This window comes from Peromyscus californicus, unplaced genomic scaffold, assembly GCF_007827085.1.
Source record: "Peromyscus californicus insignis strain IS unplaced genomic scaffold, ASM782708v3 Scaffold_20__1_contigs__length_68692818, whole genome shotgun sequence".
Taxonomy (NCBI): domain Eukaryota; kingdom Metazoa; phylum Chordata; class Mammalia; order Rodentia; family Cricetidae; genus Peromyscus; species Peromyscus californicus.
The window spans coordinates 40,857,057-40,995,456 of NW_026294503.1; the positions used below are offsets into that span (position 1 = coordinate 40,857,057).

General features: G+C 51.6%; 7 protein-coding genes, 1 long non-coding RNA gene and 1 other non-coding gene across 21 annotated transcripts; 3 read left to right on the forward strand and 6 right to left on the reverse strand.

Moving 5' to 3' along the window:
- Positions 1-5,340: 5,340 nt before the first annotated feature.
- Positions 5,341-11,616, reverse strand: Ccdc166 (coiled-coil domain containing 166). Its single transcript, XM_052748065.1, has 2 exons — positions 8,797-11,616; positions 5,341-8,708 (listed from the first exon to the last, which is right to left on the reverse strand). Exons 1-2 carry the CDS (start codon positions 9,226-9,228, stop codon positions 7,746-7,748), a joined length of 1,395 nt encoding a protein of 464 aa, XP_052604025.1. The 5' UTR covers positions 9,229-11,616; the 3' UTR covers positions 5,341-7,745.
- Positions 11,617-30,218: 18,602 nt separating this feature from the next.
- Mapk15 (mitogen-activated protein kinase 15) lies at positions 30,219-38,773 on the forward strand. The gene is given in 16 exon segments (XM_052748066.1): positions 30,219-33,230; positions 34,494-34,592; positions 34,707-34,736; positions 34,865-34,955; positions 35,449-35,579; positions 35,666-35,785; positions 35,787-35,830; positions 35,996-36,135; positions 36,787-36,844; positions 37,232-37,369; positions 37,470-37,479; positions 37,481-37,576; positions 37,683-37,887; positions 37,993-38,096; positions 38,174-38,302; positions 38,403-38,773. Coding segments are annotated over 16 exon segments (1,650 nt in total). The 5' UTR covers positions 30,219-33,161; the 3' UTR covers positions 38,589-38,773.
- Positions 38,774-40,880: 2,107 nt separating this feature from the next.
- On the reverse strand, positions 40,881-49,012 carry Fam83h (family with sequence similarity 83 member H). The gene is given in 7 exon segments (XM_052748067.1): positions 40,881-42,874; positions 42,876-44,382; positions 44,586-44,686; positions 44,688-44,711; positions 44,782-44,946; positions 45,756-46,217; positions 48,905-49,012. Coding segments are annotated over 6 exon segments (3,531 nt in total). The 5' UTR covers positions 46,203-46,217; positions 48,905-49,012; the 3' UTR covers positions 40,881-41,587.
- A 1,855-nt stretch (positions 49,013-50,867) lies between these two features.
- Positions 50,868-81,155, forward strand: Iqank1 (IQ motif and ankyrin repeat containing 1). Its single transcript, XM_052748081.1, has 13 exons — positions 50,868-50,956; positions 54,475-54,561; positions 74,498-74,631; positions 74,850-75,014; positions 75,087-75,278; positions 75,347-75,472; positions 79,333-79,472; positions 79,571-79,625; positions 79,748-79,840; positions 80,092-80,200; positions 80,356-80,449; positions 80,524-80,658; positions 80,738-81,155. Exons 1-13 carry the CDS (start codon positions 50,869-50,871, stop codon positions 81,039-81,041), a joined length of 1,722 nt encoding a protein of 573 aa, XP_052604041.1. The 5' UTR covers position 50,868; the 3' UTR covers positions 81,042-81,155.
- On the reverse strand, positions 61,501-74,579 carry LOC128116640 (uncharacterized). 2 transcript variants are annotated; one of them, XR_008220546.1, is made up of 3 exons: positions 73,816-74,579; positions 72,928-73,044; positions 61,501-62,887 (listed from the first exon to the last, which is right to left on the reverse strand). It is a non-coding gene; the product is annotated as an uncharacterized LOC128116640 (long non-coding RNA). The 2 variants fall into 2 exon arrangements; XR_008220547.1 differs by lacking the exon at positions 72,928-73,044.
- Positions 76,900-77,062, forward strand: LOC128117262 (U1 spliceosomal RNA). Its single transcript, XR_008220752.1, has one exon. It is a non-coding gene; the product is annotated as a U1 spliceosomal RNA (small nuclear RNA).
- Positions 81,156-81,272: 117 nt separating the features above from the next.
- Scrib (scribble planar cell polarity protein) lies at positions 81,273-104,740 on the reverse strand. 8 transcript variants are annotated; one of them, XM_052748069.1, is made up of 38 exons: positions 103,885-104,740; positions 102,578-102,695; positions 102,384-102,462; positions 102,200-102,289; positions 102,053-102,109; positions 101,911-101,974; positions 101,747-101,821; positions 101,536-101,680; positions 101,028-101,146; positions 99,995-100,194; positions 99,754-99,920; positions 99,539-99,666; positions 99,318-99,443; positions 98,438-98,602; positions 97,527-97,901; positions 96,515-96,577; positions 95,883-95,972; positions 95,084-95,161; positions 93,676-93,999; positions 93,493-93,573; positions 93,155-93,412; positions 92,659-92,769; positions 92,263-92,556; positions 91,999-92,193; positions 86,078-86,188; positions 85,945-86,001; positions 85,724-85,798; positions 84,327-84,389; positions 83,607-83,690; positions 83,363-83,461; positions 83,076-83,235; positions 82,849-82,996; positions 82,582-82,767; positions 82,357-82,499; positions 82,241-82,278; positions 82,043-82,117; positions 81,738-81,789; positions 81,273-81,647 (listed from the first exon to the last, which is right to left on the reverse strand). In XM_052748069.1, exons 1-38 carry the CDS (start codon positions 104,041-104,043, stop codon positions 81,502-81,504), a joined length of 4,998 nt encoding a protein of 1,665 aa, XP_052604029.1. In that variant the 5' UTR covers positions 104,044-104,740; the 3' UTR covers positions 81,273-81,501. The 8 variants fall into 8 exon arrangements, with proteins under 8 accessions (XP_052604029.1, XP_052604028.1, XP_052604031.1 ...); XM_052748068.1 differs by having other exon boundaries at positions 99,539-99,669; XM_052748071.1 differs by lacking the exon at positions 85,724-85,798 and having other exon boundaries at positions 99,539-99,669.
- Positions 104,741-104,869: 129 nt separating this feature from the next.
- Positions 104,870-116,085, reverse strand: Puf60 (poly(U) binding splicing factor 60). Of its 5 annotated transcripts, none has more exons than XM_052748076.1 (12): positions 115,960-116,085; positions 112,352-112,453; positions 110,190-110,285; positions 109,995-110,084; positions 109,074-109,124; positions 106,864-107,025; positions 106,696-106,788; positions 106,354-106,567; positions 106,081-106,271; positions 105,830-105,965; positions 105,401-105,636; positions 104,870-105,314 (listed from the first exon to the last, which is right to left on the reverse strand). In XM_052748076.1, exons 1-12 carry the CDS (start codon positions 115,981-115,983, stop codon positions 105,015-105,017), a joined length of 1,695 nt encoding a protein of 564 aa, XP_052604036.1. In that variant the 5' UTR covers positions 115,984-116,085; the 3' UTR covers positions 104,870-105,014. The 5 variants fall into 5 exon arrangements, with proteins under 5 accessions (XP_052604036.1, XP_052604037.1, XP_052604038.1 ...); XM_052748077.1 differs by having other exon boundaries at positions 112,352-112,450; positions 115,960-116,069; XM_052748078.1 differs by lacking the exon at positions 115,960-116,085 and adding an exon at positions 114,313-114,410.
- Positions 116,086-122,890: 6,805 nt separating this feature from the next.
- Nrbp2 (nuclear receptor binding protein 2) lies at positions 122,891-128,991 on the reverse strand. The gene is made up of 18 exons (XM_052748082.1): positions 128,651-128,991; positions 128,127-128,249; positions 127,958-128,059; positions 127,773-127,862; positions 127,564-127,604; positions 127,370-127,464; positions 127,223-127,246; positions 127,070-127,153; positions 126,933-126,988; positions 126,756-126,851; positions 126,202-126,334; positions 125,986-126,088; positions 125,842-125,892; positions 125,633-125,768; positions 124,863-124,916; positions 124,711-124,774; positions 124,569-124,624; positions 122,891-124,481 (listed from the first exon to the last, which is right to left on the reverse strand). The coding sequence occupies exons 1-18, from the start codon at positions 128,777-128,779 to the stop codon at positions 124,413-124,415; spliced, it is 1,506 nt and encodes a 501-aa protein (XP_052604042.1). The 5' UTR covers positions 128,780-128,991; the 3' UTR covers positions 122,891-124,412.
- Between the last annotated feature and the right edge of the window lie 9,409 nt (positions 128,992-138,400).

Sequence of the window (138,400 nt, forward strand, 5' to 3'; positions counted from 1 at the left end):
TGTGCATCACAGTTTAGAATCTTCAGTTCTAAAGCAGCATGTCGACTTTCAGCCAGAAATGTCTTGTTAATCCCAATGATGAGATTAGGACCACTACCACAATTTGAGCCAAATTTGAAGCAAGCTCGATTTTTTTGTTGTTGTTGTTGGAGTGCATCCAAGAGTTGGCCAGCATAAAGGCCCGGCGGTAGTGACGCACACCTTTAATCCTGGCACTTGGGAGGCAGAGCCAGGTGGATGTCTGTGAGTTCGAGGCCAGCCTGATCTACAGAGCGAGATCCGGGACAGGCTCCAAAGCTACACAGAGAAACCCTGTCTCGAAAAACAAAACAACAACAAAAAATCATAATGGCTCCTGCCTTCAAAATGGAGACAGACAGGTTCCTCAGTCTCCCAGGTGGAGCTCACGGCATAGCTCTGCATTCAGCAAGCTGTTCAAGAGACCAAGCACTTGTCTCCACTGTAAATCTAGCTTTATCTCTAGGTCTGATAACAGATTATACTTTGAAAGAATTCCAGGAGGCTGAAGAGATGGCTCAGCAATTAAATGCACTGACTGCACTTCCAGTGAATCCAGGTTCAAATAACAGAACCCACATGACAATTTACAAGTCTAACTCCAGTTCCAGGGGATACAACACCCTCTGTAACAGATTTTTCTTTGGGCCACCAGCTCACAAAAAACATAGACTTACTATGAAAGTTCGGCCTATAGCTTAGGCTCATCCCACTAGCTCATAGGTTAACCGATTTTATATTAATCTTCATTTTGCTTCATGGCTTTTTACCTCTTTTTCCATCCTGTTTCCTGTCCATGACCTGTGGCATCTAGTGTCTCTTTCCCTCTCTCTGCGTCCTGCCTAACCTCTTCCTGCCTAGCTACCAGCCAGTCAACTCTTATTAAATGAATCAGAAGGTGCCTTGGCAAAGACACATCTTCACAGTGTACAAAAAGATTATTCCACAACAACACTCTTCTGGCCTCTGTGGGCACCAGGCACACATTTGGTATACAGATATGCGTGCAGGCCTGTCCACCTAATTTTTAAAAGTTCCAGTTAGTTGTGGGATGGTGGTGGCACACACCTTTAATCCCAGCCCTCAGGAGGCAGAGGCAGGAGGATCTCTGAGTTCAAGGCCAGCCTGGTCTACAGATTGAGTTACAGGACAGCTAGGGCTACACACAAACCCTGTCTCCAGTTTAAAAATGCACATGGAATTGGGAAGGAGTTTAAAGGAAATGGGAAGCAAAAGGTCAAATTCTGCTGGGAAAGTGCTGAGCTCCACCCCATAGGATATGATATCAGATAACCCAGGAAATCAGGTAGAGTTGAGAGATGGCCTTGATCTTAATAAGCTACTCTAAGTTGTGGTTTTGGTTTTGGTTTTTTTGTGGGAGGGTTGAGATAATCCTGACTGTCCTGCTTTGTAGACCAGACTGGCTTCAAACTCAAGAGATCCACATGCCTCTGTCTCCCAAGTCTGGGTTTAAAGGCATGTGCCACCATGTCCAGCTTTTAAGTTTTAAGATTTTTAAAAAAAATTTTATGTGTATGAGTATGTTGCCTACATGTATGTATCAGCATGTGTGTGCCTGGTACCCACAGGTATCTAGAAGAGACTCAAATACCCTGGAACTAGATTTATAGATGATTGTGAGCACCATAAGGGTGCTGGGAACAACCCAGGTCCTCTGCAAGACCTGTAAGTGCTCTTAACCCCCGAGCCATTGTTCCAGTTTTAAAGACTTATTTAAGCCAAGCCTGCCTTTGAAACTCATAAAGCTCAAGGAAATCAGGACTTTCTGATCCTCCTGCTTCTACATCCTAGATGCTAAGATTACAGTTGTACACCACCATACACCTGGTTTTATGCAGTGCTGGGAATCTATCCCGGGACTTATGCTAGGTGGACATTATGCCATTCAGCTACATCCCCAGCCCTGTAAAAAGAAATTTTTTTCAACCATGGCAATGTGAACAGAGCTTGGGTGTTAGGTTGTATGATGGAACTGGAAGTTGTTAGCTGAGTGAGTGTTTAAGTTTCAGTATTTCCTTAAGTTAATTTGTACATACTGACTATTCGTTCGTCTGTGCTGGAGGCTGTGACAAAATACCACAGAGTGGCTTAAAGAGAAACCATTTTCCTCAGATCTGGAGGCTGGGAGACCAGAATGGCAACATCTTACTTTCTGGTGCGAGCTCTTCCTGGCTTGCGTGAAGGCAGCTGGAGCCTTGTTTTTCTTCTTACAAAGGTGCTGATTTCACTGGGGTTCCACCTGTGTGATTTCATTTAGGCTGGGTCATTTCTTCAAGACCCTGCATCCGAATGCATGCCATTGAGTTTGTAGTTCCAACAAAGGAACTGTGAAGTCTGCGGCAATTTATCTGGGCTGCTGTGAGTCAGGAGCCAGTGAATGGACATGCATCGAGGATGCAGATGACATTCCCTGTACTTAACAATACAAACTTGGATCAACAAAAATGCATGTCCGCCTTCCACTGAAGGGCTGCCAGGTGTCTGTTCATGTCTAGTACGTGGAGTTGGGAAGGCCTTTCAGAGGTGGGTGTGGTCGTAAATAGGCCTGTTGTCGGAGCACATTGCCTTGTGTCTGTGGGGAGTGGGCACTTAGACTTGAGTGGTTTGCAGTTCTGGAGACTGAACCTAGCTTCAGCTGGGCAAGGGCTGACCTGCCACCCCAGCCCTCTCTGAGACAGCCTCGCATTGTCCAGGCTGATCTTGAACTTTCCATCCTCCTGCCTCAGCCTCCCAAGTAGCTGGGTTTAGAAGCTTGTACCACCAGGCCCTACAAACTTGAGTTTTAAGTGACTTTCCAGAACCAGCTGGCCTCTACCTGGTTTGGTGTGGTGTGGTATGGTGTGGTGTGGTGTGTGTGTATCTGCAGGTGGGTGCATGCATGTGCGTGTGAAGGCCAGGGGTAGACATTAGTGGTCCTCTGTCACTCTTCCATTGATTGATTGATTGATTGAGACAGTATTCACGGAGCCTGGAACTCACCAATTGCTAGAATGGGTGGCATGTGAAGGCCAGAGGTAGACATTAGTGGTCCTCTGTCACTCTACCTTATTTATTTATTTATTTATTTATTTATTTATTTATTTATTTATTTATTTTGAGACAGAGTATTCACGGAGCCTGGAACTCACCAATTGCTAGAATGGGCGGCCAGGAAGTTGAGGCTATCCACTCCTCTATGACATTCCCTCCCCTGAACTGATACACATGTGCCACAATGCCTGGCTTTTATGTGGGTGCTGAGGGATGCCAGTGAGTTGGCACCCTACCTGAGCAGCAAGCACTTTGCCCACTGAGCCGCCCCCAGGCCCCCAGACCTGGCTTTGACCCTCCGTAACGCTTTCACTTCACCATAGTTGTGTGAGGTTAACCCGTGACAGAACTTGGGGGTGAAGTGTGAGTTATTTGTTGCCTGTTGGTCAGAGCAGGCTGTCCGGGTGCTTGGTTGCGGTTTGGTCCAGTTGGTAGCCAAGGCATGGCCAGCCTGCTTCCTGTGCCCTGCTCAGTGGGTTCTAGAACAGGCAGACATCTCTGTCCTGCCTCCTCTAGAGAGTTATAATACAATTGTGGATAAGCACTGTGCCCCTGGCTGCTCAGAGACGATTCCCCCATCCTGTCACTTAGGAAGCTTTCGGCAGTTGGCCCAGGGACAGTGAAGACAATGTCAGTCAGAGTGGTTTCATCTCACTACCTTCTCAGACTGACGGGGTCTCATTGGGTGTTTGTAAGCAGGTGTGCAGCCAGCCGAGTGGACCACATCGGCCCTGTAGGGTATGTGTGCGTGGGGCTACTTGGGACCAACAGATGGCAGGACTATGCCTGTGACCTTGATCTCAGGCAACACACTGACCAGCAAGCTATAAACCATGTACCATTCACTGGTTACCTTGACTCAGAGATGAGGTCCACAGAACTAGGAAGAACACAATGTGTCTCCAGCAGAACCAGCACACACACCCCCAATATCTGGAAGCCATGGATAAGTGGGTTCCTTAGGTAGAACACCAGTTGGGTGAGGATTTGGGGCTCATGGTAGTTGTGACATGTTGTCTGCTGTGGGTCAGTTTTGGAGATTCTTCAACTCACAGGAACTCTGTGGAGGTGGAAGACCTGCTTCTTAGCACATGTCTATCTCTAATGGTCACTGTGTTGGTATCTGGGATCTGCATTGTAGGCCCTCAAATGACCAAAAGAGTTGGCTCTTCAGTGACCTAATGTTGGAAACACATTGGATTTAAAATACTTGGAAAGGCATCTTTTTTTTTTTTTTTTTTTTGTGGTGCTAACCACGTCTTCAGAATACTGTGGGAACCTGAGATCCACTCACAGTGACAACTTGAGGATGACGGAGTCTGGGGCCACCTCTACACCTATATAGAGTTGACACCTCACGCTGCCCTGCCCTGCCCTTGCCTCAGCATACTTGTTAGGGGATCTGACAACCTGTATCAGTTTTCCCTGCTAGATGGGAGCTACAGAGATACTTCCCATTCCAAATCCAAGGGAAGGCAAGCCTGCGGTGACCCCTCAGTCTTCCAACATGCTCACTGACTACCCAGCACTAGCAAGTAAGTGGGTTCTTTGACTGGACCTAAGAATTGTTTGGTGGGGTTGTCTCAGTTTTGTTGAGCATTGGTGACTTGCACATTCTATGTCAGGGCTCGAGATATCCTCACTAGAGGGGGATGGGAGGACACCGATGGCCAGCTGCACCTCGCCCCTGTGTCTCCCCCCTGCTGTCCCCTATCTACACCTGCAGTGCCATTTTGTCTTGCTTGTTGGAGACAGTGTCTTATTATGTAGCCCAGGCTGGTCCTGAACTTGATCCTTTTGCCTCCTCAGCCTTCTAAGTGCTGGGGTCACAAACCTGCCCCACCACGGCCATCTGCAGCGTCCTGAAGCTGCATCTAGCAATTGCTGTGGACTCACTGTCCCCAGTGCCCATCATAGCTCCCATGCTCTCAGCCCACAGGCCATTCGGAAAACTGCAAAGCCCCATACAAAGGAAGAGGGGAAACCATACTTTTTTTTTTTCTTTTTGAAACAGGGTTTCTCTGTGTAGCCCTAACTGTCCTGGAACTTGCTCTGTAGACCAGGCTGGCCTTGAACTCAAGAGATCTGCCAGCCTCTGCCTCCTGAGTACTGGGATTAAAGGTGTGCACCACCACTGCCCGGTAATACTTTTTTTTTTTTAAGGCACTTAAAGTATGAAAAGGTAGCTGAGTGTTTCATGACTTTTCCTGGAAAGCTGTATGAGTTACTTTTTTTTGTTGCTGTGATAAAAAAAAAAAAAAGTGACCAAAAGCAACTTAAGGAAGAGTTTATTTTGACTTACAGTGCCAGAGGAAGAAGAGTCCACGAGTCAAGGAGGCACGGCAGTAGCAGCAGGAAGCTGAGAACGCACGTCCTCAACCACAAGCACTAAGCAAAGACAGAGTTGGAAGTAGGATGAGGCTTTTAATCGAAAAGCCTGCCTCCAATGTGCATTTCCTCTAGCAGGGCGGTAACCTCCCCAACCTCCCCAAACAGCGCCACCAACTGGACACCAAGCACTCAAGCAGCCGAGCCCGGGGGGAACATTTCTCACTCGAATCACCCCAGAGGCCGCGGTACTCACCGTACTCACCAGACACCAGCCACCCCCGAGAGATCAAAGGAAGGATGCCATTCGAGTCCAGCCTGGCCAACCAGTCTTTGACTCATTTTACAGCAGCTGCATAATGGAAAAGCTTCACGCCTGGTCCCACCTTCACTTAACACCTCTCCCCTACACTAGCACTTCTCGGGCCCGCTTGCAGCTGGGGCAGTATTAGACACAGTTGGAGGCTGGCAGCAGGGAGCAGCCAGGATCTTAGACGTGGTCTGATGACCCACCCCCTTCACAGGGAATGTTGGTAGGCTTGATTTAGTGAGAGTGCCTGGCCTCTCAAAATCAGCCCAGATGGCAGTAGTAATATTTAGCAAGTGTATCACACTGAGGTTGCAGCGTCTGAGGGGTGGGAGATGGCTCACTGGATAAAGAACTTGCTAGGCAAGCGTGAGGATCCAAGTTTGGAGCCCTAGCACTCACCTAAAAAGGCTGGATGAGCATGTGGCCCACCCATCATCTAGAGTTTGGGAGGTGGAGACAGGGCTGCTGGGGCAAGCTGGCTAGCTGGACTAGCCAAGGTTCAGCAAGAGACCCTGTCTCATTAATCACAGAGAGTGATTAAGGAAGACCCAATGATGTTGAACTCCGGCCTTCACAAGCACACCCGTATGCATGCACACTTCCTTCTAGACATACATAGCACATCCAAGGGAGATTTCAGTATCTGATGTTGGATCTGACAGAGAGGGATGGTCATGAGGCTGTTCTTGGGCAGTAGGACGTACTCCCACACGGCCTAACGCTCCTCTCATCATTCAGTAATTCTGTAGGTCCTGGAACTTGACTGTTGTCTACAAGACTACATGTAGGGAGCTGGAAAGATGGCTCAGTGATAAGTAAGCAGTTGCTGCTCTTGCCGAGGACCCAGCTTTGGTTCCCCAAACCCACACCATGGCTCACAACCATCTGTAACTCCAGTTCCTGGGGATCAGCCACCCCCTTTGACAAGGCTTGCACATGGTACATATATATACATGAAAGTAAAACACATGCACGCACACACACACACACACACAGCCTGTTGAACTCAGGACCTCCAGAAGAGCAACCAGTGCTGAGCCATCTCTCCAACCCCTAAAAAAATTGTTGTTTTTAAATACAGTTTTGTTGCTGGGTGGTGGTAGAGCACACCTTTAATCCTAGCACTTGAGAGGCAGAGGCAGGTGGATCTCTGAGTTCAAGGCCAGCTTGATCGACATAGAGAGCCCCTGTCTCAAAACAAACAACAACAACAACAAAAAGCAAAACAAATATAAAAGGACAGGACAATGGATTGCAAGATGTGACCCAGGAAAGGGGCATAGGTAGCTATGGACACCAGTGACGAAATCTGATTGCCCAGTATAATTTTGTTGATAGTATTTTCTCCAGGGTGAATTTCCTAATTGTGATTGTGTCTTGAAGAAATATTGGACAAGGCTAGGGATGTAGCTCAGGTTTGTTTATCACGCATGTGGCCCTGGTTCAACCCCAGCACCAGAAAAAAACAGGCCAAAGTTCTAGCCAGTAAACACACAGAGTTGTGTTTAAAATTAAGGGGCACAACTGTCTCCAGCAGAATCCCAGATGATTCAAAGACCCAAACATAACCTGTATCCATCCCTGTTTGTCGAGATTGTGGCAATGGGAATTTCCGCATAATTCTCGCAGTCTTCCCTAAATTGGAAAATACGTATTTTTAAATGACTGGGAAAGCCCCAGTAGGTTCTCCTGTGGTGATGGGGACAACTGTCTTCTGCAGAAATTCCCTTGAAATTGACACTACTCAACTTCCCCTGAGCACAGCCCCAGCCTGCCTTGCTGGCTCCCTACCCAGGTTGGCTGTTGGTGGAAGGACATCGAATTCCAGCAGACAAGGAGACATCAAGCTCCCTTGTATCACACATGGCAGGCCTCTGCGCCCCTCCTCTGCACACCTGAAATACAGGGGCAGCGAACCAGGCAGGCGCCATCATGGGGTTTATTTTACATTTTTATTAACACCTTTATGTACCGAGAAAGCTTTCAGGGTATGCTTCTCCCACCTCATAGTCCTACTGGCCTCCCCGCTGCCGTAGGTTTAGGCTTGCCCCAAGACACCTTCTGTGGCATCATCATCAGTGTTTGCTGTCTCCTCCGGTTGTGGGCTGAGAGGGACTCGATCCTGCGACAGAACAGGGAGAAGCTTGGAGCTAGACTTTGCAGAGATGTCAGTCTCTTGAGAGAACTCACGCAAGGAAGGCTGTGGAGAGATCCGAGAGCTCTTGCGCGACCGCGGCTGCAAGACAGAAGTAGCTGACGAGACAGCCAGGGATGGAACCCTGGAGTTCTTTCTTGACTTGGTCAGGGACGAGATACGCGAGCCCGGGTGCGAGGGAGTCAGGGATGGGGGGCGGGATCCCGGACGTGATGGACTCAGGAGAGCAACCACAGACCCAGCCTTCCGAGACTGGGGCTGAGAAGACTCAAAAGACTTTACCGAAGGAGTCAGGGAGGTTCGGTATGACTGGGCCAACGACGAGGCCCGGGAGGCCACACGTGATTGGGCTATAGCCTGGGCGCCTAAAGTTGCATAGGATGATTCCAACACGGTGGCAAGTGACCCGATGCGCAAGTTGGGATGGTGGATTTGGGGCGGCTGCCAGAGTGGTGGCCCCCCGGGACCCCGGTGCAGCCAGCCGTGCACACACTGCAGGTTCCGCACGTCTTCGTGCTCCCTGCGCAGCTGCTCCCGCTGCTCTTTCAGGTGTAGTTTCAAATCCTGCAGTACCTGGGCCCGGATGAGAAGCCTCAGGAGTTCAAGTCGGAGACGCCCATTGTCGGCCCTGATGCCCTGTGTGTGAGCAATGAGGGCACGCGCCGCCTCCCGCTCTGAGCGGCGCGTCAGGGACTGCACTTGCAGGCGCGCCTCGCGCTCAAAAGCGGACTTGTCCTCCTGGAAGCGTCGCTTCACCCGGTGGAGGAGCTGCGTGTGCTCCACGCGCATGTGCAGCAGCTCACGCTCCAGGGTCCGGATTCGCGCCAGCTGCTCCAGCTGCAATTCCTGCAGCGGGGGGCGCGGATCAGCTCACAGGTGGGAGCGCGCCCATCCCTCTCGACCCCGCCCGGTCCGCGGGGGCGCGCTCACTGGCCTTGTAGGGCTGCAGCTCCTGCACCTGCTGGGCCATGTTTTCCGCGCGCATCTTCATTTCCAGCAGCTGTGCACGCACCCCGTCCTCGCGCCCGAGGTAAAGCGACGCCAGCTCGGCTCGTTGCCACCGAATCTGCGCCAGGTCCATGCGGTTCTGGTCCTCGAGGCGCACGATGGTGTTGGCGCAGCGCTGCGCGTGCGCGCTCACGTAACTGGCGTAAAGCCGGTTTTCTTCGCGCAAGCGCTTCGCCTCTTGGTTCAAGAACGCATTGTCCTGCATCACCTGGTCCACCCGCTTCTCACAGGCCACTAGATTCTCTGAGAGCAGCGAGTACTCGCGCTGCAGGTACTGCGCGCGCTCGGAGAGCGGGGCCTCTGCATTGTCGCTCACCTGCTTGTGAGCGCTTGTCCCGCGCTTCTTCTTGGGCGCCATGGCTTGAGGCCCGGGCTAACCCGCTCCCTCAGCTCAGCTACCCCCTTTCCTTACCCCGAAAATTCTGGAGAACTACACCCTAGGTTCAGGGACGAGTCTTCGGTTTATACAGTTCAGAGCAGGCAGGATTAGAGATCAGAAAGCATAGTGGCCAACCTGTGTCTGAGGGCTGGCTCCAGACCTCGGCTGTCGCATCCTGGCGCGTGCATCTAGGAATGTTGATGTTCAACCCGCGCAACCTCTATGGAGACAGAATTAAGTCGCTGTCCCCCACCCACCCCATTCTGTTGCTCTGGCAACAGCTTGATCCAATCTTTCATTCCCTGCCGTTTCTTATATCCTTGCATGATTCTGCAGGGGTATAGTCGCAGTCAGGTAAACGGTCAGCTTCAAGACATTGAACTAACTTCCACGTCCCCATCCCCCACTCGCCAGGGTCTTAGGGCTCTTGCTGTCACTCCACCAGGGACTCTTCAGGTCCCACAGCATAAGGGGATTCTTTCCCATGCTCCCTCCATCCAGCTTCGAGCCGAACCCTTCCCTGCCTGTCCTTGTGAAGTCTATTTCAGGGAAGTACATTTTTTTTTTCCTTCTTGTCTAGCGTAATTCCCATCGCAAATTTCTCAGTTTTCTGGGACTCAAGATCTCATCCCTTTCCTTTTCACGGGCATAGTCGCTTAGTAGATTGTAATTTTTCAACCTATGATAAACTAAAAAGGGCCCCATGTAAGAAGGTGCCAGGATCTAGCGAGGGAAGACGGGGACCTAGTGCCTCCTTGTCTGTGATTAATTAGTGAGCGCTTAATGTCCCTCACATTAAAACTTATATGGAGTAATCTTTTTTTGTTGGTTTTTTTCGAGGCAGGGTTTCTCTGTGTAGCTTTGGAGCCTATTCTGAAACTCGCTCTGTAGACCTGGCTGGCCTCGAACTCACAGAGATCCACCTGGCTCTGCCTCCTGAGTGCTGGGATTAAAGGCATGCGCCACCACTGCCTGGCTGGAATAATCTTTTTGTACACTTCCAAAATGTGTCTTTACCAAGGAGCCTTCTGATGGGATTAATAAAGAGCTAATGGCCAATTTATAGCTAGACAGGTAGAGGTTAGGTAGGACTTGTGGACAAAAAGAGAGCTAAGGGGAAGAAGGAGGGTGGGGTCTCAAGGCAGACACGGAGGAAGCAGATGAACATGCCAAGCTGTAGAAAGGTACTGCCATGTGGTAGAGAGTAGATAAGAAAACTTAGGATGTAAGAGCTAGTTAGTAACAAGCCTAAGATATTGGCTGAGCATTTATAATTAATAATAAGTCTCAGTGTGGTTATCTAAGAGCCAGCTGGTGGGACAGAGCTGAATGGAGGCCCTGATGGAAAACTCTACCCACAAAAAATGGACCTTGTTTGTACATTTTTTTGGCCAGCACACTTTTCCCTGAGGCTTGTCCATCACACAGCTCAGCATCTTCTTAACTTTCTTTCCGAATAGAATAGACATCTAGAGGGCATAAGGGGTACACCAGGGATTTGATGTCTCCCTTTTTGCTATTAACTCTCCATAGACAGCATCCTTACAGGATTCACTCTTGACTAGAAAACCTGAGCTGTCTGCCAGTCTGCTAGTGGATGCTGGAGGTGTCGGTTCAGTGGGGGCATGCTGGTTTAGCAGAATGGTGACAGTAACATGTAGAGCACTGCTTGCCAAAGGTGTTCTGATTCCGTTGGCTGTGCAGGTTCTTAACCATCACCGTGTCAAGCAAAAGGTCAACAGCAAAGATCAAGAGGTGCCCTCAGCAACACGATGCCCAGTGTGTTTTCAAGGTTTGACCAATCACGAGGAGGTAAAGGAAACCTTTAATGTGATCTGCTAGAACCGGCCTGGCTTCCTGGACAAGGAAGAGTTGCATGGTGTCCCTGCTTCACTGGAGGGAAATCTAGCTGATGGCTATCTGGACACCGTGAGGAACGAGGCACCAGGCTCCGTCAATCTCACCGTGTCCCTCACTATGGTTGGTGAGAAGTTGGTGGACACAGATGCCGACGAGGTCATGAGGGATGCTTGCTTTGATGAAGAAGTGACTAGCCCAGAAAGACTTAGGGAGCTGCTGACATCCATGGGTGATTGTGTACAGTGGAGGAGGTGGGTGAACTGAACAGAGCAGCCCCTGGTGGGAAGAAGGGATTCCAGCTACATGGAGTTCACATGCATCCTTCAAAAGGGAGTAAAAGACAAAGATGATCGGGTTCTAGACAGACAAATAGACTAACATTCCTTCTGCCACTTGGGGTATTTCTGAGATTTTTTTTAAAAAGATTTATTTATTTATTATGTATACAGTGTTCTGTCTACATATGTGCCTGCATGCCAGAAGAGGGCACCAGACCTCATTATGGATGGTTGTGAGCCACCATGTGGTTGCTGGGATTGAACTCAGGACCTCTGGAAGAGCAGCCAGTGCTCTTAACCACTGAGCCATCTCTCCAGCCCTGAAATTGCATTATTATTATTATTATTATTATTATTATTATTATTATTATTATTATTTATTGGTTTTTCAAGACAGGGTTTCTCTGTGTAGCTTTGCGCCTTTCCTGGAACTCGCTTTGTAGATCAGGCTGGCCTCGAACTCACAGAGATCCGCCTCGCTCTGCCTCCCGAGTACTGGGATTAAAGGCGTGCGCCACCACCGCCCGGCGTCTGAGATTTTTTTGTCCTTAGCATTTCAGCTTTTTTTGCTTTCCTTGTTTTGTATTTATTCCTAACCATTTTAGGGCACATGAATCTAATCAGACTGGAAACAGGACTTTCTGTCATTTTGAACAGTTTAGTTTACAGGCACTCCTATCTCTCCCAGATAACTGCAGCCCACACAGAGCCATTTTTCCCCCCAGAAGTTCTTCACTCAATTTTTCCCCCCAAATGATAAACTTTTTAAATGTGAGTAGTCCTCTAGAGCCTTTTAAACACCCTGGGGCTGTGTATCTGTTTCTCCTCCTGTTAGAAACCTCAGCCTGCAAGACAGCTCTGATGGACAGTTGGTGTCTGCACCTGTTGTCTGCACACCCAGTACCAACTTCTGTCTTCATTAGGGTTTCTGTTGCTGTTTCCTTTTATAAAGGAAAACATTTAATTGAGTGCCTTACATTTTCAGAGGTTTAACCCATTATCATTATGGTGGGACATGGCAGCATGCAGACAAATATGGTGCCGGAGAAGGAGCTGAGAATTCTACATCTTTGATCCACAGGCAACAGGAAACGAACTGAACACTGAGCATGACTTGAGCATATATAAGCCCTCAAAGCCCACCCCCACAGTGACACACTTCCTCTAACAAGGCCATACCTATTCCAACAAAGCCATACCTCCTAATAGTACCACTCCCTATGAGTTTACAGGGGCCAATTACATTCAAATTACCACATTCCACTCCATGGCCCCCATAAACTTGTAACAATATCATGGTGCAAAATGCATTTAGTCTAACTTCAAAAGTCCCCATAGTTTATAACAGTGTCAACAATGTTTAAAAGTCCAAAGTTTCTTAGTAGAATTTCTGCTCAGGTCTGTCTGCACTTGCTAGGTATGGATGGATTTGAAGATCCTTGAATTTAATGAAACCACATTTAAACAAAGATTTTAGTAACCCTCCAATTGTGTAATTTTTCCTGGGAAACATGAACCAAGGACCACAGAAACCGTTCCACCCAAGTCTAGCTTCATGAACCAATGAGTTTCTTGGGGCTACTTACCAGAACATGAACCAACAAAGACAACTGCATCACCAAAAAGTCCACCCCAGCATGGGTGAAGACCCAGGAAATCTGCATCCCTGGAAGCCCCTACAGGACTTGCAGATGGCTTAATAGGAGAGTCTTATGGCTCTGAGTGAAGGCACAAAGGGGGCTGGTATAACCTGGGGAGGGGGAGTCTCGCTGTGAATGAGCAATGGGACTTGAGTAACCTTGCCAGAGGCACTGTGAATCTTGTAAGTTTCAGATTTCTGGAACCTGTAAGTTTTGTTTGCTTCCTGAGTATGGTAGTTTGAATGTAATTGGCCCTCATATGATCATTGGAAGTGGCATTATTAAGAGGTGTGGCTTTGTGGAGTAGGTGTGGCCTTGTTGGACGAAGTGTGCAGGCTTTGAGGTCTCATATATGCTCAAGCTACTCCTAGTGAGATAGTCCACTTCCCGTTGCCTTCTGATCAAGATGCAGCCACCACCATTTCTGCCTGCAGGCCATCATACTCGCTGCTGTGATGATAATGGACTAAACCCCTGAGTTGTAAGCCACCCCCTCAAGTAAATGTTTTCCTTTATACGAGTTACTGTGGTCATGGTGTCTCTTCACAGCAATAGAAACCCTAACGAAGACACTGAGCTTTAGGAGTAGCCCTCCCTCCAAGAGGGAATGTTACAGTTCTGTGGAATTTGCTGTACTACAAAGCATTTTTTTTTTTTTTTTGGTTTTTCGAGACAAGGTTTCTCTGTGTAGTTTTGGTGCCTTTCCTGGATCTCGCTCTGTAGACCAGGCTGGCCTCGAACTCACAGAGATCCACCTGCCTCTGCCTCCCAAGTGCTGGGATTAAAGGCGTGTGCCATCACCACCCACCACCACCACCACCACCACCACCACCACCACCACCATCGCTGCATTTTAAAAAAAAAAAATGTTTTGAGAACTTGCTGTTACTAGTTAGGCCTGGCTGGGTAGGTTTGGCCAGGTAACGGAGGCATTACCTCCTCATAAAAACCCATAAACAGAGCTTGGTGTCATTGATCCTGTAATCTTAGCACTTGAAAGGCGGTGGCAGAGGGGGCAAGGGGTTCAAGGCTCGCCTGTTCTCCACGAGTCCCTGTCTCAAAAAAAAAAAAATGTGTAAGTAAAAAATAAAAAAAGAAATGATACTAAGTTTGGGGGCTGGTGAGATGGCTCAGCAGGACTTGCCATGAGTCTGATGACCAGAATTTGGTTGCTGGAACCCACATGATGCAAGCTGTCTGGTAATTTTTTTTTTCATATTTGGTACACACAAATAAATACCAAATTTCAAGACAAGGAAGAATCTCTTTTAGTATTAATATTGAAAGCAACTTGACTCTTTATGAGAGTCTTGGAAAAGCAACTAGATGTTGGTCTGAAAAACTACCTTTTTAATATGAAAGCGGAACCTAATCTGTTACAGAATATTGGGAAAAGACAAAAAAAAAAAAAAAAAAAAAAACTGGGCAAGTCATCAGTCTATGCCCCGTCTATGATGGGTCTGTTATATATGACTGTCCTCCAGCTCAAACAGCCATCTTCAGGAGTTCAGCCATGCCCACCTGCAAAAGATCACTCTGGCAGGACTTCCTGACTGTCTACACCCCTTCCTAGAGGTTCAAAGACAGTCGTGGGACCCTCACCTGAATCTGCAGCTACTCCATACCACCTGCTGTGTGCAATTCTGCGTAATCTGGCCTCAGGGTGAGGCTAAAGGCTATAGGGAAGGAAGGACTAGGGGAGAGGTCTCTGTCTAAGGGCTGTGGGAAAGCTGCCCTGTTGGGTAAGACTTTCCAATGCAGCCTTGTGGTGAGGGTTGGACCCACACTCCACTAAACAATCCCTCACCCATGCTCTGTCAGGAAGCCCAATAAACCCAGTGGTTCCCCAGAGTGAACTTTGGTAGAATTGTGCTTTGGTTTGTTATTGAATCTTAGGAGGAAAGAGAGATATGTTGCTTATGTCCTGGAAGGAATTTTTGTGTGGGGGTGAGGTGCTCTATTCTCATGACCTGTTCCTATGCAGGTCAGGGCAACTGATACAAGTTTTAACCGACTTTTATGTGACGTGGGACAAAAGAAAAACAAAAATTAAGGGACTATTCTATTGCCACTAACCTCATAATCCTTTGGTTTTATTTTGATTCTTTTTTTTTTTTTTTTTTTTTTTTTGGTTTTTCAAGACAGGGTTTCTCTGTGTCGCTTTGGTGCCTGTCCTGGAACTCGCTTTGGAGACCAGGCTGGCCTCGAACTCACAGAGATCTGCCTGGCTCTGCCTCCCGAGTGCTGGGATTAAAGGCGTGCGCCGCCACCGCCGCCGCCGCCACCACCACCACCACCACCACCACCACCACCACCCGGCTTATTTTGATTCTTTAAAGCTTTCCTTAAGGTATAAATAGTATCTCAAAATTTATAAGATTAATATATATTAACATATATAACATATATATATGTTATACTTTTTGTCATGATATTAATGGTCATATAGAGCACTAACTACTTCTAGAAAAAGGCTTCATCTAGCTTCCTGTACATGATTTCAGGTTTGAGTCTCTATCAGGTAACTAGGAATTAAGTTTTTGTACTCTGGATGAACATAACAAATATTGATCCTTTAACCTCTCTGAGAGCTGCTGTATATGAGATTTAAAATGTTTAAGTTTTCTGCAGTGAACCATGACCATGTCTTTTAAAGTCTCCAAAAGGAGGATGGGGCCCCACAATGACAATTAAATCAGGACTATGATGACACCACTAAGCTGACAAACACCACCTGAAGATCGGCTTTGGACTACAAACTGCTCAGTACAGTCTCAAGGTGGCTAGCTGAGATGATCCAGCCTCACAGACTGCTCTAGCCAGGACTTGAGATAAGCCCTGCATTTTCCCATTACACAGAGACTGGATAGCAAATGATATAGCTAGCTCTCCCAGGAACTGATAATTATCCCAATTTTTTTTTCAGGATCCCCTAAAGATGCTGTTGCCCTCAGATAGCAAGAAGTAATTTTAAGAACACAATGCCCACATTACCAAGAGGTGGAGTGGACAGTTTTTGGTCGTTCAGTGGGTTATGGATAATTATCATTGTGTAGGGTGGTTGGTTACAAGTTGTTATTGGTCACGGTCAGGAAAAAAGCTGAACAAAGGAGATTGTAGTGGGTAGCCATTCCAGCTTTGATCTGGAAGTTCCAACCCCCATTGAGACTTCGGCAACTGTCACGCCTACAAGGTGGGGCCAAGGGAGGCGCCTGGGGACCCGAGAGCTGGATCGGCGGGCACTCTCTCTGTTGCGGGACCCTGGACTGGAGAGGTGGACCGAGCAGAGCTCCAGAGAACACCGCTGGACTGTGATACACCTTCCCCAGACTCCGCGACCTACCTATTCCTTAATTTGTAAGTTACGCCATTAAATAAATCTCCTTTTAACTACGTGGAGTGGCCTTAATAATTTCACCAATATCTGGCGCCCAACGTGGGGCTCGAACCCACGACCCTGAGATTAAGAGTCTCATGCTCTACCGACTGAGCTAGATAAGTTTTTCTAATAGCAATCTCAGAAGTCTCCAGAAGGAAGATGGGGCCCCAACAACAACTCTACCCAATCCAGAATGATGCCATGGTAATCATCATCATACTACACTTATTACCGGAATTTCAGACAATCTTACCCATTACTCTAAGACTTACTGCAGAACCTACAGTTAGTCTAACTGAGATTTAACTATCTGAGCTTTCTCACAGTACCCAACAGAGATAACATCACCCCCTAAACAGCAGGAAGCAATTCTAAGAAAATGACGCCCCTTCTCCCTTAGGTTTCATAATTCTCAGGGTTATGGATGATGGTTATAGGGTTGGGGGTGGAAGGAAATATTAAACTCAGTATTCCAAAAAAAAAAAAAGAAAAGAAGAAATGGAATGGATAGGTATAAGATATTATGGTAGATTATTATGTATACTAGTAAACAAATTTAGTAAAATAGTAGCCTTAAATAATTTGCACTGTAATTTGCACTGTTATGGGTTCTTATATGTTGATACAAATGTAAACTATTTTTATATTCCTGTTTAAGATAATTTGTATATTGATACAAATACGGAACTATATTTGTTATAATGTACATATATTTCTACTCTTATTTGAAATACTTGTATATTGATACAAATGTAAATTTATATCTGTCATACTTTATGTAGGTTCTACTTCTGTTTAGGATATTCGGTATATTGATATATATTTAAGATTATTGTCATATTGCATATCGCACTATATACTCCTACCTCTGTTATAACATCTTGTGTATTGTCACAATTTTGAAGTCATTGTTCTTTACCATACACTTGCTTATAGACTGTTTACCTTGTTTACGTGAAGCCTTAGTCCTTAGGTTATTTCGGTAGATAAGACTTATAGATTTATAGTCACCTATGCTTGTCATCTCTATAGTTACGTTAGTTAGGTTATCCAGATTTACGGATACATAGGTCAGATGGACAGGTAATCTTCAAACACTTCATAGACCTAGAGAATATGGCATTTAAATAACTTAGAATTCTGTTGATGTGAGACATAATTGCTCCTGGCTGCACCAATTTGATCCCGAGAGAATGTTGGGCTTCTAAGACATTTCCATTTGGAAGTTTGTCTTCTTGGCACAAAATGGCCTACTGGGCAAAGAACTGCTCTTGCCTCGACGGCTGACAGTACTAATGCAATGCTATCCTTTCTGGACAAGCGGGACACAAGGAAAGCGACCACTGTACTCTGCCAAGACAGGGTAAGATGGTCTTTCAGAATTCCTGCTTCTGAAAATGGTCTGTCAGATACTTTAGGCCTGTAGCCAATTTGAATGCACCAACAATGCTGAGAAACATTAGGTGACTGTCCAGGCTGCCAGCTGTCTCCGTCTACTCTCGCAAGATTCCCGAAAGTTGCTTGCATCCATCTACCATTTCTCAGGTACCATTATATTCCTTCTCAGGTCTTTGATGGGATTGAAGACTAGCAGTTATAGTTACAACTTAGTAGATAGAACATATTAAGTATTAGATTCAGGTTCTTTAGGATAGGACACCTTTTGGAATGATCTTTGTAACATGCCATTTACCTATGCTCTATACTTCTCTGGACTTTAGTATGTGTTTCTTGCTTGATATTGTTTGCATTGGTTGTACTTCCATCTTATCTAGGTCATTATCCCTCATTATTCCTGGACAATATTTGATAACCATTCCTTTGTATATAGTCTTGTATTAGGTTAGAACTTTCTTTTTTTTTTTTTTGGGTTTTTCGAGACAGGGTTTCTCTGTGTAGCTTTGCGCCTGTCCTGGAACTCACTTGGTAGCCCAGGCTGGCCTCGAACTCACAGAGATCCGCCTGGCTCTGCCTCCCGAGTGCTGGGATTAAATAGAACTTTCTTATTTAGACAAAAAGGGGGAGATGTAGTGGGTAGCCATTCCAGCTTTGATCTGGAAGTTCCAACCCCCATTGAGACTTCGGCAACTGTCACGCCTACAAGGTGGGGCCAAGGGAGGCGCCTGGGGACCCGAGAGCTGGATCGGCGGGCACTCTCTCTGTTGCGGGACCCTGGACTGGAGAGGTGGACCGAGCAGAGCTCCAGAGAACACCGCTGGACTGTGATACACCTTCCCCAGACTCCGCGACCTACCTATTCCTTAATTTGTAAGTTACGCCATTAGGGGTGGTGCACGCCTTTAATCCCAGCACTTGGGAGGCAGAGCCAGGCAGATCTCTGTGAGTTCAAGGCCAGCCTGGTCTACAAAAAAAGTTCCAGGAAAGGCACAAAGCTACACTGAGAAACTCTATCTCGAAAAACCAAAAAAAAAAAAAAAAAAAAAAAAAAAAAAAAAAAAAAGAAAGAAAAAAAAGAAAAAAGAAAAGAAAAAAAAAACACCTTCTGCCTTATACCTGTGAAGAGGGTGGACCTTGGAACAAAGAACTCTGCCAAGCCCAGCAGAGACGGGGATCTCACACAGGACCCCACAAAACTACCAAGACTCCCTTCTCTTTTGAACATGGGGGAATCTTTAAGACAGAGTGTCTACCCCAACTTCCTCAGACCCAGACTTGAACCAAACACCTGTGAGACATTGAGGACAACCTGGAACCATTTCCCCTGATATGCTTCAGTTAAACTGTCCCTTCGTGAAGCCAAAGTCAGGGGAGGAACCTGAAGCCAGGAACCTGGAGGCAGAAACCGAAGGAAAAGGCACGGAGGAACACTGCTTACTGGCTTGCTCCCCATGGCTTGTCAACCTGCTTTCATATGGCACCCAGAACCAGCCCAGGGGTGGTACTGCCCACAGTGAGCTGGGCCCTCCCAAATCAATCTTTAATCAAGGAAATGCACCACAGATATTCCTAGAGGCCCGCCTGCAGAGGCACTTTCTCAATTAAGATTTCCTCTTCCCAGATGGCTCTAGTTTGTGAATGACAAAAAACTAATGTGCACATTCATTCATTTCTATTCCTTATTTTTTTTTTTTTTTTTTGTAATATGAGAAAACTCAGGTGATGTGTGAGGGAACATGAATGCCTGGTAAGAGGTTGAAAGGCTGCCCCCTTTGTTTTCTCAATTTCTTGCTCTATAGTAGAGAACAACAGATCCACCACCGATACAGAGGAGACCTAGGTACGTGGAAAACCACGTCTCTGGGCAAAGCTGCGTGTTCAGTTATGGTGTCATCTGTCTTGTCTCCAATCTATTGTTGTCCCCTTTAGTGAACAAGTGTCACCCCCTTTCGGCAGTTCTCCCCTGAAACTGAGGATAAGTTGATGGTATTAAGAAGATCTTCCCATACATAGATTTTACCATGAGCATGGGGTTCTGAGAAGGTGCCAGAATTGGTACATACGGTTAATATCCTTCCTTTTATTAATTTGAGTGTCTAAGTCAAGGCTATGCTATTTTGTCTTTGGATCTGAAATTCTGGGGTCAGAGAAGTCTTTTGTGCCTGTCTTGTTATAAAGCTACAGTTCTTTTTGTTTGTTGGGTTGGTTTGGTTTGGTCTTTCGGGATGGGGTTACTCCATATAGCTCTGGCTGTCCTGGAACTTACTCTGGCCTCGAACTCAGAGATCCACCTGCCTCTGCCTCCTGAGTGCTGGGATTAAAGGCGTGCGCCACCACTGCCAGGACAGGCACCAAAACTACACAGAGAAACCCTGTCTCGAAAAAAACAAAAAAACAAACAAACAAAAAAAAACTAAAAAAAAAAAATTGTGAGCCAATACCACCTGGTTTAAGCTGCAGTTTTTACACTGGCCTGGTGTTTGACACACCTGTGGGCAGAATAGCTGGCTAGAGTAGACACGGAGGCATCATCTGACTTACAGAATATGTACCTGACAGAACATGTTTCCCAGATCTGGGTTTAAGAACAAGTCATGAAACTCACTTGTAGAACAGAGGACAAAAATAAAATGGGTAAAAAATTGTGGGGCGTTTACCCAACCACCCCCACAGTTCCCCAGAGTTTTCTTGAGTGCGAGCAGCAGGAAATATTAGATAGAAGGATTTATTGCAGAGAATATCGCGGAGATAAACAGATAGAAAATAAAGGATAGCCTCGAGAGGGCCTGGAACCTTTTCCAACGGCCCCCGACTGTCTCTGCCCCAGGGTTTTTATAGAGACGCCAAGGGGTGGAGCAAAAGACCTCCTCCCCCAGCGCAGCCAAGTGCAGACCATCCCAGACACCTGCACTCAGGCCCGTGGTCCAATCATCCTTTCTATGCGGACCTGCTGGGTAAACCCACGAGGAACCCGAGAACGGGCTCCCACAGGTCCCCCTTTCTTAATATATGAAAAAACAACTATTAATGGCTTACAGCAATCTTCATAGCTGTTACACCTCCCAGTATGGGAGTAGAGGATGATAAAGATGGCATTTCTCTTTTGAATTAGGTCCAAGGTGACTACAGCAGTCTTAGCTGCCTCAAGCCCTTTCTAAGCCAAAAACTCTTAAAGCGACCACAAACTTAAAGAATCCCTTAGCTTCATCATTACCATTAACAGGTTAACATAAATATTGCTATACATAGCCACAATTCTCTCAATCTTACAACTCAAAGAAAACTCTTAACAGAACCATTTGAATTACCACATATGGTGCTATATATAGTTAACAATTTTCTCCGTCTTACAACTTTAACTCAATCATTTGAATTTTCTTGCTAACAGAACATAGGAAAAACTTCGATGTATTCACATCAAACTTAAATATTTCTTTAACTCCACAAAACCAGGGTGCATTAATATCAATAGGGTAAATATAATTTCTGCAAACAATTCAACCTCATAACTCCTCCTTTTCTTTCTAATTTTTAAAACAAAATCTCAAACCTAGTCTCAAACCTAGTTAGAAAACCCAAACTTTTCCGTTTAAACAGTTCCATTTGTAACACAAAACCAGTTCTGTAAGTAATTTCATTTTTACATAAACAGTTCCACAAAACAATTCATGAATCACCAATTAATAAAGCATATATGCATACACAAAACTGCATCTTGATTCTAGGTAGAAATAATAAATTTCTTCATTTAAACAGTTCCATTTTTAACCCAATTCCAGAAAACAGTTCCTAGGTCATTACTATAAGTAAACTCAAAATTGTCCCATTACAATGAAATCTCTATTGTTCATTTCATTTCTTAAGTCTTAAAATTCAAATGTTAAATTCTGGTATCAGTCTTCCAAATATTAATAAATCCATAAAAAATTTTTGTAGTTCTCATTTTAAGTTCAAAAAGTTCAAAAAGGTAAATTTTGGTATCAGGTTTTCACTTTCAAATATGAAGAGACGTTTTACAACCAAAACTTTTTGCTGTTAACAATTTTAGTTCAAACAAGCGTCTCTGAACTTATTCTCAAGCCAGAGACCTTTTTAGATACAGTAGTATTCTAAACCGCACCGTTTTTGATGTTAGCTCAGGTTTTTCTGTGTTGCGTCAATTTTCCACGGATCTCAGCTGTGGATGCCTTGTTGTGCTGGTTCTGGCATCTGCCATTCTTAGCTTCTTAGCGGCTTCTGGAACTTTTGAAAACCGCTCAGACTGCCTACTTTGCAGTCTTCTAGGACACTAACTTCTAGATCTCAGGTTTTTTCATCATATACATTAAGCATAGACTCACACTTAACATTTACACTTTTTTACAAACTCACATATAACATTTTTTGCAAAGCATTTAGACTCACATTCAACATTTACATGTTTTTACAAACTCACGTATAACATTATCATCTACTTATTTATACTCCTTAAGGAAACTATAGAACTACTTTAGCAAATATATTTCTTATTACTTATATATTTCTTATATTCATTCCATCTTATTCTTATTTAAACTTACATTTACAACTAGCATCTTTACTTCTTACAAGCTTATTACTATATGTCTTAAGATTACATTAGATACTTCTTGCAAGCTTATATTCTTAAAGGAACTCTATAGATCTATTTTACAAACTTATACAGGGCTACCATTAGCATATATTTAACTTAACAAACACCTAAAGATTTCTTTAACACAGATCTAACAAGACAGAATTTTTTCTACATATTTTCTACTTCTTACTCTTAATTATTATCATCTCTATTTGAAAGATTCTCTTAACTAGACAGGAATTACATACACCATTTCTAAACTTTAGAGTTTATAGTCAGCGTTGTTATAAAGCACTGGGATTTAGTGAGTGTTGTTATAGAATTGTGATAGTTGCTAGGGGACTGTAACCTTCCCAGGATCACGCCACACTCCAAAGTTGCCAGGTCTCTCAGCCGTTCCGGACCGGCAGAGATGCACTGTCAGCGGTAAATGGTTTTTAACTAGAGGCTGTCCCTTCACCCAAATCCATAATAGTTCCCCTAAGTGCTTCAATTCAGACAAGCGTTTCTATTACAGCAGTACTTTTGATTTGTTCTACCGAAAAACTTCACTTCACGCTGAGGGTGAAATTACCGTATTTAGCTGCTATAAAGCTCTTCGCCAAGTACTGCACAGCTATTAGGTGATATAAAGTATTTTTCTAAAGGAGCTGGTAAAGCCAAAAGCAGCACAGCTCCGAACTGTTTCCTCACTGTTTGCATTAACCAGTGACAAAACCTCAAACACTAATCGAGCCACTTTCATTCTGGTTCCTTTGTAGGAATGTCATTGGAGCTGACCTTTCTTAGTTCCACGCTCCTTAGGAAATGCTCCGGTAACCACCGAGCTTCATTCTCTTGTGAAAAACACAAACATGTCCTGGACCCCATATTAGCACAGGATCGGGACCCTTCCATAATCCCCAGCAGGGATCTTTCCATTTCTCATTACCCTCAGCTAAAGGACCAGGAAGATTGGCGTGAGCTCTAATATGGCCCACAAAGCATGGCAGCTTTCTTTTGTGAATAGCATCTTGAATTTATTGAAACATTTGACTTGATTGTTGTTAGTTCCAATATTTTCACCAAAACGGTTACTATTCAAAGGAGTCAAGAACATAGATGTTCTTTCATGAAACATACTCTTCATTAGCTTACTCTGAGAAAAAGCATTTTCAGGATTTAGTATTTTCACTTCATTAGCTTTAACTCCTGATGTTATTAGCAGCTGTGATATTTAGCATTGATTTCTTATAAGGAACTTTCAGGTGAAGCAACTCTTTTGTAAGACAGCTAGATTTTCTGAAGTTTGTTTCCCACCTATAAAGCAGTCATTTCTTTTTTGAATGCCTGTTTCCTTGTCTCCTTATTAGATTTGCAAAGGAATTACTCAAGGCAGGCCGTTTGTTCAAGAGGTAAATAATTTTTTTAATTTCAACATAAGTTTCTTCATATCTAAGACAACGTTCAGTGTATAAACTGCTCTTTTGCTTTCTTAAGGATTTGAAAGTGGCTTGTTTGCTCTTAAAGGTAGCTTTTTGTCTTCCAACTACTGTAAAAACTTTGCACAGCTATTAGGGTAAATAAGGCATTTTACCAATGGAGCCCCAAACTGCGAAGCACCTAGTTCCGTAGCCTTTCAATTTTTCATTGGAATTGACACTTAAACTCTTAGACGATTTTCCTCCTTATTCTTTTAAAAGCTGTATTTTAAGTTTACCATGAACGTATTTTCGAGCTGACAAGTGTTTCAGGGCAATGTCGCCATCTTTAGCGGAAAAACTACCTTTCCCAGAATGCATTTCCCTTATATCAGTCCAGAATATCATTTCCCTTATATCAGTCATTTCCCATAGTTCTTTTTGGGTCTGAGAGTCAACTGGTTCTTTTACCAGACTTGCTTACAAATTCTTGCCTGGGAGGTTTGAACAAAGTTTTTGCTTTTGCAACGGGAGATTTGAACAAGCATTTTACATTTTCAACTATGGCACATTGGGAGATTCCCATTCTCTCCTCAGCTGGCTTCAACAGGTGTTTTTTCCCTCAGGCCTTCACCTGGCCCAGTCCCCCAGTGGGTTGTATTTGCTTGTCGGGTGCTCAAGGACAGAGCTTATGCCAGAGGCAATCACCCCTCAGGGCTATACTCCCTCATCTCACCCGAGTCAGTTGAAACAAAGCTTTTCTCAAAGAGGTGCTTTCTCTGACAGAAAAGAAAGCTTTACTCCTGGATAGTTCTGTTCTGCCCTGGCTGGGCTTTTTCCTCAGACAGTGTTCTGATTCGGCAGCACAACTGCTTCAGACACAGTTCAGCTTTACTGTTTTCCCAGAAAGGTCCTTAGTCTGATAGGAAAGCTTTTCTCAGATTTCTTTTTGCAGCTATGGACCTATCAACCTGGGACTTGCAGGAAAGTGGACAACTGTGCCGTTCCCACCGGCTTTAGCTTTGGTTGTTCATTAGCAATCTTCCCCTGGGTCCTGCACCTTCCTGCCTCAGCTCTGTGCTCCAGGAAGTTTACCACTGCAGGAACCCTAGTATCCCTGAAATGCACTCCAACTCAGAGACGCTGGCCAGTCGCCACTGGGTTTTTGGTCAGAAGTGAGGATACAATGCTAACAGTTTGCATGCTTCAGGGGATCTTTGCATTAGGACAATTAGGAGCACGTTTTCATTCTGAAACACTCAAACAAACTAAACCCTTGATGCTGATGCCTCAGCTGTAACTGAAAAGCTTGGCCTTTTTGCCTTTCCCAGTAAAGTTTCCCGCCCTTTTGGGCTCTCTGTAGCTCTTTACCTACACTCTCCCAAGCGTTTCCCTCAGGGTACTCTGACCCACTGTCTTTTACTAGCTTGAAGAGACAGAGCTTAGGAGAGGTTTTTAGGAACTTGTCCCTGCCTCCTGCATTGCAGGGAGGATTTTTAAAGCTTGAAAGAACTTAGGTTTTGCTGTCTTAAGAGGTTTGTTGTTTTCCCTTTGAGCTAATCACAGGTGGTCCCCATACTAATATCTTCAGGTGATTCTAATTTTTGTCCTTCTGAGAAAGTTAAAGGCTTTAGTTTTTAAGTTTGAGAGCTTTTAAGATTAAATTTTTAGAGAGATTTCCCCCCAATTTTTCCAAGAAAAGCTTTTAGTTTAAGAGAAAGATTTTTTCCCAAGAGAGAAAGACCAACTTTTCCCCAAACGTCCCAACTTTAAACTTTGGCTTTTTACACCCCCATTTTTGCCTCAGGGAGAAATCACTTTCTCCTGCTGCTTGGACTTAGCATTTCAGCTGTCCCCAGGTCAGAAAGCTTCCATAGGAAACTTTTTCTTCCCCATAAGCTCAGAGAAGAGCTTTTTTACTACCCGTAAAGCCCAAAGAAAGATTTTTTTCCCCCAGTTTGCGTTCATAGCCCCCAAAGTTAGAAAATTGAGTTTTTCTGTCTAGTTGACTTACTTATTTTTTCCTACACATTCTTACACTTCTAAGTTTTTCCTACACTATTTTACTACCCTATGCCTTATACTTATTTTTCACAGATAGAAATTGAGAAAGCGATACAAGATAGAAAATTTTGACAGAAGAGAATTTCGCTGCAGCATCGGACATCCTTCCAGTCCGCTTTCCTTTTCTCTCGAGGATAAAACCCCTGCCTCTCAATAATATATATAAAAAATATATATTTTTCATAACACCGGCATGCCTTTCCACTGGCAGGGCTGACTCAGCACTTTCGCCAAAAACTCTGTAATAAAACTATTATTTTCCTTTATCTTTAGTCCCTATTACTTTGTCTTTAGTCCCTGTTCATTTGTCTTTAGTCCCCCCTTTTTTTCTTTAGTCCCTTTTTTTTTCTTTTTTCTTTAGTCCCTGTTCATGGCGCCATTCTGTGGGGCGTTTACCCAACCACCCCCACAGTTCCCCAGAGTTTTCTTGAGTGCGAGCAGCAGGAAATATTAGATAGAAGGATTTATTGCAGAGAATATCGAGGAGATAAACAGATAGAAAATAAAGGATAGCCTCGAGAGGGCCTGGAACCTTTTCCAACGGCCCGACTGTCTCTGCCCCAGGGTATTTATAGAGACGCCAAGGGGTGGAGCAAAAGACCTCCTCCCCCAGCACAGCCAAGTGCAGACCATCCCAGACACCTGCACTCAGGCCCGTGGTCTAATCATCCTCTATGCGGACCTGCTGGGTAAACCCACGAGGAACCCGAGAACGGGCTCCCACAAAAAATTGAACAGAATTCTGCACAATGTGGACACAGGAATAGCCATGAAACACACGGGGATTTGTATATTAGGAAAGTGGCAAATGAAGACCAGATAAAATAAGCCTGTGTTCACTACACGGGCAAAAGAAGACAAGGCTGGCCAGGCGGTGGTGGCGCACGTCTTTAATCCCAGCACTCGGGAGGCAGAGGCAGGTGGATCTCTGTGAGTTCGAGGTCAGCTTGGACTACAGAGTGAGTTCCAGGAAAGGCGCAAAGCTACACAGAGAAACCCTGTCTCAAAAAAAAAAAAAAAAAAAAAAAAAAAAAAGACAAGGCTGATTCCACATACTCCTGGGTACCTGGGGAAATTCAGGTTTTCACACATTGTTGCTCAGATGTAAAATGACAAAGTTACTTAAGAAATTGTTGTCTAAGTCCTGAAGTGGTGGTGCACATCTTTAATCCCAGCACTCAGGAGGCAGAGGCAGGTGGATCTCTGTGAGTTCAAGGCTAGCCTGGTCTACAAAGCAAGTTCCTGGACAGCTTGCAAGGCTGTTGCACAGAGCAACCCTGTCTCAAAAAACCAAACAAAAGAAAGAAAGAAAGAAAAAAGAAAAGAAAGAAAGGAAGGAAGAAAGAAAGAAAGAAAGAAAAGAAAAGAAGTTGTTTTCTAGTGTTTTGTTGTTGTTTAAATTTTATTTTTATGTGAATGGGTATTTTGCCTGCATATATGCCTATATACCATGTGTATGAGGGGTATGAGGGGTGCCCAAGTAAGCCAGAAGAGAGTGTCAGATCCCTTGGAACCGGAGTTGCAGATGGTTGTGAGCCACCATGTGGGTGCTGGGAATTGAACCTGTGTCCTCTGGAAGAGCAGCCAGTGCTCTTAACTGCTGAGCCATCTTTCCAGCCCCCAGTTGTCTAGTTTTTAATGAAACTAAGCACTCATTCACTTGACTACATTTTAATTCTAAGTACTTATGTGAGAATAATGAAAGTGGATTATTTGTCGAAGGGGAAATACAGTATCGGTAGCATGTTAATTCATAAAAGAACCAATGATAAACTGCCTCCAGTGTCCAGAACTCATACCATTGTCAATGTTGAAAAGGGATAAATTACTGATGCATAACATGAATGAATCTCAGGAAACAGGTTGAGTGAATTAGTTGTTACATGGAAGAGCACTTCGTGGGCATGTCCTGTCCAAGTATGTATGGGTGCATATGTTTTGAGGTGTGCACGCATGTGGAGACCCGAAGACAACCTCCGGTGCTGTCTTCAGACATTGTCTCCTTTTTTTTTTCTTGTCTCGTGAGTCTAGCCTAGAAATGGCTAAGTAGGCTAGGGTTGCTCCCACCTGTCTCCACCTCCCCAGGGCTGGGACTGCATGTACACATTGCCACCCGGGGATGGGACGATGACGTAGGTCCCGAGGCTTGAACGCAGGCCCTCACGCTTGCAAGCCAGTGCTTTACTGACCGAGCCATCTCCCGACTCCAAAGAGAATTATTCTATGAAGGTTAGAAAGTAGAGTATTCCACACGGTACAATGTAGAAAATAATGTCTGCCTCGGGCTGGAGAGATGGCTCAGCGGTTAAGAGCACCGGCTGCTCTTCCAGAGGTCCTGAGTTCAAGTCCCAGCACCTACATGGTGGTTCACAACCATCTGTAATGAGATCTGGCGCCCTCTTCTGGCATAAAGGCATCCATGCAGCTAGAATACCTACGTAAAATAAATAAATAAGGGGGAGGGAACAGGAAAAAGGAAGGAGGAGAAACTGCAGGATGTAAAATAAATGAAAAAAATTAATAAAAAAATTAAAAAAAATCTTAAGAAGATACCTTTATGGCTGGGCAGTGGTGGCACATGCCTTTAATCCCAGCACTTGGGAGGCAGAGGCAGGCGGATCTCTGTGAGTTCGAGGCCAGCCTGGTCTACAGAGTGAGTTCCAGGAAAAGCGCAAAGCTACACAGAGAAACCCTGTCTCGAAAAACCAAAAGAAAAAAAAGAAAGAAAAAAGAAAATAATGTTTGTCTCTTGGGGAATGAAGGCACCAATTTAATAGGAAGAGGCATAGGCTCACTTCCTGCAGGTGATGGCATTTGATACCTCGAATGAGGTTGCATTACGTGGATGCTAGAACTCAGTGCATGAACACATCCTTTACGTGCTGTTTGGCTAATTTTGCTTCAAAGTAGCTCATAAGCATCGAAATCATGTCATCCTTCTCACACATGGAGAGTTCTGCAGATGCCTGCAGAATGTTTTGAAGTAAATCACAGTATAAGCCAACAACAGTTGTTCAGGAAAACAGACAGACATGTGAAAACACACGGAATGAACAGGCGTGATGCTAACACGGGACAAGATGGCAGCTTGTGCAACACTTTCCCTCAAAAGTCGTTTAACTCTGAGATATGTTTGAATTTTAAGAATTATTTAAATTTTATTTATGTGTATCTGTGTGTGCATGTGCACATGTATGTGTGGGTCCCACGGAGGCCAGAAGAGTGTGTCAGACCCACGGAGCTGGAGTTTCGGGTGGTTGTGAGGTACCCGATGTGGGTGCTGAGAACCTAACTCAGGTTCTAAGGGAGAGCAATTCATGTTCTTAACTACCGAGCTACCTCTCCAACCCTATATATATATGAACTTGGAAAACATCATCCACAAATTGAAGAAGGAGCCAAATCTACTCTCAATTGTTTTGTTTTTCGAGGCCAGAGAAATGGATCAGTAGTTAAAGAGCACTTGCTGCTCTGATAGAAGACCCAAGTGATGATGCATGATCATCTGTAATTTTAGTTCCAGTGACTCTAGTGCCCCACTTCACCCACCCTTCGCGGGTACCAGGAACACATGCAGTACACATATAAACATACAGGCAAAACACTCACACACATAAAATAGAATAAAATAAAATAAAATAAAAACAAATGTTAAAAAAAACAATAACAATGACAAATTCATCAGTGTCTCTCTATTTAGTCCTGGCTGTCCTGGAACTCACTGTGTAGAGCAGCCTGGATTCAAATTCACAGAGATTCTCCTGCCTCTGTCTTCCCAGTGCTGAGATTAAAGGCATTTGCCACCACACAAGAAAAAAAAATCTCTTTTTTTAAAGTTCCCATATTTTAAGTAAAGAAACTAGCATTGTTACTTTAGAAATATCGGCCCCCCTCTGCAATTTTCTCTGAATGCATTGTTTCCTGTATTCCATCTAACAAACTTGGAGACCCCAGTACAACCATGCTCTCTCTCTCCCCGCCCCCCCTCTCTCTAGTAGTAGAATTTTTGGTTGTGTGTGTGTGTGTGTGTGTGTGTTCATGTCTGTGCAGGAGCATATGTGTCCACTGCCTATACAGGTGTGTCTGCATGTATGTGAAAACCAGAGGTCGGGCTGGAGAGATGGCTCAGAGGTTAAGAGCACTGACTGCTCTTCCAGAGGTCCTGAGTTCAATTCCCAGCAGCCATATGGTGGCTCACAACCATCTACAATGAGATCTGATGCCCTCTTCTGGTGTGCAGACATACATGCAAAGAGAACATTGTATACATAATAAATGAATCTTTAAAAAAAAAAAAAAAAAAAAAAAAAAAAAAAAAAAAAGAAAAAAAAAAAAAAAAAAAAACCAGAGGTCAATGCTGATGTTGTTTCTTAAGAGACCTCCACTTGGTTTTTTCAGACAAGGTCTCTCACTGGGACCTGGAGCTTAATTAGGCGAGGCAGGCTAGCCAGCATGCTCCAGGGATCCTCCTATCTCAGGCTACAGGCAGTGGGATTGCAAACCCACACCACCACGCCCAGCTTTTTATGTGGTGTCAGGGATTGAACTCAGGTCCTTTGGTCCTCAGGCCTACACAGTTAGTAAAGCACTATGTGAGATTTTCCTCCAAACACTGGGCAATAATAATGAATCAAAACTCTTTCATCATTGTGTGCGTCCGGTTTTGGCTTAAGTCCAAAGAGAAACTGGCCTTGAACAGAAATTCTTTGCAGCTAACAGATTTTAAACTAAAACATTTCACACTTGAAGTTATCTGTAAATCTCTTTTAGATTCCAGCTCCAAGTTACACTTCGTGCTACTAAACACGTTTTACAGAAACTGCAAGCTTGGCCATTTCAGACAAATGGGAGGTTGACGTAGCAAAGACAGTTCCCAGTTATTTTGAAATAGGTCAGGGTTGTCTTTAGGTCATCATTAACCAGGATCTGCCTGCCTGCCTGCCGGGTAGAATTACACTCCTTTTAATGTGGGAATAGATCCTAATGGGCAGTCTTGGTGAACAAATCTTAACTAAAATGTACCCTCAGTAACCCTAGACTCTAAGAGTACTAGAATACAGCTCTACTTTCTTTCTAGACAGGGTTTCTCTAAGTAGCCCTGGCTGTCCTGGAACTATGTAGACCAGGATGGCCTCTAACCCAGAGATTTTCCTACCTCTGCCTCCCAAGTGCTGGGATTAAGAGTATGCCACCACCGCCCAGCCTAACCTCTATGTTTATCTTTCTGTAGTTCCTAAGAAGTCTGGTTAGTACACTACTTATCTTCTTGTCATATTGGGGGCAGTGCTCCTTAGCTAAATTCTACTTCTGTGTAATAATATTTCCTAGGCACGCTTATTGAAAAATCCTTTATAACATCAGTTTATTACTTCCAGCTTTTCCTTCATCACAACCACTTTACCTACTGAGGTATCTATCTCTCTAGCCCCGGGAGCGGCATTTATTACTCCCCAGGATGCAGGGGAGGAGCACACTGTCCCTGCCAGGGGTCAGTGGTTATGGCAGACATCCCAGCAATTGTGTGGTCAGACCTCACAGTGCCACCTGATAGTCATTATACTTTGGCCACTAGCTGCCACAGGCCCGGCTTGTCTGCTCTCATTGTTGATGGCAGGTATTCAATGAGTCAAGGCAGAAAGGACAGGAAAATCTGAAAAACTCTTTTTGTTATACTTTTTAAAAATTTTTGTGTTTTGCCTGCATGTAGGTTTGTGTTGAGGGTGCTGGGACTGGAGTTACAGACAGTTGTGAGCCACCATGTAGGTGCGGGGAATTGAACCCAGATCCTGTGGAAGAGCAGCTGAATATTCTTAACCACTGAGCCATCTCTCCAGCCCCAAGATTCTCTCTTAAAAGCTGTAGCACAGGGTAATTTAACTACCCAGTCCAGTAAATAAATGATGACAACGATGGTTTCTTTTGTAAGTTTGAGGTTTTAAATTTTTTTAGCAATTCACTTTCACTGTATTTCACACAATTATTGATCTACACCAGATTAAAATCTTGCTAAACATGTTGGTCCCTAGGCATTGTTGGCAATCTGACCGTGAATGGGAGAGCTCAGAGCTCTGCCTGATTCTCTGCTGTTCCCCAAGTGGCACTCTAGTCCTATAACTCCAGGGTCACCTGGTCCCTCCAATGTCTAAGATCTCTAAAATACACAAATTAGCTGGTATACACGTAAGCTCACACACGGTTCCTGCCCTTACTCTATGCACCACTCAGATGGGCTCTGCTTATGTGACCCTGAGCCATGCTGGAAACAGTCCTTCATTGTAAGTGCCTGGGGCGGGCCAGGCCTCCCCAGAGCGTCTGGTGGAAACAAGAGCCCTGGAAGTAGGTGACTGGGAGGTGGGTGAAGCATCCGAACCACTCTCCTCGTGGATGCTGGGGGCCCTGGTGGTCACCTGCCTTCGGGGATGAGGTTCCTGGGTGTCACCCAGTTTCCTTAAGGAAACGGAGGCATAGGAGCCTGGGAGAGGCGTAATCGGCATCTTCCAGTTTTTGTTTTGTTGGGGTACTGGGAATGGAACTCTGGGCTTCCTGCAGTAAGCAGGAAGGTAAGCACTCTGCCACTGAGCCACACACCCGGCATTCTGAGACTCTCTGGCCAGCCCAGGCCTGCCACCCTCCCCACATCCGAACAAGGACTCCAGCAGCCTGGATCCACTTCCATGCAGTATTCCCTGCGCTTGTTGTGTGGTGTCACAAGCCCAGCATAATCGCGACCTCCTGGCCTCTTGCAACCTCCTCCCTCACATCAGTCCGCCCAGTGCTTTGGTCCTCTGGGTGGCCCATACCTTTGCTCTCCATCCAACTTCCCTGGCAAGCAGGCCTGGAGCCTCAAACACGTCGGGTTCACTCCCACTTGGCGCCTTTCCCGGTCACCAGCTCTAGTGCTCTTCTACCAGGGTCCAGGGCACCCGCCACGCCCTGACCTCGCCGACTTTTCATCCACTGTTGCATCCAACAGCCTCGCTCCTGAGAGAGCCCGCCTCTGAATCCCCGACGTTCAGCTCCCCCTGAACCCTAAGACGTGCCCAACCCAGGGGTTGGCAGCGTTGCAATGCCGCTGTGCCCAGCACATTCAGGGATAGCCTCCACACCCCAACCCCCCACCCCGCGAGCAGCACTGACCAGGGGACCCAAGCAGACAGGTGGGGCTGACTGCAGACCCCGCCCATTGGCGCAGGCGCAAGGGTGGCGCATCGCGGCCGCCGGTTCCCAAGCCAACGGATCAACAGGTCCAGCTCCGAGGAGGAGTCTGTGGACACTAGGAACCTGCGCCTGCCTCTCGTCATGTGTGCTGCCGAGGTGGACCGCCACGTAGCCCAGAGATACCTGATCAAGCGGAGGCTTGGGAAGGGGGTGAGTTCAGGGACGCCCCGTCATCCGAGGAGCACTGCAATCCCTGGGGGCCCGGTCAGCCCCCCAAGATCTAGTTCTTCCGACACTGGATGCTGGCTCCTGGGCTCGCGTCTTGCTTCCTCCGAGGCTCCTATACTCCATAAGGAAAACTGGGCAGCACTCAGGGACCTCGCCCTGGAAGGCAGGTGACTGCCAGGACCCCCACGTTGCAGGAGGAGTCGCATTGGTGCTCCAGGTTGCAGGAGGAGTGGCATTGATGCTCCACCCACACACCCCTACCTTTTTGAGTTCTCATAGGTTGTTCTGGGGAAGCCCGGCCCATTTCAGCTTCTGAGGGTGAAGGGCTGCTCCCAGCATGGCTCAGGAGCACACAAACCAGGCTCAGGAAGTCTGAGTAAGGGGGTTCACAGAATGAGAGCAGGAACTGTGTGTGAGTTCAGGTGTATTCGTGATTGTAATTGGGTCTGAGCATATGGGGCTGTATGTGTGAATGTGTGTGGTTCTGTGTACATTGGAGGGGAGCAAGCAAACAGCCATCGCAAAGGCCCTGAAGCAAAAGCCCTGCTTGGCTCTTGGAGACACGCTACATTTCTGTGCATGGAACCAGGAGGAGATGGGATAGGATGGTAGTGATGGGTCCCATTGTGTGGAAGGGATCTAGGGCACCTTCAAGACTTTGGCTTTTATTTTAATTGACGAGCTGGAGCAGCTGTTTGGAACGGTCATTTTACAAAGCTCACCCTGTCGACTCTGGTGAGGCTTGGTGGTGGTGATGGGTTGGGAATGGCAGAGAGAGTAGATGGCCAACCCACAAGAGATGCCGGAAGCATGGGCCAGGGCACAGCAGAGATGGAAGTCATCAGGCCCTGGATACATTCTGAAGGTCAAGTCAATAGGATTTGCTAAGCAGATGGCATGGGGGGGGGTGTAGAGAGAGTCAGAATGTGCTGGAGGGGCCAAAGGTCATTCCAGAGACAGCCAGCTTCAGGTCCTGCTCAGTAGTACCTGCTTGTGGCTTCATGTCCTGGTAGGGACCTCTCCAGTCTCACCCTTTTCCCCCTGTCCAGAAGATGCTGCCACTTCAGGACTTGCCACACTCTGACCCCTCCCAGGATTTAGAGCTGGATAGGACAGCCTGGCTGGCTGGCTGGCTGGCTGGTGTGTGTGTGTGTGTGTGTGTGTGTGTGTGTGTGTGGGTGGGTGGGTGGGTGTAGCAGGACATCCACCCCTGTGTTCAGCAAGCTGACCCTGTGTTTCCCCCAGGCCTATGGCATTGTGTGGAAGGCAGTGGATCGGAAGACTGGTGATGTAGTGGCCATCAAGAAAATCTTTGATGCTTTTAGGGACCAGACAGATGCTCAGGTCAGTGAGCAGTGAGGGAGTATGAGGAGCTATGGGGAGCTGTGGGAGGGGCCCGTCACAGCAGGGTTCCTGGCGTTTCTGGGTCAACCTGCTGCGTATTTCTGTTTCTTACAGAGAACCTTCAGGGAAGTCATGCTTCTCCAGGTAAGGGGCCCAGGCCACCCGGCCACATCCCTTCCCTGGGTGCAGGTCCCCACAGACAAGGGAGAAGCTGGCCCCACTGACCCAGAGCACAGTCTTGGCTTCGCAGCAGCAACAGTCTGTCTTCCCAGGAGTTTGGGAACCACCCCAACATCATCCGCCTACTTGATGTGATCCCAGCACAGAATGACAGGGATATTTACCTGGTGTTTGAGTCCATGGGTGAGTGAGGCCTTGGCCAGACCCCAGCCCTACTTAAGTGACCTGGCTCCCTTCTTCTGTCCCTCTGATGCCTGGCCCATACTGTACCTGTCACTCTCATCTGTCCCCTGAACCTGAGCACAAAGCTGGTGAGGTCTGACCTTCCAAGATTGGCAGTGACCCCTCTCCCCTTACCCTGCCTGCCCTGGCCTGGTGGTGACGCCCCCATTTCGTCCCTTCTGCACGGGATTCTTGCTTTGCCCTCCCTCACTTGCGATGTTCTCCTTTTTTCCCCCACTCAGTTTGTAAAACAAGAGCATGAAATAGGATGAAAATAATTCCATAGGCCGTTCTGGCTGTATTGACAGTGAAGACAGATTTGATGGCCGGGTAGCCAGGCAGAGAGAGCCCAGGATGGGCTGAGGGCTGGTGCAGGCTCAAAGTGGTACAGACCTGCACTCTTCACCCTCCAGACTGACCTGCGTCTCCTTCCCCGGCTCCTGCCCCTTCCCAGACACCGACCTGAATGCAGTCATCCAGAAGGGCAAACTCCTGGAGGACATCCACAAGCGTTGCATCTTTTACCAGCTCCTGAGGGCCACCAAGTTTATCCACTCAGGGCGTGTCATCCACCGGGACCAGAAGGTTGGGTCCACACCGTGCCCACAGGTCCCTTGGCTCCACTGTGCACCTGGCCCACTGGGTCTCAAGCAGCCCATTCCTCTCTCCAGCCAGCCAACGTTCTGCTGGATGCTGCTTGCCGGGTGAAACTCTGTGACTTTGGCCTGGCGCGCTCCCTGAGTGACCTCCCTGAGGGGCCTGAGGGCCAGGCCCTGACAGAGTATGTGGCCCACACGCTGGTACCGAGCTCCAGAGGTTCTTCTGTCCTCCCGATGGTAACCGCTGGAGACCCAATCTCCCTCCTCCCTTCAGGTCTCATAGGGTACCCTGTATCCTGGTCCTGCCTGGGCCCACCTGAATACTGACTGCCCCTATCCCTGCACTCCTGTTCTGCCTCCGTCTCTGCTCCCTGCCCTTGCACATCCCCCTTCCTGCTCCAGGTACACCCCTGGGGTGGACATGTGGAGCCTGGGTTGCATATTAGGAGAGATGCTTCGGGGGCAGCCACTGTTTCCCGGCACATCGACTTTCCACCAGCTGGAACTGATCCTGGAGACCATTCCGTTGCCCTCCATGGAGGGTGAGCCTGTACACAGTGAGGTCCCAACCTCGGCAGCCTGTCCCCCTAGGCATAGGATAATGAAAGTCAGAGGGCACAGCTGTGGAGATGCTGTACCACATGTGGTACAGCTCCCCAGTACCGTGTACATGAGAGAGTCACTTGACCCAGGGAAACTGGAAAGGGCCCTGTGGAGGGAGGGCCGGGGTGCAGCTGCTGGGGACTGGTGCAGAGAGACAGACTTGGCCACAGGGACAGTGCAAGCCAAACACTGACAGGAAGGGGCTGATTGGGCAGAGTCAGGAGAACAAGAGTGAAGTGTCCGTACTGCTTGCTGAGATCAGCGGTTGTGGAGAGGGGCATGGCAAGAGGGAGACACCTTTGAAGGCCCCGGAGGGTGCCCCCCCCCCCAGCAAGTTCCTGCCTTTTGGGTTGGTGTGACCCATAGCATCCTCTATGTGAGCATGCTGAGAGTATGTGCTTTCCGGGTAAGGCACAGCTCTGAGCACTCACCTGGACCAGATGGCTGACTTTTAGGGGTTTGAGCCCTTCTAGACCACAGACTCTGTGAGAGGCTATTTATTATCTATGTGGCCAGAAGGGTTGGCTGCCCCCCTCCCCCACCCCTGCCCAGCCTGCCTGCTTCATACCTCTGTTTCCACCCACTCACAGAGCTCCAGGCCCTTGGCTCAGACTACAGTGCTTTGATTCTGCAGAACCTTGGGTCCAAGTGAGTGAATCCCTTAGGTGCGGGGAAGGGGTGGCAGGTCGCAGGAGGGGGCCGCCATCTTGCAGCTGGCACAGGAGCCAGTTTGTAGCGGTGCAGAGCTCAGTCCCATACTCTTAGAGCTTAGTTACGGGGGGGGGGGGGGGGGGGCGATCCAGGAGACTGGCAAGAAAAAGAGAAAAGAAAAACAAGACCCATCCCCCAGAAATGAGAACACCCAGCCTTAGAAAAGGGGAGAGCGTCCCACTGAGCGGGGATGAGGGAATGGAGAGGTGACCACCTCCGGAAGGGGACGCGAAGAGTGGGATTTACACAAGCAGAGGTCAGGCCACAGACAGAAGGTGCCACGGGTGGGGCCCTAGAGAGGAGACGACAGGCAGCTGCCCGCAGGCCACGGCAGACGCTGGACGCCCTCCTGCCGCCAGACACCCCCCCAGAAGCCCTGGACCTCCTCAAGCGACTCTTGGCGTTTGCTCCGGACAAGAGGCTTAGCGCTGAGCAGGCGCTGCAACACCCCTACGTGCAGAGGTGAGACTCGGAGTGAAGGGCAGGGGTGGGAGCCCGAGTGGCTTGCTCTCCTGCAACTTGTGTCTCCGTCACTCCTGCATCCGTCTTCCTGGCCCCGCAGATTCCATTGCCCCCGACCGCGAGTGGACACGGGGATCCGACGTGCGGCTCCCGGTGCACGAAAGAGACCAGCTCTCTGCACCAGAGTATCGCAACCGCCTGTACCAGGTGCCGGGACTCCCATCGCCCGCTTTCCGCGGGCACCCTCGAAGCCTCTTGTCGCAGCGACCTCAGTGCCGTCCGGCCCCCTCTGAGCCCCCCTCCAATCCCGCAGATGATCCTGGAGCGGAGGGGGAACAGCCGCAGCCCTGGAGAGGAAGGCCTGCGGGGTGCGGCCTCGCGGCCAGAGCTCAGGGTGTCCCCCGCCCGGGCTCAATCGCTCAAGCCCGGAGTCCTCCCCCAGGTCCCCGCGGAGACGCCTGCGCGGAAACGCGGACCCAGACCTCAGAGTAGCCCTGGTCATAACCCTGAGCACGTGGGTGAGCTTTGCCTGTCTCCTACGCACCCCTGGGCCCCTTCTCTGTAGGGCCACCAACGCGCGCAGCGGGGACCTAACTCCGGGGGTTGCTCTTATGACCCCACAGAAGTTCCCAGGCAGAGCTCAGACCCCCTCTTCCAACTTCCGCCGCCAAGCAGGGGGGAAAGGCCACCAGGGGCCACAGCGGAGCCACCCTCGGCACCCTCAGGGGTAAGTCGAGGTTTGGGTGGGCACGGAAGAGCCTCTTGCAGTACCTTTCCGTGACCCCGTTGGCGCACCCCTTCCAGGTGAAGACAAACCATAGGGTGGTGGCGCCCTCCCTGACTTCACAGGCCGCGGCTCAGGCGGCCAATCAGGCCCTGATCCGCAGTGACCCGGCCCGGGGCGGTGGGCCGAGGGCGGCCGGCGCGCGACGGGTGAGCCCGGCCCTTCCCAGCTCCCTCCAGTGCGGTTCGTACCCCCCAGAGCCCTGCTCCACTCCTCTCCCTCCTGAACAAGACCCTCGCCTGCGTGCAGGTCCCTTCCCGCCTGCCCCGGGAGGCCCCGGAACCCCGACCCGGCCGAAGGATGTTTGGCACCTCGGCCTCGCAGGGGGCCCAGGGCGCAGCCAGAGCTGCGCTTGGCGGCTACTCCCAGGCCTATGGGACCGTGTGCCGCTCGGCGCTGGGCCGCCTGCCCCTGCTCCCCGGACCGCGTGCGTGAGCCGCCCACCCGCCTCCTCGCGGCAACCTGGCGCTGTTCCCCAGCCCCCAGCGCATCTCCCTCCTTTGTCCATATGCATTCGAGTTCCGGGAGGGTTCCCTGAGCCTCTCTCCCCTAAGGGGGAGTAGATGGCGGTTTCCACTCCACCCCCAACAATTTCTTCCAATAAAGCCATATTTTTGCCAGCCCAGCTAAGCCATCTTTTCACCCACTACCATCCGAGGGCTCCCTTCCTAGGTCCCAAACCTTTCCTGAAGCCCACTCTTCCCGAGTGCTCCATATCTGAATCCTGTGCTCAGCACACAGTTGAAGGGCCACGTCTGCTCTCTCAGAGGCTTCTGCCCCACTCAGCCTAGTCCTCTGGGACAAGGACTGTGGACCCATTCCCCACCCGTGCGCAGGTTACCAATGACTGCTTAAGACCCGAGCCACAAAGAAAAGGGGAGACGTGGGCAGTACTTCTCTGGGCCCGAGGCTCTTGCTACCCTTTTGTCGGTGACTGCCACCTGCGCTCGAACCACACAGTGACACTCCTGGTTTGTCTCCAGGTCTTGATAAAAGGGCAGGAAGACACCCTGAAGATCTCGTGCGGGGGGGGGGGGCACTACTGTGCAAAAGGCTTGGTCTGAGTTCAGACCAGACTTGTGTAGGCACTCAAGTATTCCACACCACCTGGCTAGGGGAGCTGTCTAAACCTGCTGGCCGCAGCGGGGCCGATGACAGCAGGGACCAGGCACGGGTGAGGGGAAGCTGGGCAGAGCTGGAGCCTACATAGCAGCGATACTGGGTGAAATGAGACAGAGTCAGGAAGCAAATAACCGGGTATGGGCGAGGGTGGGTATGATTCCAACATGGCGGAGAGCCAGCCGGAACTCGAGCCAAAAGGTTTTGTCTCCTGAGGTGGCCGACTGCCAATGTGGTCAGTGCGCAGTTTCAAGAGTCTGAGGCATAGCTCCAAGTTGCTGAGCAACAGAACAAAGGAGTCTGTGAGAGCCAACACCAGAAACCAGTGTGCCTGCAAGGCCAAGAACTGGCTGTCGGGGCAGAAGGGTTCAGGGGGGACAGGAGCTGCAAGCTGAAGGCTGAGAAGTGTCTTCTGGGCTTCAAGACTGGGAGACCCAGATGAGTGCCCCCATGAATGGCCCAGAGCACCAGCGGTTTGCAGGGGCATGGGGTGCGCAGGGATGGGAGAGGCCTTTGTACAGGCATGGAGGAATAAGAGTTCCCCACTGGGACTCATGGCTCTCCAAAAAGGAAACTAGGAGGGTCACAGGATTAAAAATTGGACAGTTACACCTATTGGGGGACATGCTGGTTTGGTTTTGTTTTGTTTTTGCATAGGATCTCACTGTGTAGCCCTGGCTGGCCTGGAACTCGCTGTTCTAGGCTGCCCCAGAACTTCGAGACCAGCTTACCTCTGCCTCCCCAGCACTGGGGCTATTTTGGAGTTTGGGTGTTGTGTTTACTGTTAATGTAAGAGGACAAGGCACTGCTTCAGGGAACGTCCTTCTCAGAAAGGTGCTCAGGGTGCAGCCAGGGGTCTCAGGGGGCCGGCCCCAGGAAGGACTAGCAGCCTCCACTTTTCCATTGCGGAGCTCAACAGGTCTGAGCGTGAGCAGTGACGCACGCACGCACGCACGCACGCACGGGACGCCAGACCGTGCGCCCTAAGACGAGCTAAGCAGCGAGCACGTCAAGACCAGGAGACACTCCAACTCATCCAGTTCCCAGGGGACACGTGCGCCTGGCCAGGAACCTGGGGGGTTTTGACAGTGAAGTGTTGCAGTGGGATCTGGTCACTGCCCAAGCCCCAGTGTCCTCCCTTCTCCAGCTGCTGGAGTCAGAAGGAACTACTTAGTGGCTTTGTTTTCACATCTTCGCCCTCTTGGGACTTCCCACCACGAGTGCACACGCACGTGCACACGCGCGCACACACGGGTATAAACTATTTGGAAAGAATAGTAGACAGTAGAAACATATTTCTCAATGCCTAACTGTGTGTGTGGAGGAGGGGCGGCTCTCTACGCATTCGGTGTTATTCCAAATCAAAATCCTTGGAGGTAAGAAAAGGTAAAAGTAACCCGGGACCTTGGACAGATTCTTTTTGTTGGTGACAACTAGGAAAGGAGCAAGACTAGGGTGGGGTTGGGGGTGGGGCAGGGTCTGCTGTCCCTTAGTGGTGGCTGGGGCTCAGGCTGTACTACATCTTCTGCCTTTTGCTGAGGCCCAGACACTACAAAGCCTCTTCGCAGACTTTGGCTTAGGAACTTACTGAAGCTGGGGTGGCAGAAAGTCTGTCCAGACTGCTTTATTGTACTGCAAAGTCCAGTGCTCCCCACTCTGGCTCCTCTTCAAGTGCTACCCAGAGACTTGCTGGAGAAGGCAGACGCGACTTAAGGCAGCCGCATAGGTGCTTGGCAACTACCCCCCGGTGGCCTGCCCTGGCTAGCATCCCTGTCACATCCCCACAGCAAGAGGACAGATGCCAAGAAAGTGCTAGGAGGCAGTGAGGAGGCCGAGTGGAGGAGGTGAGGGGATGGAGGGAGGCTGTCTCCAGAGGAAGGCAGTGGACCCAGGAGCTTGTGAGGGAAATGCACACCCTGAGAAAAAGCCCTGAGATAAAAGGTTCTAAGAGGCAACCGAGGCATAAAGTGATGAGTCCTTGAAAAACTGGCGGATAAGGCAGAGATGCGGATCCCTGAGGTGAATTAAGCCCCAAAGTGGACCAGAGCCCAGGAGATGGTGGAGGCTGAGGTGAGGGAGGTGATGAGAAAATGCACTGGGCCGAGGGGCTGAGCTCCTAGCGAGCAGAAACCAAGAGAGAGAGAGGCAGTGCGGCTGTCAGGTGGATTCAAGTGGAGCTCAGTCCAGGTGGTTGTCAGCCAGGTCCCAAATGGCTTTGACACCAGCCTGGCAGTCACCACTCCATCAGTACCAGATGGGTCCCGTGAGTGCTGTATGGCAGTGATGCAGAGTCCTGGCCTCCAAGACCAGAAGACTCATTTTTTGCTTTTGAATGTCCCCAGAATCTTGGGGACAAATTTGCCCATTTTACTGTCCCTGGTGTCCTCATCTGCCTGGTTGTCTCCTGTTCCAGTATTGCCGGCTTCCTCCTTTTTGCAGAAGACCTCGAAGCGACTGTAGACACGCTTCTCTTTGCGCATGCTCTCCATGCGGCGCAGGAGCCGGTCACGCTCCTCTGCGCTGGCGGGCAGTGTGCGGCTGAGCCGGCCTTGGGTCCCTAGGCTGTCTGAGCGGAAGATGGCCGAACACTTGTCCTTGTCGGACATGTCTGGGGCCAAGTCTCCTGCAGCTGTCGGGCGACCTAGCTCAGGACTGCTGTGAGCTGGGCCTGGAGCAGGGACTCCGCGGTGCTTCTGGCCGTGGGCACTGATTTGCTCCAGAATGGCCTTTGTGTCATCTCGCAGGTTGCTGCTGTATAAGGCATTGGCGGTAGCTGAAGTCAGGCGTACCTTGGAGCTTCTCTCGTCTGCAGCAGCCTCTGTGCTGTCACCCCGACCCAGCGAGGGCCGCCGGGGGCTCTCGGGCTGCCCATTTTCCTGGGGAGCCGGCAAGCTGCCCTCATCCTCCCCACGCCGCTCATTCTTGGGGCTCAGCAACTGCCTGAGGCGGAGGGAGCCCTTTCGCAGGACTTCCATGGGGCCGCCAGCCACCTCATCTGTAGGCCCAGTCTTGGAAGACTCCCCAGCGAAGGTGAGACTGCCTCTACGCTCAGGGACAGGGGGCACCGGACTGCCCCTGCGCTCAGGCACTGGGGGCACCGGGCTGCCCCTGCGCTCAGGTAGGGGCACTGGGCTGCCCCTGCGGTCTGGGTAGGCCGAAGTGGGACTCCCCTTCTGCTCAGTCAATCCTGTGGTTGGGCTGCCCCTCCGATTGGGAAACCCAGACGTAGGGCTCCCCTTGCGCTCAGGGTAAGCTGGGGTGGGGCTCCCTTTTGGCTCAGAATAAGGCAACTGGTGCGTTCCTTGCCCTTCTAGTGGAGGGCTATCTCGCCCTTGTGGAGACAAGGAGCGACCCTGGGCGGAGAGGAAGCGTGAAGGCAGGCGGTCTGTGCTGCCCAGTGTGTCGAGCAGCTGCGCAGCGGTCAGCGAAGCTGCTCCTGGGTGTCGCTCTGCCTCCTGATGCAACTGCTGTGCAAAGGAGTCCCGCAGGTCAAGCAAGCAACTCTCAAGGCTGCGGCGCTCAGTTCCCGCTCCTCCGGGCCCTACCACCTCCTCCCGCCAGGACTGGGCCACTACAGCCTTGCTGTGGCTGGCGGCAGTGATGGGACCCCCCTGCGCCCCCAGGGTCCCGGGCAGGGCCCTTGTATTTCTCCAGTAGCTCCGCCACTTTTGCCGAGGCGCTGGAACGAACAGCCTCTCCGCCGGGACCCACAGTTTCACTGACTGTCTGCTCCTTGTGTAGCAGCTGTACTTTTTCTGTGGTGGCTGCTGTGGCCCCACCAGCACCCTCGGCCTGTGAGGCAAAGATGAGTGATGAGCGCAACCTGGAGCTGCGCTGGATGAGCGGGTTCAAGCGGGAGCGGAAGGAGTCCTGCTTAGCCAGGCCTGTCTCTTCCGCGCCCTCTCTCTCTGAGCTGTCGCCACCACCGCTTCCTGAGCCTGGCTTTGGTCCCTTGCCTGGGAAGGGTACAGGAGTGCGGAAGGCGGAGGGGAGCAGGTCCCGGCCTCCAGGAGCCAGCACTTCATCTTCATAGGCCTCAGCTTCCATCGGCAGACCCTCCTCCCCACCATCACCATGGCAGCCGCTCAGGTAGGAAGCAAGGCGCCAGTGACGTAGCCCGGCCCGGCCCTCGGGTCCACCCCTGCGGTCAGGCTCCATCTCTGGAGTGGTGTCCAGGCCTTGTCTCATGGATGCTTGGCACGGAAAACGCTGGCCCAGGTTGGGGCGCGAGGCCCCATTAGGCTCCACACCACGTGGGCCGGTTCCAAAGGCAGGATCCGAGCCGTGGCGTACTTCTCGAGATGCGCTGGATGGCACATATTCCAGCCGCTGGTGTACATCAGCACCGAGTTCTGGAAAGCGGGGCCCAGCACCGAGTGCAAAGTCATCGGGGTCCGCAAAGCCAGGTCGGCCTGCACGAAGCTTCTCGAAGAGGCCCTGCGGGCGCGCGGGTGCAAACTGTGGGTCCCACTGGTAATGCTGCTGCTGGTAGAGCTGGTCACGCTGGAAGTGGCTGGTCTGGAAACGGAAGTCATCACCATGGCTGAGGAATGTCTGTCGCGACACCTGCCGCGCAGCAGCAAAGTTCTCCACGGCTCCACCTCCGTCGGCCGCGGTGTAGCTGTGCCGCTTGAAGGCGTCCATCTCCAAGTGCCGTGCCTGGAAGAAGCCCCGGGGGCCTGCGAGCTCTCCAATAGGTCCGGCCTCAGCCGGACGCGCCAGCGGCCGGAGCCCCGAGTGGGGCTCCAATGCACCTCCAGGCATCCGCTGCAGCTCCTCACGGCGGAAGGCTGACAGGAAGTGGCGGTCAGGGTCTAGGAAAGAGGGGAAGCCCAGGCCTTCTTCCCGGGGCGGTGGGAATAGGAGGTGCGCCCGCTTAGGGAAAGAAAAAGGTGTTGGTGCTCCAACCCCGGGGACGCCCACTAGGGGCCCAGCCCCAGAGTACGGAGCAAGAGCATAGGCATCCATGCGGGCTAGCATCCCAGCTGAGGGCACCAGGGGCTCTGATTGTGCGAACAGGATGCGGAACTCCTCGTCGAAGCTGGAGACCAGCTCTCCCTGGAACACATGAGCCAGGCTGCGGTGGATTTTCTCGAAGGACCACATGAAGCTGTGGGCAGGAGGGAGGGAGTCAGGGAGAGGAAGTAGGGCCACAAAAGGCCAAAGGCATCCGTTGGATAATCAGGGAATTGGGGTCGGTAAGGAACTGGGTTGGTGGGCTGTGGCAAGGAGGACTTTCCGGGAAGGAAGTGGGACCACGGGGAAGGACTCTGTGGGGGAGGGCCGGGGCTGAGGGAAACCCACTGGGCATACCTATAACTTCCGCTCATCACTACAGCACAGTCCACCAGCAAGAACTTCTCCTTCAGATGGCCCTTGAAAGACTTCCCAGTGCGGCAGTAATAGGTCGGCCCCTGCCACTGTGCGCACGCGCAGGAACTGGAAGAGAGGGGAGTCAGGTCTTCACCACGGGTATTTTTCCCTCCACTCCCCTGGCCTGGTCACTCACATCCACGTGGTGCAGGTTGACACGACACTTGTCTGCCATGTCTAGGAAGTGCTGAGCGTTCATTTCATCCAGCAGAATGTAGACCGGGACTCGCCTCGCCGCAGCCTCTAACACCTCACTGAGCAGATCCACATCGGTGAACATGTCCATCACCACGGCCACCACCTGTGAGGTAGGTGCGTATCAGGTCAGCGGGACGGAAGGGTCCTGCCGTTCAGCCTATCTCCAGCTACACTTTCACCCACGCGCTGTGAGATGACCATTAGCCTAACCCCAGGAGAGAGTGGCCATGAACGGGAGGGTGGTAAATGGGACTCCAAGGAGCCTGGAGCAGGGGCAGAGTCTATACTTTTAGGGTGCTTCATTCAGAGGGGAAGTAGCTGCAACTCTGGCCCTGTGTGTTCAGACCCTGAGTTGCTCAGGGCAGGCATCAGAACCTCAGACTTGATGGGGGATGAGGGGTTGTCACAACCGGGAGCAGGGACAGAAGCTAGGTCTGCTACCTTACCTAATCTTCCTGGGTTTTGTGGGAGTGTTTTTGTTTTTTAATACAGGCTAGACTGTTACTATGTAGTCCAGGCTAGCCTCAACCTCCCTAAATGTTAGATTACTGGCACCAGCCAGTCTTCCTGGCTTAACAGCCATTTTTTTTTCTTTTCTTTTTGCTGTTTGCCAGCTGCTTTGGGAGTGGGTTGCTCTCAGCTGGGCAAGGTCTGGAGAGACCAATAGGCCAACGGCCCTAAGTTTCTGGGTACTGGCCTTGATCCTGGGCAAGCAAATGTATAGAGGCCACTAACCAATTCCCAGGTGACAATGGACAAACCCTACAGGGTGACTCTCCTGCTGAGGTCTGGCTGACCAACCTGGGCATCCCCAGTACTGTAATGCTTTTATTCTTCCCACACCCTCCCATTCATGCTACAAGATCCAGCTCAGGCTGCCCTTCACCATCCATCAAGCCCATAATAATGCACCTGCTGGGCAGAGCGGATCATCCTCCGAGCCTCATCTTTGATGCTGGGGCTGTCGGGTGGCGGTGGTTGTACCAGTGTGGTGACCTCTGTGCCTTGGAAGCCAAAGGTCAGGGGCCAGCCCAGGTCCAGCTCAGGCACAGCCTGGTCTGAGTTCACTGGCCAGTAGGTTCCTGAGGAACCATCCATGTCCACATCAGGAGGGCTGCCTTCAGGGGGTTCCCGGGCCACATATTGTGGGGGCTGCAGGTGGCGGCTCACATGTTCCAGCTCCTCAGGGCACAGGAAGTCAGGTGCCCCCTCAGATGCTAAGAAGCGGTTGTAGGCTTCTGGCCCACCCTCAGTCAGCGCATCCACCGCCAGGCGGTAGTATTCTTTGTAGTGGGGTGGCAGGTACCCGGGTGCCAATGGGTTGTCCCCCTGCGAGCTGCTCTGGGAGCGACGGGCCATGTTGGGGCCAGGGGCCTGAAGGGGCGGGAAGATGCATTAACTAGGGTAGTAGGACCCACTTACCTTACCCTCACAAGTAGACACACATAGCCGACGAAGCTGCTAGATCTTGGGGTTTGGCTTATCCCTGGGAGATCTTCCAGGGCCCAACCAAGACAGGCTCAGAAACAGCCCCTGGGGGCAGCCATGGGCCACTGGTACTCAGTCCTAAATCCCCTTCCTGGGGCTGAGACCTTGTTCTCATCAGGGTCTCAGGGACTGCCAGTGTTTGCCCCATTCCAGACAGGGAAGAGGCCCCGCCTACCCTTCCTTCAGGGTCAGTAGATTCACGGCCCATTTCCTTTGTGGATCCCTTTTCCTACAATAAGTTGTTGGTTAAGACACAAATGCAGTCCAGTAATGAGACTATCCCCCTCCCCCCGCCCCCTTTGTTCCTTAAGACATTAGTCTCCTTGGCTCCTTGGCACTGTCTCCACTGCCTGAAGATCCTGGGCAGTGCTCTGGCCTGTTACCTTTCTGTACGCAGCTGGGAGGGGCGGCAAGACACCGTACCTGGCCCAAGGTGAGCATGGCAGAGCGGAGACTGACTCATCCAGGGCTGATGGCCTCAAACCCCACCCACACCTCTTCCCTCAGTCCACACCTGTGCGTTCCCACAGCCCCTTCCCCCATCCTCAATTCTCAACCTCTCGAAATAAAAACTTCACCCTTTGCTACCGACCCATCTCGGCTACAGCCTCTCTGGGCCACAGTTCCGTGGGGCCGGCCCCTCCCTTGCAGGGTCTCTACACCCTCCCAGACCCACCCACCGTGATGGCAAGAGAGACATTCCCAAGACCCCGGATCAACACCCTCTCCTCGGTACACTAAAAATGAAGGTCGGTGCCCCATTACCACGGGTGCTCCAGAACCAATGCTCTTGCTCTCCAGTGGCTGGGGCGGAGAGGGGTGGCAGGAACTTAGGCTTGAGGAAAGCATTAGCAGTAACAACCAAACACCTAGAAACCTGCACCTCTGGCCCTGGAAGTTGCCTTAGGGCAGGCTCACCCCATTGCCCACTGCTCCTTGGGTTTGGAAGGGCTTGGGACTCTTGCTCTGCCGAGCACACAGGTTCCTGGACTGGGAAAAGTGATTCTGCCCAGGAAGAGGAGTGGGTCAGTGATGGGGACAGCACGGGGCACTAGCTGCTGTCATTAGGGGACACTTGTCTGATGATATTGGGGGTCAGGACTCTGCTGTGTGTGTGTGATCCAGGGAGCTGTAGTGTCTGCCACCCCTAGGGGCATGGTGCAACACATGAACAAGTCTGAATGTGACAGAGTTTGGAGGTGGGGACACTCCTATGTCGACCTGCCCTGAGAAGAGTGCTCTAAATTCCCTTTGGGGCACTGCCCTGACTGTAGGCCGTTGGTTTTTCCTTCCTTCCAGTCTGCAGTGTGGGGTGCGGCACATGGTTCTGGGGAGATCAAGGCAGACCACCTGCTGGCATGTCTGCTTGGGCAGGCCCCATACCTCACTCAGCCTTCCTGGGCAGCATGCTCACACTCCCTGGTGTGCACTCACTGGGGAGGGAGGGGGGAGCACTTCCTGATATAAGGAAGACTGAGACTGAGAACTGATACTGTCCAGCCTGTGGACTTCTGGTGAGGAACCATCAAAGATACTATTGGTTGAGAAGAAGCCCTAGTCCTGAGTGGCCACCGTGGGCCCTGGTCTCACACAGCCGTCACCCACGACCTCAAATGCCCTCAGGTTCTCTCACTGACACACAGTGTCCCCCCCCTTGACTATGGACTGGGCAGTGTCCACTCCTATCAGCAATGGACCCCAACCGCCTGCTCACACAGACATCTGCTCTTCAAGTGGGCCACTGCTTAAGGAGGGCGCCTATCCCACCCAAACCGATGACTCAGCAGGAAGCTCCTGTCGATGACCTCCGACCTGAAGCCACTCTCCAGGCCCTTCACCATTACCAGCACACACACACACACACACACACACACACAAAATGACGGTACCTCCCCTCCTACCTGACAGGAGGTAGTGTTCCCGCATCTAGAAGGGGGATCCCATGGGGAGTACCTTGGGCTACTACTACACGAAGAAGGTGACTGTGGCCAACCAAATGGGGGGGGGGGAGGTGGTAGGGAGACATGAAGCTGAGAGGTGGGAAATGGTGGGATGGGGCGCAAAGACCGGAAGTCGATGAGTTACGGCTTGCGGGCTAGGTACTACAAGGCCCAAGGGTGTTACTGTACCCTAAGAAGTTAGCCGCTACCCAGGCCAGGTGTCTTTATCTGCCTATCCAGTCCAGGGATGTGGGATCAGGAGTTAGGGGACTCCAGTTTTCCCTGCCCTCCACACAAGGATCCAGCCCTGGACACCCCGGTTCATGGCGGCTTGGGGAAGAGGCTCCGGTAAAGGTACAGGTCATGCCCAGCCAACATCTAGGCCGCGAGAACGAGGGTGTGGGTCGCACCCTTCCTTCTGCCTCCTCCTTGCCAGCATACCCCTCGGAAACCCCTCACCCAGTCCCCCGGAGAGCAGTCAGCCTGTCCCCGACCCAGCCCCACGCACGCGCTCACAGCACCGCCCGGCCCGGGGTCCCGAGACCAGACCCAGGTATCGTCGCGCAGGAGGCCCCGGCCTCCCCGTCCAGCGCGCTGCGCCGTGCCCGGCCCGCGCCGGGGAAGGGACCCTACCTGGCCAGGTGAGCGGGGTCTCGGCACAGGGGCAGCAGGAGCCCACCGCCGCCCAGCGGCCTCGCGGTCTGGTCCGTCCGGCAGCCACTCCCCGCCGCCGCCGCGGCCCGCCCGCCCGTTCGGCCTGATTCACGCGCCCGCCCCCGCCCCGCCCGCCCGCGCTCTGCCTCCTGCCTGCCCGGGCAGCACCTGGGCGGGGCGGCCCCACCCCGACGCGCCCGCATTCCTGCGCCCTCCGCCGCCCGGACCCCCGGCTGCGACCCCCGGGGGGGGGGCCCCCAGTCTGGCCTCGCGGGCGCCCCCCAAGCCCACAACCCCGCAACCCCGACCCCGGGAGCGCTCCGGTGACGCCCCAGAACTGCGCGCCCCGGACTCCGGCCGGCTCCACTGAGTACTGCCAAAGCTTCTTCGTTCGGGACCCCGAAACCCCCTGAACCCATTTGCGAGCCGGCAGCTCGAAGCCCCTACTGCCGACCCCTGACCCTCGCCCCGGAAGTTGGGGTGACTCGGAAGTTCCGGCTTAGTCGCTAGGAAACTGGCCAGCCCGACGTGAGGGGCGGAGCTTCTGGGCTCTGTGCGTGGCGAGAGGCAGGTGAGGCAGGTGAGGCCGCAGGCGCGGGGCCCAAGCACCCCGCTCACTCAGTGACCGCCTTCCAGCACACAGACACACCTCTGGTTTCCCCACTGAACCCCCTGCAGGCTATCCTCTCACATGAGACCGACGGCACAGGAACTCCACGGGCTTTCCCACCCATATGCCCAACCACATCGGGGATCCTGCGTGCGCACACACACCCCTGGACCCATGTGACCCCTCAGGCACAAAGGGACCTCGGATGACCCACCAGCAGAAGCCCCACCGCCACACAGAATCCCGCACACCAAGCTCCGCCCCTCATCTCATATAGAGCATCCCGTCCTGAACCAGCAGTGGTCCTGGCACCCACTGATCGCTTCTTCACGCACACCAACCGAAGGCATAGGGGTCCCATTATCACACATGTACATTAAAGCGTCTCTGCACTCTGGATGCCGCAAGTGCTGGGCCCTCTGTAGACAGGGAGCCCCATGTACATATCAACCCCCACACATCACCCATACACCTAAGCGCTTAGTTCCTCCTAGGTCCCTAGTCTGCCCAGTTCTCCTTCTAACCCACTTCCCTACTTAGGCCCTGCCCTGAACTCAGACGTGTGTCCAAGCCAGCTCCCCATCTGCCAGTTCTCCTGCCCCAACTTCTCAGTGTCTGCCACCTGCCTGAATATTCTCTGTAAGACAGCCTTCAGTCACTTTGTGGTCCTATCTTCAGGATAACATTTCATTAACTCCATTTCCAAATGTTCCTGTGGCACCAGCGGGGTGGGAACGTAGGTGTATGGAGTCGGAGACTGCACTACCCGGGCTTCCTATTCATTGGGCCCTGTGAGGGGTTCTAGGATACTGGAAGACCCTAACTCAGGCCGAAGTGGAAAGAAGACTCTTCCTAGGGGAATGAATGGGGGCCAGCCTTGGATACTAGGGGGAAGGGCATTGCTTCCAGAACCAGACAAGGAGAGGGGGTTCGAGGGTGGGGAGGGGTTGGGTTCAGCGGACCATGGGTTGAGGGCAGTTGAAGGTATGTCTGCACAGCCCAGGCTGATCAGCTGGCAGTCCCGTGATTTAGAAACTGGTGCCAGAACGTAGATCTGTGGATTCCAGCAGGGTGGGCTGAGCCAGGATTGTAGAGGACAGGCACACAAGCATAAAGAGAGACATTCTTGCCAGGCATCCTTGCTCAGGCCCACTGGACACATACTCAGATAATCAGGGGCAGGCAGGTAGACCAAGAGATTGGATGGGAAGTGTGCTGGAGGTCTGTGCTCCTGCTGCATGCTCATCCAGGGCCAGCGCAGTATGTTTGCTGCCTTGTCCTCTACCCTTCTGAACATACCCTCCCTGGACTTTTCTTCCTGCCCCCCAGGAGCATGAGCAGTAAGAAGGGGGGAGCCAAAGCTGCTGCAGCAGGGAAGGGACAGGCGCCCCTCCCTGGGCCCAAGCTTCGAGCTGCTGCTGGTGAGTGCACCCTCTGACCTCCAGGGCACCGCCCCAACACTGACCTTGAGACCTAGGTACATAGGGTTCCTCTGAGAAACCCTTCTCTCCAAGGAGTCTTCAAGGGATCATTCAGCTGGGCTTGGGCACGATAGATTTGACGGCTTAAAGCCCAGATATGCAGTGTAGCCTGGACCTCTAGAGCTCGGGTGGGGAGTGGGCATGGGACTCAGAAGAGCACAATGTTAGAGCCCCTGGAGGTAGGATAGGGGTCAAGAGGAGATTGGAGGGGCAGATAGCTTAAAAACAATGTTGAAGCTGGGCGGCGGTGGCACATGCCTTTAATCCCAGCACTTGGGAGGCAGAGGCAGGGGGATCTCTGAGTTCGAGGCCAGCCTGGTCTACAGAGTGAGTTCCGGGATAGCCAGGGCTACACAGAGAAACTCTCTTGAAAACAACAACAACAGCAACAAAAACCAATATTAAAAAAGAGCAGGGCTTGAATCTAAGTTGGGAATCTTCATGATACGTGGTTGTCCACTCCTCCTCATTCCACAATCATCCCGCCTCAGCCTTTCCCCTTCAGACCACCTCACCATAGATAGCACTGAAAGGTTACAACTAGACTGGCCTGGCTTCTGCAGAGCATCAGGAGATGGACACCCCAACCCCACCCCCACCCCACGTGAGCGCGCTCCCTGCGTCTACCCTCCTTCATTCAGCCTTTATCACCCTTTCGCTCTGAGTGCCATCCATTCTGCCACAGCTGTGAACATCTTCCAGGCTGTCTCGTGGGCTCTGCACCCAGACTTGCCTGGAGTGTGTGCCTGCTGCAAGAGTGCCCACCCAGACCTCGATGCAGCCCGGCATCTTAGACCTGGAGCTGGCAGGCGGTGGTGACTCCACACCACCACCCTGGGGTGAAATCCTAGTTGCCCAAAATAGACCCAGCTGCGTCTGAGGCCAGTCTTCCTCCTGGAATGAGGATAATGGGCCCCAGCACTGCGTGCCGCCTCTGTGATCTCAAGCCCTGGGCGCCAAGCTGCAGTAAACAGGGGGCAGGGCCGCTGGACCGGACGAGAAGCTGTCCAGGATAGTTGGGGTGGGGACTGTTCCTCATTTCTGCTGTTGTCTGTCAGCTGTGCACCCAGCCCTCACCCCACACCTTACTCTGCCTACTGCCCTGGACAGCTCCTATAGCTACTTGTCCTGGTCCCCTGACACCTTCCATCCCCAAACAAGTTCCCTCCCTCGATGGCCTCTGCCTGCCAAGCATTGTGTGGTCTGGGCAGGCTTGCTGTCCTTTGTCCGGGCAAGATTCTGTGTAGTGGGCGCCAGCCCCTCCAGGCATACAGGCCCCCAGAGGTTCCCAGCCCCCACACATCTGTAAGATGCTTGGGTGTCCACTGTCCCTTCAGACTGCCCACGCCCCTGCCCATAGCCCTCTAGGCCTTACCTGGCCTTGAGTCTGCAGGGCCTCGAGACCCTCACTCCGGAGCTGCTCCAGGGCCACAGCCAGCTGCAGCCCCTCCATGTGCACCCAGGCCTGCTCCTCCTGCAGCTGCTGCAGCCACAGCTGCTCCTCCTGCAGCTGCTGCAGCCACAGCTGCTCCTCCTGCCACAGCTGCATCTGCAGCTGGACCTGCCGCCTCCGGTCCTCCAGCAGCAGCTGCTCCTGGGCTAGGCACAGCTGGACTTCGTGGAGTCTCAGCAGTTCGGGGCCCAGGGCTGGCATGGGGCCCCCGGCTCCACAGCCCTCCATGTGCTCAGGGGCCAGCACCAGCTTGGATTCCACAGCAGTGGCCTGAACTGGCCTCCAGGCTGCCTGTGGCTGCTCTGGCCTGGTGGCCCTGGAGTGTCCCTGAGGAGCCAGCTGAGTGCTGGTCACGTGCCCTGTCAGGGCCACCCCCACCTGGTCCTGAGGGCCCCCTGTGTCGGGGGGCGGGGGCTCAGCCTCGGGGCGCTGCTGCCCAGCTGCCCGCTGGGCCCTGCCCACCCTCTTGCCTCGGGGCTTTCGAGCTCGACCTCGTTTCCCAGACATGGCCCTGGATCCAGAACTTCTTTCACCAGATGTCTGCTCCCCAGGGGCCTGGCTCATCCACTGGCCTTGTCGGGGAGCTCAGAGGACATCCCAGAGAGCCTGCTTGCTCTCAGCCAGGCTCAGCCCTCTCTGTTCCTGCTGCCCCAAATGGCTGCGCTTCCCCTTGGCCCGGTGTCCGCAGCACAGCACAGGGCCCTGGCTCTGCCCATAGGCCCCACAGGCCCCACTCTGTGGCACTGGGTCACACCAGGGAGTTTATAGGGACTTTGGCGGCTCGGTGGCTCACCCTAGCCCAGGAGGCTGACTAACGTGCTGACACAGGGTGCGGGACTTTACAGACCACAGACTTCACTGGCCAGACTGGGAAGGAGACGAAGAAACTGGGGGCGGCTCTCAGTAGCTAGACTGCCGCTTGAGGACGTGCCCGGTCCTGCCTGGGCATCACCAAGGCCCCCCACCCTTTCACCCCACCCTCAGTCGCGGGAAACTCAAACTGTCCACAGAGGCAAGAGCTGCATCTCAAATGCACCAGCCCCAAATGCCCAGACCCTCACTGGCCATAGACCATCCCAACCCAACTGACCGCTGGAGCCCCAAGCCTACCCAGATGAACCCTGCTGGGGAGCTTGCCTGGGGAACTTGCCAGAGAGGAAAGGCCACCATAGCCCCAGTATGAACCACTTGGGCCACACTGTGGGCTGGTGAAGACACTGAGCCTTCAAAAGCCTAGAAAAAGAAGAGTCTAGCTTGTCTCCTAGGATGGGGTGTGGGACCTGACTACTGCCATGACTGGGAATCCAGCTCCCCCTCTGAATTAAAACAAGGCCCAAGGGACCCTTCCAAGGCCCACCTGTTAGTCCCAGGGGTGGAGCTGGGGGTCCAGGACCAACTCTCATCTGAGCCTTTCTTCCCAGACCTCCCGTTTCGAGGCGTCGCTCCAGGTGACATCCTCCCCAGTGGTTCCCCAGCCCCAGCCCGCTGACTCACACCCACGCCCAGGGCCTCATCCCAGCCAGCTCTGCTTCACTTCACTGGCCAGACTGGTTTGCCTGGCCCAGCCCTGCCCAGCACACACCCCCATCCATCCTGCCCCTGCCTAGGCACCTCAGGATCGGAAGGAAGGAAGGAGAGCACCTGTCTGGAGCAGAGCTGGACAGAGGCTCTGCTGAAGGGCGTGGAGAATGGCAGAGGCATTGTTTGGGTGGGAGACAGCAGTCAGGACAATGAGGGGCACACTTTTTAGGGGCTTCACATGCCCAAGCCTGGGGTTTCAGCTCCAGGTACAGGGGTAGGTGTGTCTGTTGGTTCTTGATGTTACCAGGCTAAGATGTATTTGCTGTTGGAAGACGCTGCTCATTAAAGTTGTGGCATGTGCTGGCCTCATGAGGCCTCCCCTAATAGCCTAGGAACAAGCCTAGCTGGTGTCCCATAAATGCCACCTGAAGTTGATGGGGTGAGGGACAACTCGCATCCTAACACTTCTACCACCTTCCCTCAGGGAAGCCGAGGGAGAATCGCCAGGTGCAGAAGAAGACAGGCCAGCCGGCCAAAGAGTCCTATTCTGAGGACCCCAAGGCCCCTGCAGGTGAGATCCTGGGTCTCCTACCTCTGCTAAGGGGTGGGCCAGCAGTAAGGGACTGCCTTGGGCCCAGACATGCATGGTATGCGTATCTATGTATGCGCATGTGTGCATGCATGAATGTGCGAGGGCGTGTGTGCATTTGTATATCTATGTGTGTGTGCATATAATCTATGCAGTAGGCCAGAAGCACGCAAAGAAATCCCCTTCCTATGCCTTTTTAGCCCGGGGCTCTCTGGTCGGCCTCACAAAGTCAGCACGAGTCTCCTGCCCTGAGCACATCGCCCTCTGGCGGCAGTAAATTGATCCAGTCATGGGCCACGCTCGGGGAGTCCCACCGTGGAGTCTGGAGTCCTGTGCCTGCTTCCTGGACCCCAGCACCTATGGACAGGACCGGATCTGTTCGGCCTGCTCACCTCCTGGCTCTGGCCCCGGCTCTGCTCGGTGTTCCCAAGGTTCCCAACCTAACAATTAGGTTAAGGTCTCACCACCAGCACCTCGACCCCATTTCAGATACCACCCAACTCCTCTTTGGGTGTCCTGAAGCCAGCACAGCCAGCCAAGTTCCTCTGAGCTCACCCCAGAGTCCCTCCATCCACAGTGCTCCCAGTGGCTGATGCCTGGACCCATTCCAGACGGCCTCGGTGTGCGATACTTTCCCTGCCCGGTTTCCAGGTCTCACTGATGATGATGATGCCTGCTTTCAGCGGGTTGTTGCCCTGGCTTGCCCTTGGCCTCTCCCTCCCAAAGTTCTCAGAGCAGCCACAGGGTGTGTGTGCGCGCGACGCTGGGAGATATTGCAGCTGCGTTGCTGGTGAACAACCCTGTCACTTGTGAACCTCCTCCATTCCCATCCTCAGGTGCCAGGATAAGGAGACTGAGCCTTGTCCTGAGGACGGGATACGTGTGAGGTCTGTAGGCTGTTCTAGTGTTTATGCCTGATGCATTGACCTGGGTTCTGTATAGCTCAGGGCCAAAGAGACTCAAGCGAAGACAAATGTGTGGGGATGCAGTTCCCAGCACAGACTCAGACCACGGGGGAGGCCACAGAGGAGGAGGAATCAGCGTCCTCCAGAAGGACCAGTGGCGTTTCTCATAGTGCAGCACCCCCTGTGTTGCCCCTAAATTTGCACAACCTGGAAGACCTTCAGTGGTTGGGCAGGCCAGACTCAGGAGCATTTACTGCTGGGGTGCCAGGAATGCATGTGGGCTTTCTAGAAAGTACTTTCAGCTTGGCCAGGGAGTCAGCATTCATGTTCCTAAGAGGTGCTGATCTGGATTCTCTTGTGGTTTCTTTTGCCTGGCTTTAGTATTAGGGGACTCGCTCTGGCTTCATAATTTCTTCTTCAGATTTATTTATTGAATGTATTTATATGTATGCCTGCCTACATTTATGTGCACCGTGTGCATGCAGGTGGTTGCTGAGGCTCGAAGGCATTGGGTCTCCTGGAGCAGAAACTACAGTGGTTTTAAGGCACCCAATGTGGGTGCGAAGAACAGAGCTCTGGGGCCTCTGGAAGAGCAGTAATAGCTTTTCACCGTGGCCCCTTACCTTTTAAGAATGTACTTTTATTACTTAAAGTTATGCATATGTGGGGATAGTATGAGCATGTAAATGTGGTGCCCACAGAGTCCAGAGACATTGGACCCCTGAGACTGGAGTTACAGGTAGCTATGAACTCCTCCACATGGGTGCTAGGGACCAAACCCAGGTCCTCTGGAAGACTAGTAGGTGCTCTTGACTACTGAACTACCTCTCCAGACCCTGCTGGGAGAGAGAATTCAATCTCTTTACCACCCATGAGTCTATCCTGACTTACACCCATTCCCTTATAGTAATTTTTATTTTTGCAGAATCAGTACCACGATCCCCTTTTCATTTTTTCCTATTAAAAAAAGGTTTTAGTTTTTATTTTCAGTTATGTGTATGAATCATGAAGGTGCCGCCGGTACAGAGGCCGGAAGAGAGGGATGGGTTCCCTGGAGTTGAAAGTGCAGGCCGTTGTGAGAGGCCTGATGTGGGTGCTGGGAACCGAACCCAGGTCTCCCGCAAGCAGCAAGTGCTTTTTAACTCCTCAGCCTTCTCTTCAGCCACTCCCACTTTCATTTTTAATCTTACTGTTTATATCCTTTCTCCTTTTCTTTGTCTAGATAGTTAAAGGTTTATTAATTTTTTTTTTTAAGACAGGATCTCACTACATAGCACCGGCTAACCTGGAACTCAGGCTGGCCTTGAACTCTCTAATCTGCTTGCCTCTGCTTCCCAAGCACTAGGGTTGAAGGTGTGCACCACCACACACAGCGTGTTGATAGTTAAAACACCAACTTTTGGTCTCATTGAATTTTGTTGTTTCCGTTTGCTTTCTGTCTAATCTTTATTTTCCTCCCCTCCGCTGTCTTTGAGTTTAGTTTAGTTTTCTCTTTCTTGTTCTTTAGGTCACAAAGGTGGGCTGCTGGTTTGAGACCTGTCTTCTTTAGTAACGTAATATTAAATGTCTAATTCCCTTCAGCACTGCTTTTCTGACCTGGTAGATTGTGGGGTGTTGTGTTTTCACCTACTGCTCAGCATTTTCTAATCTCCCTTGTGATTTTGTCTCTGATTCCTTGTTTAAGAAGCTCGCTGGGCAGTGGTGGTGCTCACCTTTAATCCCAGCACTCAGGAGGCAGAGGCAGGCAGATCTCTGAGTTCAAGGCCAGGCTGGCCTACAGAGTGAGTTCTAGAACAGCCAAGGCTACACAGAGAAACCCTGCCTGGAAAAACCAAACGGAGCAAACAAACAAAAGCTGTATCTTCACTCTCACATTCTATGCATTTCCATTTTTGTTCTGTTTCTGTCATCAGCCTCTACGTCATCCCACGGGTCAGGGCAGGTGCCCCAGTCTCACGTCTGCCTCCGAGGACAAGTGGAGCCCAGTGGCAGGGCACATGTTCTGCAAAGGAGTCATGGAGACTCATTCTGCGGCCTGCCCCATGTTCCAAGATGATGTCCCCTGTGCACTTGGGCATTGTGTGCTTGTGGGTGTTGGGCAGTGCTGCACTGGGTCCCATGGCTCTCTTATGTTAAGAACTCTATTTCTCCTCCTACTTCTGTCTGGTGTTCTGCTTGGGTTGGGGACACAGCAGCTCCCAGCTACCCTTGTAGGGATGTTTCCTCCTTGACTCTGAGACTTTTTTCTGAACATTGGTGGGTCATCATTACATGCATGCATACTTAGAACTGGCATGCGTTAAATCTTTTGATTATATAATGTTCTGTTTCATCCTCTTTTAAGCCTTTTTATGTTTCTATTAGCACATATTACTTATAGATAATTGCATAGTGACTACATGCTGACATTTTCATATTGATATGTAATGTATTTTGAGCATATCCCCCCCATTACTCTCTCTTGTCCCCTCTCCCCTCCACTAATCCCCATCTTCTTTCCAACCACTCCCCCTTCTACTTTCATATGGTGTGTGTGTGTGTGCATGAGTGTGTTTGCATGAGAGTGTGCATGAATATGTGTGTGCATGAGTGTGTGCGTGCGTGTGCGTGTGTGTGTAGGGGGGGAGAGAGGGGGAGGGGGGGGAGAGAGAGAGACCATTTCTCTAGGGTTGCTTATAGGCGTGTGAGTGAGCGACTATGTACAGGAGCATGGGCACCTTACCAGTGGCTATACCAATGAATAAAATGTCTCTCCTTTCCCCAGCAATCATGAACTGACCATAGGTCTCAGAGTGGGGCATTGAGTCCCCTCCCCACACTGCATGGCAGGATGTTGATGGACCCAATCTTGTGCAGGTCTTATGTAGATAATCACTACTGTGAGTTAAGATTATAATATCCTAGCTGAGCGGTGGTGGCACATGCCTTTAATCCCAGGACTCAGGAGGCAGAGGCAGGTGGATCTCTGTGAGTTTGAGGCCAGCCTGGTCTCCAGAGTTAGTTTCAGGTCAGTCAGGGCTATACAGGGAAACCATGTCTTGAGAAACAAAAAACAAAATAAAACAAAACAAAACATTCTAATATCCATGTCCTGCCTGGAAGACTTCATCATACAGCAGTCCCCCCTTTTCACTGATGACGTTATTTCTTCCATCTCTTCCGCAATGCTCCCCAAGCCTTGCAGAGGATGATATAGATGTCCTGCTTATGGCTGAGCCTTCAATAGTCACTTAGCCTCAGCACTCTGACCAATTATGAGTCTCTATAGTTACTGCTGCCCACTACAAAACAGCAACAAAAGCTTTTCTAACTGAAGCTGACAGCAGCACTCATCTATGCATAAACATCATCACCTAGTCACATCACACCCATTTACCAAAACAACAGCAGTGTCTTCCCCACCAGGGTCCATGACCTCACAGCCGTGGTGTTTGGCTAGCGTCACGGTACCAGATGGAAGCTCCCTCCAGTGAGGCAGGCCTCAGATCCAACCAGAAAGCAGTTGGTTGCTCCATAACAGACCCGCCACTATTTCACCAATGGGCACATTTAGCCTGGACAGTCAGCTGGACCACGGCGTCCACAGCTGTGTTAGACTGTTGGTGACCTCCCTGCCCCAGCAGCCTGCACAGCACCTTCCAGCGCGGAAAGGCCAAACCAGCAGGGAGGGAGCTTCCAGATCAGCTCCAGCTTGATTTTTAGGTGTCCTGTGACTGCAATATATGGTATCTACAGCAACAGGTTTTTAGTGTTTCTATTACTTTCTTAATCTATTTGTATGTATATGGGTGCATACATGCCACAGCCCACATATCGAAGTCAGAGGACGACTTGTGGAAGCTAATTCTCTCCTTCTATCATTTGGGCTCCGGGGATCAAACTTAGATTATCAGGCAAGCTCCTTTACCACTGACCACATAAGGGTTTTTTTGGGGGGTGGGGGTGGGGGTCTCTCTACATAGCTCTGACTGTTCTGGAGCTCTGTAGACCAGGCTGGCCTTGAACCTAGAGATCAGCCTAGCCTCTGCCTTCTGAGTGCTGGGATTAAAGGTGTGCACCACCATTGTCTGGCTACATTGTCTTTGTATATATATATTGGTTTTTCAAAACAGGATTTCTCTGTGTAGCCTTGGCTGTCCAGGAACTCACTCTGTAGACCAGGCTGGCCTTGAACTCACAGAGATTTGCCTGCCTCTGCCTCTCGAGTGCTGGGATTAAAGGCATGAGCCACCACCACCTGACTATATCTTTTTAATTTAAAGTTTGTTTCATCTGCTAATAACATAGGCCCTCATGTTTTCTTATATTAAAGATTTCTATTTATTTTATTTGTATGTGTGTTTGTGTGTGTATGTGTGCGTGTGTGTAGGCAAGCACATGTTTTCCACAGTGCATGTGTGGAGGTCAGAGAACCGCTTGGGGGAGTTGGTTCTCTCATTACACTATTTGGGTACTTCTGGATTCCGGGGGTTGAACTCAGGTCCTCATACTTGGTGGTAAGCTTGCACCCTTGCCCGCTGAGCCATCTCACTGTCGGTCCCACCGCCACTTTCTTTGGGTTCCTGGTTGTTGAAATACCCCTTTGTAGGGAGTGGAGGAAGCTCTGAGCAAGCGGAAGTTCTGAATGGATGTGGCGTTGTTAACCTGGGCACAGCCATGACAAGGGCCACGGACTCAGACCCGTGGGAAACTGACAAAGCCCCTATCCCCATGTGGGCCAGGCTAGAGAATGGCAAAGCCTTCTTCCTGTGGTCTACGTGTGGGTGTGTGTGTACGAAGGCACAGTTGCTCAGTGTGTGTAACACTAGCATCCACAGCCTCGTCGTCGTCGTCCTGGTCTTTACAGTCTGAGACGAGCTAAGCCCTCTTCCCTGTGCTGCGCACAAGCAGCGCAGTAAACACGCCGCTCCAGGGTGCAGCGGCAGCAGCAGCAGCAGGTGGAACTCCACCAGAGCGCAGCTACTCCTCTGACCCCAGCTTTTCTGCACATGTGTCTGCCCTTTCTTCCTGCCCTCATTGGCCCCAGCTAGGGTGCCAAGGAGAAGCTGCACAGGACAGCAGTATACTTTCAACTATCTGTGTATTTGGATCTAAAGTGAGTCTTTTGCTGATATGTATTTAGACCATGTGCTTTTATCTATTGAGATAATCTCTCTTTTAAAATTTTTCTTCAGGAAGAATTATTCTATGTAGCTCATATTGGCCTTGAACTCATGACCTTCCTGCCTTGGTCACCTGAGTTTAGGAGATACAGGCATATGCCATCATGCTCAGCTCAGTCCTTTATTTCTTATGTGTTTGCGTGTTTTGCCTGCATGTATGCCTGTGCACCAGATGTGCAGTGCCCATAAAGTCCAGAAAACCAGAGTTTTGTGGGGCGTTGGTGGCGCTCGCCTTTAATCCCAGCCCTCGGGAGGCAGAGCCAGGCGGATCTCTGTGAGTTTGAGGCCAGCCTGGTCTACAGAGCGAGATCCAGGACAAGCATCAAAGCTACACGAAGAAAGCCTGTCTTGAAAAACCAAAAACAAACAAACAAACAACAACAAACACAACAAAACCCAGCGTTTCAGATGGTTGTGAGCTGCCATTGCTGTCTGGTTGTCTGGGTGCTAGGGATTGAACCTGAGTTCTCTGGAAGAGTAGCCAGTGCTGCTCCTGCGTTCGTTCTTTTGATTGGAGAATTTGGAGAGTTTGATAACCCCTCCCCACCACAGTGACTATATATTCCCTCGCACTGAACTGTACCCCAGGCCTCTATTTAAAGTACACTTGACCCTTTAACAACATGAGTTTAAGTTATATGAATCCACTCAAACCCACATTTTCCAAGATTTTCTGCAATTTGCTGGACGTGGTGGCACACGCCTGTAATACCAGCACTTGGAAGGCTGAGGCAGGAGGATCAAGTGTTTGAGGCTAGGCTACATAATGAGACTCTGTCACAAACAAAATAGATAGATAGATAGATAGATAGATAGATAGGGGCAATTTGAAAAATCAGAAGAGCTGATATATAAACTTTTAGAAGGTGTTTTACTTTTCTGTTATCGTGATAAAATACCACACAACCGAGGGAGCCTATAGAAGGAAGAGTTTCGTTTGGATTTTGTTCCAGAGAGAGTCCATCGTGGCAGGGAAGCATGGCGGCAAGGAGAAGAAGATATGGCGGCGGCAGGAACAGGAAGCTGAGGGCTTACCGCATCTTCCACCACAGGTGTGAAGCAGAGAGCGCAAACTGGAAGCAGGCGCGGCCGTCTGATCTCAAGCTGCTCCCAGTGATGTTTTGTCTTCCAGCGAGGCTGTACCACCTAAACCCCCCAAACAGCACCACCAACTGGGAGCCATGTGTTCAGATACATGAGTCTGTGTGGGAGAATCTTCTCATTCAAATGTATACTTGACTCCCATTGGACCATGACCATATCATAATGCAAAAAATGTATTTAGCCTGATTTCAAAAGTCCCCATAGTCTTTCAAAATATCGTAGTTTTAAAGTCCAAAATCAGAGCCGGGCACAAGCCTTTAATCCCAGCACCTGGGAGGCAGAGGCAGGCAGATCCCTGTGAGTTCGAAGCCAGCCTGGTCTACATAGTGAGCTCCAGGACAGCCAGAACTACACAGAAAGACAACAACATCAAAAAAAGGTCCAAAGTCTCTTCTGAGACTCAAGGCAATCTCTTAATTGTAACTCCTGTAAAATATAAAAGCAAATTACATACTTCCATCATACAAGGGCATAGACTGTACATTTCCATTCTAAAAGGGATGGTAGTGTATATAAAGTGAGGGCATGACTGCTCCAAGGTATGGTTGAGGGGAAGGTTTTTTATTGTAACGGCATCGGGAATGTGTAGACAGACCGCAGAGCAGAGAGAGAAAGTGTACACTCAACATGGCCTGCAGAGTGAACTGGGCAGTGAGAAGGGAGAGAGACCAGGAGAGTGAGAGAGGAAGAGAAGAGACGACCAAGAGAGAGGGGGCCGAGAACACATAGCTGAAATGGCAGCGTATATAGGAATGAGGAGCTGGGGGAAGGGAAGCCTAGGAGCTGGAGCAGTTCTGTGGATGGTGGGGCGGAGTGAGAGGAACCAAGATGCCAACATGGACTCTGAGATGCTGAGAGAGCTGGAGGCCAGCACGTGCTTTAGTATCTTATAGGCTCCACAATTAGCCATTTTTGGACTCGACATTCCAGCCTTTTTGTTGATGATAAAGTGCCAAGTAATCTCTTCTTTAACTGTTTCTAAGCTGAAATTAGAGAGTGATGGTGGGGGGGGGGGGACAGGAAGGCTGGAATGCTGGTCAATGCCTGGAGTGAGGAGATGACCTGGGCCTGGCACGTTGCAGACAGTTCGGGAGCAGTTTGCAGTCTGCAGCTGATTGGAAATCTGCCGGGACAGATCTAGACGAAGAACAGAGGGTAATTAAGGAGTTTAGCGGGGAAAGTCTTTACCCTGGGTATACACTTGAAATTTCCAGGCCTGTGGTCTTGGTAGTTGGGAGTGTGGAAGTAAAGAGAGAGAGAGAGAGAGCTCCATCCTCAGGGTTAGGCAGTAGGCAGGAAAGCTTAGTCATCTGTTGACTGACAGGAGTTATCTGGAGTCTGTTTGACCTGTGACACGTGGATCCAAGTTGTGACTTCCCGAAGCTCACATGAATTTTTTGAGTTTACGAAAAGAGATGAAAGCTTTAGATATATTAACATTAACACTGTACTCTATAGTGAAATCCCCATTGCAGTAAAAGCCGTTTACAGTGTCTTCAAACAGCTGGAGTAGACACATGCCTTTGAGCCGCAGCAAAAGCTTGGGGACCCAAAAGGATGGTTCTGGTTAAAATCATGAACACTCTTCCCTCTGTCAAGAGGGCTGGGTGTATAGATTAGAGAGATATGTTTTCAGCATGATGAGAAGCACTTTTGTTTTTCTTTTCTTTTGTTTTTTTAAAGATTTATTTATTTATTATGTATACAGCATGTATGACTGCAGGCCAGAAAAGGGTACCAGTTCTCATTACAGATGGTTGTGAGCCACCATGTGGTTGCTGGAAATTGAACTCAGGACCTCTGGAAGAGCAGTCAGTGCTCTTAACCTCTGAGCCATCTCTCCAGCTTCCTTGTTTTGTTTTTCAAGACAAGGTTTCTCTGTGTAGTCCTGCCTGTAGACCCTCACTTTATAGACCAGGCTGACCTCAAACTCAGAGATCCACTTGCCTCTGCCTCCTGGAATTAAAGTCATGTGCCACTATGCCTGGCTCTTACTTATTTTTTTTTAAGAGAAACTTTTTTTTTTTTTAATGAGCATCAGTGTGTAGGCAGTGTCCTGTCTGCCAGCTCCCGAATAACCGACAGGGAGACTTATTATTACTTATAAATGCTCAGCCAATAGCTCAGGCTTGTTACAACTAACGCTTGCATTTTAAATTAGCCCATATTTCTTATTTACATTCTGCCACGTGGTGGTACCTTATTTCAACACGGCACTATCATCTCCTACTTCCTCTGCGTCTGGCTGGTGACTCCAGACTCCTTCCTTCTTCCTCCCAGCATTCTCCTGGTCCGGCTCTCCTGCCCAATCTCTTCCTGCCCAGCTATTGGCCAGTCGGCTTCTTTATTAAACCAATCACAGTGACATATATTCACACAGTGTAAAGGAATATTCCACAGCATTAGTGTTTTGCCTGTATGTATGTATGTCTGTGTGAGGGTTCTGGATCCCCTGGAACTGGAGTTTCAGACAGTTGTGAGCTGCCATATGAATGCTGAAATTTGAACCTAGGTCCTGTGGAAGAGCAGCCAGTGCTCTTAACCGCTGAGCCCCCTGGAGAAGCACTTTTAAAGATATACTTAGAAAACAACCAAAGGGAATTTAAATTTTTGAGCTTGTGACTATGATGACAGTGGCCAGTACTTTGCCAGAGCTAGATTAATAGCTTATGGGAACTCCATTGATTAATGTTAAAACTCTGAACCTCAAACTTTTTCTTTTCCCTCCAATCATTAACCGGGAGACAAAAGTGGCTGATAACTGAGAGCAGGCATTGCAAAGCAAGCTCCTTTAAGTAAAGAGTGGTAAGAAGTTACATTGAAACCTGTTTTGTGAGTTTGTCTCTTTTCCTATGAAGTCTGCCGTCAAAGTAAACTGTCTGTGAGTCTGATTTTCACATATGAAGAGAGCAGGGTGCTTGCTGCTGTCACACCGATGAAGCTACAGTTAGCCGTTAACATCATCAGAGACCCGAGAAGGAAATCAGAGCAGGAAATATGGTCCAAATGATCTCTGTACCAGTTAAAATGACAGACTTAGCTGCCACCTGGGCGGTTAGCCTAGGTTCCCTCATGGTAATCTCAATGGTTTTGTTGGGGTCGGTTTGTCAGTCTTTGGCTGTCACATAGGACAGCATTAGCCTTTTAGCTGCCAGACCCAGAAGGTTTGAGAGATTTTCCTGTGGAGGAGGAACTCGGAAAAACTGACCTACCTGGGTGAAGCCTATCTGGGCAACCCAAAAGTGACTACCGTTTGGGCAGGGCCTTGGCCGTAGGTGAGGCCCAGGGCAGTTCTTTTCCCAGTGGTTTGTATTAACACAACCCAGGTGGAATAGTCTGTGCCACACGTCTTCTTTGGAGACCTTGGGGTTGCCGCCAGGTGCTGGCGTTTCTGTTTATCATGGGAAGCTTTTTGGGGGTGGTGGTGGATTTTTTGTTTTGTTTTTTTATTTAAGAAATTTTAAAATTCATTTTAGCATACCTTTGTTAAATACTATAAATACCATATTCAGCAGACCTCTGGGGGGTTTTAAGAGCCGTCTATTAACTATACCTCATTTTAAACAAACCTTACTTGCTTTTGGTTACTTGTTTCAGGCTTAACCTTGAACTCACAGAGATCCACCTGACTCTGCTTCCTGAGTGCTGAGACTAAAGGCGTGTGCCACCCCCGCCCAGCCAACCTTGAAAAGATATACATGAGGCTAAATAACACTTGTCCCTGTAAATGAATTACATTTATTCTTAGCATGAGTATGTGAATGGTTCTGAGCACATTAAAGAATTTGATCATGAGCCAGGCAGTGGTGGCACACGCCTTTAATCCCAGCACTCGGGAGGCAGAGCCAGGCAGATCTCTGTGAGTTCGAGGCTAGCCTGGTCTATAGAGCAAGATCCAGGACAGGCTCCAAAGCTACACAGAGAAACCCTGTCTCGAAAACAAACAAAAAGAGTGGAAAGTAAAAAAAAAATCAGAGATAAGCGACTTTGGGGATCATTTGTTTGGGCAGTGGCAGAAGTTGTTACAGTCTGTGAGAATTTGGAAATTGAGTGTGCCATTTTGTAGCTGTTACTCAGAAAATCGGTCCAAGAATTGATAAGTGGAATCTCAAGACATTAAAGAGTTTACAGCAGAGGAAACAGAGGCAAGCAAAGAGGCAGCGTACAGGATGGGAGGCAACCTTGCCCGCTGTACATCAGACAGACGACCAGTCCTTTGTAACACACGAAGAGCTCAGGAAACTGAACATCAACAAACAACCCTGTCACAAAATGGGCTAAGGGACTGAACATAGCATTCTTGTTTGTTTGTTTTGTTTTGTTTTTTTGAGACAGGGTTTCTCTGTGTGGCTTTGGAGCCTGTCCTGAAAGTCACTCTGTAGACCAGGCTGGCCTCAAACTCACAGAGATATGCCTGTCTCTACCTCCTGAGTGGTGGGATTAAAGGCACGTGCCACCACCACCCAGGGGTGAACAGAGCATTCTTAAAAGAGGAAATACATCTACAACAGCCAGGGCTACGCAGAGAGACCCTGTCTGGAAAAACCAAACAAAACCAGCCAATAGATTTTTTTTAAAAAAGTGTTTAACATCAGTAGCCATCAGGGAAATGAAACCTAAAACTCTTACATCCCATCTCAATTCAATCAAAATGGCTACCATCAAGAAAACAACTGATAGCAGGGAGATGGTGGAGCACGCCTTTAATCCCAGCACTCGGGAGGCAGAGGCAGGCAGATCTCTATGAGTTCCAGGCCAGCCTGGTCTATAGAGCGAGTGCCAGGACAGCCAGGGCTACACAGAGAAACCCTGTATGGAAAAACAAACAAACAAGAAAACAAAGATGTAACAAACAAAGAGAATTACAGACCCGTCTCCCTCATGAACACTGATGCAAAAATACTCAACAAAATATTGGCAAACCGAATCCAAGAACACATCAAAACAATTATCCACCAAGACCAAGTAGGTTTCATCCCAGGGATGCAAGGATGGTTCAACATACGAAAATCTGTCAATGTAATACACCATATAAACAAACTGAAAGAAAAAAAACCACATGATCATCTCATTAGATGCTGAAAAAGCCTTTGACAAAATCCAACACCCCTTCATGATAAAGGTCTTGGAGAGATCAGGAATACAAGGAACATACCTAAACATAATAAAGGCAATTTACAGCAAGCCAACAGCCACCATCAAATTAAATGGAGAGAAACTCAAAGTGATACCACTAAAATCAGGAACAAGAAAAGGCTGCCCACTCTCCCCATATTTATTCAATATAGTACTTGAAGTTCTAGCTAGAGCAATAAGACAACAAAAAGAGATCAAAGGGATACAAATTGGAAAGGAAGAAGTCAAACTTTCACTTTGCAGATGTTATGATAGTATACATAAGTGACCCAAAAAATTATACCAGGGAACTCCTACAGCTGATAAACTCCTTCAGTAAAGTGACAGGATACAAGATCAACTCAAAAAAATCAGTAGCCCTCCTATACACAAATGATAAAAGGGCTGAGAAAGAAGTCAGAGAAACATCACCCTTTACAATAGCCACAAATAATATAAAATACCTTGGGATAACACTAACTAGACAAGTGAAGGACCTTTTTGATAAGAACTTTAAATCTCTAAAGAAAGAAATTGAAGAAGATATCAGAAAATGGAAAGATCTCCCATGCTCATGGATAGGTAGGATTAACATAGTAAATATGGCAATCTTACCAAAAGCAATCTACAGATTCAATGCAATCCCCATCAAAATCCCAACACAATTCTTCACAGACTTGGAAATAAAAGTACTCAACTTCATATGGAAAAACAAAAGACCCAGGATAGCTAAAAGAATCCTGTATAATAAAGCAACCTCTGGAGGCATCACCATCCCTGACCTCAAGCTCTACTATAGAGCTATAGTAATAAAAACAGCTTGGTACTGGTATAAAAACCGACATACAGACCAGTAGAATCGAATTGAAGACCCTGACATTAATCCACACACATATGAACACCTGATTTTTGACAAAGAAGCCAAAACTATACAATGGAAAAAAAAAGTATCTTCAACAAATGGTGCTGGCATAACTGGATGTCAATATGTAAAATATTACAAATAGATCCATATCTGTCACTATGCACAAAACTCAAGTCCAATTGGCACCGGAGATCACTTCCTAAATATAACACCAACAGCACAGACACTGAGCACAACAATTAATAAATGGGACCTCTTGAAACTGAGAAGCTTTTGCAGGGCAAAGGACACTGTCAATAAGACAAAAAGACAGCCTACAGAATGGGAAAAGATCTTCACCAACCCCACATCTGACAGAGGACTGATCTCCACAGTATATAAAGAACTCAAGAAACTAGACATCAAAATGCTGAACAATCCAATTAAAAAATGTGCTAAAGAGCTAAACAGAGAATTCACAAAAGAAGAATCACAAATGGCTGAAAGACATTTAAAGAAATGCTCAACATCCTTAATCATCAGAGAAATGCAAATCAAAATGACTCTAAGATACCACCTCACACCTGTCAGAATGGCTATGATCAAAAACACTAATGACAGTCTATGTTGGAGAGGATGCGGAGCAAAGGGAACACTCCTCCACTGTTGGTAGGAATGCAAACTTGTACAACCACTGTGGAAATCAGTATGGCAGTTTCTCAGAAAATTGGGAATCGATCTACCTCAAGACCCAGTCATACCACTCAATCATACCACAAGGACACATGTTCAACTATGTTCATAGCAGCACTATTTGTAATAGCCAGAACCTGGAAACAACCTAGATACCCATCAACTGAAGAATGGATTAAGAAAATGTGGGGTGGTGGTGGCGCATGCCTTTAATCCCAGCACTCAGGAGGCAGAGGCAGGCGGATCTCTGTGAGTTCGAGGCCAGCCTGGGCTACAGAGCGAGTTCCAGGACAGGCTCCAAAGCTACACATAGAAACCCTGTCTCGAAAAACAAAAAACAAAACAAAACAAAACAAAACAAAACAAAAAAAACAAAAAAAAGAAGAAAGAAAGAAAGAAAGAAAATGTGGTACATATACACAATGGAGTACTATTCAGCAGAGAAAAACAATGACATCATGAAATTTGCAGGCAAATGGATGGAACTAGAAAAAATCATCCTGAGTGAGGTAACCCAAACCCAGAAGGACAAACATGGTATGTACTCACTCATAAGTGGATTCTAGATATAAAGCAAAGAACATTCAGACTACAACCCACAGAACCAGGGAGGCTACATAGCAGGGGGGACCCTAGAATGACTGTGGCTTATAATAAGTTTTGGGTTTACTCAATTACTGGGCAAGCCCCAATGAAACATTTCACTATTAGGATAAGAATTTATACTATATCAAGCTGATAATAGAAAATAAATAAGCCGGGCGGTGGTGGTGCACACTTTTAATCCCAGCACTCGGGAGGCAGAACCAGGCGGATCTCTGTGAGTTTGAGGCCAGCCTGGGCTACCAAGTGAGTTCCAGGAAAGGCGCAAAGCTACACAGAGAAACCCTGTCTCAAAAAAACAAAAAAAAAACAAAAAAAAAAAAAAAGAAAGAAAAGAAAAATAAATAAATAAATAAAAATGAAAAACGTGAGGGAGGGCGTTGAACAAAACGGAGCCCTTATTCATTGCTGGCAAGAGTCCTAACCAGTGCACCCACTCAACTGAAACTCAAAATGGAACAACCCCCTGTGTCCAGCCCTGCCACTCCGGGGCCACAAGCCTGTGTCCTGTTGGTGGTTGCTTTTACTCTTTTCTCTTTTGGCTCTAGAAACTAGACAGGGGCCCAGGAGAGGGGAAAAAGACACTTCAGGTTATGGGGAGGAGAGGAATAAAACACACGTGATTTGAAAATGAAATGGGGACTACTTGGGGTAAAAAACCCTTAAATGAGGAGGGGACAGGAAGAGGGAGTGGGGGGAGGATAAACCCAAACTGAGGTTGTACAAAAAAGCCACGAGGAAACCAGTACTTGGTAATCCAATTTACAACCAACACTTCCCTTTTTTAAGAGTTTGAATGGAGGTCCCCGTGTGGTTAGATAAAGCTGTTTCCAGAAGCTATAGATTGTCAAATGAAAATTTCAGTGCCAGGCGTGGGCTACCACCCAAAGATTTGCAGGTCAGGGAGCCCCCGCGGCTCCCACAACAATACATTCAAATGCCACTGCTGTTGGCTGCCCACTGGGACTACATGGGAAGAACCTGTTGCTGAAGACACGGAGAAATCAAGCTGGAGCTGATCTGGAAGCTCCCTCCCTGTGGCCTTTCCACGCTGGAAGGTGCTGTGCAGGCTGCTGGGGCAGGGAGGTCACCAACAGTCTAACACAGCTGTGGACGCCGTGGTCCGGCTGACTGTCCAGGCTAAATGTGCCCATTGGTGAAATAGTGGCGGGTCTGTTGTGGAGCAACCAACTGCTTTCTGGTTGGATCTGAGGCCTGCCTCACTGGAGGGAGCCCCCATCCGGTACCGTGACGCTAGCCAAACACCACGGCGGTGAGGTCATGGACCCTGGTGGGGAAGACACTGCTGTTGTTTTGGTAAATGGGTGTGATGTGACTAGGTAATGATGTTTATGCATAGATGAGTGCTGCTGTCAGCTTCAGTTAGTGTCTTAGTCATAGTTCTGTTGCTGTTAAGAGACATCATGACCAAGGCAATTCATATATATATAATTTCATTGAGGGCTGGCTTACAGTTTCAGAGGGTTTTAGTCCATTATCATCACTGTGGGAAGCATAGCAACATGAAGGGCAGACATGGTGCTGGAGAAGTAATAGTACATCCTGGTTTTTTATTTTATTTATTTGTTTGTTTGTTTGTTTATTATGTATACAGCATATATGACTGCAGGCCAGAAGAGGGCGCCAGATCTCATTACAGATGGTTGTGAGTCACCATGTGGTTGCTGGGAATTGAACTCAGGACCTCTGGAAGAGCAGTCAGTGCTCTTAACCTCTGAGCCATCTCTCCAGCCCAGTACATCCTGATTTACAGGCCAAGAGAGACACTGGGCCCGGCACAGGCTTTTAAAACTTCAAAGCCCACCCTCAGTGACACACTTCCTCCAGCAGGACCACACACATGTTCCAAAAAGGCCACACCTCCTAATCCTTCTAATCTTTTCAAACAGTTCCACTTTCTGGTGACTGAGTGTCCAAATATAGGAGCCTATTGGCCCATTCTTGTTCAAACCACCACAGTTAGAAAAGGTCTTTTCGCTGTTTTGTAGTGGGCAGCAGTAACTGCAGAGACTCGTTGAATGCGACACAGATGCCATAAGCATCTATGTCGGCCTCTGCAAGGCTCCGGGCACATCATAGAAGAGAGGGCAGAAAGAGCATCAGAGCCATGAGACGGGCGGAGTGTTGTGGAATGCTGTGTCGTTGTCCTATGCTGTTTCTGTACGTGTGCATTTTACCTGTAACTCGCATAGAATCTGATAGTGGCATTACTGTTTTGTGCACATTTAGTCACACGTGTCTTTTTATTGGCTTCATCCTTTCATGAAGCTACAAGTCTAATTTGTCACGGCTCCCATCCGTCTGAAGCATGCCTTTTGTATCCAGAAGCATACACGTGCTACTGCTGTTTATTTTGCTCTTTAATAAATGTATCGATTCTTTGAGTGTGTTCCCCTCCCCGCTCAGTTTTGGCCGTTTGCTCTAACTCTGTGGTTTTGGGTGCTTGCTTACTTTTGTATTTACCATTCTTGAGATTCAAAATGCATTTCGATGCCGTGACTTGATGTCTTTTGTTAGCTTTCAAAACTCTTCCAACCAAACAAAACACCTTTAATCCCAGCACTCAGGAGGCAGAGGTGGTCAGATCTCGGTGAGTTTGAGGCCAGCCTGGTCTACAAATCGAGTTCCTGGACAGCCAGGGCTACACAGAGAAACCCTGTCTCAAAAAACTGTCTTCCCACATCAATAGTCTATGTGTTATTCCAGTTATACCCGCATTAGCCATTGTCTTTTGTCCCTGTCTTTTCCCTAATATTTCGTTTATATTCTATTCTAGATTACTAATTCTAACTTCAGCTCTTTGTATTATGCTGTTCCACTTAACACTTGACTGAGTTCTTAATTTGTTTTGTTTTGAGACAGGATCTCATTATGTCCCTCTGTCTGGATTGGAACTCACTATGTAGACCAGGCTGGTCTTGAACACAGAGATCCACTTGCCTAGGTCTTGTCTCCAAATGCTGGGATTAAAGGCATGCACCACCACCACCACACTGGGCCCCAGCTGAGTTCTTTTGTGGTTATTTTTCAGAGGGTCTCTTGGTGTAACCCAGGCTGTTCTGGAACTCACAGAAACACACCTATTTCTGTCTCTCAAGTGATGGGGTTAAAGGCTTGTGCCACCATGCCCAGCCCCCCGCTGAGCTCTGATCTCTGAGTTTTGTTTGTTTACACTCTAGAGTTTATAACTGGGTCCAGTTCTCTTATAAAAGTTTTCAGTCTTCCCTTTTAATTCCTCAAACATCTTTGCGGGGGGTTGTTTTTTTTTTGTTTGTTTGTTTTTTTGTTTTGTTTTTTTTTTTTTGGTTTATCAAGACTGAGTTTCTCTGTTTAGTCCTTGCTGTCCTGGAACTCACTCTGTACACCAGGCTGGTCTCGAACTCAGTGATCTGTCTGCCTCCGCCTCCCGAGTGCTAGGACTAAAAGCATGTGCCACCAGTGCCCGGCTATCATTTAGTTTTCAATCGTATCTTCTTTCTCCAGTTGCCTATTTTGGAGGCCCTTTGCATTCGCAATGAAACATTTGGAGGAATCTTAAATGTCTTAGTCACTTGTCTTATTGCTGTGACCTATCTCAAAACAAAACAAAAACAAAAACAACAAAAAAATCGGGGTGGTGGTGGTGGCAGAGGTGGCACACACCTTTAATTCCAGCACTAGGGAGGCAGAGGCAGGAGGATCTCTGTGAGTTCAAGGCCAGCCTGGGCTACAAAGTGAGTTCCAAGGTAGCCAGGGCTACACAGAGAAACCCTGTCTCGAAAATAAATAAATAAATAAATAAATAAATAAATAAATAAATAAATAAATAAATAAATAAACAAACAAACAAACAAACAAACAAACAAAATAAAATAGGGCCTGGGTATAGCTCGGTGGTAGGGGGTTTGCTTACCATACCCACCAAAGGCTGAATCAAAAGATTCCTTTCTGGGGACCAGGAGATGGTGCATTCAGCAAATGGCTTGCGGCACAGACATTGAACCTGAGTTCAATCCCCAAAACCCATGTAGTTCCAGCCCTGGAGAGTCAGAGACAGGAGGGTCCCTGGGATCGCTGGCCAGTCAGCCATGCACACCTGCACACACACGAACACACAAGATGAATTTCTGGGTTTTCTTTTTGCTTGGGGGAATGGTTGAGAGGGGCTCTCACCGTGGCCCAGGTTAGTCTCCAACCCCTTGGATCAAGTGACCTTCCTGTGTGTGCCACGGGGTTGGCTCCAGTTTTGGACTTTTTGATTCTCTAAACATGGTCTCTCCCTTCTACAGTCTGCCTGCGTCCTGGAGGTCCTAGGCAAAAAGTAATCAGATGACTTTGTGCCATGCTGTTTCTCTGGGTTTTTTCTCCCTGGTTTCTGCTCTAGGCTGTTCCTCGACTGGGCCACCCACCTGGGACCCTCCCTCTCTGCGGAGCCGTACTACATTGCCCAGTCTTCTTGCTCCTGAATCTCTTTGTGTCTGTCCATCTAAGTCTTGTTTTCTGTTTCTTTCCTTACGCCCACTGACTCATCTTTCACTTATCCTGGCGGTCTACCCAGCCTGTCTTGGAGTCCCTGTTAGACAAGATTTTCATCTATCCTTGGTGCATAAGCAACTTCTGGACACCTCGCTCGTATCCTTCTAACTCTTCAGCTTTCTGCTAACTGCTGCTGATCTCACTGCTGCCCCCCACCCACCTAGAAACACACACACACACACACACACACACACACACACACACACACACACACACAGAGGAAGGGACACAGAGGGACCCAGTGAGGTGCAGTAGTCCCCATGACTTTACTCACCAGTGACAGGAGGAACTGCATGGTGTCTTCCCCATCCCCCGCTCCTGGAAGCCACTGTGCCAGGCCAGCAGCAGGTAGACTTCTGCAAAATGGCCTGAATGTGTGGTTATATAGGCCCACGTTCTGGACTCACAGCCTCTTCTGAGTGTCCTGGGCTGTGGACTGAGACCACTTGAGACCCTCCCCTTTGGGGGCTGTTTATGGCTTAGCTGCAACCACCAGGCTTCGAGGATGCGTTGAGCCTCTGGCTCTGGTGGGTGAGCCCCGAGGACCAGTGTCAGTTTTGATGTTCTTTCCTGGAGGCTTCCTACAACTTCTCCCAGACAGTATCTTTCCAGCTGCAGATTGCTTGCGATTTTCAGGCCCCAGGGGATGTGGACTTCCTGTTCAAGCCTGGCCGGCTCTCCTTCCCTGCCTGGTTCTACTGAGGGAGCATTATTCTGACTCAGCTGTTTAGGAATTTTTATCACTGTTGAGACACTGTCTACCACATAGCCCTGGCCGGTTTCAAACTCCTGGACTCCATAGGTCCTCCTGAGTGTTGGGAGACAGACATGGTCCCTGCATCCAGCCTTCATGCTTTCTGAGAACCATTCAGGTCCTCTATATGGCCCCAGAAGCTGCATGGGTGGTGGCTAGGAAGGAGGACTGGGGTCCAAAATCTCTGCTCTCCTCACTCCAGCCCCAACCGCTGAGGACAAAGCCGCCATTATCATCCAGTGTGCCTTCCGGCAACATCTGGCACGAAAGGATCTGGCCTACCGTCAGAAGGAGCGCCAGGAGTACCTGGATGAAATGGAGAAGCTGCAGAGAGAGGTGAGCAGGGCCCAGCCACAAGACCCTGAGTGCCAGGACCCTAGTTAGAGGGAAGGTCTGGACAGAGTGGGAAGGGGAGCCGTGACCTTTGGGTTTTAGACGGGGACCTCAAGGTTGTGGGCATGATGTCGGGATTGCACAGTGACCGTGAGTTGCGGACACTGCGGCAGCGTTCTGGGCGTTGGGGACGGTGACCACGGGTCATGCATGTCTTGCAGGCCTACCTGGCCATGGTGCGCCGGGAGCAGGAGGAGGCGCGGCGGCAGCGCGAGCAGGAGGAGGCGGCGGAGCGCGCGCGGCGGGAGGAGCTGCAGCGCCGCCGCCGCCTGCTGGAGGCCGCCTTCGAAGGGGACCTGGGCGAGATCCGCGCGGTGCTTAAGGAGGTCGGTGCGGCGGCGGCGGCAGCGGGTGGGCGGGAAGGGGCGGGCGCCAGGGTGACACTGCCCTGCGCCCAGGTGGATCAGCTGCTGACGCGCGAAGGCGTGGGCCACGACGAGGCGGGCAAGGCTCGGCGGCTGCAGAGGCGCGTGGCCACTGTGGAGTGCGAGGACAGCCACGGGAACACGCCTCTATCCGAGGCGGCGGCGGGCGGGCAGCCCATGGCCATCCAGCTGCTGGCGGAGCTGGGTGCCAACCCCAACAGCAAGGTGGGCGCGGTGCGCGCGGCGGCGGCGTGGCCCGGTCCCCGCACGCGCTCAGGGAGCCCTTTCCGCAGGGCGCCTTCGGCCGCACGCCGCTCTACCGGGCTGCCTTTGGGGGCCACCTGGAAGCCGTGGAGGTGCTTCTGAAGCTCGGAGCAGACCCCCGGGTGTACGCGGATGACGGGAGCACTCCGGAGCAGGTGTGGCCCTGGCACGCACATCCCTATTCCAAAGGTTTCTGGTGTGGTGGTGCACATCTGTAATCCCAGGACTGGGCAAGTGGGTGGAGAGGAGTTCCAGGCCAGAAGCCTGGCAGAGAGACCCTGTCTCATAAGGAAAACAACAAAAAAAATGTCGACAGGATACAGGGATCCCTAGGTTCTGCATCTGGTTCCACCCCACCCGCCGCCGGTTTCTGAACATTGGTTGTTGTCTGCTAGGGGACACCTTCTGTGCAGTTCATTTCAGCTCCATCAGTGCTCTGGCTACCCGAGCATACAGCTGCTGTGGTAGATTAGGAAACAGTCCTCTGGCCTCAGAGGTTGGCCAGGTATCCCAGGTGCTTAGGCAACTGGGGATGCACCGACCAGTTTGCTCTTCCCTGTTTCTTCCCGCTCAGTCAGTGGAACTGCCCCCCAGCTGGAGGGAGTGCTGTGGTGCCCATGCTGAGCACTGGGAACATGTGGGTCCCTGTTGGTCGGTCCGGTGGGAGGTCGCTGCTCACTCAGCTGTGGGGCAACTCAGAGAAGCCAGGCCAGGAAGTGCCTCTATCTTCTGTTTGTTTATTTACACACACAGACATGCACAGACAGACAGACAGACGGACATACATACACACAGACAGACAGACAGACACACACACACACACACACACACGGACCCACTTCATCATATCCCAGGTTGGCCAGGAACAATCCTGATCCTTCTGCCTTAGACTCTACAGTTGTGGGGTCACAGGTGTTGGGTACCACCCCTGACCTTACCTTTATTTCCTTTAGGTCACCTGAATTTAAAGCTAGTTACCCCATATCTCACCCCTAAAGCCGAGGGTGCTGCCAGCAATGGCAGGATGGGTGTCAGGCCTTTGGGCACACACTTGCTTCTGCGCCCCTTGAAGGGACATCAGGTTCTTTGCCCAGCCTGGGACCCCAGCCTCAGGTGCCGCTTCCGGTTTTGCTTCCTGTGGACACTTCTCCGGGGTCTAGCCTAAGCTCCTGGGCTAGCAGGTGAAGTCTACAGGTGAACGGTACAGCAGGAGTCTGGGAGTTCAGAGAGTGCCCAAGAGCCAGTGCCTGGAGGGCACAGAGGGTCAGAGGACTGTTGGGCAGCCACAGGGCTGGTAATTGGGGAGGTGTCCTAACTCTCAGCTGTCAAGAAGGACACCCATCTCAACCCAAGGTACCAGAGCCACTTCACTGGCAGCCCACCGGCCAAGAAAGGAGTTCTGATCTGAGTCTCATACCTGACACAAAATCAACTCAGCAGATCTGAGATTTCAGCATAAACAGTGAACCACTAAGCTTTTAGACACAGGGAGTATCTCTGGACCCTAGGGCATGCAGAAGCATTCTTAGATACCACACCAAGAAGACAGCAGGAAAAGCTGGGCTTCACCAAGATGAAGAGCATACCAATCTGGCAGAGGAGACACTGTGATCACAGAGGTGTTTTCCCAGGGCGAGGCTTATCCATTGCACTCCAGATGTGCTGACCCCTGCGATTTCCCCACATATGGGAAACTCGATGGCATAATTAGTGGTAGTGGGGGACTGCATTCACACTCTTCTCTGAAGGGAAAAAAAAAAAGAAAGAAGAGAGAAAAGAAAGAAAGTTTCCCTTCACAAGACCCTGACAAGAAGTAATGGCCAGCTATGGGGAGAACCCGGTCACTAATCATATATTTGACCAAGGACACTCCCCTGGGGCATATAAGCAAATCCCATCTCAACAGCAAATAAACGTTGTCCTGCCATGACAGACAGGGAGAAGCGTGTCCTGTGTCAGCACACACTGTGACAGCTGAAGTGACGGAAGGGGTGAACCAGTGCTGGCAAGCTGTAGACAAACTGGAGTCTCATGCCTTGCTGCACACACGGCCAAGGGCTCCTCCTCTGCAGACTTTGAAGATCTAAACACACTGTGTCCCTCAGCGGCCATGATCCTGGGCACTCAGCCCAGTGGACTGAAGCTGTGTTCACATAATAATGTCCACTGAAGCTTGCATGGTAAGAGCCCCAAACTGGACACAGTCCGGATACAGATATCCTTTCATGGTGAAAGCTGGCACACCCACAGCTTGGACCGCCTTTCAGCCAGGAGGATGGAGGCAGTGATTGGCAGCAACTCGCATAACCCTCCAGGGAACTATGAGAAAAAGCCCCTCCCACAGCACTAAGTCCACGATTCCATCTCAAAGTGGCGACATGATAAAAATGGAAGACAGATTGGTGGTTTTTACAGAAAGGAGAAGAGGAGTGGCTGTGGGGGGGGGGCAAAGACAGTGGCGCGCTGAGGCGGTGGGTGCAGAAGCTTGTATTGAGTGAATTCAACTCGTTCTTATGTTCGCTGGACTCGGGCATCAGTTAACTGCAGTAACTTGCCACATGCTGTGTGTTATGTCTTCCTTTCAATTAGCTCAGTCTTTATCCTGACACTTCATTAACTTATTAAACCACTGATGTGCTCATGGGACACCCATCAATGCACCATGCCACTCTCTTGTGCTCTTTTGGTTTCCACTGAGTGCAGCTCTTCCACTCACAGGCCAACCCCCCCCAATCTGTAAGCTGTTTCCACACACCAGACGGTAACAGCCCAGCTCTGCAGGACTACAGATAACCATCAAGCTCCTTGGCAAAAATCTTGGCACATAGTTCTCTATTCTTTTAGATAAGTGCCCATGGATATAGTCTACTCCATAGTATAAAACTGTAAGGAAATGTGAGAAGTGGAGCAGGGTAAGGGGCTGTGTCACTAGGGTGGACAGGCGGATAGTGGCGATTTTAAGAAAGGTGTCCAGGATGGATCTGTCCAAGGAGGTGTCAAACAGGAGGGATCTAGAGGAGAGGACATGGATGCTGTGGTGTCCAAGGATGGAGCTGACCAAGGAAGACACTGGACAAAAGGTGTCAGTAGTATACCATCTATAGGTGGCAGTGCCATCTGATGTCGCTCAACACCAAGGAGCTCAGATCTGTGAAGGGCAATGCTGGCAATGAAAGGCCCAGGCAGCCCTTGGCGGTGTCTTGACTGAGGTTTGCAGCAACTGGGTGTTGATCTGTAGTCTATGACGAGCAGGCAGTCCCTGAATTTCTAAAACTAAACTTGGGCTCCCTGTAAAGCAGCTGAATCTGAAAGATTATGCGTTTGTCTCTGTCGGGCTTTGAGCTAAGATGGGGCCAACAGACAGGGCCTGACTCTAAGGCATCAGCATGAGGGGACTGGACAGATGTACTTCGTGTGGGTCAGCCACGTCCCCACCCTTCCAGAGGCTCACAGCCCTCTATGTAGACCCTTCTCCATCTCTCCTCCAGTACCTGTGGATGATGGCCAAGTCTGCCAGGCCTCATCATCCCTCTTCTTCCTGTGACCTCATGAGCATCATCTCTGCTTTTCACAGCCAGGCAAGGAAGAGACTGTTGAGATTACATGTGTAAATCGTCACACCCAGGTCTCTGTGGCTCTTAGAGGTTGTGTCCTAGAAGGGTAGATCTTCAGGCGGACAGCTGATGATGGCAACTCCAGACAACAGTGTCTGTGCCTGTAGTGCGGGCAGCCTAGAGGCCTTGGTGGCCTTGCATGAGTAGTAGATGGAGGCAAGCTTGGTTGGTGGGCAGATGGAGAGGGGCAAAAGTGGCCCTGGAAGCTCTGCCACTGGAGCTGGGTCTGCTTGGATGTAGGCAGTTTGCCCAGGGGACCTGTGGTCTTGGCTTGTGCTCTCTCAGTTCCCAGCCACGGCACCCTAGCCTTTCCAAATCCTCTAAAAAGGAAGCGCCTCCTTCCTAGCTTGGCAGACCACTCAGACACACATGGCTCTAAGCACCGAATGCCTTGTCCTCAGGTGGCCTCGCTGGTGACAGTGGCCAGCGTGCTGCAGTCGTGGGACCTGAGCCTCACAGAAGCTATGCTCCAGAACATGGAGGCTGAGAAGGAGCGCAGGGCTCAGGAGGCCCAGAAGCACAAGGAGGCTGAGGCCAAGCGGTGCGCCTCAGGGGGGGAGCGGGGGGGGGGGGGGGGGCAGAGGGGGGTGATGGCAACAACATGGCCGACTTTGACCAGCTGGCTTCTTCACACCGCAGCATCAACCTCAAGGTGGAGCAGCTGGCTAAGGAACAGCAGAGGTGTCACAAGGAGGTGAGCTGTGACCTAGGCCTCCCTCCAGGAAGAAAACTGGGCAGGCAGGGGTGGGGTGGGGGGGAGCTGAGAGCTGAAGGGTCAGGTGGGGGTGAGTTGCTGCAAGCCTTGTCTTCCCACAGCTACAACAGGCCTACTGTGAGCTCAATCGGAGGATCACGGAGCATGATAAGTGTGAGAGGAAGGGCATGGGCAAGACGGAGCTCACACTGCAGGTGGGGCTCCCGCTGCCACTGTGCTTTCTAGATCTCCCCATGCCCCACACCGGTCTGGGGGCTCCCCTTCCAAACCTAAGGTGTCACTTAGTAGCAGTGGCCTCCTTGAGGGGGCATGGGTGGAGCCAGGAGGTCCTGGCAGGTACTGACCTCTTGTATCTGGGCAGCCAACCCCACCCCCACCCTCCCACAAAGTAGGTGGTGACGCTGAGGGGTGGGGAGAGCAATGGTCGGTGTGGCCCCTTTTCTAGGCCATCAAGGATGCAGAAGCCCAAGTGGACAGGCTGCGGGAGGAGGCACAAAAGGCTGAGGAGACACTGGCCATGGCCAGGCTGGAGCTGCGGGAGAAGACCCAGGAGGGTGGGCATGGCTGTGGTGGGGCAGCTGGGGGACCTGGAGAGGAGACGCCAGGGAGGGTGGGCATGGCTGTGGTGGGGCAGCTGGCGGAGCTGGAGAGGAGACGCCAGGGAAGGGATTTAGCACTTCCCATGTTCCTCAGACTGACACCTCCACAGATGAGACAGAAGCACCTGGGCTGAAGTGCAAGGTCACGGAGCTTCACGACGTGCTGATGAAGGATGTAGGTGACCGAATCCGAGCTGATGGACGGTCAGTATCCAGGCTGGGTGTGGGTACAAGTCAGAGGTGCCCACAGATGGCAGTGACCAGGTGGCTGCCTTCAGGTGGCCTCTTGTCATCGACCCTTCTGGCCAGGCAGCCACTTTCCTGAGATATCAGGACACCAACTATGTGGACACTGTAAACCCGGAGCACTTGAGACCAGAGACGATCCGGCTGGCTCTGCTTGGGGCAATCAGGTATGGCAGGCAGGGTCCAGGACAGGTCCTCCCCCCCCCCCCCCCCCTTTACCTGCCTCCTCACCAGACACACGTACAGGTACGGGAAGCCACTGGTGTTTGACCTGCGGGAAATGGACCTGTTCCCAGTCGTGCAGCAGCAGCTGGAGGTGGTGCAGCCTGGCCTGGCGCAGGCGCTGTTGAGTCGAGGGCTGCTGGCACAGGAGGGTTATCTGTCCCTGCTGCGGCCCACTGATGGACCCGAGTATGACCCCTCCCAGTTCCAAGAGGCACGCCTGGACCACTTCCGCCTCTTCTTCGTCACCCGAGTTCAGTGGCCACCAGCTGACCAGCTGCAGACCCTGCTCCCAGTGCGCGTGCAGCTGTCCAGTGGAGGACTCTAGTCGTACCCCAATAAAGCACGTGCCCCAGGCATTTATGTGAGCAGTACACATCCCCAGTCTGGACCCAAGCAGGAGGACAGTGGCTTTGGAATCCCATAGGGGAACAGGTGCCAGGGTAAGGGAGAAGGGCGTGGGAAGGAGAAGGGCGTGGGAAGATAGCCTTGAGCACTGGCACCTTACAGGGCAGGGAAGTCTGCACAGGTGGGTGGAAGCATAAAAGGCAACAGAGGGTAAAATGTAGTTAACTTTATTCTCCTTAAACCACAAAATAGAGTCTTTGGTTGTACAAACATCACTAGTTACAGTCTCGCCACGAGATCCCGGCTACGGGGGCAGTTAGTCAGAAGCCGTAACTCCTGAGGGGTCTCTTTAAAATGCTAACACCAAGGCTAAAAGACTTGGGGTAAGGGAGGTGATGAAGCTGGCAGGCTCCCCACCCTAAGTGGGGAGGAACCTGGCCCTAGGAGGGCACAGGGCCCAGGCCCCGGCGTCCTGGCCGCATGGCCCGACGGCTACTGCACAGCGTCATGTCTTCAGGGCCCACAGTGCCAGGAGAGGGCCTGCCGAGGAGCACCAGAGCCACTTCTCCATCTTCTTCCTGTGGGCCTGGTACAGAGAGGGGTGGAAAAGCCGTGAACCAAAGGTAGCCAGAACTCTGGGGGCCTGGGCACTCACCCCAGACAGGTGTCAACTCACCAGGACTGGGAGATGGTTCCAAAGTCCTAAGCTCTTCCACGAAATCTGGTGACTGGTGGGGAGACAGGCTGGTCAGGGCAGGTCCCAGGCCTGCCTCAACTTAACGCATGCAGGCTTGGCTGTCTGAGGCTAGGCCCACAGAGCCTGGGGCAGGTCAGAGCAGACGGCCGGCCGAGACCAAGGTGGGTGGGGAGGCCCCACACGCAGGAAACAGCAGGAAACACACAGAAAGGAATGAGGGAGGAAGGCAGGTGACAGGCAGGAGGGAGCGGGAGCATGCCGACGGGCCAGGTGGCCTCCAGTACCTGGATGTCATAGACAGGTCTGGAAGAGGGCAGGGCTGCGAAGGCCCTGTAGTCAAACTTCTTTCCAGACAAGGGCTTGAAAGGACAGCATGAGGGGAAAGGCAGAGAGAGCAAGGGAGGTGAGGCTGGTGGGGAGGCTAGAGCCCTGCAGCGTCAGACACGGGGCCTGTGGAAGGGCCTTAGATGCAGGATCCTTACCAAGCGTCCAGGGGAGGTACCGGTCTGGAGGCTGAAGTCTGGGGGAACAAGAAGAGAGTGTTGGGAGAAGTGCTCACGGCAGGCGGGGCCCTTTGCTGGCCCATGAAAACACATACCTTCTAATGGAGTGGGAGATGGAGTGGGTGCCGGTGAAGGGGCCTCAGCCAGCCGCTCCAGGGGTCCTCGCTTGCCACGGCCTTCCTGGGACTTGCTGAGGACCATCTGTGCACGGAGGGCATCCTGCTCTAGAGACTTCATTCTGTGGACCCAGAGAGTGAATGCTGCTCAGTGGACCTGATGTGCAGTGGGCAGGGACTGGGGGGTGGGGGGGAGGTGCTCACCTGGCTGCCCTCCACAGTGCCCGCTTCTCTGCCTCTAGAGCCCGGCGTTCTGCAGGAGACAGGGCTCGCTCTGGGACAGGAAGCTCAGGGCTCTGCATGCGCAACCGCTCCTGATGGCGCCGCTCAGCCTTAGCTGTCCTCACGGGGACACTGCCTCCCAGGGGTGGGGGTGAGGATGGGCTGGGGCTGGAGAAATGGACAGGATACGTGGTGGGAAATGGCATGCAGCAGACAAGCAGGGAGTGGGGCTCAGCCTCCCGCGCTCACCTTCCTGCATGGCCTGGCACAGCCCAGGGCTGCTCGGTCTCCTGCTGATCATCTGGGGACTCCCTGTCTGAGGTGAGCCCCAAGTCAGGCCCTGAGGTTACCGCCTCTTCCCGAAGCATCTGTGCCCTCTTCTGCTGCAGCTTGCGGGCTGTGGGCAGGCAGACATATATCAGACAAGGCCAGGTCATCATCCCACCCAGACCTCTCCTCAAGTCTAGGCTCCTCACCTTCCTCCTCCTGCATCTTCCGCAAGTCATCAGCACCCACCAGGGACACACGCTTGGGGGGACCCTCTGCCTGCGGCACCCGTACCTCCAACTCGAAGTACTTTTGCCGTTCACGGAAGGATAGCTGCTCTGGGGAGGCTGCGGGACCAGGTGTTGGAGGCTAGAGGGGGAGCAGGCCCTCAGACTTGGCTGGTGTTTCTCTTGGGGGCACCCACCCTACAGAGCATGCAGCAGCAGCAGCAGCAGCAGCAGCAGCAGCAGCAGCAGCAGGGCACCACTGCACATACCTGGGTAGCGCTGTCCTCAGGAGGGTGCACGGTCGGCACAGCCGCGAAGGCCCTATAGGCCTGCTTCACACTGGCTGGCAGCTCATCAGGGGAGGGCGGCTGGGGAAAACCCTAAGTGAGGCTGGGGCAGCTGTCCCAGTGCAGCCACTTCCCAAAGAACCATCAGCTGTATCCTCCAGCTGCCTCTGACCCACACCCACCATCCTGCTCACCACCCTCACCCACTGTGGAACAGGACACTCACAGAACAGGGACCACCTCTGCCCCCGGGGGCCGGGGAGCCCCTTGGCCAGGCCTGAGCCATTGGCTGGATCACCCCCGGTTTTGTCTGCAAAGGGGAAGGGGGTGGTGACAGAGAAGAGCAGGATCAGAGGTTTGGGAGTGGGAGGAGGTAGGAAGGAATCAGAAGGGGGGGGGAGGGAGGGAGAGAGGGGGAGAGAGAAGAAGAGAGAGGGGGAGGGGGGGAGGGAGAGAGGAGAGAGGAGGGGGGGAGGAGGGAGGGAGGGAGAGAGAGGAAGAGAGGGGGAGAAAGAGAGAGAGAGGGAGGGAGGGAGAGAGAGAGAGAGAGATACGGATGGAGACAAGGCGGGCTACAAGGGACATTCATCCAGAAACCTGTCTTGGAGGGGTTGAGGCTAGGAGCTAGGCTGGGAAGGACCCTGTGCCCACCCCCACCCTGCAAGGCATTGCCAGGCAGGCTGGAAACCTGGCCCTCTCCATGCAGTGGGAAGGGACTAGGAGGGACCCGCAGACAAGAACAACTGTACAGAAAAGATCTTATGCTCAGTTTTTGGAAGCCTTGAACTCCTCCAGCAAGCTCCCTGCCTTCACCAAGGCCAGCTTTACTCAGGAAGGTGTCCCTGGACAAAAACACATCAAACAGCCATACCCCAAGGGGACCCTGCATACCAGTACCCAACTGCACAGGTGCCCACAATGAGGCACTTGTGCCTGGGATGCTCACTTGCTGGCTGCCAGGGGAACAGGGGGCCTCAGTCATCTTCCCTCCAGTGGTCACAGATGGTCCCTTGAGGAAGAGGGTAGCAGTTGGGAATGAGGGTCAGCTGGCCTAGCAGTACCCCAGGGCAAGAACTGGTCTGATCATTTACCCTGGCAGCATAGGCACAGCCCTGTGACCTAACTTGACCACACACACAGCCTGGGGATGCCATCAGACAGGCTTGGATGACCGACCATGAGACCTCCATAAAGGGCTCTCCTTCCCCAAGGCTGGATACAGGTGGCCCTGGCCCTCAGCCTCTGCTCTCCCCAGGGCCTAGGTTGGACCGTCAGGTGCCTGTTGGCAGCCGTAGATTACTACCAAGGGTGCAGCCCTAAGATCTACAGGGAAAGTTGGGAGTAGATGAACAGATTGAAACCAGATGGTTGGGACACAAAAAACCTACCTACCACCAGTACCTGACCCGGGCTTCTTTCCCATTCATACATGAGTCAGAGAAGCATCCCAATCTATAACTGTCCCCCTTCTCAAATTATGCTGGCTTCTCTGTTAGGGCTGTTTAGAATGGGGAGAGATGGTATCCAAAAATCCAAACACCCTTCCTGACCCCTCCCTGTTTCCCCACTGCTCAGCAATGTCCCGGCAAGCCCACCCCTTAAGCACTCACATTCTGGCAATGGTCTCCCATCATCTTCTGGGAGTGATAGTTTAAATACCTCTTGAAGAACAATGAGGACCGAATGTCCTTTCTGCCTGCCCCCTGGCCCACAACTGTCTCAAAGGCCACACCCCTAGCTTAGGTCCCTGAGTGGCCACTCCCAGACCAGCTGTTGGTGCTGCACCTTCCACACCCACAAGGCCTCCTTCCACAGGCTGCAGCTGCTTCAGCCCACCCCCTCCATGGTAGCCATGTCCATGAAACCCCACCAAGACGACTGAGAGGAATGACAGCTGCCTCTTCCCAGCAGCCTGCCTACAGCAACAGGGCTCTGCCCTCCCCAGCTAGCTGGGGGAGATACTGGGCAAGGAAGAGGTCAGGGACTTCAAAGGGTCCCTTGGCACCTAGGAGAGGGGATCACAGCAACAGCCACAAAGAAAGGTCAAAAGCTTTACAGACAAGGGCTGCCATGTAGGTCAGTGGTACGGTGCTTGGATACAGCATTCATGAGGCTCCATCCTGCATCCCCAGCACTGCCAAACAACAACAAAATCCCAAATGGTGCCTAGCTAGAAGGCAGAGCTCTAGCTCAGACCTACAAGCCCTGCCTCATCCAAGACAAAGTCTCTGCATGGTGACCTTGGCACTCAAGCCGGCAGCAGTGGCCTCCACAGGGAAGGAGGAAGTTAAGACAAGGGAGACCACAGGCCAGATAGAATAAAACCCAGCATGCACCACTCACTCTCTGCAAACTCCCAGCACTGGGCACAGCAGCCAGGACCCGGTAGTCCAGCTTCAGGGGCTCCAGATTCCGTCCCTGGAGAACAGAATGGACCACAGTGCTGAGGGGAATCTATGTCCTAGGAATGTGACTGCCCACCACTCCTGGGCTGTGTTCACCACTGCAATGTCCCGACAGGAGCGGCTACCCAGGACTCAGAGCTGGGCCTGTGTGGGACTCACCAGAGTCTCTGCAGACTCAGGCTCCCAGGGCAGGGTTTGACTGGTCAGCTCTTTCTCCTATAAGCAGAGCAGACATGGTCAAGAACTAGTAGCTCAGAGCCAGTCCCAGGCTGCCAGCCACTTTGATCCTGACCTTGCCTGGGCCTTCAGGACTCAGTTCTCGGTCAATGGATGAAATGCTTTCCAGGCTATTCCGGTGGCCAAGGCCTGCTACAAATGGGTTGGCAATCACACCTGGAGACACCTGAAAGGAAAGGACTGGGCTGAGAGAAAAAACTTGCTGGCAAGGTCCCACTTCTTGGGCAGGCTGAGGACTGGACCCAGGACCCCATATCCTGACAAGCTGGCCACTTGAGGTTCTGTGGACAACCTGCTAGTCCACCCATGACTCTTTGTGTACCTGTCCCCAGTCTTCCAGGGACAAAGAGCAGTTGTGGTCCTAGGTTCATGGGGTCACTGTGGGAGTAGGTCAAGTCTGTAACACGACAGGAATGTGAAGCAGCCATGCTCAGCCACATGCTTGGCATGGGGATAAAACAAGCCGACTGTGGCCACTCTAGGAACAAAGGAGGAATGGCTGATAAGATGGCATTGGGAAGAGAGTAGCCAAAGGCAATGAGCTTGGAAGCACAGTAACACTCCCAGATGGATAGGCTGCATTTAAAATGTGTAGTCTGGGTGCTGATTAAGGATTCAGAAATATTGTAAGGTGAAATTCAACTAGCTCTGGGACTGGAAGTCTGGGACAGAGAGAGAGAGAGAGAGAGAGAGAGAGAGAGAGAGAGAGAGAGAGAGAGAGAGAGAGTGTGCTCGCGCACGCGCACGCGTGCGTGCTGGGCAGGGAGCAGGCAGCTGAGAACACATGACCTGGGCCTAAAATGTGCTTAGATGAAGGGTAAACATAGGTAATGGAAATGCGGCATCAGCTGCCTTCTATCCACAGAGCACGAAGGACCAGTTCAGGCCTCTACCACCAGAGGAATACAGAAGGAGGTGATAGCAAATGGAAGGCAGATAACAAACAGTCTCACAGTTGCCATCAGGGTTCCTACTATGCGCACAGTGAGGCCTCAGACACAGCCCAGCTATGTAACGCTGATCCAGAGCACTGGAACGATGAGAGACAGAGAGAACAAACAGGGAGCAGCCGCTCATACTGGGAAGATGGAGCTGGAGGTCAAGAGTGTCAAGCAGGAGCAGGGGACAAGGAACAGCAGAAAGTGAATTCACAAAGGTACAGTGATCACAAACTGCAAACACTAAACAAATGAGTAGCTAAACACACAGCAAAGATCACTAGAAATAAGAACGCTGGATAAAAGCAATCACAATGGCAGACAAATTCGTCTCTTGCAGACTCAACAACACTACTAAATCCAACAACAAACAAGGTGCCTACCTTCTTCACTTCTGGAATAATTTAGTCAAAAAGGCACTGGGGAGGCCCAAGAGAGGCAGGCTCAGCGGGGTGGGAAGGACTGTCATACAGAGGGACTGAGCAGAAAGCAAAAACAGCAAGGATGAGGAAGCCTGGTTTCCCACGTCAGAAAAGGCCACTCGAGTAAGAAGGGCTGACCTGTGGTGTTGATTGGAAAGATGGACAATGCCATGAAGTGACCCGAGGCTTCCTATGGCTCCAGAAATAACCAGACAGTAACTATCCACACACAGCCCTTATCTCTGGCCATGATACCCCAAGAGCAATGCACTAGACCTTGGCTTCTACACATCACTGTTCACCAAAAGAAATCAGTACTTCTGGGGAAAACAGCCAGCCCCATAGCTGGGCAGGAAAGTGTGGGACAAGTCCAGAAGTCAGGAAGTGCTTAGAGTAGATGGGTGGCATCAAAATGACCCAGGCCAGCCTGAAGTCCCTTCCATGAGACAATATTGGAGCAATTTGATCATTAAAATAACTGACTGGGGCTGAAGAGACGGCTCAGCAGTAAAAGCAATTGCAAAGGACCTGGGTTCAGTTCCCACCATCCACATGGCAGCTCACACCTGTCCAAAATTCTAGTTCTAGGAGAATCCTATGCCTTCTGATTTCCATGGGTTCCTGCATGCACATGGCAAACATATTCATGCAAGCAAAAATGCTCATACACACAAAATGATAACTCTTAAACAAAACAGAACTGACCAATATACACTACCACCCGTGGAAAGAGTCTGCACTGGTGATGGGTAAGGATATGGGAACAAGATGCCACCAGGAGAGAGCCGGTCCTCAGAGCACATGTCAGGGACAAGCCAAGGGGGTGAGGCACCAACCCAGGCGCTCAGGTGGACTCAAGTGAAGAGGACAGGAGGGTCAGGTAGTTTTCAAGGTAGTTCTAGCTGGGGTGGGGGGAGTGCTGAAGCAGTTGCTACTGCGTGGGCATCACTGATGCACCAAGTCCCACAACTGCCAAGTCAAGCACCATCTGGATTGGAAAGATGGGCCAGTGTGATAAAGAGGATGAACTCGACCTACAGGGAGAACTAGAGATGCAACAGAAAATATCCTCTTTACTCCAAACACATGGGGAAGCAAAACTAAGCGCTTCCTTTGAGAGACCACAATGACTCAGGCCCACTCGGGTGGGAGTGAAGTGGAATTGCTGAGTTGACCCGTGGCACCCTTTCTAGGACCCGCTAGCTGCTGTGGGGAGAAACTGAGAAGTCCAGCAGCTGCAGGTCTGACAATAAGCAAGAGCCTAGACCTACGGAAACATCAGTCCTCAGCACTGGGCACCCCCGACCTCACTACACCCAAAAGCCCGAGGGGGGCAGAAAGATGCAGGTCAAAGCCACTCAATAGCGGGCAAACTGATCCCACAGGTCAAACAAGCCCAGATGACTCAAGTGGGTAGTGTGAGGAAAGTGAGGTGCTGGGTCAGCAAGACGGCTTGTAGGGAGAAAAGCAATTGCTGCCAAGACAGATGACCTGGGTTCAATCCCCAGGACTGGCATGGTAAAGAGAACCAAGTCCCACAAGCTGTCCTCTGACCTCCACACACGTACCATGGCACACACAGAAATAAGTGTAGGAAGTTGTTCTTTAAAGTGGACTGTGAGTGAAGATATATGCATGCTCTTCCATGCCTAGAGGGTTCAGAATGGGCAATCTTGTGGGGACAAAAGCCACCAGTGCCAGGTCCTCAGCTCTTCTATGAGAGTCAAGAATCATACATTATAGTCAAGAGTCCTGATGTGGAAAGAATGGTTCTTTTCTCCCAAGCATGCTGCTAGAGCCTCTGGGACCAGGCCAGTCCCACTGAGCATATATATATGTAAGACCCCTTCAGGAAACCCGATGTCCACTAGAGAGGGCTGTTTTTACAATTACAAGCAGAGATAGCTCCCCTCCTTTTGAAAATGTTCTTAAACTACAAACAGTTGCTAAAGTTTGGTACAAGGCGAGGTCACTGGCCACCACCATTGGTGGCCCAAAGCTTCAGGCTGAAAACAGACCAAGAGGGAAGCCCTACGAAGGAGGCCCAGCATCACTCTGTGATGCCTGTGAGCCACAGGGCTTCTGCCAGGAGACAACGAGAAGCCAGCCAACAAGGAGTCCCTGGAACCAACAGGAAATGAGAGCCAGGAAGAGGCTCAAGAAAAACCCACAAAATGACCCCAGAGTCCCAGCCAGCTTTGTGATGGAACCTGGCCTATCTGTTCAGAAGAGAACACATAGCAGATGAAACTTCAAAAGAACAAAAAAGAAAGGGTGATGTAACTGATCAGTAGCAGAACACACTATAAAGTGACTGCTTCTGCACAGTGTGGCACTGTCCTGGCAAGCTTCACAGAACACTGTGACCAAGTCTAGAAACAGGTCCTAGAGTGCACGGGACCTACCACACAGCCAAATCCTGCTCCCCTCAGCAGTGAGAAGCAAGGGCTTTTCACAAACCACCATGGGCACAACTGACAAGTATTTTCAAAATCAAAGTATGTTGGGCAGTGGTGGCATGTCTTTAATCCCAGCATTTAGGAGGCAGAGACGGGTGGATCTCTGTGAGTTCAAAGCCAGCCTGGTCTACAAAGCAAGTTCCAGGACAGCCAAGGGTGTTACACAGAGAAACCCTATCTTGAAACAAAACAAAACAACCAAACCACACACACAGTCCTACAGGAAAAGCCTTAATTTATAAAATTTTTACATTTTTGCAATCAAAGGATCCCACCCTAAAAGGGAAACAAACAAGATGGGTGCTGGAGCACACAGATGTAACTCTAATTTCAGAGGGCAGGGGGAGAGGGCAGGGCGACTGCCAACCTCGGCTACACAGTGAGACTTGTTTCAAACAAACAAACTCTGGAGCCAGAAGCATCAAGAAAGAGAAAGCTCAGTGGAAGAAGGACAACAGCTTTGTGCTGAGAAGCTCACAAGGGGGTCCCAGGGCTAGGGCCAGAGTTCAGGGGAGCCCTCCCTAGCATGTGCAAGGTCCCCCTCCGAGGGTGTGGGAGCAGAAAGTCAACTATGTGAAGGCATCTTGAGATGAGACAAGGACTGAGAAGGGGCCGTCCAAGCAGACAGCTGCTGTGGGCAGGAAAGGACTCTCAAAGGCTCCTGGTCAGCTGCCCACTGCCCCGAGCTGCTCACTAGCTCGGCTAACAGAAGCCTGCCTTGCTCCCCAGATAGGATACAGATGAAGATCCAGCCAAGACAGGCTTTGGCAGGACCAAGCACGTACAGATACACAGCTGCTTCCCTACACTCCTGAGCCACCCAGGTACTTCAAGAACAGCCTGGGCCACAACAGCAGGGAGCAAAGACATAGCCAAGGGAACCCAGGACCATGCCAGCCCTGCAGCACTGAAATCCAGGCTCTTTCCAGAGGGCTTCATTCTGAACTAAAAGATTCAAGTGTGCACGAAGCAACACTTTCCAACACACGTGCTGATGTGCATAAACAAAAGGCGGCGGGTGGCGGCGGCGGGGCTTCTCTGGTACTAGATTACCCAGGGAGAAGTCACACAAAAAAACTCGCCCAGGAAAAAGCAGGACAAGGGCCAACCTTAAGCCAGGGAGTAGCACCTCACACAGGCTGTAGCCCAATACCCATCTAGACGCAAAGACAAGGCTAACTTGTTTCCCATCCAGTGACCCTCACCAGCTAGTCTGGGACAAGATGCAGGGTCTGTGGCCAGAGGCTATCTTTCTGGCAGCATCTGACCGGAAGTCACTAATTCAAAAATCCACTGCCAAAGGAGACCCACCTAGGATGGCTGCCTGTCCCTAGTGTTGAAGGAATAAAAGCCATGGGGAGTGGGAGTACAGCCACCAGCACCCTGGAGACCCGCATGGCTAGTGAGGATGTCCAGGAGCAGCAGACAGCCAGTGCACGTAAAGGTTCCTTGAAGGCTCACTTGGACTACAGGGAAAGAAGTTGAGGGTCCTAAGGAGAGCAGGTAGAAGCAGGACAATGAGGAAGGAAGCATGAACCCCAAGAGGAGCAATGAGACTAGAGGGAGACCAACCCAGGGTGCCTGCCTCTTGGGCCTCAGCCTAGTTCTGATGCTGGATATTCTTGTTCTACTCCAGGAAGCAAGAGAGCAGAAGAGGCTCTACCCTGTGCCCATGCCCTGGCTCTGCCCTATGGTATAGCAAAAGAAACCGGTAACCAGAGGGTGGGAGTAAGCTCCGCCAAGGGACTGTCAGAGAGACATCCTAAGGGCCAGCAGAGCCAGGAGGCTGCCTTCCTGCTTTGGGGGGAAGGTACAGGGGGACTCTGAGCGGGGCTCCTTGTCCTCTCTGTCCTGCCAGCTGCCAAATGCCCTCAAGTGCTGCCTTCCCAGAGCCCTGTTACGGCTCTTCTCTCAGCTCCTTGTCACTCAGCTACAGACTCACCTACCTCTACACTGCCTGCCCACCCAGACCACAGCCTCCAGACAGTACAGTGACAGGGCTCAGAAAAGGGCCTGTAAAACCCAGTACCCACCACTCCCACACATGGTTGGTTCATAATTGCCAAGTACTTTCCAGACCCAAGCACACACTAGACTCTGCCAGACTCTAAAGGGCAGTGCTGGGACAGCACCTGGTCCCCAGGGTAGGCCACTAACCTCCAGGGCTGCCGTGGTGGTGCTGCTGGTGTCAAAGCCGTCACAGACAAGCACGGTGAGGGTATCACCCACGCTGCGCAGCAGCTGCACGGCCTCAGCATGTGTGAGGCCCAGCAGGCTCTGCTGGTTCACTTCCAGCAGCCGCAGCCCCACACGCAGCCGTCCATCACGCCCGGCAGCCCCTGTAGGGCTCACCTGTAGGAAGAACAGTGTGAGACTGCCACCAGGCACCTATCTGTGGCCCCAGGAAGGAAGAGCCCTCACCTTGGAGATGAAGATGCCCTCATCTGTGGGGTCACATGGATTCCCTGCATGGCCCTTGGCACCTCCTCGGATGCTGATGCCCAGCTTCTCCCCAGGAGCCTTCTGAATGCAGAGTTCCCGCATGCCTGGAGGTGGTGGGTCCCTCCGCACAAGCAGACACAACTCCAGGCAGGGTCTGAGAAGGGCACTGACTGCCTCTTGATGTGTGGCCTCCCGAACATCCTGCCCATTTACTGCTAGGATGCGGTCCCCAACCCGAAGGCCACAGCGAGCAGCTAGGCCCCGAGGAAGCACCTATAGGGAAGGACAACATCCAGCAGACCAGGTGCACTGATGGCTGCCCAGACTGGCTGGGGTGGGTGCTTCTTGCAGGAGCTGCCCGCCAGGCCTACTTACCTTGGAGATGAATACGCCAGGATCCTGGACACCAAATGGGTGGCTGGAGTGATCAGACCCTCCGACGATGCTAAGCCCCAGAGGACCACCAGCTCTGGGCAGGCAGACTTCCTGAGGACATAGGGTGGGCCTCAGTCAGAACAGGGCAAGGGTGAAGGAGCTAGCTCTACAAGTCCAAAGAGGATGGATGGGCCCATGCTGCCCATCTGCCTGTGGGGCAGGCTGCTACCCTATTATGCACACAGCCTGACATCTCCACATCCTCACTGACTACAGGCAAGGAGCAGAGCAGGCTCCTGGCAGATTATGCTAGGGCAGATGGGAAACATCATGGAGGCTGACTGGAGAACCTCAGTTTCTCAGGCACATGTAGGAAGGACATGGACTACTTTCTGCCTAGTGTGGCTACAACTTATGCCTAGCGGATCCTGGGTGGGCTTTCACTCTACACCTGGAGCTGAGTGGATGCTGAGCAGGACAAGGGCAGATGTCTCACCTCCACAGGGTATGGTCCTTCCAAGGCAGTGGCCAACAGGCTAGGGGACAGCCTAGGTAGCAGAGGTTCCCCGGGGACGGCAGTGGTCATGGTAGCAGCAACAGTAGCAGTAGGGGTTGGGGAGGAATGTGGTGGGGGGCTAGGTGGGTAAGTCCCTCCAGTCTCTCTCTCCAGAAGCAGGGAGATGGTAGGGGAAGCAGCAGTCAGCAGGGAGACAGCATGGTCGTGCCTTGCCTCAGTCATGTCCACTCCATTGATCTACAGGGACACACTCAGGTCAGAGAGGGTAAGCAAGACAAATAAAAGACACTAATCAGGACATACCTGGCCCCACTCACCGAGAGGACTCGGTCTCCAACCTGTAGAGTGCCTGCCCGGTGGGCAGCCCCTCCCTCTGCAATGCGGGATATGAAGATGCCCTGTAGGGACAGAGAAGCCACACTGAAGCCATTCTATTAGAGACCTAACATGCCTCCGTTCATCAGGGACAGACCCCCCTCCCCGCTAGACCACTGCCTCACCCCATCACCAGCCCGGTAAGGTGTGGAGCCTTTTCCACCAGCAATGCTGAAGCCCAGCCCCTTTTCACTGCGCACAAGACAGGCAGCATGGCGCTGGCGGAGGGGTACAGGGGTCTCAGGCTGAAGCAGGGGCAAGCGCAGGCCGCCTCCCCGCCACTCCCGGGGACTATAGTCATCCTCGGGGCGCAGGGGGGTGATGGTGACTGCGTTTTCAGGTTCCACCATTCTTTCCCTCCACACTCGCATCTGCACAGCAGCACCTGCTCCTCGAAGTGCTTCCACAGCCTCGTGGTGCTCTGCATCTTGTAAGGCCACACCATTCACCTGTGGGTAACAGAGGACAAAGCCACAGCACAAATCAGCATCCAGGCACAGCCATCCTGACAGCATGCTTATGCTCTTGTTTTTTTAATTCAAGACAGCGTTTCTCTGTGTAACAGTTCTGGCTGCCCTGGAACTCGCTCTGTAGCCCAGGCTGGCCTTGAACTCACAGAGATTTGCCTGCCTCTGCCTCCCGAGTGCTGGGATTAAAGGCATGCACCACCACCGCCCGGCGCTTATGCTCTTTTTGTCTTCGTGCCAGGATCCAGGCTAGCCATGTGGCACGGGCAGATGCCGGTGGCCATTCTACACCAGTGCTCTCACTCAGAAACTGTCATCTGCTTAGCAGAGAACATGCAAGGCTATTAGGTTGCCAACTCCACATGCTTCAAGGCAGAGCTGGAATTGGAGTTGAGCAGGGAAGCATGAGGGACATCAGCACCCACCCCTTCTCCCCAAGCCCTCTCGTTCTAGAACCCCAGAGCCTTCTCTCTCACTCATCCTTGTCCCCAGAGGAAGAGCAAAGCTTTCCTCTGAGTTCTCCTTAGGAAGAGCAAAGCTTTCCTCTGAGTTCTCCTTAGGAAGAGCAAAGCTTTCCTCTGAGTTCTCCATAGGAAGAGCAAAGCTTTCCTCTGAGTTCTCCAATGGCCAAGTATCCAGACAGAAACCCCCAGGGTTTCCACTCAAGATTCCTACCAGTATTGCAGAGGTCTGACCCTGCCAGGCTACTTCTGATCTGCCTAGTGCCTCTTGTCTAGGCTGAGGGCTGCTTCTTTGTTTTTACACTCATCCCCTTGTAGTACTAGAGATTAAACCCAAAATGTTATATACATGGTAGGCTAGTGATCTACCACCAAGCTATGTCCCGGACCCAGATGGAGAGGAGACTTGGCATGGGGGCTTCTAAGCCTACTGTTTACGGTCTCAATAACTTTAACCAGGTATCTTTGGGCCCTGGGCTTCTGGATGGGGAAGATAGAGTCCCCACTTCCTGATGGGAATAGCCAGGTAGCCCAATAATCAGGACTATGTGGACCTTGAAGGGCATAGCTGTCCCTTGCTGCGAGGCAAGGCGGTCACTACTTACCTCAAGGAGCTTGTCCCCCACTCGGACTCCAGCCCGGGCCGCAGGGCCCTCTTCAGACACTCGAGAGATAAAAATGCCCTATAGGACAAGTGGGAACTGGTCCACAAGAGCACCAGCAGAGGCAAGCCCCGCCTCATGGCTGTAAAAGGGGCAGAGCCAGACAGCCTGGCCTGCTTCTGCAGAGGATGCAAAGACCCCACATGCACCATGGAGAACAGCAGTCCTCGAAGTCAGAGGGGCTACACTCAGCTACTGGGAGGGCTCTAGCACAAGAAGCTAGACTAGGGCTGGAGAGATGGTTCAGAAGTTAAGAGCACTGTCTGCTCTTCCAGAGGTCCTGAGTTCAATTCCCAGCAACCACATGGTGGCTCACAACCATCTGTAATGAGATCTGGTGCCCTCTTCTGGCCTGCAGGGATACATGCTGTATACATAATAAATAAATAAATCTTTAAAAAAAAAAAAAGCTAGACTATACAAGTCAACCTTGCAAGAGACTTTGACCCCAGAGCTGGCATGAGAAAAAGGGGAAGGAAAATCCATCTGTAACGGGAACAACTCAGCTGCCCTGTAAGCTGTTCTCAGACTCCAAACAACCGAGCTGACCACCCGCCTGGGTCTGTTCAGGACCCTGGGATGACCCATGCATCACACATGCTAAGGATGGTGAGCAGGACATTTGGAGTGACCACTGACACCCTTAGAGAACGAGAAGTCTCTTGAGACAGAGTGCCAGGTGTGGGCAAGAGGGAGCTCACGGAGACCGGGGCCTGGTTATTATTGACAAGGCAGCTCTTACCTCATCATCTCCTTTGTAGGGGGTGGAGCCTTTGCCCCCGGCAATACTGATGCCCAGGCCCCCCGTCTGCCGCACGATGGTGAGTGTCAACTGCAAACAGAGTGGACATGGATATCTGAGAAGACCTGGGATGCCCAGGAGCTTGCAGCAGCAAGACGGGTCGGTTGGCTGCTGACAACCCCATACAACTCATCCCTGGGGAGCTGTGCCGACTTGGGTAGTAAAGAGAAGCAGGAGGTTCCTACGATCCCAGGGCAGGCACAACTTCTGTGAGCTAGCCCATGCAGTACAGAGCTAGCTGTCCTCCAGAAAGTGAAGCTTGGCCTTGCTTCTATCCATAAGGATACCTTAAGGCTCTCAGTAGGATATAAAAAATGGCCCAGTACCTCCACTCATCCCCTACAAGGCAGGCTGCCCCAGTGTGGAGACATGCTTGCCTAGCCAGGGGAGCAGGAGGCCCTGGGGAAGTGGAGCCAGAACCCCAGTCCTGTGGCAGCTGTCAGGAACTCTTCTGGGAGAAGGTCTGAGTTTGAGCCATGGAGGTGGGGAGAAGTGACAGCCCGCAGCCCAGGAAGCAAAAGTCAGCAGGCGCCCTGGGCCCAGAGCAAAGAGCAGCAGCGAGCAGTACAGACCTCTTCCTCCTCAATGCGAGCAGGCTCTATCAGCAGGTTATTGGCCTGGTCAAACGACACCCCCTGTTAGGACAGGAGCAGCGAGGCATGCAGGTTAGCCACCGCTGGGAACTGCCACCACCTTACCCAGCCCTCACCACAAGTAGGCAGGACAGAAGGAAGATCTCATCAAGCTCCTGTGATCTGAGTCAGTCCCTTCCCACCTGGATCCCCTGTCTGTAGATCATGAGCAACTCTGCAGACCACTTCTATGGTGTGGCTCGGCTGGCTAGGGTGAAGGCTCCAGAGGGGCAAGTCTATTCCTGGTTGTCCCTGACTGACCCCCAAACTGCCCCGGATATCATGTATCATCAGCCCACACTCTTCAGGGTAGGAGCAGTAAAGGGGCAAAAAGGGCTAGACTTTCGGTAGCTAGGGCTTTCTCTGGCCTCGAGGAGTCTCCAGTAAGTGGGAAGGTCCTTTTTGCGGCATCAAAATCAAACATGAAGATAAAGAAGAGATGCCACCGCTCTATAGATTTGTCTGGATCCCAGAAGGCCCTGACAAGGCATAAGAGCTTCCACCAGATCCACAGGATGGGCCACAGGCCAGTGGCAAGGTCTTAAAGCTGGTCACTTCCTGAGGCAGGAAGGATCCTGGGAGAGCCAGCAGCTCCTGAGGAGGACCTTGTCCAAGATTCCTGAACACACAGGACACAGAGGGGTCCTCAGCTTCCAAGCGCCTTGGCCTCCTACCCCACCAGGCAGGCCCAGGGAGCTGCCAAGCACTTGAAGTAAGATCAACGGAAGGCAAGGAATCCTGGGACTAAGTGATGGGGACGTGTGACAACAATGCCCATTAAAGCACATTCATTCCTCTTCTCCTGACAGCCAAGGGGTCAGGAGACCAGGGCCTGACCTGTGTGCCTGTCAGATTAGGGCTGGATGTCCTCCATGCTGTCACCTGCCAGGGTTCAAAGCAGCCCACTGAGCCAGTGGGGCCTGGGTCAGACTGGGGCATGAATGACACATACCTTGACAGAGGGGGCAGAAGCCACAGCCTCTTCTTTGTCTTCTTCTTCCGTGGTAGCGTCACCTTCTTCTTCAACCCTGCTCTCCTCCTCCTCTTCTTCTTCCTCCTGGGCTCGAGGAGCCCAAGGTGTGTGGGGGCCATTGTGCCAACCTCCAGCGGGGCCCTCCCTGTCTGTCTGCACCCCCTGCAGCAGGGCTACAACAGCTTCGGGTTGTGGGAGCTTGGAGATCTTGAAGTGCTTCTTGTAGTGGGGTGTGTCTTTGCGGATGAGCCTCTGCCGGCCACTGGGCAGTGTCCAGGGAGCCTCGGGCTGGCCCTCTTCACTCTCACCATCTTCCCTGGGCATCAGTGTGTCCTCTGCGAAGTGCACTGTGGGCTAAGTGGTAGAAAGATGAGGGTGGCACCCTGGCCCCAGCTTGCTCCTCCCAGGGCCCAGCTATGGGGCTGACTGGTTGAGCCCCGCAGGTGACAGCCAGAAGCTGCCCAGGTCCCTGCTGTGAATGTAGAAGTACACAGAAAATCCAGCTGTTGAGACCGGAGGACACTGCTCCTTCCGGACACACATGGTAATTAGCAGATGGGGACTTCGGAACATGTAAAGACCAAGCAGGTGGAAGTTGGGGGGGGGGTGAGGACACCCACCGTCTAGGGAAGCACAGAGGTGCAGAATTGGACTGCACTGAGCTTGGCTGAGAAGTGAACTTTAACCTACCCTGGAACCCTCACGACCACCGCCCTATACCACATTTGGCACTAACTCTGCCAGAGGAAGCCCTTCAACATTCCACTGACGCTAGGCAGCATCTGGCGTGGCCCCAACCACATATCCCGCTCAGGAAGACGTATAGGATGAGAAGCATCGACCCTAGAAAGGCCTTCTGGCCTACAGGCTGCCTTCCTGTCTGCCCTTACCTCATCATAGTCCTCCTCTGTATCTTCCTCCTGTCCAGGTATGGCCTCTTGCTGGCCTAGCCCTTGTTCCTCAGTCAGTAGGATCTCAGGCTCACCTTCGGAGACTGTGCTTGCTGATGGGGCAGAGCCTCCACTCAAGCCAGACTCGGCACTCAGTCTCTTCTCCTGTAGAGGAGTGGGGTCAGGCTGCAGAGAAGTTTGTCACCCAGAGGTACACTCAGGTGGCAGATTCCTGCTGCCCTGGTCATACTATCCCCAGCAGGCTCACTTCTTGCAATCACTCCCTGTCTGCTTCCAGAGCCATGCAAGGTCACGGTTCTATGGCCCAGACCTCAGCAATGCCTTCTCCCGGATTCGGGAGGACAAACACAGAAGATCCCAGGAGGCCATCAGTCTGAAGTGAGCCCTAATACTGCTATCTAAGTTGGGAAGTAGCCACGCATGGCCAGTACATGCCCGTCTGCCTAACCGCTGTACCCAGTTACCCAGACCCATCCCGTAGCCCTGAAGCTTAATAAGCAAGTGACCTGCCCTGCTCTAGCACCAAACTCCTTCCCAGGTACAGCTGAGGGAAGGAAACAGAGCTCTCCTTCAGCCTGACCCCTGGCCAACCTTATCCTGTGCCACCAAGGCATGCCGAGCACTTGGACCTGGGAAACCCCAACCCTGGCTAAGCCCCTTATTCTGACTCCACAGGTAGGCACTACATGAGACACGTGCTGCACCCTTTGCCCAGCCCAAGGCCCAGCTGTTGCCTGCCTATGTGGCCCCCATCCAATGCACCAGCTTGTCTCCAGGCCCCTCCCCATGGAGCCTCTGTCCTCACGGCTCCACTGTCAGGATGGATGACATCTAGGGCTCCCAATCTCTTCACGCCTACCTCCTCAGAAGGTGAGGGTGGGCTGGGATCAGGCTTGCAGATGAAGGCCTCGTTCCGGCGCTCTTCAATGCCCCTCTTCATCACCTTGAGCTCACTGGGGTGAGGTGTGGCCCTACGCTGTAGGCCCTGCCATGGGGACAGGGATGAGGAACAGAGGCCGGGAAGGGGTCAGGCAGGGGTGGGATAGAAGTGTACCGCCCAGAGTCCCCACCCCTCCATACCCGCTTCTCAGCTGCAGCTTCCTCAGCATCCTCGTCACCTTCAAGCGTCTCCACGAACTGGATGACGCTGACACGGCTCTGAGGGGCATCACTAGAGCTCTCTGAGGGACTGCTCTGCTGTTCAGGGTCTTCTGTGGAAGGCACGCGTCAGGGACCCACGCCAGTCTCTCTGCCTCAACCACCCAAAACTCAAGACCCAGCCATCAGCAACCTACCGAGGCTTGGCAAGGGCTGCTGGGGCAGCAGGTAGCAGGTGAGCACCTTTTCGCCAGTCTGGGCATCGTCCTCGGTCTGGAAGCGGAGCATGGGCTGTGCCTGGTTCTCGGCCAGCCACAGTGCCTTGAGGTTGAGGTGAGTGAGCGCAAACGGCAAACTCCGCAGCCTGGAGGCCAGGCAGGCATGGTCAGCATATACAGGGGACGCAGCCTGGTCCCCAGGGGCCACACAGACACTCACCGGTTCCCAGCTACATCAAGCACATGCAGCTCAGCTGTGTGGGCAAGCTCAGGGGGAAGGACAGCCAGGCGATTGTCTCTCAAAGAGAGAACACTGAGGGCTGCACAGCCTCCAATTTCAGGTGGCAGCACCTCAAGATGATTCCGGTCCACATTAAGGTTAGTCAGTTTGGTCAGCTTGCCCAGAGAGCGGGGTAAGGCCTGGCCGGGAAAAGGAAGGGTCTGAGGCTGACAGAAACCCCCTGGGGTAGGAGGAAAGAGAGAGGCCTTGGGAAGGGAAAGGTCTCCCTTGAGGTAAGCTGACTAGTTCCCCAGGGTTCCCCAAGCCCTCAGGAACTATGGCTGGACATGGACCCAGTTTGCATACCGTTTCTGTTTTGTTTTGTTTACCCTCAAGGACACCAAACGCCCTGCCAAGCCACTTAAGACCCCAGACTGTCCCTTTAGCCCTCTCCTACAACCACCTAGCTCAGTCTACCAAGGTCAGTTTTATCTGTGACCCCCCCCCCCCCCCACCATCCAAGGTGTCTACTACTCAGAACTGCTCTTTCATTTCCACGGTCCTGTCTTCTCTCACTACTGTGATTCTGGGTACTCCACATACAGGAGGAACATTCCACACTACCCACACGCCAGTCTGACTCAGCCTGAGGCTACCATCACAGCAGACATCTCTAGCCTGGGGCTTCCACTCTCACTGGTTACAATGGGCACACATACTGAAGGGCAGTCTTCTTTCTGTCCACTTTACCCTTGCCTTCTTCCCAGTCCTCCCTGGCACTGTACGTGTCTGGAGAAGCACAGCCTGAGTGCTTTAACTGGCAGAGTCCTATAGGGTCCCAGAAGTCCTACGCCATCTCATTTGCCAGTGAGCTCTTTCTCCTGACCCCAAGGGTGCCCTAGCAAGCACTTCCCTTGGGATCAGCCACCACCAGCACATGCCACTGCCACGAGGTACTTGTGTTCCTGCTACACCTTAGCACTGACTGCACTCAGCACACCCTAAAGGGCTTGGTGACTCAGGGCTGCCCTACCGTCAACAGGTTCTCTGTGAGGATCAGCTCAGAGAGGTTCTCACAGTCCCCAATGGCCTCAGTCACCTCGCACAGCCGGTTCTGGTCTACCTTCAGGATTGACAGCTGCTTCAGCTGACCTGGCATCAAGGAGACACGGTGACTAGATTGAGTCAAGTCAAGGGTACTTGAGTATGTGGCTCCTCAGAATGGCCATAGCCTGGTCCCACATTCCAGTGGTAGCTCACCTCTCTGAGAACTCCAAGATTCCCTATGCTTACTCCCCAAGGCTCTTCCCCACCCACTGACCCTTGAAAACCCATATTCCTGACTCCTGTCACCACAAGTGACGCTGACCCTTGGGTATTAATTGGATAGTGGGGTATCCAACCCTGGCCTTATCTTAACCTTCCCTCACTAGACACCTCTAGCCTGGGTAAAGTCAGGTCCTAACCCAAGACACTGTTTGACACCTCATAAGGCCAAGGATGAGAGTCAACAGTCCCCAGGGCCCTCTGGGCACACTGACCGATGCCCTCTGGCAGCCGCTGAAGCAAGTTCTGGGAAAGCAGCAGATCTGTGAGCAGTGCCAGCCCACCCAACTCCACAGGCAGCTCCTCTAGCCGGTTCTCTGACACATCCAGGCATACCAGTCGCCGCAGATTCCCTAGCTCCTGAGGACAGGCAAGAGGTCAAAGGGCAGCATGGAGAGGGGTAAAGCCAGTCCCACCCTCACTTACCGGAGGCAGTGCCGACAACTGGTTTCGGTCTAGCCACAACTCCCGCAGGTTAGGCAGAGCCCCCAGAGTGTCAGGCTACACGGAGGGACAGAGACAGGAGAAACCAGTGTGACCTCCTGTGGCAGCTACCCCACCTGTCCTTCCCCAGGCAGCCCTGACTCTACCAGCACTTCCAGATCATTGCCTCCCAGATCCAGCTGTTCTAGCTTGACCAGGAAAGACAGGGACCTGCAGAAGAAAAAGGCGTGATGTCCAAGCGCCAACATAGAGAGCTCTACCACAGTCTAGTGGAGGCCCCAAACTTACGCAGGCAGAGATTTAAGCAGGTTCTCCCGGAGTTCCAGAGTCACCAAGTTGGCCAGGCTGAAAGAGACCAAAGACCAAGGCTGAGGAAGAAAGGGCCAAGACGAGTGCTCCCTGCACTCACACCCACTCACCAAGGGGATTACTCACTTGCCCACATCTCCAGGCAGTGCCTGCAGGGACACATCGTTTAGGGCCAGGTGAGCCAGGCTGCGCAACTGTGTGAAGCCATCTGGAAGCCTAGGGAAAGGAAGCAGCAGACCTTAGATGCCCACAGAAGGGTTATAGAACCCTCCACGGCCCAAAGCCAACCCCCACTATGGATGACACTTACCTGGACAGGGGGTTCCCACTGAAGTCGGCAATCTCCAGAGCCTTACAGAACTTTATGCTCTCGGGGATCTCAGGAATGTCTATGTGTGGAGAGGGGTTTGCCATGAGGATGCTATAGCCTCAGGAGATCCCAGGAGCCCCCTGCTCCACCCTACTTCCACACAGCCAGAGTACCACCCCTGCCTGCCTGCCCACCATTCCGGGACACATCCAGCTCCACGAGCTGCATGAAGTTAGCCACTTCAGGAGGCAGCCGCTGGATCTCGTTGTCACTGAGGCCCAGCTTTCGCAAGTTCAATAGTCGGAAGAAAGGCTGTGGGTAGCAGAAGATGTGATCAGTGAACACCTACAGCCAAAGCTCTAAGGGTAGTGAGGCGTTTCTAGACCAGGAGGATCATAGCCACAGGTCCCTGGACCTCTGTGTGTCCCAGGTCACACGAGGTTCTGGCAGTCTAGCCATGACACCTAGTGTGCTAGAAACCAGGCAAAGAAACATGCACAACATACCGCTGTCCACTTGATGCGTGGTCTCCCTTGTGTTATTTGCCATATGCACCACTACTGTTCTGCTTCCCAGATAACATGTCCCAGCTGAAATACCATCAGCTCCTGACTAGACAGTTCCTGCCCTCTGCCCTATGGGCCACTCTTAGGATTCTACCCACTCCCCAAACTGCTTCTTCCACCACAGATAAACCCTTCGGGTACCCCAGCAACGAGCAGCAAGAGCTGGACAAAGACCATCAAGAGAACTGTAGTAAGAATACCAGAGAGAAACACAGGTCCAAAATTTCAGGATCCACACATAGATACAAAGATCCGTAAAGAACAGAGCTGGCACAAACAGACCTGGACTGGAGTCACACCCCGTGCCACCCAGCCCTCAAGAATATCAGACCACTCGGCCCCCCATCTCAGAAAAGTAAATCTTTCACAACCTGCTTCCTCTGGTCTTTCTGGAGTGGCCTCAGAACAACAAAACCAAAAACAAACCGACAGGAAGGAACACAGGCAGTCAGAGGTGGGCCCTCCGCTGAGATGACAGAATAGATCTGACACTATCCTCTTAGGAGGATCCCACTCAGCTTCGAACCCAAGAAAAAAAAGGAGCTGAACACGGTGCAAGAAAGTCAGGCCCTACCTCTAAAGCAGCCCAGCAAGCTGTTGCTAGCCAAGGTCGACCTCGCACCCGGGTCCCATCCACCTCCTGTGCTCTCACGGGTTTCTCTGTTGGCTCCCCTTTTAGGCTCAGTATCCACCCGGTCCCCAGACAGGCTGCCACCAGGTGCCAACACAAGCGACTGGGGGAGGGTGGGGCTGGCTGGGGCGGGGCTCTGGCCGGTAGGAACCAGCAGGGCCGGCTGGAGGTTGCGGTGCCGACCGAGCCCGGGCAGCGCCTGCTGAGTTCTCGCTCTAGCCGGCCGCCCCAGAAGTCACACACTGCCCAGAAAACTGGGCGCGGGACTGCGGGCGGGGCAGCAGGTGCTGCGGTGGCCGCTCACCTTAGGTAGCTCGCGCAGCTGGTTGGCATCGAGCAACAGCTCCTCGAGGCTGCGGCTGTAGCGGTAGATCTCCTCCGGCACAGCCTGCAGCGAGCAGTGCCTCTTATCCACCGACTCCACGTGCCGGTTGCAACGCCAGAGCGGGATGCACTTGAGCATGATGCGGGCGGGCAGTGAGCGCGGGCTCGGGAGGCGCACGGCGGGCTCGGGCCGGGGGGCGGGGCTCGGCCCGCATGAGCGCCGGGCGCGGGCGGAGCGGCACGGCCCGCGCGGGGGTGGGGCGGGCCGCCGGGACCCGGACTGCGGCCGGGGTCGGCACTACGCTCGGCCCGCGTTCAATACGAGCTATAGTCTCGGGCGGCGGCGCCCAGTTGGCGGCGCGGCCTGACCCGGCAGCGCTTTCTCAGGTGCTGGGGGCGCGGCGGCGGCTCCGCATCCCGCCCGGCCTGCTCACCTAGCAGCTCGTCCCGCCCGCAGCACCGCAGCCGGAACCGCCGCCGCTGCCCGCGACAACCGCCCAGCCGCGCAGCCCGCCGGGAAGCCTAGGCCCGCCCTCACTGCTCAAAACTGCAATTCCCAATAGGCCCCGCGGCGCGGCGCCTCCGACGACCCGTAGCGGAACTCGCGCAGAGCATGTCGGGAATTCCGGCCCGGCTCCGACGTGACCCCTTACAGCAGCTGTGACAACTTAGCAGCTGTGACAACGTAGATCACGGCAGCGTGCCAGGCACTCCCTTGATCCTGGATCTAATGGCTCCAAGATTCAAACCTCAGCACTACTCATGTATGCAAGGGCTGCAGCCAGCACTACCCACAAGTGGAGATAAATCAATGCCTCCCCCCCCCCCATACCAAGGCCCTTCCGTTCACGCCTGCGCAGTATGCCTAACACTCTTCTGGTCTCTGGTGCCTTGTCAACAGAGAAGCAGACAAGATACCCCACATACAGTCCGCCTGGGTCAAGGGACCAACTTCAAGACAGGGATTTCAGGGCCAGCAGTATCTGCACCTTTATGTACACTACAGCATGGGCTGGGCAGAGTGCCTGGTCCCAGGGACACCACTGTTAACACTCTACAAAACCCAGAGGAAATAAGGGGTAAGTGCAAGTCCAGGAAATGAGGCCAAAGTCACGCAGAGAGGTCGCTGTTATCAAAACGCTCCTGGTCATACACTTCAGCCACCACCTTACGGCCAGCAAACCAGCGCCCATTCAGGGCCTGGATGGCCTTGTGAGTCTCTGAGGCCATGGAAAATTCCACAAAAATCTTGACGATGATCTCTGCATCCTCCTCCTCGCCCTGCTTTTCTTGGTAGATAATGACCCGGTTCACAGCACCAAATTTGCCACACTCCTCTGTCACCTCTCCCTCCAGGTCGTCGTCGATGTCCTTGGGGTCTACCATGTTGCGTAAAACCATTACTGTGGACTGTGAGAAAGGAAACTGAATGCTGTGGCCTATCGACCACACTCTACCCACTCTACCTTAGAGGGCCCTGGCCCTGGCCCACCTACCTCCTGTTTTCTGAGTAGTTTCTGCATGACCATGTGTCGAGCACTGCTGCCTGAGATGCTCATGTGCTCCTGTTCACTCAACATCTCTGGCCGCTCGGACTCAGGAAACAGCTCCTCCTCTTCTTTCTCCTTCTTGGGTTCCAATAGACCCAGTGTTGGCGGGCTGGCTAAGATGGGGTTCACCACTCCCACAGAGGGGATGGTGACAGGAATGGGAGGGCGGGCTGGGGTAACACCTGCAGCAAAACCAACCAAGTTCAATAGTCACACATACACCCTCCTTGAGAAGAAGTAGAGAGCTGGTTGGCTATAGCCAGCCTGCCCTGGGTTCAAGTACTACACTGAATTAAGTATGGGCTGGGAAGCTGAAGACAGAGCCTCGAGGTGAGGGGTAAAGAATGGTGGAAAACCTGACCCACTCACACTCACCTGTGATGACTCCAGGGGCCTGGGCAGCCATGACAGCCTGGGGTAGAGCGCCTAAGGGCTGGGCCAGTGTCAGCGCTGGGGACACTAGTCCTGGTGTAGCTAAAGTACCCAGCACTGCTGCTCCAGCCACTGCTTCCTGCAACCAAAAGGTAACCACAGTCAGTTTCTAGTCTGGCTATCTCCACCCCCGAAGGCTCAATGGGCCTGTCCACCCACTCACTGTCAACCCACACCACTGTACCAGTTCTTACCTGAGCTGTAATCTTGGCTGTGGCTGCAGCTGCGGCTACAGCGGCAGCAGGCGGGAGACCTCCAGGCGTGGCAGGTGTTAGCAGGGGCATGGGGGGTGTGACGGCCTTGCCCACCCTCAAGTACTGGCCACCCAGATCAAAGAGGTTCATGGAAGATACAGCATCCTGGGACGACTGGGCCTTCTCATATTCTGCAGGGCAGGATGAGCAGTGAGGAAGGCCGGCCCCAGTACCGGGGGGCTCCCTCTTCTCCTTGGCTTTCCCCAAACTTACCAATAAAACCATAGCCTTTGTGCTTGCCAGTTGTGGGGTCCCGGGCCAGCGTACAAGACTTGATCTTGCCAAAGGCTTCAAACACACTCTTGATGTCATCATCAGAGAGGTCCTGATGTACAGAGGCCACATAGATGCGGTTGAAAGCCCTAGCCTCCTCAGCCAGCTGGTCTATGATGGGTTGGGCCTGTCCTATGTTGCTGGGTCTGCCCACCTGAAAAGAGGTGAAGAACAAAGTCTACCATCAGCCTAGGCCTGTGGTGACTGCTTGTATGTATGAGTACACAAAGCACGCCCTGCATTCTCAGCTACAGGTCCAAGACCAAACTCTCTTATTGTTACCTTAATGTTCCTGCCCCCAAGCATCACTGAGTTCATCTGCTCCAAAGCTAGCTGTGCAGCTTCTGGGACTTCATACTCTACGAAGGCAAAGCCCTAAACACAGAGAGTTGCCATCAGGCCAGGAAAGCAGATAGGAGGGCAAGCTAGGGCACTGGGGTACCTCCTTACCTTGTGCTTCATGGTAACAGAATCCCAGGACATATCAATGCTCTTGATGGGGCCAAAGGGAGCAAAGGCCTGACGAATGGTGTCTTCCCCCAGCTCGTAGTAGATGGAACCCACATAGACTCGGCACATGATAGCCAGTGCCCGCTGACGCTGAGCTGCCATCTGCAGCAGGACAGAAGGAGAGAGCCACTGGCTTGTCAGGAAGGCAGGAGACTCAGCAGCCCTCTCCCATCCTGGCCCACCCACCCAACTCTGCTGTGGGAAGGGCTCCCCACGCAGCAGTGAAGTGCAGGCTGGGCCCTTGCAGCCAGGGCTTAGGGGTCAACAGGACCCCACCCCAAGTAAGGCCAGGCCCAACAGCAGGACATGGAAGTACCCAGCCCACCCAGGTCCCAAACAGACTGTGGCAGCAGAGCTGACAGGTGGTCAGAAGCTAAGGCTGAATGCCCTATAATTCAGCCCACTTCTCCAGTCTGGGGGCCAGGTACCTGGGCTAGGTTGGGAGATCCTCCCACTAGTCCAGTCAAGTATTGGGACAGAAGAGGGAAGGAGGAGCTGTCCAAGCCAGAGACACCTACTGGCATGGAGGCCAGAAGAGAGGGTGGCAGAAGACAGGGCAGCCATTGCCCAGAAGAGATCCCAGGGAAGGAATTTGGGAGCCCAGACAGGGGCTCTCTGGAGAGAACAAGGAGCGAGCTGCTCATGCAGGGAAACACAGGTGAGGACTCAGTGTGCTCTACACTCTCCCATCCCAACACCTCCCACAAAAAAAGAGCTGCTTGGAGCACATGACTGTAGCCATAAGAGCTGGCCCAGGTAAGAGCATCACAAGGCAGCAGAGAACCCAATGAAGAAGCCTCAGGGATCCTTGGGACAGGGAAGCTGGCAGGACTGGCAGTGAGCTGGGCCACTGAATTAGGGACCTCCCCATGCCCTGGGAAAGGCTCCTTCCAACACTTTATAGATGTGCCAGGCAGGGGGCTCTAGAGCCACAGGGAGGGCCCCATGTGCCAGGCAGGGCCTTACTCCTTAACACAGACACGGGCTCCTCTCACCCTAACAAAGGTCCCAGTGGCAAGAGACCAGTTGACTTCTTCAGACATTAGCAGGCCTAGCATAGCCCAGTCTCCCTAAGAGAGAGGACTAAAAGGTCCACCAACACAGGACTCACCCAGGTGGGGCCTATCTTTCCTCACATTAGGAGCTCCCTGAATTGGAGGTCATTCCCTCAAACTGGCTCCTGATAAGCCTCAGGCTCTCGCCCAGGTGAAGGGCCTCAAGGATAGAGCCACCCCTTCTCTAAGCCCCACACAGACATGAAGCCACATCCGTCCTTCAGGTCACAGTTGACAAGAGAGTATTAAGTCTCCCCTTCAAGGTGAGACTACTCAACTACAGGTCTCTCTGCCCACATCTCCCGGGACTCCTCAGAGGGTCAACAGCTCCCTTTCAGACAGGTGCTTCCCAGAGTAGACAGAGTATGTCTCAAATGTGAGGGCAACTCATCCAGGGATGACCCTCCAAGTGGATGGATACCCCAGAGAAAGGGCCATGTCTTTCCCATAGGATCTCCCCAGGATAGGGCCTGGCCACTTCAACTTGCCTCTGGGCAAGGAAGAGCCATCTCCTTCCCAGACTCCTCTGCTTACTGCAGTCATGACCACATAACCTCTACCCCTTGCTGAGAGCTAGGTCTGTGACCCAAGTTGTTATTTGCCCTTCCCTCTCTTGCTCACTCAGGCCCCCAGCCCCCACCCCATCCATCCATCCTCCCTCCAGAGTATGATGGGGCCACAGTTAGGACCCCTCTCTTATCAGGGGGCCTGACCCCAACCCAAGAGCCCGGGCAGCCTGGAGACTGTCTGAGCTGGAGGCCCACAGGTACATCCCCCACATGGGGTGGCAAGGCACAGATGAGCCTGGCATTGGCAGCTACCCTCCCTGGCTGGCTGCCGCGGCTGCCCTCCGCAGTTACCTGGCCGGTTAGTTTTAAGGTGGACCCTCAGAGCAGATGGAGGCCTCCCCAGGGGCGGTCCCGGGGTGAGTGCCCACACCACTGGCCCCACCATGCCTGGCGCTCTGCTGTGCTCGTCCAGAGCTGGCGGGCAGGGCCGGCCAGGGGAGCAAGGTCCCCAGCAGTGGGCTGCACTGCCCCCCTCTAGCCCTGACTAAGGACATGAGCCCCAGAAGAAGTGAGCATTTCTATTGACCGATTGCAAAGGTGAGAGAGGATCTCCAAAGCCCATTGTCACTGCTGCCATCTGAAAGACAGTAAAGACAGAGTTCAGTCTGTTGGAGCCGAGCAGTCTCCCGCTCTCGTCAACACCTCACGCAGACAGCAGCAAGGCGCGGAGTCCCCGCCCTGCCAGGGAGGCCCGCCTGCCTTCCCACACTGCTGGCCACTCTGGCTGGTCACTGGCACCTGCCCAGGGGGGCTTCAGAGCCCCAGGTGCCCCGCCCCACAGCCTTTGCAGCAAGACCGGCGAGGGCAGAAGGAAGGGAGGAGAGGGATGGACAAAGCACAGTGAACAGCCAGTATGAATGTCTAAGGGCTGGACCTGGGGATGGGGAAGGCTCAAGGCCCAGGAACCTGTCAGCTTCACACAGGCTTCTTCCCACAGATATCACAGCCTCCAGCCTAGAATAGGGCCCAGTGGAGCATACCCTTAAACTGCCCCTCGGTCGAGGGCCTCAGGGATAAAGGCCTGACCACAGGGGCAGGGAGGATCACAACCTACATGCTGCCACCATGGCTGTGCACAGCCTGGGTTTGGTGGAGACCCAGAGGCACCAGTGGTTAGACCAAGAAGGAGAACTGGGCAGAACTACAGAGAAGGAGTGGGAAGGGGGTGGAGAAGGGCCTTATCAAGCAACAGGAGGAAAGGCCAGGCCACTCATGCCTCAGAGAGGACCCTGGTGGTCCAGAGAATGAGTCTTGAGAGTCTGAGAGTGATAACACCTTCTGGGGGCAGTCGGCCACAGGCACAGGAGGAGGCAGAGAAGAGGAGGAGACGGTGGAGGTAATGGGGAGGGGCAGTGGAGGTTTCCTGGCCCAAGCTGGGCAGGAGGGCCTCCAGCAGAGCCAGCCCCAAGATAGTGGCAGTGGCGTGCAGGAGGGTGGTGGGGCTCACCTGCAGGTTGGTGAGCTGCTGCTGCTGGTGCGCGATGGTCTGTTTCACTAGTACACTCTTGATGCTCTGCTCCATTGCGTATTTCTTGGCCTGCAAGAGATGGCAGTGAGGAGCACTGGGGAGCCCAGCCTGCAGGGGGATGACCTCCCTCACCCATCTTGGTTGAGCAGTTGTGCCCAAGAGGTGCACTCTCACCTTCTGGAGGGCCTCCTGCTGCTCGGGCGTCAGGGGAGGCAGCCCCAGCTTGGTGCCTGTGCTTTGCCCATTTTCCATCTTGATAGAATCTGCGCCCTGGAGTAGGAAACAGGGGAGTTGTTGAGCAGCAAACCCCAAATTTCTCATGTTCCAGAAACTCCACAGGCCCTCTATCCCTAGACTCTTAAACCAAAGTAAAACAAGCCCCAGTACAAGCTACCTCCTGCCTGGTTAGGATGCAAGCCTTCCCTTCAGACATTGCTATCCCCATTTAGGTTTCTATCACAGGCATGACTCATGGGTAGGACATATTAAACCAGGCAGGCACCCTGTAGGGCCAGCAGTACAATGGCCTCCTCATGATCATAAGAGAGCAGTGTGCCTACTACCCCTTGTTGACAATCTGACCCCAGAGTCTCTGTCCCAACTCCTGTACAACAGCCAACCTCTGTTGTCCTCCAGAGCCAGGAGAGCAGAACGAGGATCGAAGATTCATTATTTACAGGCTACCTGGCACTCTAGCCTCTTGGTTCCCTCAACAGCCCTTTCGAGGGTCGAGGGCCACGCTGGAACAAGGCAAGGGGCCTCCCTCCAATAATGCCCTTTGAGGCCCTGAAGACAGTCTTTCTACACAGCCCCCGAGAAGGTAAGTGTTTCTCCTTGGTTCACAAGCCCTCCAAGAGGCTCCATCCCATCTCCATTAACACTCCTGTATGGCACATATGTGCTCAGCACACCAAAAGCAGGGTGCAGAGCAGCACCCTAGCCAATGAGTGAATAACACATGGGAGGGCAAGGGAGGGCTTCACACTTGCTGCAGACATAATCAAATGCTACCAGAACTGTGTTTACACTATTCCTATCAATGCCATTTCCAAGTTGTTTGCAGGAGAGGGAAACAGCCATGTAAACAGGGAAAGCCCAATGTCAGAGCCAGCAGACCCTGGGAGTAACGGACAGAGCCAGTCTACGTATCTAACCAGTTACCTCTGGTGAGACTTCTAGGCTTTCAGACACAATCTTTGAGAGAAACAGCAGAGAAGGCGGCCCTCAGCATAGGAGTAACAGGCAAGGACTGAAGTACAAAGTAGGCAGGTAGGGTCTGGCTGACTCAAAACCCATAAACCCCATCACGGATGCCAGAATGCTGAGTTTCTGGTCAAAGGTCAAAAGGCAGGAAGCTTATAAGACCCCCCTGGGGCAGAGTCCCAAGACCCCAAAGTCTCTCAAGAGCTGGCAATGGATGGGACCAAGGCCTGCAGTCTGGCTCATACTAGATCTGTCCTCTGCCCTCTCAGCTGGCCTCAGGCCTAGGAGGCTATGACACTAGAGTAGGCTGTCACCATGGAAATAAAAGCCAGTTCTTCTCAGCCCCCTAGAAACTTTTCAATCTCTTCTTTGTCTTAGTGAACAAAAGGCCCTTCTCCCACCAACCAATGGCATACTGGCCAGCCAGTCAGGACAGAGAGCTTTAGCCCCCACAACTTCCCAAGATCCAGGCTGCATACCAACATCTCTGTCTGCACCCCCCACATGCACACACCAGTGCCTGGGAGGCCTAGTCAGAGGCCACCACACTACCTTGTTGAAACCTTGTGGGACTCTGTGGAGGCGGGAATAAAGAACCTATCACCTAGCAACAACAGAGCCCAGCTTCACGTCCCAGAAGACTTACTCCCATGGGCCAGTGACTAGAGAACAAAATCCATCCACACCCACCAATAAGCCCAGAGAAGCATGGAGGGGGGGTGGTGTCCCCCAAGACACGTGTGCTTTGATTTACATGTTATTTTGTTGTTTTACTTACATGAAAACAAAGAGCTAAACTGAAAATCCCTATTTCTGGCTCTAGACACAACATTGCCCATTGCCACTCTGGAACAGGCCCCATCCCTCTGCACAATGCTAATGGCTCAAAGCCAGCACCACCGAGGGCTAGGCTGTAGTTATTCCCATCATCCCATCTCCTCCCCCTGCTGCCAGGCTTCAGCTAGATGGACTCTCACAGAAAAGAGGCAAAAGAGAAGCCTGCTGAGGAGGGGGCAGGGCAAGGCAGAGGCTGCTCATTGGACTCCCCCGACCACATGTCCTACTTGCTCCAGTCAGGTCTCACTAGGCCCAAGGATGCATGGTCTGACGGAAAAGATGGTTAAGGTTAATACCTGTGGAGGTTTCCATTTGTCTCCTGCTGCCACCACTGCCGCCGCCGCTGCTGCGGCCGCTGCCGCAGGCTCGGAACCCCCTCCTTGTTGGCCATTGACCTGCTGCAGGCAGGAAGGAAATGTAACAACAGTCATGTAAAAACCCATCACCCAGACCCTCTCCTCTTCCAAAGCTGCAGGCTGCCTTCCCCACCTAGAACAAGGGAGGCTGGTCAAGGGCTTAAGAAGGTCGGCTGAGTATTCATTACCAGCACCAATCGCACCTTGTACTGCCCTTAGACCCTCTACCCTGTCAGCACATCTGCAGCCACCCAGGGTTCTGACAGAAAGTAGAGCAGCAGCTGGAGCAAGCTGACAGTCTCCCGGGAAGGGACAAAAAGAAAAGGACAGAAAGCAAGCAGTGTTCCAGCCCAAGGCCAAGGAAAGCCACCCTTTTCTGCTGACAGACTGAGCCAGATTAGATGACAGGGTGACCAGCTGGCTGTATCCTCCTATCCTTCCCAAGGCAACAGGAGCACTGCTTCCATCAAACACTACACACATGTGGGCCAGGCCTCTAAGCTCAACCTTTACTCCAGTAATTCCACAAGCCCTGGTTCAATCTAGGCTTCCTACTCCCAGCGGCTCAAGTACAAAGCTGTCCTAGGAGACAGCTGAGAACTTAGCTCTCTACACTGGGTAAGACCCACCCCAGAGGAAACATAGAACACTGTTGTCTAAGGGCAGCCCTTTAATATGCAGCTCTTAATATGGCCTAGTGGAGTAGCCCCTGCCACCTGACAGACCTTGATAGAGGTGGGCAATGTATAAGGAGTAGGATGTGATGGACAGGCCCTTAAAACCCACCCCAACTTCTCAGAGATTGCAGTGTGAACAGAAGTCAGAATGTGCTTACACTACCATCAGCTCAAGAACATGCTCCACAAATACCAAAACACAGAGATGACTGTGCCCATTCTTGGAGACAAAGCCAGAGGCTGGCCAACTTGGACAAAGTGGGTCTCTCAGGTCATCAGACTACTGAAGGAGAGACAGCAGCACAGCCTGGTATATTGCAAAGACTATGTATGGCCGACCCAGCATGTACCTGGAGCTGCTCCTGGTGCTACAAACACGAGTGTTGCACTACTGCCTAGCTCAGCTCCACCGTGACTTAGAAATGCTATCCCAGAGCAAACTAAAGGAAAGGTGATTCCCGCAGCACACACAGGCATCCACACAACAGAAGCTGCTTCTTACCACCCACAGTGGAAGCATGCTTCAGGCATCAGCCAGACACCAGTGAGAAGTGAGAATCTGGGGCACATGTATAACTTACTGCCTCTCCAAATTACTAGCCACCCTGGATCAGGGATAGTGCTGAAAGCAGCAGACAATGCATATGAGCATTCCAGGGAAAGCTCACCTATGGACACTGGACAGAACTGGACAGGACAGGAAAGGAAGGGAAAGGAAAACCACCCAATTTAGCCCATTTACCACGGCAGAGAGTTCTCCAACAATCTAGAATTCTGTTCTAACCAGTCACCGGGAAAGCCTAGAGAAAACTATCATTTGCTATCCCGGCTAATCACTAATATGCATCTTAGCCATTTGTCCCAGGTCTAAGACCTAACAGTCACAGGCTGTCACCTTGGGCAATGGAAACAGAGGCCTTGCAGTCACAGTGCTCCCCAACACCAGGCAGTGGTGCATCAAGAGAGGGGAAGCCCCCTGAGGGACAGTGCTGCTGAGCGTCTCCAGTGCACAAGCCAAGCTCTGCCCTTCACCAGCTCAGAACACTTCCATTACAAAACACGTTAAATAACCTGAGGCAAATCACCTAAAATCTAGGCCTCAAGCTCCTCTTGTGCAGGGGCATGGCCTAGCTCTCAGGCAGCATCGAAGATTTACAGAACCATCTTCCATGAAGTCCCTTAGTCTCTGGGAAGTAAGCCACATGTTCTAGCAGTTATTAGTACCATTGACAGCAGGGCCAGGCCCTAGAATAGGACTGGCTGCAGGACGCTGTCTTCCATCTGTTCAGGTCCCTTCACTGGTGCAGTGCTGCTTCCTGGGTAGCCAGGCTTGTACTGAGCACTGTGGATGCAGCAAAACAAGGAAGAGAAAAAGACAACTCTAGGGGCCTCATAGTCAACTGAGGACAAAGACTATTCCAACTGCTTCAATGGTGAGACTTACTGCCCATGTCCATCTCGAGCCCATCTCAACAATGACACTACCTGTCTGGCACCAAGCTGTGGTAGAGCTGACCCCCCCCCCCCCAGCTAACCTTTCAGTATTGCATGAACACTAGGGATTACTCAGAAATGAGGCATCCACTCTCCTCCAGTGCTGTTCAAAGTATCTTATACTTTGTTCCCCTCTTCTATAATCTGATAGCCCCCTAAGGACAGTAGCCAAATACTCAACCATCTGGCTGTCTCTACACAAAGACCATTTGCTCCTGTAGCTTCAAGCAGCAGAGCATGATCTCTTAAAAAGTCAGCCATGAGCCGGGCGGTGGTGGCGCACTCCTTTAATCCCAGCACTCGGGAGGCAGAGGCAGGTGGATCTCTGTGAGTTCAAGGCCAGCCTGGGCTACAGACTGAGTTCCAGGAAAGGCGCAAAGCTACAGAGAAACCCTGTCTTGAAAAACCAAAAAAAAAAAAAAAAAAAAAAAAAGTCAGCCATGATGTGAATGGCACACACTATATCTATCCATCACAAGCTGGAGCAAGTACCCCTTTCCAAGTATGAGGGTGCAGCTCCCAGCTAGGGCCAAGCAATGGCAGCCTGGGTATACTACTTGACCCTACCAGTCTTGACTCCAGTCACCTGCTTAAGTCTTCTCAGACCTTGGCTCCATCCCTCTGGGTGAGGGTGGCAGTTAACAAAAGGCTGGGTTGCAGTGGGGTTAGGGCCAAGAGATAAGTGGTTCCTAAAGTAAGTGGGGAGGAAGACCTGGGGCAGACACTCCCGGAATATTCCTGACTGGCCAGGGAACACGTTGAGCAGAGCAGGTCAAGGCTCGCCAGCACAAGACATGGGGTTAGCAAAGTCTTAGGATGCCCACAAGATCTGCGACCAAGGAAGGCACTGACTGTCGGGTTCTCCAACAGAGCCAGGGACAGAATGACTGCTCGAAAGATGTGGGAGGATGTCCTTGCCCTCCTGCGTGGGTAACAGAATCGGAAACCCGCTTCTCTGTGCACCACGGCGCAGAGCAAAAGCCAGGGGTCCGCCCCTTCCGCGCCCCCAACACGGGAGCAGTCGCTTAGGCCAGGAGCCGGGGCCACGGCTCCCTGATGCCGCCGCCCGCCTAGATGACTGTCGTCCAGCCTCAACAGAGCGAGGCCCGCCCCGCGGAGACTCAGCTGGGGCGCCTGCCGCCAGCCCACCCCGCCCAGCTGCCGGAAACTGAATTTCTCGGGGCCGGAAGCTACAGCCACAGTCGCGGCAGGCGCGCGCCCGCTCCGCCCCCGCCCCGCGTGCCGGAGGGCCACAAAAGGCTCCGTGTGAGGCCCGATCAAGCCGCTGCGCGCCCAGGGGCCCTCCGCGCCCTGGCCGGGCCCACGACTCACTCCCACTAGCTGACGGCCATCCCCGGCAGCGAGAGATTCACTTACGAGAGCTATGGTCGCCGTCGCCATCTTGCGTCTGTCGCGGCCGCCGCGCGCGCCACAAGCCTTAGCTCCCTCCGCAGTCTCGCGCGATCTGGGCGCCGCGACGCGGAAGTCTCGCGATAGACCTTTCCCTAGCTACGTGGACGGAGACCGGAACGTATTTCCGGGGCGGAGCAGGCAGTTAAACGTATCCGAGTAGGACTGAACGGAGCGGGGCGGAGAGGGGCGGGCCGGGGCGGAGCGGGGCGGAGCGAGCCGGGGCGGGGCGGGGCGGGCGGAAGTGTGGGAGTGGAGGCCAGGAGAGACCGGCAGCGTTTGGCCCTGTAACGTTCTTTTTGTTTTGTTTTGTTTTGTTTTTTGTTTGTTTGTTTTTTTGGAGACAGGGTTTCTCTGTGTAACTTTGGTGCCTGTCCTGGATCTCGCTCTGTAGACCAGGCTGGCCTCGAACTCACAGAGATCCGCCTGCCTCTGCCTCTCGAGTGCTGGGGATTAAAGGCGTGCGCCACCACCGCCTGGTTGCATTCTTGACACAGTTCCACATGCACATTTTACCAGCATCCTTATTTCACTTTGAGTCCACTCGCAGAAAAAAGAGCGGCTGATCCCTTCTCGACTGTTCATAGCTGGAACAAGAGACAAAAGGACTGATGCATCGTCTTTAAAGTCAGGACTCCGCATTTATTTGGAAACACCATCTCTTTCCTAGTGAGAGAGTAGCCTCCTAAAATGATGACATGCAGATGGACCCAAGAGATAGTTTGCCAGCCCATCCCTTGGATACAGTCCTGTGGGCATAATATGTACGCTGATCCCCAAGTTCTGAGCTATATTTAAATCTGTATGTTCATCTGTGCTGTGTGAGGAGGAGCTGTCCTGATATTTGTCTCGAGTTGCGCCCAGTCCCAAGACCCTAAGGCTTGGCCTGTAAGACACCACATCTGTAAGCTCAGGCACCTTCGACTGCCCCAGTAGCCCTTCTGTTTTCCGCCCCTGAAAATTTTAGAGATCTCTAGCAAAATAAGGCAGAATATTTTCCTCTCCTTCCAAAGCCCCTTTCATACCACAGAAGTGTGATTGATATATTGTGCACCCCAATAAACTTATCTGGGGGTCAGAGAACGGGACAGCCATAATATTAAACATAGAGGTTAGGCAGTGGTAGCACACGCCTTTAATCCTAGCATTCCAGAGGCAGAGATCCATCTGGGTCTCTGTTGAGTTCAAAGCCACACTGGAAATAGTCAGGCATGGTAACAAGAGCCTTTAATCCCAGGAAGTGATGGCAGAAAGGTATGTAAGGCGTGAGGACCAGGAACAGAGCTGGTTAAGCTTTTAGGCTTTTGAGCAGCACAGTTCAGCTGAGAGGCATCCAGTCTGAAGAAACAGGATCAGCTGAGGAATTGGCAAGGTGAAGTGGCTGTGGCTTGTTCTGCTTCTCTGATCTACCAGCGTTCATCCCAATATCTAGCTCCTGGGTTTGTTTTTATTAATAAGACCTTCTAAGATTCCTGCTACACAGGAGCTATATGGAAAAGAAAGCCGCAGAGGGCAGAGAAGTGAAATGCTTTCAAGTTTGGAGAGGGTGGGCGCTGCTACCTACCTCAGCAGACTGTTTTTTAATGGTTGTGTCTGGAATTTTCCGGAAAAGTGCAGATAGGGAAAAAACCAAACAGAAAAACAAAAAACGTAGTTGTCTCAAGACTTCTGCCCCTACTTCATGGTGCTGGAAGGTCTGGCTCTGCCAACAGTGGCTGCAAATTAGTTCCACTCTGGAAAAGAAGCATTGAGAGCCAGCTTAGCATCTCATTCTTAAGCACAGTCAGCCAGCCCAGAATCGCCAAGCGCAAGAGGATGAGGAAATAAGACAGAAGGAATTGAGGCAATAAAGGAAGAAGAAGAAGAAGACTGAAAACTGAGAAAGCAGTATCAAAGATTTAAAAAAAGAAAAGAAAAGGAAAAGAAAAAAGAACAAAAAGATCACCAAATGAGATTTCTTCAAAAAAAAAAAAAAATTCGGCCAGGCAGTGGTGGTGCACGCCCTTAATCCCAGCACTCCGGAGGCAGAGGCATGGGGATCTCCGAGTTCCAGGCCAGCCTGATCTACAGAGTGAGTTCCAGGACAGCCAGGGCTGTTACAAAGAGAAACTCTGTCTCAACCACCCCCCCAAATAAAAAGATTGAAAAGAGCCCAGTGGTGGTGGTGGGCACACACTTTAACCCCAATATTCAGGAGGCAGAGACAGGTGGATCTCCGATACAGTGCTGGGATCACAGGCTGGCGATCCCAAGTGCTGGGATCAAAGGTGTGAGCCACCGTCTCCAGCTCTGAATTTCTTTTAGACTGATTCAATCTGTGTAGCCCAGGGTGGACTTGAGCTCCTGATCTTCCTGCTTTCTCTTCCCAAATGCTGGGATTAAAGGTGTGTGCCACCACTGCCTGGCCTCCAGGGTTAACTAGTGGCTAGCTCTGCCCTCTGAACTCCAGGCAAGCTTTGTCAGAACACAAACAAAATATCATATAACACACTCTTACACATACAATAAAATAAATCAATCTTTTTTAAAAAGATTGTCACGTACAGACAGCTGTTCAAGGACATGGGGAGGAGATTCCATCTATATCAAGGGAAGAGCTTCAGTGATTTTTTTTTTTTTTGGTTTTTTGAGACAGGGTTTCTCTGTGTAGCTTTGGAACCTGTCCTGGATCTTGCTCTGTAGATCAGGCTGGCCTCGAACTCACAGAGATCCGCCTGGCTCTGCCTCCCGAGTGCTGGGATTAAAGGTGTGCTCCACACATACTCACTCTGTGAGTTCGAGGCCAGCCTGGGCTACCAAGTGAGTCCCAGAAAAGGCGCAAAGCTACACAGAGAAACCCTGTCTCGAAAAACCAAAAAAAAAAAAAAAAAAAAAAAAAAAAAAAGGTGTGCTCCACCACCACCTGGCTCACTGTGATCTTAGATTTCTAGCCTTGAGCTTTGAGAAAATTAATTTCTGCTGTTCAAGTCACCAGGTCCAGGTCTGCGGTATCTGTTATGACAGTTCAAATAAACAATAACTGCTCTCTCTAATGAGAAGGAAATCCAGGTGGTGGTGGTGCAGGCCTTTAATCCCAGCACTCGAGAGGCAGAGGCAGGAGGATCTCTGTGAGTTGGAGGCCAGCCTGGTCTACAGAGTGAGTTCCAGGACACCCAGGGCTACACAGAGAAACCCTGTCTCTAAAAACAAATCTGAAAACGAGCAAGTTAATAGATTGAAAAATAAAATTGAGCTGTATGTGAATGGCGAATACCTTTGATCCCAACACTCAAAGCAGGGGCAAGGCGGATCTCTCTGAGTTGGAAGCCATCCTGGTCTACCTTTCCAAGTTGTTTAGTTCCAAGCAAGTTCTAAGACAGCCAGATATAAAGAGATCCTATCTAAAAAAAAAAAAAACAAAAGCCAGAGGGTGGTGGCACCCACCTTTAGTGCCAGCACTCGAGAGGCAGAGACAGGTGGATCTCTGTGAGTCTGAGGCCAGCCTGGTCTATAGAGCGAGTTCCAGGACAGCCAGGGCTACACAGAAAAACCCTGTCTCGAAAAACCAAAAAAATAAATAAATAAATAAAAAATTAAAAAAAATGAAGTTGAAAGGTCCCAGAAAACAGAAACTGTAATAATCACAGTGGTCAATATTCCCCAAAATTTAGAACAAAATGGGCCTACCAGCCGATGAAAATGGAGGCCAAGACCCCTCCACCCCACTCCTACCCCGCACCCAGGGTATTGAGTGGGCTGGGTCTTACCAACCACCACCAGGGGGAACCCCAGGCACCACCCTCTGGTGGTAGCTTCCATTGATAGTAATGTACAACACTTTCAAGCTGCTAAAAACTTAAAACTTATTGAGATGTTGAGACCGTCTTCTTTAAAAGAACTAGCCAAGGCTAGACTGCATGGTAACAGCATTTGGCTGCTTTAGATATCTTGTGAGTCAATGAAGAGTCAACGATTTTTAGCAAAAGCAGCTTCTGAATGCCTGTCACAGCATGGCCCAGAGCATGGTTGCCCCCTACTCTGATTCTCCTGTTCCTGCTTTACTGTCACTCCGAAGGAATTGTATCCACTCCTAAAGGAGTGGTTCAGCCTGTAAACACCATTGTTTCAGTGTTAGCTGGACCAGGTTGTTTGTTTGTTTTTCTCCAAACAGGGTTTCTCTGTGTGTCCCTGGCTGTCCTGGAACTCTTATCTGTAGACCAGGCTGGCCTCCAACTCAGAGATCCTCCTGCCTCTGCTTTCCAAGTGCTGCGATTAAAGGTGTATGCAACCATCGCCCAGCTTGAACCAGGTTCTTACAGTTGCCAACAGGCAATATCCCCCTCCTGAGTCCTGCTCATGTAAATCATCTGAACCCCAGGATTTCACAGAGTTGTTTTTGAAAGTAAGTCTTGTCTCCCTGCTCTACCAGAGGCCACCCTGGCAACCAGAAGTCCAGATCAGTGCCTGTTCCAAGTGTCATCAGAGAGGCCTCCCTTGGCAGCTGATAGGAGCAGATGCAGAGACCCACAGACAAATATTAGGCAGAGAGAGAGAGCCCAAGTTGGAGATCACCATCGGGTTCTTCCCTTTGGAACTTGGGAAACCCCTGAGGAAGAGGGAGAAGAATTGTAGGAGCCGGAGGAGGTGGAGAACACCAGGAGAACATGGCCCCCAGAATCAACTAAGCAGGGCTCCTAAGGGCTCACAGAGACTGGATCAGGGCTCACAGAGACCGAATCAATCAGGGCTCACAGAGACTGAATCCATCAGGGCTCACAGAGACTGAATCAATCAGGGCTCACAGAGACTGAATCAATCAGGGCTCACAGAGACCGAATCAATCAGGGCTCACAGAGACTGAAGCAGGGCTCACAGAGACCAAAGCAGGTCTCACAGAGACTGAATCAATCAGGGATCACAGAGACAGAAGCGGCCCTCACAGAACCTGCATGGGTCTGTGCTAGGTTCTCTGCATATATGTTATGGTTGTTAGCTTGGTGTTTTTGTGGGACTCCTAGCAATAGGAACGGGGTGTCTGACTCTTTTGCCTGTTCTTGGTACCTTTTTTCTCTTACTGGATTGCCTCGCCTAGCCCTGATACAAGGATTTGTGCCTAGTCTTATTATATCTTGTTATGCAGTGTTCGGAAGATATCCCCGAGAAGCCTGCTCTTTTCTGAAGGGAAACAGAGGAACAGTGGATCTGGGGGACTGGGGAGGCTGGAAGGAGGGGAGAGGAAACTGCAGTAGAGATGTGTTAAAAACAAAAAAAAAGAAAAGAAAAAAAGTCTTCACTTCTGCCTTTGAGCCCTCTCATGAGTAGCTCATTCATGTAAGTGTATACACATAAACACATAATAAATAAATATAGAACAATAGAAAATACAAATGTACATCTCAATAATTAGTCTAGGAAATAGAGAAGTCAATAATTTACTAAAATGTCATTTTTCCCTCCTCCTCCTCCTCCTCCTCCTCCTCCTCCTCCTCTTCTTCTTCTTCTTCTTCCAATGGTGAGTTTCTGATAATTTCCAAAACAGCAGGCAAAGACAGGAGAGCCAGAAGAGCTCTTACACCAAAGGTCAGAATTCAGAAGCATGGCAATTCCTGGAACTAGAAGAATGTATGTAACATGACACCCTGCGTCCTGAGGAGAGAGGGTTTTCAGCTAAGCAAACTTCTTGTACCTCGGTACATTTTCAGTCATGTAGAAGATTAGAATAAGGACAAACAGGCAAAGATTCCATAAGTTCCCATGTATTTTTCTTGGGCACTTTGAAGGATGTTCCTTTTCAGGGTGGGGGTGGGGGGTAAAATAAAGGAAGAGGAATGCATGGGACCCAGAGAGAAGAGAACAGCGTGCAGTAGACTCCTGGTGCAGGACGACACACGCCCACAACTGAACCACCCATACAGAACAAGCAGCCTGTGGCACCAGGCGCTCACAGTGGAGAGCCAGTAAAAGAGGGATAGTGGTCAGTTGTTCTTGGTCCTAAATATTGAGAGGACCCCCATGATGACTTAATGGCAGACACATACAGAAAAGTAAGGAGAAGAGTAGTGAATGGCTTTGCAGGCAAGGGGGCTTGCCTCCAAGCCTGGTAATCTGGGTTCAGTCCCTTGAACCCACATGGCGGGAAGAAAGCAAGCACCCACAGATTGCCCTCTGACCTCCTTCTGTGGTATGACATACACACACACACACACACACACACACACACACACACACACCAAAATGAGTGTTTTCTAAAAACTAAGCAAAAAAGAAAATTATTAACTTCAGAGAAAACAAAACGTTGTGCAAGAAAGAAAATACAACCTAGGACACCTCGTTCCTTGCGGAGACCTACACTACACAGTTCAGACAGCTGTGATGCCCATCAAACTTGGATGATGCTGGGTCAGAGGGTGGGCAGGTAACGAGCCCTACAAGTTGCCATGTGGGGACACCTAACACATAAAAAAACCAAGAAACAGGACCAAAAGCATGCTTGTGGCCTGGCGTGGTGGTACACAGCTTTAATGCCACCACTGGGGAGTCTGAGACAGGCAGATCTCTGTGAGTTTGAGGCAGGCCTGGTCTACGGCGTGAGTTCCAGGCTGAGGCTAAGAGACTGGAATTTGTGGAAAATCAGGGTAGACAACTGTATTCGTTATTTACTATTGACCCTGCCCCTCAGCAACTCTACTTCTAAAACAATATGCAGTAAGGCATGATGGCTCACACCTATAAACCCAGCAGAGGCCTGGTCTGGATACTGAGCTCCAGGCAAGCCGGGCTGGCAACACAGTATCTTATCTCTAAAGATAAGCTGAACAGAGACAAGATAAAGCACAGCACTGATGCTTTCAAGTTCAGTTTAATCACTTGTACAATCTGTTATGGATTTTCCAAATAAACTATGTCAGACCATGCATAATCAGTGTTCATTCACTTTATTAAGTGTCCCATGACAAATTTGCTTTATTTTAGGTTTAGGTTTTGGTTAAGATGATATGGTAGGCAACACAACACGCCCCCACCCCTGCCTGTGCCCACGTCCATTCTCTAAGCACCAAAACCCAGGATGACTAGTCTCCATCGAAAAAGGTACTCTGCAGGTGTGATTCATCTATAGGCCCTGAGATGGATAGCATTCTAGATTATCTAGGTGGGTCCAACCTACTCACAAAAGGCCCCAACCTTCCAGGCAGTGGGAAACCAGACAGCTAGTCCATGAGAGAGGTTCAACCTGACGCTGCTGGTCTCGATGGTGGAAGGAAGGAGAATTAAGAAAAGTTGGTGGCTTCTAGAAGCTGAGAAGGGCTCTTAGTTGGCGGCTGTAAAAAAGTAGGAATTTCTGCCTTACCATGGCAGGGGAGTGAATTCTGCCAATAGCGTGAAGGAGCAGGAGGTGAGCCCCACCCCCACCCAACCCCCCCACCTCCCAGAAAGGAACTTAGCCACTGATGCCTGGGGTTTTAATCTAGTGAGAGCCGGTATCAAACTCCTGATGTACAGAACTGTATTTGTGTTGTCCCAAGCCACTAGTTTTGTGATAAGTGTGACAGCAGCAATGTGGAACTATTTATAGCACAGTAGTGAGCTTTCTTGGTTTCACATATGAAGAAGTGTTTAAAAAGGAACTTGAAGGCATTAAATTTATACATACGTTTAAAAACATTTAAGACTTTAAATTTGAAGTTGGAAGACAGGCAGTTCAAGAACCAAGAAATCAGGGTGGTTGTGAGGGGAAGTATCTATCAGGTCTTTGAAATGAGTAAGATTGAGATAAGTTGGGTTGGGGAGATAGAGGGAGCCAGGAGCCCACAGCCTCTGAGCTCCGACACACAACTTCCCCAGGGAGGAGGTGCAGAGGACACCTGACCTCTGAGCCCTCAGGAATGAAGAACAGAAAGGTCCTGCTGGAGGACTTTGGGGAGGACACAGGTCCTGGTCTCAAGTTTGTGGAAGATCAGAGAGAGGGCTCAGGGCAGGTCTGCACGGGATTGGGACTGGTCTGGGTGGGACCAGGGAGTTTGCCGGCCATGGGTCCAACTCTAAGCTCCCTAACCTCTGATTCTCCAACCTGGTCTAGTCTGCCTGATGCCCAATATTGTGTTGGACACCTGAAGGGGCTCTATTACTTTTGAGTTCGGGCTCCTTCCCTAGGTTTCCCTGTCACCTGAAGGCATGGTTGTTGTCCAATAACAGATGGAGTAGTTCCCCTAAATGACCTGTATCCTCTACTCACATCCAGGCTTGGGACTCCATCACCACCCCAGGGACCCTCACTGCTGCAGAAAGCTGGGGATGGGGCGGGGCGGTGTCTTCACTAGCAGGGCCTGTGTTCATTGGCTCCAGGGAACAGGCAGAAGGCAGCTCTGAGCAGTATGGGGCTCTTTGCCAAGTGGACAACCCTGAACCCTGGTATCCCTGCTGGGCTGCCAGGCCTGGGAAGGTCAAGCCTGTGTCCCACGGTACTTGAGAAAGGTGGTCTCCAGGAAGGCTGCTAGTTTTGTCCGGTCGTCCTGCAGTGGATGGGTAGGGAGGCATGGGAGTACTGGGCAGTTCGGCCCACCCCTGCACCTTTCCAAACCTGCAGTACACCCGCCTACCTCGTGCAAGAAGCCATAGTGCACTAGTTCAACGGCGAGGTCCTGGGCACTGTCGGCTGAAGAGAGGACACAGGACAAATGAGTTGTGGCACCGGCCAGAGCCTGAGTCCCAGTGCACCACCGGGTCCCCCCATCAGCCTACTTGGGAGCAGGTCATAGGTCAGCTGCCTATGTAGCCGGTCCTCCAGCACCAAAAGCAGAGTGAGCTGTGGATGAGATGGCATGGTCAGGGTGGAGCCAGCGCTGACACCTCCCCATCTCTCTCCCCTCATCCCGCCCAGGGCCCTTGCTCACGTGCCACCGGGCCTTGTCCTCACTTCTCTCCAGGTTACACTGCATCTGGACCACCTGAGGGCAGGGAAGCTGTATTAGCCACAGTGTACTACCTAGCAAAGGAGCCCAGAAGGATCGGCAGAGAGCCCCCAAATGGTAAACCTCTCCAAGGGAAGTCCAGAAAGCTCATCTCACTGCACCAGCACTGAGGTGTTAGAGAAGGCTTCCGAGAGAGAGAGAGAGAGAGAGAGAGAGAGAGAGAGAGAGAGAGAGAGAGAGAGAGAGAGAACACCGCCGTGTCCCAGGATGTGACTGTACGGAAAAGCAAGGTGCCCTCAGGAGCAGGCCAGGAGGCTGGGGCTCTCTGGGCAGCCAGAATCCAGGACACTTTGACTACTGGCATTTGAACTTAGGTGCACTGTGGAAGGAAGGAAGGAAGGAGGGAGGGAAGGAAGGAAGGAAGGAAGGAAGGAAGGAAGGAAGGAAGGAAGCAAGCTAGGAGGAGGGTGATGGCTCTGGATCCAGGTGAGGAATGGAGGTGGCCAAAGCCTCTGGAACGGGGCGTGCAACAGGATGGGGAAAGGGCTGCAAAAGCCAGAAGGAAGCCTCTGGGGGAAAATGGGTGTCTCAGTGTGACTACGGCTTCCACCAAGGGGTCAGCTTGGGTCTGGTCTCTGGCAGCCTGGAGGAGAACTGGCATGGGGGAAGACGGGTGCCCAGGGAAAGGCACCCATTATCTGGTTGTGGACAATTCTGAGAGGCAGCACAGTGCAGCAGGAGTTGGGGCTCACCTTCCTGGTCTCCGAGTCAAAGGGTTCTGGCGTTGGGGTTTTGGCCTTCTGGGCCTCCTCCGGGGGCGGGGCTAACACACGGGGAAGCCCCAGGGGCCGGGCAGCCGCAAAGTTCATCAGTGGATAGATCCCATTCCTAGAGGTATACCAGGGGTAACTGGGGGCTCAGGCCTGAGAGCGCTTGTCCTCAGTCTCACGCCAGCTCTCACCTGACATCCTCTAGGAATTTGTCCAGCTCCAAGAAGGAGACCTCTGAGTACCTAGAATAGGATGGGAGGGAGGGACATGGGGGGTGTCAGGCCAAAGGCTAGCCAGGCAGCTAGTAAGGGAGGCCTCATGTGGTTGCTGCTCACCGCCATTGCATTGGGGGTCCATGGGGCTGTGGCATCTCAGCCAAGACTGCGTGGAGGTCCATTGCCTTGGTCTTTTCTTCTACCACATTTTCAGGCATGAGGTCTGCGAACCATAAAAACGTTCCGGGAGGTGGACCCAAGCTAAGGGTCCTGCAAAGACCCTTCTATGTTCTGACCCCAGGTTCCTGGCCCACCCCAGCGCTTTCTGCCCCTCACACTGGTGCTGGATGAAGCAATGAGCTGCCAGCAGCTTCAGCGAGTGCACCTCAAAGAGCACTCGGTGGAAGAGAAGGTTGTGGGCGGAGGGCCGGCGGGCAGGGTCCCGGGCCAGGCAGGAGAGGATGAATTCCTAGGTTGTAGAGAGGAAAGGCAGGTGGGTGGAAAACCCTCGCTCTAGAGGAGGTCCCTGAAGACCCTAGACCCCTCGGGTCTAATCACCACATCCTCCCTCCCCAGTGATGCTGCAAGAGCCTTCCTGTATGAATGCACAGAAGAGAAAGGCATCCCATTAGCAGCTCAGCATCTGATGCTGTAAACTTGAGGACAGGCAGCAAGCCCTGGGCCCCAAACACCCATGCTCCACTTCCATTCACCCTTGTGAACTTTGTGAGCTCCCAGAAGTCTTTTCTCCAGGTAGGCCTCAGAGCAGCAGCTGGTAGACCTTCAGATGCACTGACTGATCAGGCTATACCTCTAGCCTGCCTAGAGCACTTTAAGGGCAAGCTGAGGCACCTTCAGCCAGCCCCAGAGGGGCAAGGTAAGCTGCTCACCCGCATGTTGGGGTCACTCAGTGAGTGCCTGGCTCGAGCAATAGCCTCTTCTGTGACCCGGGTATCCCCATTGGCTTGGATCTCCAGTACTGCCATCTGGGTACAGGGACAGATTGGACATGGTGAGATGGGGGTGGAGCCCAGAGGCGAAGAGGCTAGGCAGAGAGCAGAGAGTACCTCCAGTGCACACATCCCAAAGGAGAAGATGTCCACTGCAGTCCCATCATTGACTTCTGAAACGGGAAGAACAAGGCAGGGCTGGTCAGTCGGATGTGCCAGCAGGTCAGGTGCCCTAGAGCCCCTTAAGGACTCACCGCCGTACTCTGGTGGGAAAAAGTGCAGGTTTCGAAGTTCCTCCCGCTCAGCGCGGATGGGGCTCCGTAGATCATCAGGAAGTGCTAAGGGAGAGCGTGGGGCTGAGCAGACCAGTTTCTCCATGGTCCCCACACCCCAGAGGCCCCACGCACCATTGGAGAAGATGCGGTACCACACTGCAATGGCCAACGCGGAGAGAAAAAGCAGGCGTCAGCAGGCTGGCACATTGGGCAGTCTGTGCCCCAGGCTCCCGCAGGTTCCCCAACCCGGCCCCCTGTCCCGCCCCGCCTCGCCAGCACCAGAGCCGATCTTGATGAGGCCATTGTGCTGAATGAAGATGGTGTCACTGGTCAGGTTCCCGTGGATGATGGGGGGACTGCAGGCGTGCAAAAAACTGCAAGCATAGAGGGAGGGAGGCAGGAAGAACCGGGTCAGAGGGTACCGGAAAGGTGCAGGGCAGGGGGCAAGCGCGTGGGCAAGCCCAGGTCCTCACCTGAGTGCCGACAGGATCTGCGTACACCAGCGCTTCCAGGCCTGGCAGCGGACGCACGATTCCGTCGGGTGGGCACCAAAAGGCTGCTGAGCCTGCGGAGCCCGCCCGCTACCCCGCTCCTGTCCCGCGGCCACTCCGAGTCCCCCGCCCCACTACTGTCCCTAAGTTTTTTTTCGGACTCCCTTCAGTCCCTAGCCCACTCCCCATACCCGGGCGTTCATGGCCTTGTGGTTCTTCTTGGTCTTTTTGAGGAACTGCTTGAGGCTGCCAGACGACACGTATTCTGTGATGAAGATGACCTGCGGGCAGGCGGGCTCCGCCGTTGCGGGTGGGTCCCCATGCTGCCCCACCCAGCCTGTGGCTTCACTCCGCCCTACACCCGCCCCTAGCTCACCCTCGCGCGGGCCTCAGAGGCGTCCAGCCAATACTTGTGCAGCTTGACGATGTTGGGGTGGTCCACCAGCGCCAGCTGCTCAAACATGGTCTGGATCTTCTCCTAGGGAAGGAGGATGGTCGTGGGGGCAATCATGATATGGAGCAAAGGGGGTATGGACAGGCCTCACCTCATGGGCCGAAAAGGCCTTCCTATCCCCGAAGTGGAGTTCGTTCCACACCACTTCTACCCCCTCCTCCGTGTCCATGGCCAGAAAGGTGCTTTGGATCCCCGGCATGTTCCCTTGGTTCACCTAGGTGGGAAGGATGTGTGTCTTGGTACGAATAGAGCCAGTGTGGACGTGGTCCCTGTCACAACCTTCCCCCAACCACGAATGTGCTGCCAGCCCTGCCCAGCTCAGTGTGAGAGCTGGGGGTGGTGAGGCTGGGGATCTACCCCCCAGGAGGACAGGGGTGGTGTCCAGGGGTGGACCAGGATGTGAAGCAGGTTTTAGAGGTTGGGGACGATCCCCAGAGGGGTAGCGGGGGGTCCAAGAGGCACGTGGAGGTGGTCCCAGGATGACACCGGTGTTCAAGAAATGGGGGTTTCTCACCAGGGCGTCAGGGGAGACCGTCAGGCTGCCCGGGCACCACGGGCCCCGTAGCCTCCAGCCTTAGGCTACGGGACGGCAGCGTCACCCGCACCCGTGCCCACCTGCTCCCGCCGCTTCTGCCAGCGGCCACACGGGCTCTCCTCCAGGATGTCGCTCTCGTCCTCGCTCTCGTCCTCCCGCTCCCGCTCGCGCTCCCGGCCTCGCCTCGGCGCCGGCTCCGGGGCCGCCATGGCTCGGCGGGCCCAGGCCGCCGCCCTCCGCGCAAGCCGTCGCCCCGCTCCCGCCCGCCCTGGCCCAGAGCCCGGCAGCCCAACCTGGAGCCCAGCGAAGCAGCCGCCGCGAGCCCTCCTCGGCTCCGGGAATTGGGAGGTGCGGGCTCGCAGCGGACCCGAGGGAGGAGCTGCCCCGCCCCTCCGGAGCCGCCTCTGCGGGCCGGTGCTGGAGAGTAGCTCGACCGAGGGCGGCAGAGCCCCGCCCCGGACACGCCCCGTCCACCCAGACCACTCCTGCTCCCCCAAAAGCTCCGCCCCGAAGAGACGCGCCCCTCAAAGGCACCGCCCATTCCTGCCGAGGCCTCTTCCCAGGCTATCTTAGGAGCTGTGCTCTCCGTGCGCAGCACGCCGTGGCTGGCCTCCTGGGGAACCACTCTGGTTAACCCTCGGAGCCAGTTCTTTTTGCACTGCATCCTATCACATATGTCCTGAACTCGGCCCGATGGAGAGGGTCCGAGAGCCTGGATGGGGCAGCAAGGGTCAAGGGCATTTGGGGGCAGGCACTTAAGTGGCTGGAGGCCATAAGGTTTCAGAAATGGGGCCAGCTCTCCCCTCCGGTAGCCAAGGGAACACAAGGAGAGCACCACTAAAGGTGGCAGATGAACAAACCAGCAAACTGATAGGATGCACTTTAAATCCTGACCACCTGTCTCTCCCTGTCCCAGAATTCCGTGCTTCTCTTTCAGTGAATAAGCCCACTTTGCATAATAGCAAGTTTCTCTTTTTTTTCTTTTTTCCCCCCAAAATGTGACCCTCTCCTTTCCACTGTGGGCTTCCTTGAAGCAGTGGAACCACGAAGAGGGGGCACTTCTCACCTGCCACTTTCAGCAGAATTCCCGAAAAACCTTTATTCACCCTCACTCAAACACTTGCCCTCCTACCCATCTCTACCTCCCCTTGCTATATAGAGACCATAGCCTGCCTGCCGTCTGGATGTAAACACCAGCTGGGCGCTGACCAGCTCTGCTCCCTCTGTTCCTGATTTCTATGATAGCCTACTCAGAATGCTGCAGCTTGCCCTGGTGGCCTATCCATCCTAATCTGAAAAAGGGCTGCCCACAGAACCAGAAAAGGGCCAATGCTTGGAAGACAATTCCCAAGTCCCTGGATCCACCTATTAACATCTTTTGAACTGGGGCCCTAGCCACACTGGAGAGTCTGCACTAAGAATGTAAATGATGAGGAGCCTTGTACCACAGTGTTAGCAGCGCCTCTTGATGGTTCAGACTACAGGTGGAACCCAATTAAAAACCCACAACACTGAGCGCTTATCCGTTAACAGAGGAAAATTCCCAGTACCTACAAGACTGTTACTCCACTTCCAGGGGATCTGATGCCCTCTTCTGGTTTCCATGGGTACCAAGCACACACAGTGCTACACGTACATATATGCAGTCACTCACTATTATAGATGTATAAAATAAATCGTAAAAACAATCCACAACACCAAGACAAGTGGCATTCATACATAAGTGTTGGTAGAAACCATTGGGGAGAGGGCATCTGGATGCCCACACAGGCTTCCCTTACGCTCCATCCCACGTGACCTCTGCCACCACTGTTTTTTTTTTGGGGGGGGGGGGCGCGTTGTTTGGTTGGTTTTGTTTTTTGGTTGGTTTGATTTTTCAAGACAGGGCTTCTCTGTGTAACAGCCCTGGCTGTCATGGAACTCACTTTGTAGACCAGTCTGGCCTCAAACTCACAGAGATCTGCCTCCTAAGTGCTGGGATCAAAGGTGTGCGCCACCATGCCCAGTCTCACCATTGTTTTTCATAAGCAGCCTTTGTGGTGGGCAAACCTGCCCTGGGCTCTGACTGTTCGCTGGACTTGACAGGCCCATCCCTGCAGGCTCTTTGCTCCGACTGTGTCTTATGCACAGAATACACGTTCTGTCCTCCAATGAGTCCACATCCTTCAGGTCTTGACTCAAGTGTCATCTCTCAGACAAGACTTTCCTGGGCTCCGTCTTTGCACGGCTCCCTTCCTCCCTAGCCTCACAATTTTTTTCCGTGACCTTTGGCACTTGACCTGCATGTGCTGCTCTACTTCATCTGTCCATGCTGGAGAGTGGCAAGGGTAGAGTGTCTGCTCTTGGTGCCAAGGACAGTGTTCAGCACACACCAGGCCCTCATCAGTAGTGCGATGATGTGCGGGAGAGGATGCATGAAGGGTCAGGTGGGTGGTTCAGAGGGACCCTTGAAGTGGCAACATTTGAGCTGAGCCTCAGTGCATTTTTCTTTCCCTTTTCTGCCAGTCACAGGTCAAACAGATGTGTGCATTTTAACCTAATGCCTGGGGAATGACCTTATTTGGGACAACTCTTATTGGATTTAGGGAGGACTCTGGAATCCAACATTTGGCATGAGGCAGAAGCCTAAGGAATGCTCTTGGTCACCTTCTCAACCACTGCTCCAGATCCAGTTTCCCTCCAGTCCCTGCCTCCACTCCTATCCATCTTCACATTCTGCCAAGGTCCTTGCTATTTATCAGATGTCCTCTGGGTTTACTCCTTTGCTGTGGAACAATCTTTGTACACTAAGAATACATATTACCAGCCGGGCAGTGGTGGTGCATGCCTTTAATCCCAGCACTCAGGAAGCTGAAGCAGGCAGATCTCTGTGAGTTCGAGGCCAGCCTGGTCTACAAAGCGAGTTCCAGGACTCCAAAGTTACCATGGAGAAACCCTGTCTCGAAAAAACCAAAAAAAAAAATATGTATTACTCTCATTTGCTAATAAAAAGCTATACCTATAGCTGGACAGGAGGAGGTTAAGTGGGAAAACCAGACTATGAGGATGCTGGGATGAAGAAAGGAGGAGTCAGAGGAGTCACCAGCCAGATGGATAGCGCGTTGGACACACAAAATGGGATAGAGGTAAAAGCCATGAGCCTCGGGGCAGCACATAGATGAACAGAAATGGGTTAAGTTGTAAGAGCTAATTAGTAACAAGCCTGAGCTATTGGCCAAGCTTTTATAATTTATATTAAGTCACTGAGTCAGTTAAACGGCTGCCGGTTATTTGGGAGCAGGCAGTTGGGACAGAGAAACTCCGCCTACCCCCCTTCTCAGAAATCATCTACCCCCTTGACCTCTTGCCCTGAGCTTTAGTACCTAGTGCTTTTCTTCTGCCTCCTGTGGATCTACCATGACTCCTCAGGTGTCCCTTCAGGGTCTCTCTGAACCTCTCCCTGCTGTAGGGTAGCCAGGTGATCTAATTTCAGAATTCCTGTTTCTTTCCCTCTGTCAGGTGGCTCTCGGGGCTTGGACAGGTGTCCTCAGAGGCCAAGCATTCCAGGTAGAAAGAGAGGAGGCTCCTTGCCTTGTCACTTGGCTTTGTGCTCTTAGGAATACCTTCCAGAACAGCAGCCTGGGTTTGGAAACTTGCCTGCAAGACCAGGGGAATGCAGTGGCGAGAGGCTGGCCCCTTTGGGATGGGTGGCGAGACTGTGGCTTCGGTTCTCGATCCAAGGAAGCCAACATTGATCTTCTGGGCTCCTCTGGGGAGCCCCGTGTGGCAGGAAACTTCCTGACAACAGTGGGGACAAGCCACCCTCCCTGCAGTTTCTCAAGTTTGAAAGTGGTTCCTAGTGAGTGTGTGTGCTTTAAAGCGATCAGTTAAGGAAAAAAAAAAAAAAGATCAGCTGTTTCAAGAGATTTCAGGAGAATAAACATCTATTGAATCTTTAATTACTACTAAGAAATAGAGGCAGCAGTGCTAAATGGAAGCAATGGATGCTACAGCCAAGTGCTTCCTGGGTACAAGGCCCTCAGTGATGAAACCCCACCACCATACCCAGCAAACTGCCTTCAAGAACGACTTGGATGTTTACATTTTTTATCCAACAAAATGTGCCCAAAAGATCAAATGGCACTTGATCGATAGAATAGTAGAGGCAAATAACTACGAAGCCGTGTGGTGGGCACACCTCTCCGTGGAAGAGTTTCCAGCTCTTCGTGGATTGTCAGTAGTCACAACACTCAGCGCGGGAGACACTGGACGCCATTCAGCTGCATTTAGAGGAGGTGGAGGCGAGACAGATGTAAAGATACAAGTTATTTCTCCTCTTGAGATGACTTTCTAGATGCCACAGGGAAGTGTTATTTATTTTTCAATATTGACTAAAAATAGATGGAAGTGGAAGACAAAAAATTTAACTTGTATAGTAAGTGACACAATGTAACATTTCCCCCTTCTCTCCCTCCTCTTTGGTTTTTTGAGACAGAGTTTCTCTGTGTATCCCTGGCTGTCCTGGAACTCACTCTGTAGACCAGGCTGGCCTTAAACTCAGAGATCCTCCTGCCTCTGCCTCTGCCTCCCGAGTGCTGGGATTAAAGGCCTGCACCACCACCACCGCCTGGCTTTTCCTTCTCATTAGAGAGAGCAGTTATTATATTGTTTATTTGAACTGTCATAACAGATACCACAGACCTGGTGACTTGAACAACAGAAATTAATTTTCTCAAAGCCCAAGGCTAGAAATCTAAGATCACAGTGGGGTAGGGCTTGCCCCTCCTGAAGCTCTTCCCTTGATATGTGGATCGAATCTCCTCCCCATGTCCTTGAACAGTTAGTTATCTGTCTGTATGGGACTGTCTTAACTTTTTTCCTTTTGAAAAAAGATTGATTTTATTGTATGTGTAAACGTGTGTTACATGACATTTTGTTTGTGCTCTGACAAAGCTTGCCTGCAGATCAGAGGGCAGAGCTAGCCACTAGTTAACCATAGAGGCCAGGCAGTGGTGGCATATACCTTTAATCCCAGCATTTGGGAAGAGGAAGCAGGAAGATCAGGAGTTCAAGTCCACCCTGGGCTACACAAGATTGAACCAGTCTAAAAGAAAATCAGAGCAGGAGGCAGTGGCTCACACCTTTGGTCCCAGCACTTGGGATCTCATGCCTTTGATCCCAGCACTTGAGATCCCATGCCTTTGATCCCAGCACTTGAGATCCCATGCCTTTGATCCCAGCACTTGAGATCCCATGCCTTTGATTCCAGCACTTGAGATCCCATGCCTTTGATCCCAGCACTTGAGATCCCATGCCTTTGATCCCAGCACTTGAGATCCCATGCCTTTGATCCCAGCACTTAGGAGGCTCATGCCTTTAATCCCAGCATAATCGGGAGATGAAGACAGGAATATAAGGTGGGTGGAGACAGGCTCTCTGGCCCGATTCAGTCTGATTCGTAGAGGCAGGATCCTGCGTTAGGTCTGAGATTTCATAGAGGTAAGAAGTCTCTGGTGGCTGACTGCTCTGCTTCTCTGACCTTTCAGCTTTCAACCTCCATATCTGGCTCCAAGTTTTTATTGATAATACTAAGTAGGATCTCGCAACAAGAGTGCTTTGACTGCATGTATTTACATGTGCTATGTGCATGGAGTGCTCAAGGAGGCCAGAAGAGAGTCAGGAGCTACAGAGAGTTGCCTCTACATGCGTGCTAGGAGTGGAAGGGGTCTTCTGGAAGAGCAGAAAGTGCTTTTAGCTGTTAAGCCGTCTCTCCAGGCCCTGACCTCCCCTTCCTTAAATCAGTCACACTGGGTATGAGGGTGCATGCCTGTGACCTCTACATAGACGAAGCTGAAGTAGGAGGATTGAGAACTTCAGGCTATCCTGAGCCATATAGCAAGTTCTAGACTACCTTAGTGACCTCAGTATACCTTAATTTCCATTTAATGATCCTGTCTCCAAATAGTCACCACCATCCCACTTTTTTTAAGACAGGGTTTCTCTGTGTGGCTCAGGCTGTTCTGGAACTTGCTCTGTAGACCAGGCAGGCCTCGAACTCAGAGATACACCTGCCTCTATCTCCTAAGTGCTGAGATTAAAAGTGTGTGCCACCACTGCCGCCGCCGCCACCATATGGCCAAATAGTCACATTTTAAAACACATTTAATCTAACAGTTAGAATGTCTATATTTGAACTTTTTAGAGTAATTTTTATAACTAGTTACTTTTAAATCAGTATGGTTTGTTAGTGGATTATTAGAATTTTTTTTTGTTTTGTTTCAAGCCTATCCTTTAACTGCTAAGCCATCTCTTTAGTCCTAGAAAGATATTTTTAAAGACTTATTTTTATTGTTTTTATTTGTGTGTGTGTGTGTGTGTGTGTGTGTGTGTGTGTGTGTGTGTGTGTGTGTGCGTGTATGAATGTGAATGAATGTCATCTGTGTGTCAGGTGCCTGAAGAAACCAGGAGAGCCAGATCTGCTGAAGCTGGAGTTACAAGAGGCTATGGGTTGCCTGATCTGTGCCCTAGAAATAAACTTGGATCCTCTGGAACAATAGTAAGCACTCTTAACTTAGAAGGCTCTTTAAATTTTGAACATAGAAGGATGACATGTTGGCATTTGCTTGCAATCTCAGCACTTGGAAGGGGGAGGCAGGAGAACCAGAAGTTCAAGATCATACACAATTACACAAGGAGTTCGAGGCCAGTCTGTACTACATCAGGTTGGGTCTAAAGACAAACAAAACAATTAATCATAGAGGACTGGAGAGTTGGTTCAGAAGTCAAGAGCACTGACTGTTCTTCCAGAGGACCAGGTTTTGATTCCCAGTGCCACATGGGGGCTCACAACCTAACTCCAGTCCCATCCAGGGGGATCTGATGCCCTCTTTTGACCTCTGTGACTACCAAGCATGCATGTGGTACACAGGCATACATACAGGCAGGATACTAATATATATATTAAATACAATTAAAGTAATTTAAAATTGAACATAGAAGTTGGGTTTTTTTTTATTATAACAAGAAACAAGAACAGCACTAAATTCTTAAGTTCTTTAAAGAAATAAAAGGAAAGTGCTCCCTGGAATGTCCTAAGAACCCTTGGCCAGGTCTGGGTTGGATATAAAGAGCACCTTGCCTATGTCAGGGATTACAATGTAGCTATGGATATCAGTCCAGCCAGAGTTTCAGCAGCAAAGGCCTCATTGTTTATAAATGAAAGACTGCCACACAGCATGCAAATATCCCTGAAGGCCCAGAAGAACATGTGGAGTATTTTGAGACTGTGCACAGAACAGGAACAAACCCCGAAGAATCAAACAGCAAGGTCCTATGCAAGGGCAGCATGTGAGCTGGAGAAAGGAGTTTGTTCTGGATTCACTTTGTGTGTAGGGCTTCCTTCTATCAGCCCCCACAGTAAAAATAGACTTTGGTAATCAACTTGGCTTGACTCACAAGCCTTGCTGTAGACCATCAAGGCAGAGGCCATACCTGGTAATAATCCTCAAAATAATTCAAACAAACCCTGGTTGGTCATCTTCAGAGTCACTAGACTGAAGGTGGCATTGTATACCTTATTAACAATACCTTAGGTCTATATCTATGTGTGGGTCCTTGGCTCTCTCCGGGACCTACTCTACCTGACTTCTTCTTGCTGCCTTGGAGAGCTCAACTCTCTGCCCAACCACTTTTTGCTTCTCAGAGGCTCTTGGATGTCTGTAGGGTCTTTGTGTCTTGGCTGGGGCTTTGGAGATCAAGCCCAGCATCTTGTATACACTAAGCAGGTGCTCTGCCAGTCAGCTACATTCCCAGCCCTGGGAACTTCTTTTTTGTTTTGTTTCTCTTTTTTGTGGCCCTGGCTGTCCTGGAACTCACTATGTAGACCACGTTGGTCTTCAGTTAATTCACAGAGATCTGCCTGTCTTTGCCTCCCAAGTGCTGGAGACACTTAAAGGTATGTGCTATATCACACCCAGCTTCTTGGAAATGTCTTCTTCTTTTTTCTTTTCTTTTCTTTTTTTTAATTTTTTAAAATTTTTTTATATATTTTTTTTTTAGTTTTTCGAGACAGGGTTTCTCTGTGTAGTTTTGGTGCCTGTCCTAGATCTCACTCTGTAGACTAGGCTGGCCTCGAACTCACAGAGATCTGCCTGGCTCTGCCCCACCTCACGCCCCCAAGTGCTGGGATTAAAGGTGTGTGCCACCACCGCCCGGTCGGAAACTTCTTAAAAGTAGACATTAATGTCTGTTCACATCTGGCAAATTCTAGTTCATCACTCCTTCCAACACTTCCTCTGCCCATTTCCCAGCCCCTTCCCTTTAGGAATCGGTTGGTGAACATTGGGAGAGCCTGCTGTGTGCCTTGCTTCTCATCTCCTCTCTGTACCCCATGACCCCCTCACCGCGTGCTATGCTTTCCACAAAGCCTGCTGCACAGTCTTGAAGTTCACCCACACCTGCTGGCAAGTTTTGTGACATGCTGCTTAAACCTGCCTGTTGTTAAATCTGTTTAACTCTATTTATTGTGGTTTGTTTGTTTGTTTAGTTTTGCAAGACAGGGTTTCTCTTTGTAAAACTCTAGCTGCCCTGGAACTCTCTATGTAGACCAGGCTGGCCTCTAACTCACAGAGATCCGCCTGCCTCTGCCTCCCGAGTGCTGAGATTAAAGTTGTGCACCACCACCGCCCAGCTCCTTACAGTAGTTTTCAGGGTGAGGGTTTCTCTTTGTAAAATGCCCAGTTTCCTGGTGACATTTTCAGGTTTGCCTCACGAGCGTGGTGACCATGGCTCATGCCTGTTCCCTGCTCCCTTATTTCTAGGAGCTCTCAGCCCTGTGGCCATAGCTCTTGGTATGTCTTCAGATTATGTGGTGGGCACTACTTAATTTTATTTGTTTTGAGATGAGAATCTCAATATATTGTCCAGGATGCCTGTGGATGGCTCAGAAGTGACCTTCTTAGTTCAGACTTTCAAATGCTGAGACTAGGGAAGACAAGAAAGAAAACTGTACCACTGTGTCCCGAAGGCACTGCTTTGAAAGTTGCTTACAGGAGTAAAGTGAAGGTGCCACACGGCACATCTTCTTCCAGAGAAATTTGTTTGTGACTTTGAATGTCATTGGTCTGCAGCCACATCAGCTGAACTCAAGACCTTATTTTCTGAAGACCACCATTGGGTGTTTGTCTAAGTGGGGAGTTGGTATACCAATTTCTACTTCCTGGGTCCTGAGATTTTTTTTTAAAGATTTATTTATTTAGTATACAGTATTCTGCCTGTATGTATGCCTGCAGGCCAGAAGAGGACACCAGATCTCATTACAGATGGTTGTGAGCCACCATGTGGTTGCTGGGAATTGAACTCAGGACCTTTGGAAGAACAGCCAATGCTCTTAACTGCTGAGCCGTCTCTCCAGCCCGGGTCCTGAGATTATTAGTGTGAGCTGCCACATACAGCCCTTGGGATCTTTTTGAAAGATGTTTGGGGGTCTCCTCAGTTTCCCGGAACCTCTGCTGATCCCAAGGTAATTGGATACCTAAGAAGTCCAGCTTCCTCTGTGTCCATTACAGTTCAAATGGCTGCAAATGTGACTGGTGGCAGGTCCTCGGGACACATAGGAGTTAGGTGTGTCCTGACCCCCAGTGTCTCAGCCCTGGTGTAGGATGGAGGACATCCATGTGTTTTGCTGTGAAACCATCTGTCCCCATCTGGGCCCTGCATCAGATGAGTCAGTTTCTACCCCAGCCTCCAGAACACAAGGGAACCTGGAGGGGGTTTACCCAGCTAGATAGCATACTCCTCTCTCTCACCCGCATCGCCAAAGGTACGCTCTGATCTGGGTGGTCCTCTCACTG

What these genes read in the sequence shown, in the direction of transcription:
- Ccdc166 (XM_052748065.1), bottom strand. Translation starts at nt 9,228, where the DNA reads ATGGCGCCCAAGAAGAAGCGCGGGACAAGCGCTCACAAGCAGGTGAGC. An exon ending in AGGAGCTGCAGCCCTACAAG is followed by an intron (nt 8,709 to 8,796) that starts GCCAGTGAGCGC and finishes CCCCCGCTGCAG; the next exon opens with GAATTGCAGCTGGAGCAGCT.
- Iqank1 (XM_052748081.1), top strand. Translation starts at nt 50,869, where the DNA reads ATGAGCAGTAAGAAGGGGGGAGCCAAAGCTGCTGCAGCAGGGAAGGGA. An exon ending in CAAGCTTCGAGCTGCTGCTG is followed by an intron (nt 50,957 to 54,474) that starts GTGAGTGCACCC and finishes ACCTTCCCTCAG; the next exon opens with GGAAGCCGAGGGAGAATCGC. An exon ending in GTGCCAACCCCAACAGCAAG is followed by an intron (nt 75,279 to 75,346) that starts GTGGGCGCGGTG and finishes CCCTTTCCGCAG; the next exon opens with GGCGCCTTCGGCCGCACGCC.
- Scrib (XM_052748068.1), bottom strand. Translation starts at nt 104,043, where the DNA reads ATGCTCAAGTGCATCCCGCTCTGGCGTTGCAACCGGCACGTGGAGTCG. An exon ending in GCTGGATGTGTCCCGGAATG is followed by an intron (nt 102,463 to 102,577) that starts GTGGGCAGGCAG and finishes CTCCACACATAG; the next exon opens with ACATTCCTGAGATCCCCGAG. An exon ending in CTTCTGCCCCCTCTGTCAAG is followed by an intron (nt 96,578 to 97,526) that starts GTATGTGTCATT and finishes CTGTCCTAACAG; the next exon opens with GGGGTGTCGTTTGACCAGGC.
- Puf60 (XM_052748076.1), bottom strand. Translation starts at nt 115,983, where the DNA reads ATGGCGACGGCGACCATAGCTCTC. An exon ending in ACAAATGGAAACCTCCACAG is followed by an intron (nt 110,286 to 112,351) that starts GTATTAACCTTA and finishes TTCCTACTCCAG; the next exon opens with GGCGCAGATTCTATCAAGAT. An exon ending in TTGGGGGCAGGAACATTAAG is followed by an intron (nt 106,568 to 106,695) that starts GTAACAATAAGA and finishes ACCTCTTTTCAG; the next exon opens with GTGGGCAGACCCAGCAACAT.
- Nrbp2 (XM_052748082.1), bottom strand. Translation starts at nt 128,779, where the DNA reads ATGGCGGCCCCGGAGCCGGCGCCGAGGCGAGGCCGGGAGCGCGAGCGG. An exon ending in AGGCCTTTTCGGCCCATGAG is followed by an intron (nt 128,060 to 128,126) that starts GTGAGGCCTGTC and finishes CTCCTTCCCTAG; the next exon opens with GAGAAGATCCAGACCATGTT. An exon ending in ACAAGGCCATGAACGCCCGG is followed by an intron (nt 127,605 to 127,772) that starts GTATGGGGAGTG and finishes GTCCGCTGCCAG; the next exon opens with GCCTGGAAGCGCTGGTGTAC.